Raw genomic sequence first — 144179 nt, 5'->3', positions numbered from 1 at the left:
CAACACACACGCTGGACTCAGACTTGTGCTTCCCACTAAAATGAAAGTCAAGGAGAGAGGGGGAAAAAAAATTGCAGGTGCCTGTTTAACTCCTGGTTTGCAGGGTTTAGACTCACAGTGACCTTCCCCCAGAAGGCACAGGAAGTGGATGGCATGCCTACCTAAGAAACCTGAGAAATTTTCAATAAAACTTAGAGCTTTCAGTGTCTTTCCTTCTATGAAATTTTACCTGTTCTAGAAATCTGCCAGTCTGGGGTCTGCGTGGCCAAGCTGCCAAACAGAGGCTATGGGGACTCTGTTTCTACAGAAAGCTCAAGCCAGCAAAAATTAACAGTGAAATCCCAATGCAAGTATGGATGCAATTGTTATAGGCCATACTGATGTATTAAAATAAAATTAAGAACTACCTAACTACTCCGGTAACAAGAGTGTTAGCCAGAAATTCTCCCACTAAGCGTTGGACAGGCTTTGTCCAGTAAAACTTTCGTGTATTCTTTGCAGCTGACACCTTTGGTTCAGTCCTGTCAAAGAATAAACGCTTGTGTCAGGACTTTGTTGGGGGCTCACATGACTTTGGGGATTGCAGCAGATTTCTCTCCCCTCAACTTAGGAAATCCCGTGTTTTGGATCAGGTAGGCTTAGCAACCAAGAGCAAAGGACAATTCTGATGCTCTTTACCTTCTCCAAAAAAACCTCCCCACAACAGGTAAACAATAAAAACCAAAACAAAATAATAGCTAGCAACTTTCCAACAAGCAGAGCAAGCAGCCTGCATGCTCCTGCAAAGCAGGTACCATTTCTTGAACTCCGATTTCACTGTGTGCATTTCTTGAACCAGAGATGCACGCTTGGACACATTATTTCTTCCATACAAAACTCCTCTCAGAGGAGAAAGAAGAAATATGAATTGTGATCTAAGCTACACCTGGCACTACAAATAATCAGTTTGCACAAATCTAGCTTCAGGGACCCAGGAGTGGGAAGGAGGTGATAACCTGCATACCAGGCCTCCTTACAGACCTGCCTTCAAAACACTCAGAGCTGCCAAGGAGAGAGGGCTGTGCGTGGGCAAACACTTCAGTACAAGCTACGAGGCCACCCTGGCATCACAGGAGCAACAATTAAGCAAAAGCCACTCAAAGAGAGATACAAACATGCTTTCAGTTAAGAAGTTTCTAGGTCTTCCAGGAAGACAAGGAAATGCATTTACTACCCCAGTGCACCACCTATCAGTGCTTTCCCACAGAGCAGCAGAATGACCGTAAGAAGCAAGATGTTCACATCTGGCTGGTGAGAAACTAAGAAATTTGTGTTAATTTTCTTCTGCTGCTGTTTCAGATATGATCCCATCACTAATCGAACACTAGGAAGCTCTTCCTTCCTTTGGTACATTCTGCTACAACTCAACCTCCCCAAAACCCTCAGCAGATGGTACATGCCACTGAACAAGTGCTTGTAGAAACCCATTAATCCCAGCCCTGCAGATGACCCCTCTCACATCAAGGTTATGCCTTGTCCTGGACCTCATGTGTCACTTCTTTCCTTCCCTCTCATTTAAGTATTCTCAGTATCTCCAGTTTATTTATAAATAGGCACATAGAAAACACGCATAGACCAGACTGCTGAAAAATTAAAGATGTGTGGATTTTCTTATGTTCACTGTTCTCTCCTCTACTATTAAGAGCAATCCTTTTCAAATTCATTGCTGAAGTTGCTAGCACAAGGAACGGATAGATGGTTAGGGCACCCCAACCCCCCTTGCATTTTAAACACAAGCAGAGCCTTAGGTTTTCAAATAAGTCAGATTTCAAAGAAATGACAGCTCGGTCTGTGCAGGTAGAATTTTGTATTCTATACATAGCTTACACTTGACTCATGGTGAGAAACTGCCTTGAATTCCCAGATTTGCATGCAACATTTTTATTTTTCAGTAATCTAGTAGTTCATACTAAATGTTCTTGGTTAAAAACTGAACACACTGTGCTTTATTTGACTACGCTGCAAAGTAAAAGTCCAGAGTAATAAATGCAACCTAAACTAATTTTAGCAGGCAACATCCATGTTATTTGGCATACTCAAGAATCTGGCTTCATCTTATTTCCTATCTGTTATTTTAACACTGAAACCTTCCACTTGGAAAGAAAATTATTTAGTTTGCAGTACTTAAGAAAATACAAAACACTGATTTACAGCATCATTTTAATATTGCACTGGCCTGAATACTCTGCTGAATTGTGTTTCCAACAGAATGGTTATGCCAGGAGGGAAATCATTTTAACTCAGTAATTCTCTGGTCAGTTCTTCAGATCCAACACTGCTCTACATCTGCTGACTACTTCAAGTAACATCCAGAAGCCATGAACAACTGAAGCACAGCGGCTCTCCCCACTTTAGGAGGGTCACACTACAGCAGATTTATCTGCTACACCAGGACCTTGGGCTCAGGGAGACTCTGCTCCCGGCAGCACGGGTCTAAGCTTCCTCAGTCCTGCAGTAATATATGTAAATAAATAAAATAGCTGAGGTTCTTCTCATTCATAACAAGGAAATGGTTAAAGGATTTGCTTAAAAAGAAATGATAAGTTCCTACAGCTCTTAGGGGCAGACATTGCAGTTCCTGAGACGAATGTCCCAGCACACACAGTTTTATACATAGCAATTTTAAATATGTGATGTGGGTGTTAACCCTTAAAAACTGTGTGGATTATTTTTTTCTTAAATAACAAATTCAGTATTCAGTGACCTAATAATTTCAACCAGATGACTGTGTCAAAATTAAACAAGCACTTCAGAAGGGTACAGGCTCAGGACTGCTGATAAGGGACAGAAAATGTGCTGTAACAAAGTGACAGACCATAACACTTGTTTGTAGGGTCTCTTACATTAAAGAACATAGGAGTTACTGTTAAACGTTTAAAATATTTCACAAACTGGTTTGCTTTGTTTTGATTTCACCAAGTTAGCAAGACACAACAGAGGCATAACACACAGCCAAAACCAGTTCCTTCAGACAAAGGACTCAGGAAGAGCTGAGGGTCTGAAATTGTCATCATCAGCATGATGGTACTCAAAAGCACTACCCTCTACGTTCTTCTTTACTTTCTCCTTTAAGATGATTAAAGCGAACACTAAGATTATAAGTTTTAAATAATTATTCTTAGAGAATGTACCAATCTTCATCTAAAAGTAGAAAGAAAAGCAAGTCCAACCCTTTTCCAAACTCAAGCTCAAATTAACTTTCAGTACCACTCAGGTGTATCATGTCCCTTTTCAGCTGAGCCTACATCTTAATGCTGTGCCTAAAATGCACGACCTCTCTTGTGTGCATGGACTTAACACTCTTTATGAATTTGCTAGATGTATGCTACAAACATCAACCAAACTGAGCAAGAATTTTAATCTGTCCACTTCTTTCTTTCCAATATAGTTATTTATATAAAATACTTGAGGGAGATCTGGCAAGACCGCTTAAAAATACAACTTTTCCTCCCACTCAGATCACTTTAAAAACACAAGCACTTTAAAGCTGTTGAGTCCTCCATAGATTTTGCTACACAGCTCCTTGCTGCTTCTTTCTAACACCAGGACATAGGCTCAAAGGCCAGAGAGCAACTCTAATGCAATGCCACTGAACAAGACACCTTGAGAACCTGCCTGCCATCCCTCCATGAGCACGGAAGAGCCGCTAGCAAGAGCGTGCAGAGGGGTTGCTTTTACTGTTGTAAAAAGAGAAAGAAACCAAGGTTTCTTCCCAGGAAAGAAGGCAATCTCCATCAGTGACACCGGCCACTATGCTGCAAGCCATCCTTCCAGCCAGAGCCCCGTCCTTGGCTGCAGCCGCTGGGCTGCGGTGCATGCCCAGGCTGGGACTCACCGCAAAGACAGCGTTCTGCAGCCCGAAGGGGATGGGCGTCAGCCGCGCCAGAGCCACCACCTTGAGGCCGCTGCCGCCCTCCACGACGCGGACGACAGCGCTGAGCGTCTCGCTGCCCTGGATCCTGGCCCGAGCCCATCGGGCCAACAGCCGCTTGCAGGCCACGTGGGCGACGAAGGTGCCGATGAGGACGCCGAGCACCATCAGCCCCATGCCCAGCACGAAGCCGTAGAGGTAGCCAGCGGCCACGTTGAGCAGGATGTAGCCCCAGCTGCAGGGGAAGGACACAACGATGAAGCCCACGGTGAAGAGCAGCACACCGGCCAGGCTGTCCAGGCTCTCGGCCCAGAGCAGCAGGTCCCGCAGGTACTGGCGCACCAGGGCCAGCGAGGCGAAGCAGAGGGCCGCCAGGACGCACACGCTGAGGCAGCTCTTGCACCAGCAGGTGCCCAGGAGGCAGCAGGAGCAGCGCCAGCCCCGGGCCTCGGCCAGCCCGGGCCCGCCGCCGCCCGCCTCGGGCAGCTGGCAGAGCAGCAGCTCCGCCGGCGGCAGCCCGCCCTGCTCCGCGTAGGGCCCCAGCAGCAGCCCGCCGGCCCCCGCCGCCTCCGCCGGGACGAAGCCGACGGTGTCGCCGCCGCCGCCGCCTCCTGCCGCCGTCCCGGCGGCTCGGGACAGCCAGCGGCCCAGGTCCTGCCGGGCTCCCTGCGCCGCCGCCTGCTTCACGGCCCGGGAGAGGAGCTGTACCGCCGCGGCCCCCGCGCCCCACATCCCCCCGTCCCGCCGCCCGGCTCTAGCGCCGCCGAGCCGCCCAGCCCCGTCGCTCTCCGCCTCCCCACGCAGCCTGCGGGCAGGGGCGGCCGCTCCCTCATCGCCCCGCCATGGCCCGGCTCCCGGCGGCGGAGCCCAGCCGAGGGCCGGGCGGGGGCGGAGAAGCGGCAGCGAGGAGGGCGGGCAGGAGGGGGCCGCGCTTCGCCGCCGCCGCCGCCGCCGCGCGGGCCCGGCGGGCGGAGGGGCCGCGGCGGCCTCCGCGCTGCCTCCCCCCTCGGCCGCGCCGCCGGGGCTGCGGCGTTAGGCGGCGGCGCCGCCGCGCTCTCCGTCCCGGCAGTGGCAGCGGCGGCCCTGGCGGAGCGCGAGTCCCGGGGGGCGGCAGCGGCGGTGGCAGCAGCAACCGCGGCAGCGGGGCTCCATCTCCCGGCGCGCTGAGCTCCCGCTCCGCTCCGGGAAGCGGCTTCTCGGAGCGGCGGTGCCGATGTGGCAGCCCGGGCGCCTCTCGCAGCGGAGGGGGAGGAGGCTCGGCTCCGGCGGCAGCAGCGCCCTGCCCTGCTGCGGGGCTCGGCGGCACCGCCGCGGCCCGCCCCCTGCTCTGCCCCGCCCCGGGAGCGCCGCGCCGCGCCGGCCGGGGTGTTCCTCAGCGGGGCGCCGCGGACCCCCGCCTGCCCGCGCCTCGGGCTGCCGGCGGGCTTGGGCCGCCGCTCACACCTCTCTCAGGTGGCCGGGCCGCGGCCCCACGCCGGCTGCCCCTGCCGTTTTCCTACCCCGTTCTCAGAAGCTCGCCTTCCCGGCAGAGCCTCAACCGGCGGGATTTGGAGCGACTGCGCTGCAAAGCTGTGTATTTTCTGTCAGAGGAGCGCGTAGTTGATGCATCTCTGACTAGACGCCCGTGACATGTTGGCCGGTCTCCCTGCCTTATGTGAACGCTTTGTTTCACAGACACCCCGGTTTTCTCCTCTTCACAAAGAGACAAACCTTTCCCAGCCAGCAGCCGGGCGTTTGAGCCGACGATCAACGACCAAGGCCCTTCGGCTCCACGGCTGCTGTGTGGTGCTTGCGGCATCTCCACATCGGGACAGCTTGACTCACCCGGCTGCTTGGCTCACAGGCCTGAAGGCTCAGATACACTTTTGGATGGTTCAAGCTGGAATTTTGAGCCATTGGTAGAAAGAACGAAGGTACAATGTGCTCCAGTGGAGTTACATTCTTCTGCTGGGAAATTTGCAAGCATATATGAAATGATAATGTGGGGGGGCAGTTGTAAAGGTTAAAGGATGATTGGAAAAAAAACCCCAGATCTCAAAATGAAGAATGTATCTTGAAGAATGTACCACAAATATGTTCGCTTGCAAAATACACCGTTAGAAACCATATAACCTGGGCAATCCAACAAATCGGCCTAAGAAAATGACAGACGTCTGAGCACCCACAGCAGAATAAAACTGGGAGACTCTGTACAACAGGGAAGTTGCAGAGAAATATCTCCAGCATAACTGCTTTCTGGCTTTTACCCGTATCCAAATGTAAGCATTTGATTTTGTGTGTGCTCTTTACTTAAAATGCGAATACATCCATAATAATAATAACAATAATGACAAGAAAGCCCTGCATACGGCTTGTAAAAGTTGATGGGCATACTTGTACATTCAGGAAGGCATTTCAGCAAACTGGGGAGGGTTGAAAATTCAGTAGAAAAACAAGAAGACGAAATACTAATTTCTGGTTTTATACTAAGAACACATATGTCTTTGATGTGGATTCAGCTTGTGTATATTTTTGTTCAGTACAGTTGCTTCCATAGAATATGAAAAAGCCTGAGTGGAAATGTCTGTCAGAGTTACATGCTTTACGCTGCGCCTACATTTCTGCATTTAAAGTGCATAACCTTGCGCTCAGAGCTGGAATGAACCTCCTGCTGAATCTCCTAAAAGCTACAGTGTTCTGTGTTTATAATCACAGAAAACGTACTTGAAAAGGGACCACGAAAGGGTATGAGGAACATAATGGTCTGTCTATGTGACAGTCCTGACATTACACTCCAACCCATAAAAATATTTTGACTAGTTAGTGGTGATGCTTCTCCAGTCCTTAGAAATATACAGACTGAAACCTGCCCCCCCCTGAAATAGCTAATCCTGGCATTGTACAGACCCTTGGAGCAATACCTCAGGAAGGAGAGACAGCATGCTGTCAGCTTTTGAATGACACAGCGCATGGTCATGGAGCGGGAGCTGAAGCATCTTTGCATGAACATCCAAGTGAGCCAGCAGGAATTCAACAGGACTCCAGTGGAGCTGGGAGCCTTTCCCGCACGCAGAGCAGACACAGCTACAGAGCTGAGAGGCAGCATCAGCTGGCTCCTGCGAGTCTTCCTGGCGTGTTCTTACCGTCTGAAGGGGAAAAAACCAACCTCACACACCCTTGAAAATTTGCCAACTGCTGGACGAAATGGTCTGCCTTTCAGACTTACTAGTCAGTGAATTGAAATACTCCCATACTATGAACGATGCAGTTGCAATGGTCTGATATGAGTAAGGAAAAGCAGTTCTCTTTTAACAGACCAATCGCTACACTTAGAAAACCAGAACAAGCTCTTGAGCACACAGCTCCTGGACAAACACTTTGTGCTCCAAAAGATAGTGCTTTTATTTTTATCCCAAGTGAGTTAGTTGATTTAGTGAATAATTTGCAACGAATGTTGTCTAACCTGTTCTTTATAAACGTACTGCTGGCCTAGTTAGCTTCAAAAATTATTTGAAGTAATAGGAATAAAAATTACAGGTTTAGTACCTGTGGGTTTAAATGTTTACATTACATCAACTAAAACTGCTCCTATACTTCTTCAGACTGAGTTACTTAGATTCGTGTTCAACTCATCTATCATTTGAGCTGATTACTTACCTGTCTTCATACATTTTTTGTATTTGTCAGCAAATGAATGTAAAGCTGAGAGGCACAGGGTAACAGCCAGAGGACTGTTCTGCTTCAAGAAGAGGTGTTTCTATGGGAAGAAACTCTCGTGATGACGTACATTGTAGTGGATATTGAAGAATTTTGCCATGATGTTTTTTCCAGGCCTGTGTTATAGGTCCAGGATATTTCCTTGATCTGACACAAACAACTGAGAAATGTTATTTTGCATTTTGAAACTCCGCTTCTCCTGTCTCATTTTTTATTTCAAGGAATATTAGCACTCAAACACACCCAACTAAGCATGTGAGTCATCTCACTGAAATGAAAGACATGACTCATTTAGGCCCATGCGACTGGTCCGCACTGAATAGGGGTCCTGAAGCTGGAGAGTAGGATACATTAAGCCACAAGTCAGGAACGAAAATAATTTTGAATTATGAGCCCCTGAAAACTTGCCATAGTTATTTCTGAATTGCTCTTTGGGGGCGAGAAGCAGGACTTTTTTGAGAAGATGATGGTAAGGACTGTAACTCCGCTGTAATTCTAAATGCCTGTGCTGTTTAATTCTGTCAGCATTGATGTGAAGGTCCTCTGGTGGCAACTACAACATTGACTAATTTATGTCAGGAGTAACCATTCTTTGGCCACGGCAGGCAGTCACTAGAAGTGACTCCATCTTATCTGCAGTCTTCCTTGTTATACGTTCCTTTACATCCATGTGAAGGAAGGTGCATAAACCTTGCTCATGCAGGAAATACGCTTTTTGCTGTTTAGCAGAGGATGAGTTCCAAGGCTTTGGGGGAAGACATTTGCAAGGAGCAAGCCATGACCAGAGAAATTATTCTAGTAGGCTGAATTAGCTCTGCAGGCTATAGGCTGGGCACCACTGATTTGGGTCATTATGTTTTAAATACATGTGCATTCACAGTTTTGTCAAGGCGAATGAGAAGTATGCTGAAGGAAAGCAAGCTATCAAGTAGCTTTATATGAGATTGGTTGAATTCCCAGTGAAAGGTGATAGTTCTGAAGTTGCTGCATCAAGAAGAGGAGGTGCAAGAGGAGAAATGGCACTATTAGCAACTTAGGATCATCCAGTGTTTTAATTGTTTGGACAAATATCGATCACAATGCAACAGAGCTTGCATTGCTTTCACCTGGAGCTATCTACATCAGAAAATAACTTTAAATAAAAGATACAAACATAAAAAATGAAATGCCCATAAAACTCAATAACTGTATCCATTAAAGAGTACTACTTTTTAAGTCTTAGGGTGGGAACGCAGGCTGTGTTATTTTGCAGCTTGACTGATTAGATGTCTACATATAGGACTAGAAACTTTATTACTTTATTTATAGTCCCAGCCTCCCAGATAAGTGCCATACAATCATGTTAAAAACATTGAATGATTTGATATGCTATCATAAACTCATGTAATTCAGAAAATGAATGTGTTTATTTTCATACATGTTTGTACATAAAAAATATGGTTAATAAAATGATTTTACAAGAAACATTTCAACCAGTTTTTATTACAACTATATGTAAGGCATGAACAAAAATTAAATACAGCAAGCAATATGCTGAAATATTTACATTGAAGGGAAGATTCTGAGACATCACTCTGGTATTAGTTATTCTATAAATAGTGACACACCTAAACCAAATCCATTTCAGTAGAACTGAGGATTTATGATGACTTGCATGATATTCCTTAGAGTGTCCTAGCCCAGAAACAGCAAATGAGAAACCTTAAACAACCTTATACACAAGGCAAAAATACAGCTATATACTTGGTACATCTGTAGCTGCTTTCAGCTGTTGCAGTGACAGAAAACTTTAGCTAATTCATCTTAAAGACTCACGCGGGACTCTTCCTTGAAAAGGATATCCTTAGGTTGACAGAGGAAACTTCCGCCAATTTTAATTCCATGAAATGACTGCTTTGTTGCCAAAAGACTGCATTAGTCAGGGACTGTTGGTGTAGAGCAGAGTAGTTAGCCTAAAGTTTGGAAGTTACAAAGTTGCTCATGAGGACTAGACTAGTATTGGCAGCCCTAGGAAATGGTAAGCTATAGGAGAAAGACCAAGTTTATTACATTCACAGTGCTCTCCTGAATTGCACCATGCAAACATTGGATGCACCTCAAAATATATAATGTATAATTACTTACAGAAGTAAGTACAGGCTCACAAACTGGGAATCTACATTTTCGTGGAACCGAATACTAGAGGCAGTTCTGGAGAGCACTAAAGTTTAGAAGGCATGCTTTCAAAATGAATTTTGGGTATTATGAAATAAGGTACAGTGAGCAAAGCATATCTGAGGAATAGGAAACTCTCTCGATAAAGTAATTTAGTGAGGCTGTTTACATACAGATTCTTCTCCACTTAAAAGTGACTAAAAGAAGTATATCTAAATATATACCATGTTCCATGGGAGGAATTTAGGAAAATGGAAATGTTAACATATCCTTAGTGTCATCTTTTCATCAGTTCCCACACATCTGTGGCTTTCTAGCAATATACTTTGATATTCTTCAACAAGCTATCACATTCCTTTTGATACATCTGCAATGCTTTTTATCCAATTCCATACATAAAAGCTGTATCTATCTCCTTTCATATATATATACTTTTAAAGTATACTAGACTAAGTTGCGAAGCCAAGCAAAGCAGACTGCGTTTTCACTGCATTTTACCCATGGCAAGGGTATAGTCCTAGCAGGTTATGGATTTGAGGTCAGTTTCTCCTAATATTTTTGCATCAGTGATTTTTGTAAGAGTATTTAACATTAAAGGTTAACCCAAGAGCCAAAGATTCTGTTTTAACAGCACAGTAATATTCATCGGCGTTTTACTATTAAGCTTTATCAAGCAGCTTCAAGTCAGCACTGAAGCAGAACATTGAATGTGTTTGCAGGTTGGATAAACAAACACGTATTCAAGTTTGCTGGTATAAAGCAAGCCACTGATCTCAGTTACAGCAATCTAAGATCATAAAGAAGCTCATGGATTTGTTTTTTCATGTTGTCTTGCTTCTACTTAGCAAACTTTGAGCAGCCCTTTCCCATCCTTGCTGTTATTCCTTTATCTGAGAAACCACAACATGGTAAATGCTGGCAGGCATTGAACACAGCAGGATTTTATTCCTCGGAAGAAAGATGAGGATTGAAAAAATCCCAGCTTCTAAAATCAATGGCAGAACCCTTGTTTGAGTGTTATACTGTATCAGGCACTGCTGCTGCAACAGAGCAGAATTATATCAGTCTACATGTTTACAAAGCTTGTCGTAGTATTTCTATTAAATTACTTATTTTTCTTAGTTTCCAGCCAGACTAACTGATGAGTTACAAACCTCCTCCAAGGGAACATCCACATTTTACATTAAACACTGGTGAAAACATGATTTGAAGCTAATTTGCCTCCTATTTTAATTGTATAGCCCTAGTCCCATGCAAAAGAGCAAAAGTCAGGGTTCAGCAGGCAGCCTGGCTCTCCTCTGCTGTGTAGTTCAAAGCAGAAGTGGATTATGACTGAGTTTGGCAAATGTTTCCCAGTCTCTTCTAAATGGTCTCACCTTCTATGTGCTAAGACTGCAAAATGGAAACCCTACTTTTTCTAGGCTCTGGAGTCTGCACTGCTACTCCAGCAGCTGAGATCGGGGACATAATGTAGTTGGAAGAGCAGCAATCCATTAGCTTCGCAATAAAGATTTTGCCAAAGGTTTGGAGTGTCCTCTCTTTCTTTTGAAGGATTCCGTAGTCCCCAGCAGGCACTCAGAAACTCTTCAAGAGGTCCTCCACATCAAGCCGTTTAGGAGATAGACACAAGGTACAAACAAATGATTGACCAGATGCGACAGTGAGGGCTGACGGGACTTAAAGAAAATGTGTTGATAGCAAACCATGTGAAAAAGAGTTGTGTGTTCTTTTCAGGTGGTATCCTCCCTCAGGTCACAGGAGGTCCTGTAAACATGAAAATGCCCTTTAGTATTACTTAAGTGGAGTTATACAGGAGAGGCTACAAAAAACAGGATAGAGGGGCAGAGTCTGTGCATAAAATAGCCTTCTCTCTCCAACCCTAAACCCACTCTAGCCAAGGCAACCTCCATGAACCCTTTTCTGCCCTTGAGGTCAGCTTTTCCGTAACAAGGAGGAGGAACCTGTAACGCCGTAAGAGACAACAGTAATTAAGATTGGTGTATTTGCTAAATAGGAAGCCTGTGTACAGAGCCGATCTCTATAGGGCACACAGCTTAGACAAGTAGGAGCCCAGGTGCATGGCAATTTGGACTTTTGAAAACAAACATTCCCAAATTGCACCTCTTACCAGGTTCAACAGAGCCAGAATAGCTGTGTTAAAAAATATTTAGACATGTTGAAACTATTTATTGACTTTGAGACTGACTTAAACTGCTCATGCATTGATACCCAAAAGCATGTGTTTAAACTGAAGTTATTTAGTAAACCTGGTTTAAATGATATTGTTAGATAAAACCAGAAAAAGGTTTCCAAACCTGATCTTGCAAAGACATAGCAGCACATTGGTTTTAGTCATACAAGTAGATACTTTGGTCTGCCCTCTTTTGCCTGTATCCTGGGCAAAATTGTGCTTTCTGCAGCCAATAAAACCCAAAGGAATATTGTAAACAGTTGCATGCAGCATTATTAAATGCACAGAAAAGTTATGCATGTCACTGGTAGACATGTTCAGGCAAAGAAATCCACAAAACCTGAAAGCATCCAGAGGTTTTTCCATTGCTATCCGCTACAGCTCATCTCTTCTTTAGCTCGGATCTGTAGCTGGATTTAGAGTTTGTTTGTGAAGGTGGTTGTTTTGAGCTATCTATACCATTGCTACTCGGTCTTTATTATATCAGTTTCAATTTCAACAGTTTTCATTGAGCTACAACAGTTTTTTCAACTGTCAGGCTCTCCTGTTCTTTGCATCCTCAAAACACTGTATAAGCATTTTGTATTGGACTATTGCCTCCATCTGTCCCTTGAAGCACTTACAATTACCTTTATAAGATATGCATGCATTAAATCAAACACATTTTACATTTGAATGAATCTGCTCTAAAGTGCTTTCCAAGTCATCAGGCAAAACAGGCAGTCTGCAAACCCAGCTATCCCCTTAGAAAATATACACTTACCAAAAATATCCCAGGAAGATGTTCTCAGCCACAAAATACAGTGTTTCCCCATTATTCCCCCCAAAGCAACACAAATGATTATGTGAACCATTGCGGCAAGTCCTAACTTAGGTAGAGAATTTCTTCTTCATCGAAAGAGCACCCTAAAAGCTTTCTCCAACATTGAACTGACTATCTTTATAAAACCTTTATGTAGGAGGCAGTGTGTTTGCTTGCTTATTTACCTCTTGTGATCAGAAATAAGGCAGAAGGGTTAAGTTAGACACAAAGGGAATTAATACCAAATCTGTGACATGAAATCAGTTCTTTGCTTCTATTATACAAATCTGGATTTTTATGACTTTTTTCTCTTAAAAAAAAATCGAAGAGGATCATGTTTTTTCTTTTAAAGTAAGTTTGTGCAGCAGTAAAAGTTCCCCAGAAAAGCTGCATTTTATTCACAGTTTCTTTAGTCTGAAATCAGTGTTTCAACATCGTTTGTATTCCTTCATAAAATAGCATGCTTCATTAATATACAGGCACCTCATACTGCTCCATCTTTAGGAAAAGGTTAGTTTCCATCATTACGTACGGTCCCGGTGGTAACACTTAACATCGTCCTTTATTTCCTCTTTCCAGTCCGTAATGGTGGGAGGTTCGCCTCCGTTTTCCTTCCTCCCGTCTCCTTTTTGGTATTCTGCCTATGGCTATGGGGTAGCGGGCGTATATTATTTCTTCAAGCAGTTATACCGGTTACTTCAGGCATGCATATCTCTTCAAATTAACTTCTCCATGCCCCTTCGCAGCTGTTGCTGCTTTATCGCTTTACTGCCAGATGGGCAGCAGGCACCAGCCCGGAGCCAGGGCCAGCCAAAATGCCATTCCATCCTTATAGCAGCAGCACCATTAATTCCTCACTGGAAACTGGATAACATGATCGGCTATATTGTTTTCATTGGAATCTAGTTTCATTCTTCTTTACGTGTGTTATTTTAATTGTCAATAAGGCAGGATTCATTTTGTACTAAAGGAAATACTGAAGAGCTGTTATGTGGCCCTGTACGTATGATTCTCTCATGGGTTCTGAACGCAGCTCCACACCACTCCAGCACAAAATTTACCTGAATCTGAAGTATTCCTAGTTTTCTTCTTTACGCATCAAGGCCTTCCAAATTAGTCTCACATCTAGCAAAATATACAAGAATATTAAAAACGTTGTGCTATTTACATTTTAAAGTGTAAAGTCTACCTCACGCCCTCTGAAGTGCACAAAAATTTCCATAAAAAAATTATTTGACAAGGGAAAAAAGAGAAAAAGCATTAAAATACTTTTGGACTTGACTTCAATATTTAATAACTTGAGTAAATAGTTACAGTCTGTGACAGCCTCATTATCCTTCAGTATAAAAAGCAGACCAATTTACACTGCTAAACCCAATATATGTAATTTTGTGATATCCTCAAACACACGATGTGGTTTATAGGAACTAATATGCTATTTGCTACTTATGGCTGGAGTAAGACCATGGCATGCTCTATTATGAGCATCTCCATTCCACAATAGCTTATTGCAATCATAAGAGAGAGGCTGGGGTGCCTTTTTTCTTGACCTATGACTTTTTCTGTAACACATACCTTGATCCAAGGTGCCAAAAGAGAACTGCTGGATTCCTGCAGAAGCCTTTACTTCCTCACAAAGCAGATGTTGTAAGCTGTTTCCTTCTAGATCACCGTCATCGATTGTATCATAGACACACACTCCAGTAATGACAGAGACATAAATTACCTCAGCATGGACAAACTGTACTTGCAGTCCCTCAGGACCTGCGCTACTCTCAGGAGCACTGACATCAAATGTGCAGATATCCCAAACTGTCAATACAGGTAATTTGATTTATTTTGCAAGTAATTTTCCTTAATTCCAAGGAAATTTGTGTTACGAATGCAAACTACTTGTCTAGTTTATGCATGGTTAATGTGCTAATAGAGGTTGACAAGTATAGAGGAGGATCACATCTTATTTGCATGCATGGAATTAAAAAGGTTTGGGGGTTTTGTTTGCTTATTTGTTTGTTTTGTTTTGTGGTAGCTATTATTATTTTTCCTAGATTTTTTTCTTTCTTTCTTGCATGGAGGTAGAAATGAAGTAACATGAAGCAGATCCTTAAAGAAATCAGAAAACTCGCAAGAAAACAGGACGTGAGGTATTGAGCTTCTGCTGAGCTTCTCCGTCTTGCTTGCCTAGTTGCCCCGTTCTTTAAAATTTGTCATGCACTTTAAACTTTCAACTTTTCAGATGCTTCATGTTACTTCAATGCTTATTACTCCTCTGCTTGCCCATTTGGCCAAAAGCTGCTGAGCAGAAAGCAGACTACATTTCTTATGCAATGTCTTTGGAGATGGCTTCAGAATTAAGACAACTGATCATAAACTTTATGTGTAGTGATAAGGTCAATCCCAAGAGATATAGGAAGCTTTTTGCAAAGTTATCCTTTACAGACATACCAAATACAAGAACAACTCATTGCACTGGCATTTGGAATCTGTGAAGCATTTATTTATTTTTTATTGTCTTGATTTTTAATTAGCATTTGACTTAGCTAAGTTTGAGCAGCCCTTTCCCATCTTTGTTGTTATTTCTTTATCTCAGAAACCACAAACGGAGTCCATCAAAGGTAATCAAGTTGCTCAGGCATGATTTTCCCTTGGTAAATCCATGCTGACTGCTCCCAATCACCTTCTTCTCCTTCATGTTCTCAGAAGACTTTATTTGCATTGTGTATCTTTTAAGAGAACATACAGAAAATATTTAATCGGTGTATATTTTTATTGCTGCTACACATTTCTCACCACGTTTTATGGTATGTATAGTATGAGCACTGAATGTTGCCAATGCATAGCAAACACAAGCAGGGCCGGATCCAACCCTGGTCCAGATCTGGGGACTGTGCTGTGTGTGAGCCTTCACACCGTGTGTCTGAATCCATTTGCCACACAAAAAGAGGCTAAAGGATGAACGGGGGGAAGGAGAGGGCTAAGGGCCATGTTACCTATCTCCCCTCCCTCCTTGCCACCCTGCCTCTTCCAGTAAACCCTACCGGCAGGGTATTGTCCTCTCATTAGGAACTATTTCTGTAAATAGATAACAAACTGGAGGAGGGAGATTAATAAAAACTCTACACAACAAGTAGTTACATAGCTGAAGACTTGATTTGATTCAACAGAGCGTTACGATAGCTCTAGGACAAGTTATCCTCCTTGACATCAGTGGTTTCGCATGAACAGAAAAGCAGGAAAACATACAAGCAGTCAGGCTTACCTAGTCTTCAGTGTAACAGAAGGCTGCTTCAACAACAGAGGCAGTAAAGTAGTTGTAACTCTGCTGCAACCAATTATGAAGTTTCTAATTATGAAGAATTATTTAGGATTTCCCCCAAGGAGTCCTTTTTAAAGAGTACTGGAGATTATCTCTAAAGACCTCTTCTAACCTGTCATACTTAAAAGCATTCCAGCTTCTCAGATGTGCTGCTCAAGGGAGCTTTTTCTATTTTATTAGTATCCACTAGAGAAAAATAAGCAACAGCCAAGTCATAAAAAGGCTGGGTTTTATTACTTAACATTACAGCAATTTGCTGTTGCTAACCTTGTTGGAAAATTGTGGGGAGCTGAAGATGAGTGGATCAGCTGATTCACTGGGGAGTATAATTGATTGGTGGTGGAAAAATAATGAGAAGACCCAGGGAAGCACATAGCAGAGAGAAACTTCAGCGGAAGGAGAGTTTAAAGAGAAGCGTTCTATATTTCCTCTTTTTTCTTTTTTTCCAAAAGCACCCAACATCTTCATGATACTCTTTGATCTGCACAACTTTGACTAGGTTATTTTCAGAGAGCAGAAAGCCCTTCATCCTGTGTGAAAGTGAACAGGCTGTGCTTGCAACCCCTGGAAACAGCTGTGGGGTTCACAGCTCACCCAGAGCTCCTAAGAAAGTATTCACATATGTAGCCTGTATTTCCTTCTGACAAGGTAAAAACAGCTGGTTTTAAGCTGTTAAGAAAAGTCTAGAGCAGGCCACTTGTGGTTGGAAAAAGCCACAAAATATTTCCCCACCTGTTTCCTGCCCTTGCATAGGCTGTAACCGTCTGGTTTGGAAGCAGAACCGAAGAGGGAAGCTGTGATTTCAAAGCAGCGCCATGAGGGAAACATTCAGTGTGGCAAGAGGGTCTGCTGTGACCGCTGTCCTGCAGAAGAGCAAAAAGGTTGCCCTGCCATTACAGGACACTTGCAGATTGAACGCGTCTGTGGCAAAGATCACCACTTTGTGGTCCAGAACAGCATCTCTGCTTTACCGTGAGGAGAAAAGAAGGAAAATCTGGTCAATCGAGGGGACAACCTACAGAGCCAAAGGATTTCTTCTTTCTCAGAGCTCAAGCAAGACAAAATCGTGGCAAGGGATGATGAAGACACTTCATATCACGATCTTAGAGAGGAGAGGACAAGAATGCATGAGTGTTAGAAGAAAGCCACGCTGGAGGGAAGCCCACCAGCCTGTCTCTAGCAGACCTTTGCTTTCAGGGAAACTCAAGAAAAGGGTCAACTTCCTATTTCTTCCTCACTGCTGACATATACAGGCAGTACCACTTTAAGCCCTACCCTTTAAGGTATAGATTACAACACAAACGTGATTCTCCATTTTCAGGTTTTTTGGAATTAAATTTAAACGCACACTGTAGTAGCACAACTAGTGTTACTACTGCAGCAGTTATGCCTTGTTTCCTGTATTTCTGCAACAGGGCAATTAAAAGTTAAAATAGTGAACCTGATTTTAAGGCAGAAGAGCCTCCTGTAAAGGAAATATTCTCATCAGCCCTCTGAACTGAACAAAATAGTTCTGTTTCAGTGCAGAGCAGACCAAAATTACTACTACACCTAGGTGACTTAAACTTACAGTTGAGCCTTATGCTTTCTCAGGGGACTGACAGACAGGAGCTCTCTTGGAGGGTTTTTCAGAAGCCCCATGTCTTGGATACTGCAAATCCCTTGGCAACAGTGTTGTCAACAAATACATACAAAATCACCTGATGGCGTACACAAAACTCTCTTCTGTGGCAGCAGAATCTAACACTGAAATATTCACCCCGAGATATGGAGATAACTTTTCTTGTAAAACTTGGCTGGGGGCTGCAAGGCTGCTCGGCTGCTCATGGAGCTCTAGAAAAGGGGAGCAATTGTAAAGGGATTACTCCCTTGGACATCACTTTTCAGCCCAACTTTGTAGCCAAAAATAAAGAAAACAAGGATTAGGTTATGATGTATCATCATTAAGATATTAATTAACTAATGAGACAGGTTAAAAATAAAACAGGAAATTATTCTTCTATTTTTACTTCCTGAGTTTTTATTAGCTAGCCGACGTAGACCAACTCCCGAAAAAGCACTTGTTTAACAATTGGACAAGGATCAAAAGATAAATTTGAAGGCCATCTCCTTTGCAGGTCTCATGACAGAATCTCTTCAGCATGCAGTAAGACTCATTTAAAAATATTAAATCAGTCTATCTAAAGATGTCATGTACCTTTTAGGAGAGGCTCAAAGTGAATCTAATCTCCTAGAGCCATTGTATCCCACAATAATTTATTCTGTGTTCATCTAGTGTTCAGAATATCAGCATGCCAATCAGATTTTCCCAGAGAGCATATTATTCATCTCTGCACTTTATAAAGTGCTGGGTTTCTCTGTACTGTACACAGTATGAGCCCAGGATCCTGTCGAGGACTCGTCCTGTATGGATCTCCCACAGTGCAGCAATGTGAGGTCTTCTGAGACTGAAAAAACGTCCTTTGCAATTTCCTTTGCCATATGGGAGAGCGGAGAGGGAAAATGCTATTAACTATACAGAAAGAAGAGTAAATTACACCAATTACAGTGGCTTCTGTAAGACCAAGTCGGAGCCAGTTTCAGGCAGGCAGTGGGATGCATACACTGCAGTGGATGGGACACGCTCACACTTCTCTCTCTGGAGCTCAATCACTCCCTGAATTAGGCCAGGTTCCTTCTTGGGAAAAGCCCCCAGGAATTAGCAGCTCTAATTGCATTATCCAAAGCGATTTTGGCCATGGTGAGCAGAGACAACCATGAATGAGACCCTTAGTCTCTTGCCCATCACTAGACACTTTTTAGGAAGTTTACCTGTTCTAACTGGCTATAATTTAGCAGAATTATAGCTTTGTATGTGCTATATAGCTTTGTAGAGGAAGCTTTAGTGCTGGGGACTGAAGAAAAACAGGAATAGTCAGAGCTGGAGACCCTGAGAGAAGGAGCAGTACAAATACAGCCCATCCAGTAAAAGACATGTTTGTGTTTTATTTAGATTCAGATCATAATCTGATTAGTTCAGGTTATTCAGCACCTGGAATTTTGTCTTTACTGCTTGCCAAAAATAAATTATTAAGCCTTATTCTTTGTGATAAAGGACACTGGAAAGGGAAGCCATGGAGAAAAAGCAGGAGAATAGGCTTAGAGAAATACCCAGAATACTCAACAATGGGTTTGTAAGCATTTCTAAGCCCACCTGAAGCCTACGAGAGACCAGGATTTCTGACCCATGAACACAAGAAACTTCAGGAGCTGCTCAGCTGGGAATGACGAGCAGAACGGGCCCCACAGGAGTGCCAAATGGTGGGGATGCCTGAACCCTTGGCATAGCCTTAGCAAGGGAGTAAATGAATATTCCTGTAATTTTGCCACTGATTAAGTATGAAATTCTACATGAAACGGAGTGTCTCGATGCTCTTTGCCTGCTCACAGAAGATGTTTCCATGCATAGTTCTGTTCATATTTACTGTTGTGCCAACAAATGTGCATCGACTGTCTTTCCACTGCTGCTTTTTTCTCAGAACCTCTGCCAAACCATACAATCGGGGTTTTTTCAGTGTTTACAGACAGTTTGAGAGTCTATAAACTGTAGTTCCTGCAATATACACACAAAATCAAAGGAAAGAGAGGAATAAAAATCTCTTGCCTGCTTTGATGGCAAAATTGTCTGTACAACCAGGAAGTATAAATTTTCTTATTCTTTTCTTTTAAGTTTCAACAGCTGCCAAATTCATACTCTGCTAAACTCCAGTATTTCAAAAATGCCACAACTTAACTGCAGGGGATTTTGCCAATGAATTGGAGTCCCGTCCCTCTAGATCTGAAGCTGGCTTTTCCGAACCAGCACATGCAGCCCAATTTGTACCTGGGTGTAGAAGTTCTACCAGCCCCAACCTCCGACCCCATCTTCTGCATGTAATGATCCTTCCTCATATTCTCTTCCTTATCTGATCAGGAACCACTTTCATCCTTCAAACTAACGATGGAGATGTTTATTAGTACTAATTAGATTAATATAGATGCTGTAATTACAAAAGGACTTACCAGTGGAACCTGGGAAAGGAAGAGGGAAGGAAGAGGAGGAAAGAGAAGAGAGAGTTTATTTGTGGAAACTACTTCATAAGCACCCAGGACACCTCAGGCTTCTATTTCTGAAGTATGAAACCAAAGCAAAGACTTGCATTTAGACCCACAAGCCTTGCTGAAACCAGTACAGCTGCCAAATAATTAGGCCATCTTGGGAAACTCTTTCACTAAGCAGTACTCTCCATTATACCGTTGTTTTCTCATGTGAGCTACTCAGGAAAGTGAGCAGAAGAAAAGAGTCACTGAGTGAAGGAGAGAGAAAGTCTCCAACAAAACAACGCAGTTGCCATTAATACTAGTAAATGCTATATAATATATGGCAATGGATAATCAGTTGCCATCTTGATAATTAAAAGGTCATTGTCTAACCCTATGACTCTAATGTAAATGGAGATGTGCTAACCCAACTGAAATTCATGCAAGTATCATCAGAGACTAATCATACCCTTCTTCTCTATAGGTTTGCTTGAATTTGCTTATTTTGGAAACAAAGCAAAGCTTTAATCTCATTTGTTAAAACTGTATAGACAGCAGAACTAGCCAGTATTCTACACTGTCTCATGACCTGTTAGTAAAGTTCCCAGAATCAGCAGATTTCCAGGTGCAGAAGTTTTAACTGGTAACGATACAAGGGACGGAAGTGACTTGTGGGTTGTAAGATTAACAATGAAGTAACTAGCTCTGACGTATGTCCCAATGCTGTATTCCACTGTTGGATATTTGCCATTTTATATCAGCACATTTCTGTGAGGTGGCCTGAAGGTCCGCAGCATTAAAACTAAGACGGCATAGTCTGGTTCAGTCATCACTTACAACAGTACAGATCTAGATTAACATCAATATTAAATTTTCATCAGCAAGAGAATAATACACCAAGAGCACTTGGTTTTTTTTCTGGAAAGACTTAGGAAAAAAAACATTAATATTACCTTTTCCACAAGATTTTACATTGGCAGAAGTGATGGGAGAACATGGCTACTAATTCACCAGCCTTAGAATTCATTTCTAAACTTTATTATTGTCTCCACTGAGACTCCCAAATTACTTTTGTTATAACATCATTCCAATTCTTTTCAGCTGCTCAGCAATCAGAATTTGCAGGAAAATTCTGACTCTTTGAAAGTTGTGCTCATTCTGGATGGGAACAAAATCAACTTTTTATAATTTCTTAAAAGTTTCTGGAGGACATGCTGTTTCAGGAAATTTGAAATGCATTACCCTAAGATAATTAACTAGTAACGAACTCTGAGTTTCAAACATGACAATTTATTCTGAAAAAGATCAAAATTAATCACATTGACATTGTTAAAATGCTTTTTGATTCTTTTCATCATGAAAAGCAATGCATTTTTCAGATGGTTCAGTTTATAATGAAGCTTCATTTTCCAAAAGACAAATTTTCCTACAGTAAATTTCTTACCTTTTTAATCTTATCTTTTGTTTTATATATGCTGTTCATCTGAAACTCAATTATACAAATGCTGCAGACAGACACTTGTGCCACCACCACCACCACTACCACTTTTTCTAGGTATGAATCTCTTACTCCATCTGCCAGTACGAAAGTGTATTACAGCACAGACATTACAGCCCTATGCATATGGCATTTAATAGTTTGAAGATTGTCTAATGGTTAAATATTTATACCAAAGTATACCAGTAAATGCTGCGAATCTACACTACACCTCAGCTTTATATCTAGTTTTGTATGTTTGAAGTGAGTGCTAGCTAAATGAGGCCCTTCTGCTTTTTAAGAGGTGATCAGAGAGAAATGGATAGATTAGGAAAAGAAGCTTAACTAAAAAAAATTAGGAGGGAGGAACAAGGCCTGAAGTTGCAAAATACACAGACAGTATCTCAATTAACAGGAAAAAGCTTTTCAAAGAGCGGATGTACTTGGAGCATGGTGAAAAAATTAGTTGGTTCTCTTTAGGGTAATAGGGAATTAGAGAGAGGATGGAGTCGCATTGCAGACCTGTTGTGTGACTTCCCTGTCTGCTCTTACAAGTGAAGTGGATGGAGATTTTCTTTAGCTGGACATCCATTTTCCCGAAGATAGGGAGAAGAACTAAGAAATAATGCTCAGCTGTAGGTACAGGCAGGACACAACAGGGCCAAAGGGAGTCGAAGCAAAAGATCTGTGAGTGGGAGACTATCAGAGATAACTACTGACAAATATTTGCCCAGCTGGTTTTGGTAGATTCGGACCGAACATCTGTTCTGAAGGACAGGAAAGAAACAAGTGTAAAACAAATACCAACACAAGAATCAAGGCTTATTTGCCAGAGATCACAGATATTTATTACCGAGCACACAAATGCAAATCTAACCTTTGGCAAGAAGAGACCGATAGGACAAGGGGTAATGACTTTAAGCTGAAGGAGGCTAGATTTAGATTAGATATAAGGAAGACATTCTTCACTGAGGGTGGTGAGGCACTGGCACAGGTTGCCCAGAGAAGCTGTGGATGCCCCCTCCCTGGAAGTGTTCAAGGCCAGGTTGGATGGGCCTTTGGGCAACGTGGTCTAGTGGAGGGTTTCCCTGCCCATGGCAGGGGGGTTGGAACTAGATGGTCTTTAAGGCCCCTTCCAATTCAAACCATTCTATGATTCCATGATTCTAAGATATGAGTACGCACACTGCGTGCAGACGGCGTGGCTTTCCCAATGAAGGAGGACGCTAGAAGAAGCAGCGGCTGAACTACACCGGGGTTATAAAGTGGTGACCAACATGTACATGTGTCACTGTGTTGGGTTTGCATGGCAAGGTTTTGCTAGTGGGGGGGCTACAGGGGTGGCTTCTGTGAGAAGCTGCTAGAAGCTTCCCCTGTGTCTGACAGAGCCAATGCCAGCCGGCTCCAAGACGGACCCGCCGCTGGCCAAGGCCGAGCCAATCAGCGCCTCTGTGATAACATATTTAAGAAGGGGAAAAAACAGTTAGGGAGAGCTTTTGCAACTGGAGAGAGGAGTGAGAAGATGTAAAAAACTCTGCAGACACCAAGGTCAGTGCAGAAGGAGGGGGAGGAGGTGCTCCAGGCGCCAGAGCAGAGATCCCCCTGCAGCCCGTGGTGAAGGCCATGGTGAAGCAGGCTGTCCCCCTGCAGCCCATGGAGGAAGGATGAGGGGGTGTAGCGATTCCACCTGCAGCCCGTGGAGGACCCCACACCAGAGCAGGTGGAGGCACCTGAAGGAAGCTGTGGCCCGTGGGAAGCCCACGCTGGAGCAAGTTCCTGGCAGGACCCACGGACCCGTGCAGATGGGACCCCACACCAGGGCAGGTTTGCTGGCAGGACTTGTGACCCCGTGGGGGACCCCACGCTGGAGCAGTTTGCTCCTGAAGGTCTGCACCCCGTGAGAGGGACTCCATGCTGGAGCAGGGGAACGATAAGAGGAGTCCTCCCCCTGAGGATGAAGAAGCGGCAGAAACAACATGCGATGAACTGACCGTAACCCCCATTCCCCGTCCCCCTTGTGCCGCTGAGGGGGGGAAGGTTGAAGCCAGGAGTGAAGTTGAGCCCGGGAAGATGGGAGGGGTGGGGGGAGGTGTTTTAAGAGTTGATTTTATTTTCTCATTCCTCTACTCTGTTTTGCCTAGTAATAAATCAGATGAATTCCCTCTCTACGTTCGGTCTGTTTTGCTCGTGACAACAATTAGTGAGTGATCTCTCCCTGTCCTTATCTCGACCCACAAGCATTTCGTTATGCCTTTTCTCCCCTGTCTAGTGAACGAGGGGAGTGAGAGAGCGGCTCTGGTGGGCACCTGGCCTCCAGCCAGGGTCAACCCACCACAGTCACCTGCGAAGCAAATAATGCACGTTGTCGTCAGGAGGAGGAGAAGCTGCATGCTGTCTTTGCAGCACTGGCACCTCACCAAGTTGGTGAGACGCATGAGATGTGGACACAGCCTCTCCGGCAAGGCCAGGGTTCTAATCCTCTGCAAAAGCTTCTTTGCCCTTGCTTTAGATAGTCTAGAGTTAGCAGAGGAGTTATTCCCAGGCTCCCACAGACAGTGGTGATTTTCTTTTGCTAAGGGCTGCTTTAGTGGCTTAAAAAGTCTTAGATATAATTGCTTCCTTTTCAAGTGAGATTCACCTGATAAGTACTTATGTTTACTGTTCAACTGCCCATACATTCTTCATTGTTGACAACATAAAGCAAGAAGGGATGATCAACCTTATCTGTTAATTAAGGCTATGCTGAGAGTTAAGGACTCTGCCATAAATGGCTGTTTTATTGTCATGTGCAAGAACCAAGGAGCACAGCACCGACAGCTTTAGTGTGAGCTACAGAATGTGTAAGGATAGTTTACATAACGCATCCACCAACTATCCTTAAATTCATTGTAGATGTTCCTCTGGGGTGTGCCACCTCCCAGGCAGACTCCTGTTTTCCACATATGTCAGCTGAGCAGGTAGGCAGGACGGTCAGGACCAGGATGGTCCATATAATGGTTTGCACAGTATGATCGAGAAGGTTTGTGGGAAGGAAGCTGCCATGGGGATAACATGACTGCAGAGGCAGCTGAAGGGAGAGACTCCTCTGGACCAAGGCCTCAGGGCTATGAGGATTTTGTCCGCTATGGATAAAAGAGACATCAGCTGGGGTCCTGCGAATGTTTTTAAAAAAATAAATAAAAGGGCAAAAATACAGCTGCCATACATCTCCATAAATTTTCTCATCCACACAAGGGGTTCAGACATTAAATCCCCTCTCAGCCAAGAAACTGGAGTTGTCTAAAATTCTTCACATTGACAAATCAAGTGTTGAGTAAAGACAGATAGGGAAAGGATTAAATCTGGCACTTTTGTAATTTTTTTGTGCATTGTATCCATCACAGTCTTTCTTCTTATATGCATCAGAATTAAAGCTCCCTCCTCATAATCTTTCCTGATAATTCAGTCACTTTCTACCTTGAGAAACAGAATCAGGAGCCAACAGCTTTGAGTTATTAAGGACTATCCGGTTAAACACACGGTGCTACTAAGGAGAGAGGAGCATCCAAGAGACCGTGCCAGCTGCTGCAAACAGTGCACATGCTTGTCCTCATACGGCCAACGGGGAGAGTGCCCTCTGTGAAAGTACTTTCCCTGCTTTAATTTGTGGTTTGTAGAAATTGTTTGATAGTCCATTAGTAGGTGTCTTAGGTCATCATCATATTAACTGCTTTCATGGTTTAATCAAATATACCACAAGTACTACTAACCCTTGTTAACTCCCAAATTCTTATCCATGAGGAAGGCTTAGTGTGGGCAATGCACTTTGTGCAGATGGAGTTTGTACCTGTATGCATTTTATTTCTGCTACTCTCGTTTAACCTGATCATATCCTTTCAATGGTAGAAATTTAAATGCAAAATGGAGGGAAAAAAAAGAATGTAAGATGGGAACCAGATGTGACTGGTAAATCTCTTACCATGCACCACAGATTCCTAAAGACTGAACACAATTGCTGAATGTCATGCAGAGGGGAATAGGAGACTAGCTTTGCACAGCTTTAAAACTCTTGGTTTAATGACTTGGTAGGTAACAGTCAGAATTTCTATAGAATTCTGTTTCAGAAACTCACTGGGAATGACAAAGCCAATAAAACAAAGAAGTTACGTTGATCAAACCACCTTCATGCTGTTTCATCATATTACAATTCTGATTTTTATTAAATATAATAAGATCAAAATGGGTTAAAATTAATATAGGCACTATGTTTACACTTCAAAATATAGTTTAGAGATTCTAAAAAGGTAACATAAATTTCCTTTTGCATTTTAAGGGAGAGTGATCTGAGTATTTGTCAATGTCATTTTAATGTTTTACAACTTTTACTTTTGTCAAATGCCTTATTCACAAGCATATTTGATGATTTACTTGTTTAATTCTGAGCAAACATTTTAATGTGGGAAGTTGGAAAGATTATTCGAATACTATTATTCTATTCAGCCAACTCTGGTTGAGAGTCAGAAGGCAGCACATTTGCTGAAAATATGCTGTTCTAGCACTTTAATTAGGAGAAACCAGAGAAAATTCCCTAAAGCTTTTGGTTAGACAGTATTAGCCTACAGTGTAAAAAATTAAATCTAAATTAAAGGAGGAGTGCTCCTCCCGTGGCAGATTAGAGTTCATAGAGGAGACCAGAGCATGCCTGCAGCCTGGGTCATTTTGCTCAGAAGCTGAAAGCAGTTTGGGTTTTGTATGCTTTTTACAGCAAAATTGCAACAGGTAAGAAGAGAAGAATAACAGATTTCTGAGATTTAAGACAGTAGACTCCTAGTAGACTACCAGGAGAGCCCTAGTTCTAGACTCTTTGCGTGTGATATTTCTGTCTCTAGTTCTCCGGTGCAGTGCGCGGCAGATGTGAGCACAGCATTTCCTAAGGCTGTAGCCTGTGCTGTACCTGATCTGTAGATTAATGGAGTTCAGCAAGCCCAGTTGTTAATCTCCCGCTTTTCAGGAACATGATATGTATATTTATTTATACTCACATCGATGCTTATGAATGTATAAGCAAATGTGAAGGGAACAAAAGGAAACCATTAAAGTAGAAATAAAAATGAGGCTCGTGGGAACTCTGATTCCTAATTAGAAACACTGTACATCTATTATAATTTTAGCTCACAGAGGTTAATAGAAAATGAGATCAAAGGCAGCATGTGTTTATCAATGGTAGATCATGCCAAACTAAGCTGCTTTGATGTGCTAAGAGATCTGAATAGGAAATGCAGATCTCATCTATGTGAACTTCAGGAAAACATTTAATGTGCTGCCACTTGGGACCATCTCTGTTACATGAATGATAAAGGAACTCATAAAAGAACTATAAAAGTGCATGATGTTTGGAACGGGGCAGATGGCAATCTGATTCTGTTGAAAGGAAAATTACTGTGCTGGAAGGAGGTTAGTAGTAGAGTTCCTCGTGCATTTGTGGTGGGTTTAGTCATCTTCTGTAACAGTACTTATACTCTTCCTCCTCCCCAACCCCATAGGTTTCTGAGGGGTTTTTTACCAGATGCTCCAGGGCCGCTCAGCACCAAATTAAATGTGCCCTGGACCCTGAGCTGCATCACCCAGCTGGTGGGAGCCCAGGTCGCAAGCCCCTTCCCTTGGTCCCAGGGAAATCCTCAACCTGGGCTGCAAACGTTTGCTCCAGGGAGGGCTTCAGTACCCAGCGAGTGCAGGGATGGTGATGCCTCCCACTTTCCTCGAGCATGGACAATTTCAAAAGAGTTCCATAGGGCCACACAAACACCACAAAACCTTCTGGACTCAAGTCCAATTGATAGCACTGCCAGGTCATCTTTCAACTGGTAAAGAAATTAGGTTCCTGTGTTGAGTGGAAGCAAATAATGAACACAGGAAGATAGCTTTAGTTCATAACCTTTAAAAGTTATTTTTAATTGAAATTGCAGATGTGACAAAGCAGAAGACTGCAATATCATCCAGGAGGAACTAGAGGACCTTAGGGCATGGAGTGACAGCAGTGTGATGAGATCCCATCAAATATGTTGTAAGACCATGCCCTTGGACCTACAATGAGATTTGTACTACAAACTGGGAGTTTGTCATCTGGGGAGATGATGGACCAGGAATTTATTTTCAGAGAAGCAAAGGTACCTAGAAAGTACTTCTAGCAAAGAAGAGGAAACATATAATGACATTTTCTTTCTGAGCTCTTTCTGGAAGATGGCATAAAACCTTTGTCTCTTGCTTTGAAAAAGAGCAGCAAATGTGAACCATTGCAAAGAAGGCAGACATGATGAGGGAACTGACAGCTTCTCTTAATGAGAGAAAAACTAAGGAGTTTAACTTGGTCTAGCAAAATCAAGGCTGAAAGAAGAAGCAATTATTCTCTGTAAAGCTATCAAGACCAAACCTCAGGGAATGAAAAAGACTTCTTAGCTGACACAGCAAGACATGGGAATAAACTGGCCATGAATATGCTTAGGCTGGAAAATAGGAAAAAAACCCAACTATTAGGGAGCAGGGTTGTCTCTTAGTAGAGGCAAATAAAAGCGTATGCAATTTTTGGACAGCAGCTAATCAGCGTATGGAAGAGCCACCTTGAATGTTGCCTTCCTGCAGCAGGAGAAAGAAACCATAAGAAGCCATAAGGCATTTCTAATTTGCAGCTGAACGTACAGAAGCCCAAGGAATACCAAACTGCATCACAGAAAGTAAAACCACCTCTCCTCTCAATGGGAGAGATTGCTCTCTAAGCACAGGTTTTTAGCACTGGGATTAAGAGTCCTACATCAGAGCAAGCTGATGCTTCTTTTCTCTGGAGTTATATGTGAAGCTGGAATCAAATCTATCTAGCCCCTGTACACCCACCTGCTGCTGCCTCTAAAAACAAGGACCAAAAGGAATGGCAACAAGGAGAGCAACAAGCCCACGATAGGTGACTTCAATCAACATCCAGATCCACAGCTGAAGCTGAACTGCAATAGCAGAGGCTTGGTTATAAATCCTCTGCTCTGGAAAAAATGCAGGACCTTGTAGAAAAGCTTACATACAGTTTTGCTATGAATTATTGAGACTCCAGGTAGGACATGCATGCATTTAGAAGGTGAAAAGACCTCTGGACATGACCACAGTGACAGCCCTTGCTGTCCCTGCCCGCCAAGCCAGGTGCCTGCAGACCCGAACTTTGGTTTGGGCATGTATCCATCTGTGAAGCATCCTTTGCTTAACAGAGTGGTCGGACCATTGCTCAGCGGGGTGCCCTTTGGTTCCTGCTGCCTTGGCTCTGGCCGATGACAAGGTCTTACACCTTCTGCTTAATTTCCAGGCTACAAAACTCCACAAGATTTGTGCAGACCACAAGATGGCACAACTGTAGTAGCTATATAGAACCACATAAGGTAGCCTGGCATGAACAGATTAAAAATAAAAATGAACATGGTATTTAATATCAAGTAGAGATGGTGGGAGCAAAAAATACCCTATTCTGGTGAAAAAGTTCTTATTTCTAATTGAAGGACAGTGTTCTCTGAGCCTATAAACAACAGACAATTCTGAAATCTTTTATTTTCAATAATCAACTGCTTATATTTCATTTACATTTCAAAGCAGAAAGGACTTTTGAACAAGAAAACCAATTTTGTCTGAGGTATAATAGAATCCTGTGATTTTAGATTGTTTTCAGTTGAATGTTACAATGATCATAGAATAGCATTTTAGTGATTTTTTTTTAAGCTGGAAAATTCTTTTAACACCAAGAAATTCTCTCTGTCCTACAGACAGTTCCGCTTGCAACCACTTTCAATTTTTGAATAGCAAAAGAGTTTGAGAACAATCCCTAATTAGATGTCAGATACCAATGACCTTTTGAAAATAGTCTTTTTATGGTACAGTCCACAAGGCAATGAATGCACTCAGTGAGACAATAATGTTAGCAATATGGATTTATGGGGTTCAGATTCACTGCTTCGAATGACGCAGGAAATATTATGGAAATTTAACCCAATCATTACTCTGGCAGCGTATCACAAGGAACTGGACTGTATAGGTTTATTGTCTCCAGGATATTTGCTTTTATTATCCCCTACAACTGAGGAGATGATTTGTGGTAAAGAGAAGCAGACATATATTGAGGACTATGCAGGGAGGCAGAATTTCATTATATTTATTTTGTGGGGTTTTTTAACAAAAATGGTGTGATTTGCATCATTCACCAGTGAGTTTTGCCATTTGTCCTGCAGCTGTTCGGCATCTAGCATAACAGGATGATAATCCATGATTAAGATTTCTAGGAGTGTCTGCAATAAAAATATTAACTTTCCATCCATTTAGGTACTGCCATATTTGTCAATAATTGTCACAAATGCCAGGAATTGGGAAAGGTTCCATTATGGCAGAATAATCAAAATCTAAATATAAATTCATCTAAATACCGATATATGTCCATCAGAAATATCTATATCTAGTCATCTAATCTATATCCAAAGGGGAGGAAAACAATAACTTTATTAGTCAGGTCCTCTTGTAGTAAATCAGAATTCCTGGTTAGCATCCAGATGAAAAACTGGCCTTTCCAAATTTGCTACATTTCATCCAGACAAATTGTTCTCTGACTTGGACAATGAGAAGACTCACAAAAGCCTGCATTTTTAAAAATGAGATTTGAAACTTTAATTAGCAAGTTTTTAATTTAGGTTGGCAGTCTTCCTTATTTTAACTGGGAAATGCCTGTGGCTGTTCTTGCTATGCCTGGTATAATATTTATAAGGAATGTCCTAGTAAGTAAGAATTTAAGCCACTGACATTCACTAATAGTCACGGATGTGATTTTCAAAACGACCTGAGGGATTTGAATACATAATGTTCTTCCCCCTCTAGTTCTTCCCATAGTTCTGTTGTTATCATCCAGTGCAATATTGTACCTACCTCAGGGCTCAGTCCTCCAAACACAGAATGCAGTTCCAGGAAGCCCATAATGATGGCGAGGGCTGAACCTTCAGGTTAAAATCTTTCCCAGGGAAGGAATGCACACTTAGAGCTCTGTAGGAAAAGAAAAGGAAGGAAAAGGAAGAAGAAGAGGAGAAAAAGAAAAGGAGATAAGAAAAGTCGATTGATTCCTACAGCTCTCATGGTAACTGAAATGAAAGGAGTCAACTTCTAATCCCCTACTGTTAGATCCTCTACTCACACCAGCAGCGTTGCTTCAGGGAGCTCTCCAGAACTCAACAGACTGACACCAAGGAAAACAATTATTCTTTTGTTGTATAACTCAGCACAGAAACAGACTAAAAAAGTATAAACTGTTTATTTATGTAATAAAAAGTCTTTAAAATTTCACAGAGACAATACTTATCCCATGTAGAAAACTCAGTCTTGCAATTCCCATTATTTTAATGTGATTTGTTCAATCAGTCCCTCAATGCTGAAAATGCCTCTCTCCGTAAAGCACATACAAAGTCCCTGTCGTTTTATTGCATCCTTTGATGATTAAGTTTGTGTATTATGGCCTTTGTAGAGAACACTCTTCATAAAGTCTTGTTTACAGTTCCCTGTTAGTATTGCAGTGAGGGACCACATTTTTGAGATCATATGCATATCTGCAGAAGTTTGTTTTCCTGTCCCTATCTGTATAGTTATATGCACTGATGCGGTCCCCCCCGAGCCTTCTCTTCTCCCAGCTGAACAGTCCCAGCTCTCCCAGCCTCTCCAGGCCAGCTGGAGGCCAGTCACTACATTAATGACAAAGATGATGGGACAAGGTGTACCCTCAGCAAATTTGCAGGCAATTCATGGATCCAGTGGCTCCTAGGCACAGCAGTGCTACTAAATTATTTGTCTAGCAGCCTACAGAAAGTCTTCAATATGGCCAGGAATTTAATCTAGTTGTCTTGGGGTTGGGCTTAGCATCGTGGCGTTGAACTAGCCTTCACAGGCCTGACTCCAGGATAAAGACAGCATCAGTGGGATGCATTTGTCCAAATCAATTACTGCTATTCTCAATCTCAAATCCCACCTGTAAGTAGAACTTCTCTGGGAATATTTTATGTAGAATTTCTCCAAAAATGCACAATATTCAGAAGCAGGTGAAAACTTTGACATTCATTATTGGCAATTATCTCAATTCCTAGTACAGAGTTGCATTTGGATAGAAATATCTCCAAAGCTGCACTCTGGATTGAAATAAATGTTTCTGTTTGGGTTCTGTCATTTAGCAGAACTGATTTTTTTATTTCAGGTAGACACCTATTAATTATATTAATTATTGGCCTATTAATTGTATTAATTATTGGTAAAAATCAATAACAGAGAAAATCACATCCTACTTCTCTCCCTCCTTTTTTTGCATTTTGTTGCATTACTCCTCTTAGCCTAGGATTGAACATGGTAACAGCTGGGGAGCAAACAGGGTGCTTGTCACTGAATGCTCTGGCAATTTAAAGTAGCTAGAGATTTTTTTGAAGTAATATGATTCCACATCTGCTTTTTCTGCAAGAATTCAGCCCCCGGAAAAAATCCTCTGAAAGCAAAACAGAATATCAGCTACAGTTGTAACAGTATGATCACAAACATCAGTCAAAAAGACCTTGAAGAGCCCTTGGCTTTCCTTCAGGCGAGAAGTACCGGTAGATGTGCCACCAGGCTGTAAGCATTGCCCACCTCGGGGGTTGCCCACAGTCTCTGAGCTCTCAGCGTGGCCATAAGTGATGAAATCACTGAACTGGAATAAGCCAGGTGGCTGTTTCTGACAGCAGAATTCCAACAACTGCCAGGGGTTTTCAAGCTGAAAAACAAAGAAGAAAGCTGGCATCGTCACATCAGGTATGACTTCACGGAGAATGTGTACGTCAGGAGCAGTGACAGCCTGGGACAGGTAGAGAGAAAATTCTTCATTTCGCAAAACCATTGGATTAATACAATTTTTCTAAAAAAAATTTCAAATTTTCTCAATTCCAGCTATAGAAATGAATTTGAAATACTCTTCTCGGATCCATGACCCCGTTATTGGATTCATGTAACTAAAACCCTGTTGCATATGAAGGATGATGACCTGCACCTAGGAAAATATTTGGGCACCTTAAGCAGAGCTTAGGCACCAAAGCTTTGCCAAAGCCCAAAACCATGACTCCATGTCATAGGTCTCAGACGCTCTCCCAGATTGCTGTGCTATTACATGTATATAGCTGCTTACTTCTGGCCCACCTGTGAGGCAGAAAGCCTTCGGCATTTTTCTCGGTGGCAGTCCTCAAACACTTTTTAATTCAGAACTTATGGTTTAGCATTGGTGGGAGGGTACATAGGCAAGGAAGAAGAAGGAAACAGTAATTATTTACACACCCCAACAAGCCTCAAGCACTTGAATAAATTAACCAGGCTCCTGAAATTACTCTGTAGTCAATGGCCTCTTCAGAGCCAGTCTAGACCAGGACCCTAAAGACTGGACTTAGCCCTTTGGTGGAGCCTCACTCCCTTCTTCAGCTGTATGGAAAACTGTCCTCCCAGGATTGAGAAATAATTAGCCACTAAGGCTTTGCAGTACAAATAACCTCATGATCCCCCTTCTGAAGGGGAAGGAGCTGGGGTGTATGGACTCCTCAGGACCATTGCTTATATCTGAGTCTGACAGGTACTGTGAACTGGACCTCTTTGGGTTTGGATTAAACATAAAATTATTTTTAGTTGCAGGCTAACAATAGCGGTTTCCTTCTTCCTTCTTTTCTGGGAACGTTGCAAAAACAAAAATGAAAATGCTTCTTTTTTACTGTGCTGTTGTGTTGCTATGCTTCTGATCCTCTGTCATGTTTTGATCTTTTTCTTTGTTCCTTTTCTTAGATCTTATAAGTAAATATCTGATTTAGCCATCCAGCCACACAGCAGGCTTTTTCTCAACATGAGACATAGTCTCTGCTGGATGCCCCATTACAGTCATTTTTATTACATTGCTTGCTTCCAAATGTTCCTGCAGGGCTGGTCATAAACAGAATGTGCACAGGATAGTCTATGAGGTATATTAATTATCATCACACATCTTCTGCATTTCATATGTCCCTAAAAAGTTGTCCTAAAATCCACAAAACTGCCTGGCTCTACATGAAAGAGCATGTAAAAAAAAAAAAAAGTGTGTTATATCTTGCAAGGAACAACCGATATTCCGTGTACAGTGATGTGCATATAGTTTACTTGCTTAGGCACTTGTCATGCACCGCTGTGCATTACTGACCCAGAACTGTTCCATCTTTACTATGTTTATCTTTATAATGATAGTTTTCCATCCCAGGAGTGTCATGTGTCTCCTACAGACAGAAAGGAGGCTGGTAAAGAGGGACTGAGGTTCATAGCTGCTGGTCTAAAGTCTGACTGAGATCCCAGGAGATCCCAGGCCTGGCGTGTCCCACCGGTGGGGAAGAGTATGTCAAAGGCACCAAACTATTAAGAAAAATTAGGCTTGGGAACATACATGAAAACTGGATTGAACAAGCAGGTCTTCAGTGATTTTTCCCAAGTATTTATAGGAAGAGCATACAAATAAACAAAAAGAACAAAATCATGTTCTAATGCAAGCTGTGTGGTTTCCTCCTGCAGGAGCTCTTACCAACATGGAAACCAGCATCTCCCTGAATTCCTCATGTGTAATTATGGCTTTTCCTTACATTTCTTTTCCTGGTGATTAAGAAAAGATGTCCAATACACACAGACTGTATCCAGGTTCACCTGCTGATGTACATCCCACATCCCAGTTGTCTGTGCTGGATGGCCGTTGGAGCACACTGTGTCTCCAGTGCAACCTATGTCTGGGTTTCCTTTCCACCAGAGTGGAGGAAAAGGAGGAGGGGGGCAAGGGGCTTGGGAGCAGACTCAGGTCTTGCCCCAGGAGGGATCAGGATGAGGGTGAAGTGAGCTCCCAGAGCTGGAACTTTGGGGTGGTTTTCATCCCATGAGCCAGACATAGCCACGTACTCCCTGTGTAGGAGGTCGACCTAACACTTTTCCAGGCACACCATCACTCCTTTTGGGTTTTAGTACATCTACCCTTGCTGTCACTGGTGCAGATACCATATGGAAGGGGATTCACTTTACCATCCTCACAATCCCATTGATAGAAACACAGAGCTGCAAAGATACTGGCTCCTTATTTGGGTCAGACTAGTCCATGTGCAAGACACAAAAGGAAAAGAAAGTTGGCCTCTAGCATCCTCTGTTACTGCTTGTAAAGCAAGCCATGGCCACACACGTGCTAACCCTGAAATTTCTCTGTTGTTACAGCTTGCAATCAAGAAAAGTCACAAGGGATCTATTACAGGGGGCAGCGCTTTAGTACTCAAACTGAAGGATGTTTTGGGGTTGGCCTACCGAGCACCAGACCAAATGTTCAAATTGAGACAAAACTACATGTTCTGAGAGCTGAGGAGACATCTTCTTATGCTAACTCAACTCTTTTGATAGGTACCGATCCACTCCTGTGGGCAAAAAAGGACCATAAAGCAGATCCTTTTCCTTAGCCAAGGGCAAATAGTACTTTTCACTACAGACCCGTGAGGTACCCGAGCGTGCAAGCTGTTCTGCTGGAAAGGCTGTATTTTGACATATGCATTATATAGTGCTTATCCTGTCATTTAGAGGCAACACACATAGCTAACCATCATGGAGTGATTTAGAAATTTGATTAGACAGTTAGGCATCTTGCATTTCCTCAGTAGAAAGGAAGCTTTGCTGTCTCTCTGTCTGAGCACTGATGGCTCTTGTTGCACAGCCCACTGCACAGTAAGTGTAAGGTGGCTGTTGCTGACAGTTTTCATTTGCTTGTTTTTCCCAGATAAAAGGGCAAAAGCATTAAATACTGGCTGACCACTTCATTTCACATGAGCGAAGATGTTGGTACAGTAGGCTAGTTTCTAAATAGAAGTTTAATGATGTGACAACACGGCAAGAATAAGAGCAGGCAGTTTTCAGCTTTATCCTCATCCACACATGGAACAACTTTATTTCTTGTAATAGATTATGAGCAGCACCGGTCTGTGGCTGCAGAAGTGAGCGTGTCACTGAGTGCTGACCTCTGGGTATTTCACAAAGCCATCATCTTCTCATCAAGGCAGCAAGTACCATACCTGTACTCCCATATCACAGGGAACCACGCGGCCACGATCGCCTCTCCTCTGCCTCACAGCCTGTTGCTCAGAGACAGAGGGAAATATTCAGAGCTTTCACCCTGCTCGTATTGTTAAAATTGAGATATTATCTTAGTTAATTTTAAAGTGGTATAAAAAAGTATCACCAATAAGTTACACTCATATTCTCTACTCACAGATTTGTTTGCTCATCTGAACCTGCAAACTAAAGTCTCTGAAAATGATCACTTAAAGAGTACTTTCGCATTTCTATGTCATGCAAAGGTGACTTGTAAATAAGTTTAATAATGGAAATAATGCTTCCTAATATAATAAAAGGCCTATGAGTTGGTTTTGCTTCTTACATTTTAATTTTTGCCCTAAAAATATCAGGATTACACGATTTTTTTCTTAATGTTTTTAAAGGAAGATTTCTGTAGACAAAATATTCACAGTGAATGTCACAGTGAATCCAAGGGGAAAGATACTGGTTCTTCAAAAAAAGTGTTTTCATTCTGAGACAGTAATTGGTCAATAAAGTTAAATATGTAAATTATTATTGTTGTTGTTATAACAGTTAAGAAAAACAAGTCCCTCTACAGTCTAAAGAAGCTTTTGCTTATCTCCACTCACCCTCCTGACTTTTGAGACAACCTTTGGACTTTTTTCTTTTCTCTCTCTGGAAAGAAATACATTTCCATACTTCCATCATAAAAATCAGATTAAATAAAAGCCTTTCAGTATTATTAAAAAGCAAAAATAGCCTGAAATGATTTTTTCCATCTCTTTTTCAAGCCATCTTTAAGAAGTGAGATAAAAATTTCTCACCCTGTGAAATGCCTTGTCTTTCCTTTTAGACAGTTCTCTCTCCTCTCTCTCAGGTTTTCTTTTGAAACGTGGAAAGGGAGGTGGAAGAAGCAGGAGCACCCCCACACAGCAAGTCACACCACAGCTGAGGCTTTTCATACAGGAAGGTGTTTTAAAGTAAAGTCTTCACTCTAACGTTTGTTATGAAGCATAATATCATCTACGATTATATATAATAATATGATACATAATGTACGATATATAATATTACTGTAATACGTAATGTATAATTGCAACGCCATTCAGTGGTGGTGCGTGGTGGGAGAACAAAGCCCCCGTTACGCCATGGCCATGTAATAACCCCTTGGCATGTGTCTGAAATAACACGGGGGGGGGATTTCCCTCAGAACTGCTCTCCCCCTCACCCCGGCATCATCCTCCTCACCCGCCCTCACCCCTCAGGGCCCGCTCCCGCCCCATCCCACAGCTCCCCGCTTGCTCCCCTCCAGAAACACCAGCACTCCCAGGTCCCCGCAGCCCCTGATTTTTGGCCAGGCCGCTTTGAGGGGTACGTTATATCCAAGGAGCTTCTTTTCAAGCCTGAGCGCTTTTGCAGAGCGCAGCTTATCGTGCTGTCTGCATCAGCCATGTGAAAGTACAGTTACGGCCCGCCAGCCCCCCGCACTGCTGAGGCTTCAAAGCGTGTTCGGCCTGGGGTCTGGCGGTTCAAGGAACATCTCCCCCGAGGGGCCGTACTGAAGGGGAAACCAGCCAAAACGATGATGAAAACCTGACCTGACAAAGACAGGCTGCAAGACCCAAGTTTCTCTCACGGAGAGAAAGCACGTCTAGCCACGAACACACTTTAAAGATGCAGCAAGGAGGCTGCCGAGCAGAATGGGACAAACTCCTCCCCCTACCCTCAAGGGTGAGAAGAAGCAAATAGCAGCCTCTTCTCTAGCTTCTTTTGGGGTGGTTTTTCAGCAACAGGCGAGGCGGGGCGTGCGGATCGGCCCCCCAGGGAAAGCAACCATCCCCGGGGCCGGGGGGAGGTGACGGGGCGGGGGGGGGGGGGGGGGGCGGTCCGCCCCCCCCCCCCCCCCCCGCCCGGCCCTGCCACCGCCCCCCCGGCTTCGCCGCCGCTCCGGGCGGTGTCGGTGACTGAGGCGGGCGGATGGCGGCGGAGCTGGGAGCGGGGCTGCGCATCTTCCGCGATGTGAGTACGCGGCATCCTTGACATGAACGTCTCCCACCAGCACAGGCAGCAATTGCAAGCGGTTGGGGGTGGGGGGTGTATTTTTTTCTGTTTTGCCTTTTTCTCGCTCTTTTTTCTTTTTTTTCTTTTTCTTTTTTCTTTTTCTTCTTCTTTTATTTTTTTTTCTTTTTTTTCTGGAGCCGTGATTTCTTCCCTGGGGTGGAAGGGGGTGAAGCCAAGTGAGGCTGTGGGTCTTTCCTTTTCCCTTTCCCTTTCCCTTTCCCTTTCCCTTTCCCTTTCCCTTTCCCTTTCCCTTTCCCTTTCTCTTTCCCTTTCCCTTGTGGATGCCCCCTCCCTGGAAGTGTTTAAGACCAGGTTGGATGAGGCTTTGGGCAATGTGGTCTAGTGGAGGGTGTCCCTGCCCGCAGCAGGGGGGTTGGAACTAGATAATCTTTGAGGTCCCTTCCAACCCAAACCATTCTATGATTCCCTTTCCCCTTCCCTTTTCCTTTCCCTTTCCCTTTCCCCTTCCCCTTCCCCTTCCTTTTCCCTTCTTTCTTCCCTTCTCTCTTCCCTTTCCCTTTCCCCTTCCCTTCCCCCTTCCCTTCCCCTTCCTCTTCCCCATTTTCACATATTTTTACCATTTAAAATGATAATGAGGGGAACGAGTTTGCTGCCAATGATGTGCATGTATGAGGAGAGCAGGTTAGCAGTTGGGAATGGTTAGGGGAGGTGCTGAGTGAAAACGCTGTTACCTTTCAAAAGATGTTGCTTGGATTTTTATTATTTTAATTTTTCCAGGCTTGTCACTGAAGAGTTTCTCACCCTGCAAAAGTTTTTTCCCAAAGCGTGCAGGCTCCCTCCCATCCCATTAGACCCTGATAGGTTTGAGGTGCCCAGATTTGATGTGCAGAGCAACCCTGATCCCTTCAGCCCTTTGAGGGGGAGCCCAGCAAGGTGCCCTCCTGTGCACCTGGCCATCCTACCCCTCAGGGGTGCTGTGCTAGACCATAACCAAGGGCCCAGCATCTCAGAAGATGCAGCTGTAAAGTTTTTTGTATAACTTGCCCAGCACAGAGCTTTTCTTTGGTTCAAGGCAAGTCCTGATAAAAGGCAAACTTCCACCCAAAGATCTCCAAAGTGTCCCCTGTCCTTAATGAGACCTACAAATCTTCAGACCAACTCTGATCTACTTCAGACCACCTCTTATATCTGGGTTAGTCCACAGTATCAGCTGGAAATGACATGTTCTGTATTGAAGGACCCTTTAGCTAGATGTTTTCTCTAATGTGCCCACATTAACTTCCCCAACCTTTTCCCTAAATTATTTCAAGCAGCCCCCAATCTGCTCATCTCCTGACTTCTCTAGCCTCCATGAGAAATCATTTAAATTCAACTCTTTGATGACAATTATTATTTTAATTCAAGTGTATAACGAAAATGCAGCTTTTTTTGGTCTTATAAATACCACTTGTAAGAGGAACAGGAGAATTACAGGCATACATCAAAGACAGAAGAGAAACCTAAGTTGCCAGGAAAGAGGTAAAAAACATTAAATGTAGCCAACTCCCCAGTTTAACTCAGCACACTGGTTTAGGAAACTGTACATGGTCAGAGTATCTGATAAACTGAAAACTTTTGATTTCGCCCAAAGTAGAAAAAAATAATTCAAATGAAAATGTACTTGTTTAATTTTCAGCAATTTCTTAAACCAGTGTCAGGTTCATATTTACAGAAGAGCAGATGCCTTTCACAAATCTAGTGAAGAGGAGGGAGGGGGGCTGCTGCTGTACTTCTGCTCTTACATGTAGAGGAAAACCTTACGTTCAAACCTAGTCTCTGCCTGCTTCAAAGCAGGGATTGGACCCTGGGGGCTTTTCCTCCTGTGAGAGCACCCTCATGTCCTTGGGGGTGTGCAGCTCTGTGATTACCCCTCAGTGAAGTACCTCCACCTGTATAAACACTTAACTGTAAATTAGACCAGGCAGCAAGAGACTGGCTGCAAGGCTGCGGCAGAAAGGGCAGGCATGAGGTCCTGGTCCCACCAGGAAGGAGATAGACAGAGACCTAATGAGAGTGAGACCTGATTTCTAATGTAACCTCCTCCTTGGTTTTGTGTCAAAGTCCCTATCAGGTTTCCAAAGGAGTTTAATATTTCCTTAAGGTATGTGGGTTTTTTTAATTAATTAATCAAGAAATTAAATCCTAAGTAATAAATTAATAAATACATTAAAATTAATTTTAAAAGAAAAAAAGAAAAATTACTTATGCAGAAACTTTTGCCACCCTTGACCCATGTTTGTGGGACACTTCTAGTTGATTGAAAATCCGCTGCTACAGCTGTCTCAGTCCTATACACACATCCATAAGCCAAGCCTGAGCATCTGGCGCTCTTGCTCACATAGACGTCTTGCAGAAGGTGTGGGCTGCATCACCTGGTGTGGCTGTAACATCGGCGTGGCTCTGCATGGGCCTTTGCTACTCATGGCACAAGTCACTGGTCATCTGTTAATATTGCTTGGGTCCATGCTGGGCATATTTATCACCTCGCTGAAGCACACCTTGCTCTGTCCCATCAGACCTGCTTGTGCACATGCCCACGGCGTGCAGCTCAGCCCAGGCACCCGTGAGGCAAGGAGCGGGGTTTCGGTGCTGGCCCCTTTGGTTTGCATCTGCTTGGGGGTACCCGCTGTTCCCTTTTATCGGGTGTAACTGGGCAGAAGGAAGCCATTAGATCCCAGAGCATCGTGTTCCTCCACCCTCCCCAAATTTCACAAATCTCTCCACTTCCAGCTGAAAATCTGCAAAACCTTTCACCATGCTGGCTTTGCCATCTGTTAACACATAGTTACTAACTCCAGAGCAGCACCAAGTCCTGCAGGCAGCATGGAGGTGGGTACCTTGACAAGCAGACTGACTTTCCTTCAGGTGACACAAAAAGGAAACAAGGCTGCTTGCCAGTGAGATAGGAGAAAGACCAACAACAGTTCCCTGAAAAATCCAGCCAAACCTGCAACGAATCTAAAACTGTATTTTATCTGTAAAGGGCTGGTTTTATTTTATTCTAATAATGCTTTTAATGATCCTTCCTTTGCTCTGCATTTAGTCTTTAGTTCTCGTTAGGAGAAAATTTCCAGTTTAAGAGTAAAAATTTAAAACGCCTAAAGTTTCCAATCCTCAAACTGAAAATTGAGTTGCAATATATGATTTTTTTTGGATATATAGGGAGGGAAGATGTCATCTTACCGAGTTTATTTCATACTTTATGTGCCGTAAACTTGGTCCAATGAGAAGTTCAGCTTAGAGACCATCAGCGAAGTCCTGGATGTGGGTCACAATTCTATCAGTTCCCCTCCAACCCTCCTCTACAAGATACAGTCATGAAGATGCTCTGACAGAGCTTGGCACCTGGATCCTTGGGTTTCTCATTTAGCTTCACCTCTAGGGGCAGAGCAGTTACAGCATGTGCTGGAGAAGCTGTTTAAATACTTCTAGCAGTTTACCAAACCGGAGAACGTTTCCATTGCTGTCAGCTCTCAAAAATATATGTGCCCATTTGGAAACTCTTTCCTTTACTGATATTCATAGCAGCAATAGAAACTATATTCGGAAGATTTGCTTTCTTCTCTTGCCTAAACTTGTTATGGCATTGCATGATGACTCCCAATTGCGGTTCAGGCCAAGGTGGGGATGGGGACTATGTCCAGAAAGGTAGCGGGGTGACAATGGATGGCAATTGCACATATCTGAAGTGTCACGTGGTGACCCATGCCACAGCAAAACCACCTCATCTGGAGAGCAGGGAGCAAAGAAACTGGAGGAGACCCCCTCTGTTGCTTCCACTCCCTATCCCTGATCCCTTCTCCAAAGTGTGACTAATGTGGTGGTACCTGTTGTGGGACTCCAGCAGGGACAGGTGGGCATGCCGGCATCTCACCAGCAGTAAGACAGGGCCAGTGCACCTGCATACACTCCTGCATGGGTTGGTGCTGTGTCCCCTTTGCCGATGGAAGGGCTGGGCCTGGAAGGCTCTGCCACATCTCCCCACGGGATGCACCCCCCCAGGATCCTCTTCTCAAGCTTTGCAAGAGGAGTTACAGACTCTTGCCTGCATATCTAAATAGCTTCTCCCAGCAGGTGCCATTTACAGTGGGGAGAAAAGGCAGACCTGCACACTGTGAGGGTAAGCTGGGGTCACGTACAGTTTTCGTGGCAGAAGTATTGCAGGAAAGGTTCTACAGCAGGCACCCTCGCGCTGCCCTTGCCTTCCCAGATTATAAACCTCTGTGCTTTCCCTCTCCCCTTTCTTCTGTATCTGGTTTCTACTTGCTATCAGAGCAATCCTCAAATTTGCTCTCACACATCTGATCTCACTGCCTCCCACACCCAGTCTGATCCCTTCATGTCACCCAGTTCCTCTCCTGACTTATTCCTTTGCTTCTTCCACCCACACAAACCCTGAGCCTTCCTCACCATCTCAGATGCTCAGTGCATCCTCCCAGCCATCATCCTTGCTCTGCGCCTTTAAACCACTTCTCTCAACCCCAAATCCGGTATCATGGTAGCCATATGGGCACAGGTCTTGTGCCTAAACACCACCCTTATAAGCCATGCACCAACTAGAAAATAAAGCTGATTCTTATTATGGACTTGGTTTTCAGTACACACAGCACAGGAGGAGTTAAAGAAAGTAATACTCTGAGGGAAGGATGGAGACCTTTCTATTTTATGCAGCCTTGAGAAAATATGATGCAGAGCTCAAACTATAAATGGCCACTAAATACAGCATTGTGTGCTGTTAACCCATATTAAAAAAAAAAAAGTAATTCTGTTCTCTCTCTCTTTTTGTTTAGATATTAAGAAGAGCAGACAAGAATGGTAAGAGCTGTCACATATCTTCCCCCCTCCCTTTGGAAAAAAAAAATCCATCATTAATTCAGCATTTTATGTCTTGCTTTAAATATCCTAACAGGAAAACCAGCCATCCCTCATGTCATTTTACGTTTTCTACAGGTTCAATGCAATATATTTTGTTGTGCACTGATCCTCCCTATGGGTTCTTTAAGGGCACATCTTGTGCTTTCACAATTTGGCATGTGCGTTTGTTTGATTTGCACTTTGGGTGCCATGTGGGTGTTTTCTTAGTGACATTATGTTCACAAGAACATTTTAAATACTTGTTAGTAGCTACATCTTAGTACTTTTTAAAAACACCACAGGCTATATTCAGCAATCAGACTTGTTTCCTACATTTTGCAGTTATGTATTTGTTTGGCATGTCAGTAGGCAGAATACAGCCTTGAATTCAACTCACATATTTATAATACAAAAGTAATGAGTTTTTTATTATGTTCTTAACCAAAAGTTTTGTCCTTATGCTACTGACTGATTTTCCTTCCATGTATATTTTTTCCCTTTTTTGAATTCAGTAAGTTGGAGCGTAGTACTGTAAGGTTTCACAAATGCTCCGATTTTGGCTGCAGCACGTGAAGGTCCTTGCTGTAAGGACTACAAGTGTAACCACTAGATTTTTTCCTGGTGTACATAGTCACGGACTTGAACTTGACTTTAACTCCATTTCCCTTCTCAGAATTTCTGCACAATTTCAGACAAGTTACATTGTCCTTTTTGTGCCACATACCCCAGAAGAGAAATGAAGCCACTACCATGTCCCTGCATCACACAGAGTGTGAGATTCAGTATGTTTGAGGCTACGAAGAGCTTCTGTAGCTCTGCAGTTACCGTAATAGTATTTATACTTAGTTAACCAGAGTTAGATCTTACAGCATGAGAAGGAAATACAGGCTTGCAATTCTTTAGCACTGCAATACCAAAGTACGGGAAGAAGGGAGATGTGACTTCTTGCAGAAGCACCACAGCTCAGACAGGTTTAAACCTGACAAGTAGTTCCCAGTCAATCGTCAGAAAAGAGGTATTGTGCAGGTTCGATAAAGTGTACTCTCAGGTATCTGAAGGCAAATGGATACCATTGAGAAAATCAGAGAGAATAACATTCAAGGAAGAACTATTGGACAGTAAGGGGCTGCCATATGGTTTGATGGTATAACTGAGCCTCTTGAATAACCATTTCCTGTTGCTGAGAGGGCAATCCCACCCTCACAATCCACCTTTGGTTGTTATTCCTGTCCCAGCTCATGTGCAACAACTGGCACTTCCCACAAGACCGTGGCAGGCTCCTTCAGAGAGCTCAGGACCCTCAAAATCCATCACTGTGAGAGTTTTTTGGTAGTGTTTTTGTTATCTCACTCAATCAGCTTGCCAGTGGCTTGCAAGGGCAGTGATGGTGCAAGTTGAAACCCAAGGCAAGGGCTGGGATGGGGAGGAGAAGCACCTTACCCTTCAGCAGTGCCTTTCCAGCTTAGCTGCATGCCAACCACAGCCAAGCTCTGCTGGCATCCCCCGCAGACCTCCTCGTGGTGTTTGGAATAGCTGTTTATGTGTCTACCCTGAAGACTGATGAGAGTTAGAGCGCATAGTGCAGACCAGCGGTCGTCATCCCCCTGGAGTCAAAAAGAGTCCCTACAGCTTCATGTCCCTGCCCTGGACCTTGAACTCATTTTCTGTCCCAGCCCTGGTGGATCCACAGCACTTCGGTGGTCAGGAACACTTTCAGTCCTTGTTGGGGTACCCCACAGCTTATTTATATGTTGCTATTAAAATAGGGGAAACAGCCCACACGATCAGTAACAAACTTGCTTGTTCCAGGACAATATGAAACCACCTCAGCCTCAGAGCCTTTGGTCACCGGCATTCGTACCTACGTATGGATGCTTTACAACATATTATTGGGACCAAAGTAGTTTAGTTCTATTAATTTAAGTCCATGAACTTGAAATGATTTCAGCTCTTATGTGCTTAATTATGTTTGCTCAACCATCTGTTGCCCCTGGGACTTCCGCTTTGCTAATCTAGCACTGCCCAGGCTCGTGCCACATTAATAGGGAGGAGATTTGTTTTAAGGCTGGGAAGTTCAGTACCTTCTCAGAAAGGTTACTGGATACGTGAACACTTACCTAACATGTTTACACAGTTGTCAACACAGATTATTGGCTTTTGTTAATGACTAGGATACACTTTCAGTGTCACCCTTCTGTGCTACAGGAAACCAAGTATTGGCTTACAGTAACAAATACTATGTTACTGTCCATGACACCGTCCTGTTAAGTTCTCCCATACACTTCTAACAGGATTGTCTCAGAGCTGCCGTATTCGTTCCCTCCGTGAGATTAAAATACCTGAAAAATATTTATCATCAAAACCTTACTAGATACTTGCTTGACAGCAAGAAAAAAAACACATCCAAAATAGTGGTTCAAACTGATAAATAGGAGTGGTGTAGGAGATGGTGTTCTTACTATGAATTTAGGGACTGTGGGCATTCAGGTTAGCCTTCCACAACACAGACAGACAACTATTCTTGCAAAGACAATATAAAATAAGAGATCAAAAGAGCCAAGAAATCCTGCTGAATTGCTGTTACTCAAAAATACAACAATGATTTATTCAGTTGGGTTTACTTGAGAAACTCCTTTATCAAACAGTCATTCCCCTATTTGAAAGAAGCTGTACAAATGTTTCTTTTGGGGCGATGGCTTCTTTCTTTTCCAGCCCAGGTACATATATCATTCTGTTACCCTCTCGCTTCTGGAAATACCAGCTGTGCGCAGCTTCCACAGGAGAATCAGCTTCATAAACTCTATCTATAGCTCTTATTTCATGGCTGAGCAGCTCTGCTCTATATGGAGCAGATCCACACTCCTCCCGTAACCGAAAAGGGCGTGTGATTTTCTTAGAGGGACAACAAGGCATAGGGAAGGAATATCGCATTTCTAAGAAATATACGGTTCATAATATTGACAAAAGCAACAGAAAACCCTGAGGGGAAAAAAAGCAATTTCATAAAGGTGAGATGTTGCATATTGACCTTTTTGGAAAGGAGAAGTTTCAGGTTTGTATGTCAAAATTAAATTTTGGTCAGGTTTGCTTTACAAAACTCCATGCATTCAAAGGAAAGCATGTGGATTTTATACAGAACTAATTTGGAAAACTTTCAGCTAAAAGGAAAGTTCTTCATTTACTTCATTCCTTTTGCTATTTAAAACAAAATCAAACCCATTAAATTCCTCTCAAAAGGTAAAATCTTGTCCCTATCCTGCAATAGAATGAGTAAAGAAATATGGGAAGCTAGAACTGGCAAATGCAGTCTTTCCTAATTAAGAAAATTTTTTACCTCTCTCAACTCACAGGCAACAGTGGTTGCCCCACACGTGTGTGACTGCAGCACCTATAGGTGCTTCTCTGCATGAGGCATTTCTTGTATCTTCTGATATGCTAAGAGGGTCGTGGGGCGCACCATTAGCCTTGCAGTGATTTGCGATCAAGTGAAACAATTTCAGTTGTTGGCAAAGGTCACCCAGGGGCCTCTCCCGATCATGCAGCTTTGACATGTGCCCTTTTAGTATAACCTCATGCTATAATTTCCTCTTGATAGCACAGGAATGGAAATTCAAATATAGTCTATGTTACAGAAATCAAATTAAAAACGATGTGACTGTCAAAATAAAGAAAAAAGGTAATAATCTACTGAGAACACAGCTCTCAATTTTGCGAGACTAACAGTCTTCCTTCAGCTGAGAGAAGGTGCTTCACCACTGACGGTTCAACATGGACCAGAGTAAAGGATTACCACGAGATAACTGGAGAGCAGTACCCTGTCTTTGCCTGCATCAAGGTGGGGGGTCGTTTCTCCTCCCATCCTCCTGGGGAAGAAGGCAGCTGCTCTTCCCTTTTAGCTGAGTCTTTTACTTTATCATCTTCAGCTTTTTCTTGAGGGGAGCCTGGCTGCTGCAGATCTAATCTCTTATGATGGTGGAAACAAATTACTCTGAGCCCAGTGGCTTGGCTGCGAGCTTGCCTGGCTGTGGGCTGCTGAGGGTATGCACCAACACAACAGCCACCCTTGAAGGCATGAGCCTCCTCTCCTGCTTTGGGAACCTGGCATGCCCTGGCGTTTAAAACTGCTCTTAGCACTTTTCAGCGTGAGAACAGCCATCCAGTCGAACCTGCGGGGAGGAGGGAGTGACCCCCAGCCACGTCCTCCAGAAGAAGGACCTCTCAGATGTCTCCTCCACAGGTTTCAAACTGGTATTTGATTATGGCCTTGTTCCAAACTTACAGTTCCTGCCCCCAAACTCTCAGATCAGCTCCAAGCAGGAGCCCTAAAAAGGGCAGCTCTAATATGACAGGTTTAGAGAAGATGGTTTGTATATAGATGCTGTCATTGATTTGCAAATGCAAGTCAGCTGTTCTGAAAAAGCACTGAGTATAAGCTATATCTTAAACATCCTTAAAGCTCCTGAGAGAAAGATATTTGAAAACATCATAGGTAATATCTGCTATAGAAGCGGAGACTTTAAAGAAAAAAAAAAAAAGCCTTAACCATAAGGAACACAGTAAACAGTACACTGCAGGCAGTCAGGAATGACTGCAACCAAATGAGGGAAAATTAAAAAACTGAGTAAACAAAAGAAGACTAAAGCTCCAGAGATGGCCAAACCTGAATGTCAAACACCCAACACAGACCAACAACAAAATGTTATTAATGCCAGAACTAGCACATTTATATCGGGTTTCATCTTTTTCTCTGACATTTCAAACAATCACTCAGTGAAAGCTTTTTTCCCCCCTAAAAATACATCTTTTATAATGTCATTGAACTAGAATCTGTAAAATGAAAAATACAGTCAGATGAGACTAATCTTCTCATTCTGTCATATGTCTTCATTCAGCACTTCTTGATGTCCATGATACAGAGCAGGGACATCACATTTTTAAATGCAGAATTCTAAACCTGTATAAAATAGCATGATAATACACACAGTAGCAAAATTGTTGTTGATTGCAACGATCAAGGGATTTCAGCCCAGCTCTAAAACCATGTGAACATTAGCCCGACAAAAAACTGTGGGTCATAAATAAAGGATTCTTTAAAATAAGGCATGTGTAGCAGTAGCATCCTGTCACTTCCACTGGTGTCAGTGACCAAAGGGATTGATTCGCAGAGCATACACGTTTGAGTCCCCCGACAAGATTGCCACAGAATAACCAAAAAGCCACCAAGCTGCACCTGTACAATCATCATGAGGAAATCTTGCAACCCTCATTCTAGAGTCAGTTTTGCAGAGATCAGAATAGGTGTTTTCGTATTCATTATGTATTGACAGTGCCACTGCAGGACAAACACTGACTTTGCAGGTGAATCTTCTACCAGCTGCATCTGCTCATGTGTCTCCAGGTGAGCTTTGGCAGAATGACAGCTGCCTCACTACAGCAGTCCTCAGGTGTTGACTTCTCTTGGGGCAGCTCTAGGCACCATGATACCCAGAAGGGCCAGGTGACTTTACAGAGCATATATGCTGAATGGAAGCCAGAGCACAGAAATTCTCTGAGCTGCAGCATCACTGTTTTGAGCTCCCAGATTATTCAATCAGTACTGGTAAAATGGATTAGTAAAGCAAAACTCTTGTAGCGCAGCCTCCAGAGGCTCTCGCCACGCTGCTGTTTGCTTCCTGACCATCTGGATCCACTGCAGACACCACCCTGGCTCCTGTTTCAGAGCCCAGGCTCTGCCTGGGGTGGGATTCCCCATCCCACCTCCCTGGGTCCTTCAAGTGCTGCAGAGCTGGACTCTGCACTCCAGATTCCAAACATTATTTCTATAAAGATTAAATGCCTACTTTTAAACCTAAACCCTTTCTTTGTTAGCCTCGTCCCCTTGGGACCATTTGGTTACATGTGCTAAGCTTTTCCAGCGTAACAGCTGGAATAATGGCTCAAAATCATTATTTCTGATTATATCGACACTCGATACAGATCAGAGTCAATGAAGGCTTAGTGCATTTGCCCAGAATCTTTAAAGCTTCAGCCTATGGCTGTGCTTTTTCTTGTGCAACCCCTTATGCCTGGGACCTAGTGGATATTATCAGCATGCTCTTTGGCACACTGAAATGTATTATTTTGGCAGCACTTCCTTGGTCTGATTCCAGCCTATGTGCCGTGTGCCAATAAATCAGGTGGTTTTCAACTTTTTGCATCTAGTTCTGAACTACCTCGTTCTCTCTGTGCATAGGGCAATATCTGTTAGCACTCAAATGCTCTGATCCAAACCTTCTACAGCAGATATGGACTCTCTGTTCCTTCCAAAAAGGCAAGTCACACAGCAGGTCCCCAGGAGCAGGTGAGCTGGGACGAGGACCCACATTTATGCTGCCTTCCCACCGTGTTTGCTTCAGCCATGCAGGGGACTGTGGCCTGAGTGAGGCACTTTAAGGCTTTAAGTTCTTCAAAAGCAGCCAGATTTCAAAAAAGCCATAAGGGGCTGTCACAACTCCAATGAGGGACTTAGGAAGTCAGCTCCCATTGAGAACTGCGAGGGCCTGGATGGGGCTGTGGTTTTGGCCCTTGCCTTTCCCATGGCTGAACTGACTGCTTCATTTTGAGCACTGTCATTTCCTAGTCCCTGTTGTACCTTCCTGAGGAACAAATACTTTCTGTCCAGGTGGGGATTTTTCTATTTATTGGTTTTGCTTGTTGTTATCTCTTCTCCCTTTGCTAATTTTTTCCCTACAAGGGCAGAGGACTCTGCTCGTAGAGCCGCAGACCCTAAATAACCCAACTGCCCTGGCAGCGTATACGTTGCCAGCCTGGAGGCTGTGCACCATCTGGTTGGGCCAGGACAGTTCCATGGGCTCTGCTTTCCAAATCCCATCCCACTGAATCCAAAAAAACTCACTCAATAGCCAATGTGACTATTAAGCAGGTATCCTTTATTGCAGCGCTGGGAGTCGCACCGGGATATTTCCACAAACGTGCGTCTCAACAAGAAACAAATTGTACATGATTTATATTACAAAAGAGTTTACATATTCATTAGATTTCTGATAAATTTCATACCTATTCATTATTATTCCGGGAACTCATGAACATATGCTAATGTCCTGATACGCCTGCGCAGTTTCTTTCTGAGGTGGTTGTCAGGGGTCATCCTCCTCAAATCTTCCTCTTTCTCCTCTTCTTCAGTGTACACAGTTGGGTGACCTCTTCTTCATTATCTCTGTTTTGCAATCTCAGCAACCTTGTTATACATCCTGCCCAGATGGTCCCAGGCTTGTTGGCATATTGGGCCTCCCTTTATCAGGTTGCCTCAAACTTTGTGTCTTTTTCTAGTCCATACCCAAGGACTATTCCCTAATTTACGACCTCTCTTATCCTGTTTCTACATTCCAACTATTTTATTGTTTTCTTTTGTACTGGAGCATGAGACAGGCGAAGCCTGAGTTTGTGGGGCCTGACTCAAGTGTTGCCAAGTTATATTCTGTTTTTAAAATTGTTCTGCGCTAATTAGTTTCCCTTATTCACCACCAAGGTGAACCCCAGGATGAGCTTTAGTCCAGTGGGGTTTTTCCCCTATGATTGCCATAAGCTCTTGCATGTGGCTCTTCCAATTGCCATAAGCCCTAGGGCTGCCATTCAGTCACAGAAGCTCTATCTGATGTGGCTCCTGCTACGGAAAGACTGCTTTGGTGGTCCGTGGAGCCCACAGGCATGTTTAAATGCTAGGAAAAACTCACAGTCTTAACAAGAAGCCCAAAATAGGTGGGAATGGAAGCTATTTTGTTGTGCTTCAGCATTTTCTGGCATCTCTGCGAGACATCCTGCTCCTCTACATCACTGTAACTTCCTTCACTGGCTGCAGACTCACCATTTACCATCGTCTTCGGGCACATAGACTCCTAATATATACATGTCTTTGTTCATTATTTACTTGATATCTTTTAACTCACTAAAGTAATCTTTCAACTCAAAAAGAAAGTATGTGTGTGGCTTTCCTTCATCAGATATGCTGTTGTCTATTGAAGTCATAAGCAATCCTGAATGTGTCCTGGAGATTACTAGTGTTTCTGGAGCAGACTGGCTGGAGGATATCACTTGGGTCTATTTTACACATAAAAACATCTCATCAATAGAGAGGTGAATTTTACTGAAATAAATGTAAGAATGCAATTGTAACCTGAAGGAAGGCTCCTCTAAAACACTGTGCAAATATATTTCATTTTATTGTTTATATTTTTGTCTGGCAGTCAGGAGTATTTTGGCTCCAAGGAGGATGGGCAACTGTGCCTGTTTTTGAAGAAACCCCGCTTTTGAAAGACGTCAAAGAAGATACACAAAAGCAAGCAAGGCTTGCAAAACAGCTTCTTTGAGATAACGTTGCCAAGGCAAACACTGCTGAAGGTTGATTTGTCTGAGGGCTGCATGGCTTCAGAGGAGTTTGCCTTTCATGAATCATCCATCCCCTGTCGCTTTGGCAGTGACAGGGATTGAAACATCTATAATAAAGGTTTCTGCTCAGCTGCTCTGAAGCATTCAAACCAGACAGTAAACCAGTATTTATCTGGGCACTCCAAGGGCAGTGAGGTGTGCCTCAGGGAGGTTGTGCTGAGGATACGTAATGCACCCTTTAAAATAAAAGCCATTCTTGACACTTGAAAAAAAACCTGGCTAGGCAAATGTGTCTTCAATTAAACAGCACAAGGAGCGCTTGTTAGGGGTTGGGTCTGAGCTTCATCTGAGCACTGAGGAAGCGCAGGGGTGGCCTGGGCCACCAGTGGCTGAGTCCCCAGCTGCACTAGCAAAGCAGTTGCCCTTATACAAAATCAGAGAAGTTCCCAGGAGAACCAGAGCTTTTTTCAGTAAACCTAACTGTATGAAGCCTGTAAGTAACCAAATAGGTTCAAATCTCTTTGGGTTTTGCTAGCAACATGCTCAGCAATGTGTCAGTCAATGTCAATAACATTCAAGATGTTATTGAGAATAAATAGCAATAAAGCAAAAGGCAATGTCTGCTCTTGGATGATAAAATTTAAAGAAAATAGATAAAATGCCCAATCTGGCTGTTGGCAGATCATTGATTTTCTGGACTGATGTAAAGCCAATGATCCCGAAGAACAGATATAAATGGACAGATGTTTCAGGTTTTGTGTCATACCCAGACTGTTCTGTGAGTAAACTCATAATATGTTATCTCAGAAAAGTTGCCAAAAGTCACTAGTTTCTTGAGTATTTGTATAACTTGCATACAAATCACACTTCCCAGCAAAGTTCAAAGCTGCAGAGACGGTTTGATTAAACAATTGATTGTATCTGTATGAGCCAAAGGAAGCATAGCCGTGAAAAGAAGCTCATTTCAACACACTCAATATTTGATATTCCTTCTCTGTAACCAGTGCCAAATGGAAGATGTATTTAGATTCTCAATTAGGTAATCATGGCAGTTCTGTCAAAGAAAATTGCCTACCTTCAACATAGTATTGTGCTGTCTTGGTTTTTAGCTCTTGTAGATCTTGACATTTTATTTTGATCATAATGATGATTATCTCCAGCTACAATCTGTCTTTTCATATTAAACATTTCATAATGTTTTTGTTGAAGCAGACATTCAATTTGTCCAATTTTGAAACCTCTTGAAGATTACATATTTGAAGCCGTATATTCAAGTCAAAGAAACTATGAAATATGAGCAAGTAAAAGAGTGAGGAAACTCCTTAGCTCTACTCTTCAAATCTGCATGCTGTAGTACAGCATGTAGTTACAGGATTCAGATACTGCCTTTACAATAGTTTCTTAACCACTGCAAAATTAGGCCACAATATGTTGTAGATTTGTCTGCTGCTTAGGACATCTTAGTCTTATCCTCTACAGTTGTTTAGTGCCCTATGAGTGATTCAGCATGTTACCAAAGGAAGAGAAAGAGTCATGTGAACTTAAATTTAGTGCTACCCAAAGCAGTGTTACAAAGTGCTAGGCTCTGAAAATATCCTCTATGCTTCATCCAAAGGGTCAATCAGTTTAGATAAATTATTACTTAACTACTGTTTAACCATTCCAACTTCTAAGTTAAAGCAAAAGGTGGATCTTTTTTCTTTGGATTTTATTTGCTGATTATCAATCTTGCATTTAAAACTCACTCAGACACACTAGTCAATGAGGAACAAATTGCCATAACTGTTTTAATGGAGTTATGGATTTACCTCATCAAACCCATGCACTTCTGGAGTCATACCTGTACAGCAAAGAAAAGAGGGCGCTTGTTCTTCAGGACAGAAGCAAATGTCAGCTGTTTTTGAGGGATCCCTCATGAAATCTTGTGGACTTCCGTGGGGTCAGCTTTTCATTTACAAACTTCTTTCACTTTTTTAACATCCTACTGACAAGCATTGGTTGGTTTCTTGCATCACCTTCTATACAATGTCATTCAAAGCCCCATCCAGGCTCTAGTTCATTTCAGCAAACAGAATTATCTTAGATTTCTTCTTTTAATTGATGCCTTCTTCTCAGCCTTGAATCATATACACAGGAACAAATTAGTTGTTCTGACTGTCATATCATAGAATGGTTTGGGTTGGAAGGGACCTTAAAGACCATCTAGTTCCAACCCCCCTGCCATGGGCAGGGACACCCTCCACTAGACCAGGTTGCCCAAAGCCCCATCCAACCTGGCCTTGAACACTTCCAGGGAGGGGGCATCCACAGCTTCTCTGGGCAACCTGTGCCAGTGCCTTACCGTTGTTTAAATAGCCTTTGGGATATGATCAAAGGCCAGAGTTAACAGAGTATAATGCTGCTTGAATCTCAAAGTCCTACTTTCAAAACAGACAAGAGCCTAAGTCTGCTATTTCTGTCAGTGCAGCCATGGCCACTGTGGGCCTGTGGGTAGGACAGGCTGTCTAAATTGCAATACATATTTGACGTCACTTATGAAAAAAAAAAGTAAGCATGGAAAGTCTGCGGTATAGCACCTTCTCTGGGATTTTCAGACATGTGTAAATGAAATGAGATACAAATATGATCCTTTCTTCAATGAAATGCTGTAGTATTTATTGGAATACCCTTTAGAAAGCATCGATGGTTGTGCAGTTTGTTCTGACAAAAGGAGGGTAAAGCTTCAGTCTGAAGTGGCAACATCCTGAAAATACCAGATGAATTAATCTCTGCTTAACACATTTCAGCACAAGGATTTTGTCTCATGTAGTCAAGGGCTTGCTATAATTAAAGCTTAGTTAAGAACCAGATGAAAGAGACTCCACTAAATAATGTAGTAGAGATTGTAATAAGGACTTACTCCTCTTGAATTAATGTATAACCCATTACTGTTCTTCCAAATGTTATCATATGGTACTACCCCTCCCTCTGAGTCCCATTAGTCCTGTAGACACTTCCTAACTGCATGAACACGTTATTGATGATGATCAGGACCCACGTGGTGATGATTGGTTTTGTCCCAAACAAATGAGAGCAGCAGAAGCTTGGAAGATAAAGTCAACTTCTTCATAGTTGGGCTTCGCTGTATATTACATGGCCAATCCAAACTCCATCTGAAAATCCATCTGAGGATTTTGACTGACCTCTGATATATGTCCAAAACAGTTTCCTCATTCCTAAATTTTTGTGTAATCTCCAGATGAATTACATGCTGACAAATAGAAATTTATTTTCTATGCTGACCAAAAAAATGAGCTGAAATTCTTTCCAGTGGAAGAGGACACTAAGCTGGCTTCCTATTGCATGAAAGTAGAACTTCCTTTTATTTTGATAATTCCACAGCAAGCCTAGAGCTTTTTGAGAAAGATGTATTTTATGAAGAAAGAGAGAATCAAAATGCTGCAAATCAGTGTAGTGTATTGATTAGTGTCCTTAGCTAGAGAGGAGAGCCAGGGTCAGATCCCTGCTGCTATTGAATTGCGCACTTGAGTGTCAGTATCCCATGTGGGAGCAAGAGAGCAGAGGAAAGAGGAGGAAAAGGAAAGGAAAATAAATAGATAGCTCTAGATACAAGAAATTTTCATTGAACTAATATGTTCCTTCAACAAATACTTGCTTTTGCATTTCCCTGGTTTTTCTCTGTCCCCCTCAGATTCTGGAGGTCACTGATCTTCCTTGCAGAGGTGAAGACACTGGCATGGAGGAAGTAGGGGAAGCGTGGGGCACAACAGGGAGAAGCCACAGCGAATGGGATAAGGGCAAAGACAGGATTGTACTGATGTGTTTGTCAGTAGACTTACCAAAACCAATTATTTTTGCTTGAAAGATGAGAAGGAGGAAGAATAACAGAGTTATCAGGCAAACTGAGAACTCTGAGACAACAGCTGATGCATTTAAGATCATTGGGTTTATGTGTCTTTATCAAATATGTAAATTTTCTACACTTAATCTGAAGAGCTAGGCTTTTTAATAACTTCCTCTTCTGCCTAAAGTAAACAAGCAAAACCGTAAACGAAACTTAGGCACTTTCCATTTCTTCATTGTTTCAGACGATGGCAAACTGTCCTTTGATGAATTCAAAGCTTACTTTGCTGACGGAGTTCTGAGTGGAGAAGAACTGCATGAACTTTTTCACACGATCGATACACACAATACTGAGTAAGTGTCCCCTTCTTACAATTCGACTGTTACTGTCTGTACCCGAGAAGAGAAAAAAAAATATATCAGGTAGATTTTAGAAAACAAGTTAGAAGAAGAAAACTGCTTCAAGGAAGCTAAGCTGTGTCAAATGACTCTAAACTGTACATGTGAAGTGTTTCTAAACCTTGTAGAAATACTCGCATGTTCCAATAAATATGATTCGGGTACTGAGAACACAGGGTGGAAACTGGATGCCTTCTGTGTTCCCCACTCATGATAGTAAGGAAAAGGTCTGTGGCTTCCTTGAGGCTTAAATATGAGTTCCTCAATTCTTGACTCCACTGATTCACTGTCTGAGATGAATACTTTGGAGCAGATGTTGAGCAGGGAAAAAATGAATGAAGCAATCATAGTAAAGAGCAGAAAAAGCCATCTGGTCTGGTGCTGGCATGGTAATTGTGTTAGTGTTTGGACATCTCCATTACAGTTTGGCTTAACAAGGCCACAGGTTGAGGGTTTGAAGAATCTTACTTATTGCTTTCGACAGAGCCAAACTTGTGCCATTGCATGCTCTCTTAAGCTAACTTTTCCTTATCATCTTATCAGTGATTAAGGTAGATTGAAAACTGCGTGAATGGCCAGGCCCAGAGGGTAGTGATCAGTGGCACAAGGTCCAGGTGGAGGCCAGTAACTAGTGTTGTACCCCAGGGGTCAACACTGGGTCCATTCCTTCTTAACATCTTCATTAATGATCTGGATGATGTGGCGCAGTGTACCCTCAACAAGTTTACTGATGACACAAAACTTGGAGGAGTGTCTGATATGCCAGAAGGTCATGCTGCCCTGTCCTGCACCTGGGGAAGAACAACCCTGTGCACTGATATATCCTGAGGGCCATCCAGCTGGAAAGCAGCTTGGCAGAGAAAGACCTGGGGGTCCTGGTTGACACCAAGTAGAACATGAGCCAGCAAAGTGCCCTTGCCACAAAGAAGGCAAATGGTATTCTAGGCTGCATTAGACAAAATATTGCTAGCAGGCCAAGGTAAGTGATCCTTCACTGGTATTTAGCACTGGTGAGGCCACACCTGGAGTAGTGTGCAGTTCTGAGGTCCTCAGTACAAAAGATACACGGACATACTGGACAGAGTCCAACCATGGGCCACAAAGATGATTATGGGACTGCAGCATCTCTCCTATGAAAAAAGGTTAAGAGAACCAGGACTGTTCAGCCTGGAGAAGAGAAGGCTCAGGGGAGCTCAGCCTCATCAATGTATATAAATACCTCAAGGGAGGGTGCAAAGAGGACAGAGCCAGGCTTTTTTCAGTGTTGCCTAGTGACAGGACCAGAGACAATGGGCACAAAGTGAAACACAGGAGGTTTTCTCTGAACATCAGGAATCACTTTTTTACTGTAAGAGTGACCAAGCACCAGCCCAGAGAGATCGTGGAGTCTCCATCCTTGGAAATATTGAAAAGCCATCTGGACATGATCCTATGTAACTGGCTGTGCTTGAGCAGGGTGGGGTTGGACCAGATGACCTCCAGAGGTCCCTTCCAACCTCAGCCATGCTGTGATTCTATAGCTGAAGAAGAGAATGAATTTCCTTTTTATTTGCTTTCTGGCCATCAGCAGTTATTCACAGCAGGTGTCCCATTTACTGTTAATTAGGAGGGTGTTACTAAACTAGTGGGTTTTAAATTGGACTATTCCTGGGGTAGAGAAGGTCCTGAGGAGAGAGGTCGTTTATTGCTTTTGCTAAGATGTTATGAAGACATCATGTAGCAATCATGGTGTGGGTTGTGATTCTGTTTACAAGGAGCGAGTACACAGTAAATCAGTATTGTTTTTCTCAGCTGCATACAGTGGAGCAATGAGTATTAAGATGCTATCACAGCCCTGCTCCCAGGTAGGAGCAGTGTTAACAGGATCTTATCTCATCCAACGCCAAACTCTGTTGTGTCTCTGTTTTTTTTTTTTATCTCCCACAGGGAAAAAAACCCAATATGCTGTTATTTTGTATATACTTCTTCCTGACGGTGACTGTTCCATGGCTTTTTCTCCTTTGGATGTCTGCGTCAGCATCACACCGCTCCTTGTTCCCCTCTTCCTCAGCTTCTGCCACTCCTCCTCCACAAACACCCAGTTCTCGTGACAGTTGTGTATCCTCAGCCCCAAACGCCGACCCGAGCCCAGGCCCATCACCCTGGAGGCCTGTCAATGACCAGGTGTGATGCTGGCCATTGGCCCAGGCCCATCACCCTGGAGGCCTGTCAATGACCAGGTGTGATGCTGGCCATTGGCCCAGGCCCATCACCCTGGAGGCCTGTCAATGACCAGGTGTGATGCTGGCCATTGGCCCAGGCCCATCACCCTGGAGGCCTGTCAATGACCAGGTGTGATGCTGGCCATTGACATGACAACTACCCTTGCAGCAGAAGACCTGGAAGCCCAGCTGAGGGCTTTCTCAGGAACCATCTCAAAGCTTATTCTTCTGGAATCTTGTCCATTTTTTCTACCATTATCAGCTAGTTTAATGAATATATTCTCTCTCCTTGCAAATTTTGCCTCCCTCCTACCTAGGTGGAATTATTAAACCACTTTGCCTTTTCCAGAAAGTGTGAAGAAAGAAATCAATTGAAGTCTGAAATCTGATCAATACTGTACAAGTGTATGCTAGGGAGCACGTATCTCAGTTTATGATCATTTATGAACATCTTCCAGGATGATAAATATCAAAATTTTAAAAAAGTTTCTAGATTATCATTAGCCACTACACAAATATTTTTGTAAAAAATTCATTACTTACTTAGATGAATTCAGGTATTAACTATTCAAACTGTTGCTTATTTCAAGCCATTTAAATATGCAGTTTATATGCAGAACCACGTTTCTTTCCTGTCTTAAGAGCTTGGCTGCTTGTTTATAAAGATGTATGAAGTACTTTTCATGAGCAGTATTGTCTGCGTGATTATATTGAACCATTAAATGCCTACAGTTAGGAATCCTCTCTTAGATCTGTGCTCTGCAGTCCTGGGGGCTGGAACTAGATGATTTTTAAGGTCTCTTCCAACCGCCCCCCCAAAAAAAAAAAAAAAAAAAAGCATTCACATAGGCACCTAATCCATATAAACATAGGAATATATCCCCTAGGAGTAAATGTCTAAATGGCTCTATGGATTGTTTTTTAGCTCAGATCTCACTTACGTTTCTGTAAATCAGGCATAACCTCCCCAAAATCATTAGACGAAAGCCAGCACAAAGTGGAAATATGGAATTGGACTCCTAATCCCAAATCCATCCTAAAGCATCCAGTAAACCATGCTGTATTGAAGACTCTTGGTACTAGGATGCAACAAAGACAGAGGAAGAAGTTTCCCTGATATATCATTTTCCTTATAGAGACAACACAGGAGAAGCAGTATTCTAAATAGGTTATCTCTTATCATAAAAAAAAAGAAGAGAAATCTGTCACTGTTTCTGTGATTTCCCCTATTTCCCTAATTTGTCAAAAGTACTTATGTACTAGAAATTCAAAGCAGAAGGTTGCAGAAATACTGCTAAATAAATAGGCACTATGTATAGGAGAAGTAAGCGTAACATTTCAATTTCCTCAGGTTTCTTAAAATCAGTGACAAAGGTTGAGAAACAAATACGATCTTGAACAAATACAATGCATGCAGTCTACCTAATCCTACCAAAATGAATCAAGTGCTTCTGGGAACACCATGGGAATTTGCTTTGCAGGTTAAGAGCCTTCATGCAAATTTTTAACCCAGAGGCAAAGACTCATTTCAGAGACAAAGATTCGTTCATACAGCTTTGGACTTCCTCATGTTACTACATGTATGCATGAGATGATTGGTTTTATTTTACTATGATTCCATTTGTCTGCATTTGTCAGGGAGCATCCTGATAAGGGCAAATATCCTCAATGACTATGTAAGATTTCTAAGAAAAAAGATAGATGTTCTACATCTATTTTTCCTTTCTTTTCATTTGTAAAGATATATTTTTTTAATTTGTAAAATATTTTTATTTGTGATTATTATTATTATTTGTATAGCTTTTTCTCTTTACCAGAGAATATATAGATCTGAAGAATATGAATAAAAGTGAGAATAACATTATGTTTTTGTCCTGGGAGATAAGCTGAGAACAGGTAATGAATCTGGCACAGCAGCCATCGGAGGGAGGGATAATTCTCACTGTCCAAGAAAAGCCTGGCAAAAAGCCTGGCACAAAAGTCACAGAGAATATGTACTGTGAAGGATCATATTTTCATCTATTTCAGGGAATTGAACAGGTGGGAGACTACTAAATTACCTTTTCCAACCAGAAGAAAGGGTGCTTTCTTTTGACTGGTTAACATTGTGATAGAGTACAACCTAGCTACAGATAATAAGAAAACATGCCTGAAGCTTAAATTTAAAACAGCAACAAGAAGCTTTTAGAGTATGTTTTTTGTGATGTCTTTAACTGATAAAAGGCTTAGTGCCTGACTTTGCAGCTGAAAAGCATTCTACACCACTTGATCTTTCTCTTTAGCAGAGGCAAATACGTTTTAAAGACTTGCCATTAGCACCTTTGAAAGCTTTTGAAAACCTTGTCATCAGGCAGGGAGCAAGATGTAGCATGCCAAATATCAGATGGATATAGGAAGGAGAAACAGTTTGGGCAGTATAACATAAATTCCTTGTTAGTATAGCTTTCCAGCAAAAATCACATGAAGCAGATATAATAAGGAGGGAAAAACTTTACTCACTGGCATTTGCTGAAAAGAGCAGATTATGTAAAATGTCTCAAATTAACCAGCTGGCTAAGAAAAGCAGCAAAATGTTCATTGAACCTTGGGAAGTTTTGCAATGCAAGCATTAGGATAATCATGTACATATCAAACAATCCCCAAACCACCTATTTTGTGATGCTTTCACTTGCAAATGACCCAAGGGAATGAAATGAAAATCATGGTTTGTGCCTATTCTTCCCAAGTGGTTTATGGCTGGTTTTCAGTAGGGGAGGGTGAGAAATTCTACTCAGTTGTGTATATAGTGGGAGAAGATTTGCACAGATTATTTTGTCTCTCTTACCCAGTTAAAATACAGACTCTGTCAAACTCTGGGCAAATCATTTATCTTCTCTGTGCTTCACTATTTACAAAATGCAGACTGTAGTTCCCTATCCCAGAAATATTTCGTAAGCATTGAGATTATGCAGTGCTTTACACTACACGTAAATGCCTAGGACAGATGGCTGGGGAAGCATGTCATGATCTGCTAGATCGTTTCTCAGAGTATCTCAAGATTTCATACCCAGCTTGTCACAAGAGCAGACTTTGGGTTGTTTCCACCTGCGTTAAATCTTTTAGCTCTGCCAGCATTCGAAACCTCACTGTCTGTGTGCATGAGTCTTTGTACTTCAAAGCCTGAAGATAAAAAAGGAGAGATGTCCTTGGGGTGATTTCCATGGTCCATAAGCTCAGGGAATATGAATTCCCTTCTCAGCTCTGCTGCAGCAATCTTTCAAAAAAACCATTGAAATCATAAAAGACTTTCACTGGCTTAACACTTTTAAGGGAACTAAATTAACCAGGTATTAAGAGCCCCTGTTACATGGGTCCTAATGTCAGTCTTGTTGAAGAGACATTTAGAAGATTATTAACTTTTAAAAAGACCAAGCCAAGCTAATGTAACATACCTGTAACAGAACAGATAGGCTATGGAAGACCGCTAAAATGAGCAATTACCATTCTCAATGTGATAGCAGGGCAAATAATAGGGGGTTTAACTTCCCAGTAATGAAGGTTGTGTCTGCCTAACTGGCTATGATCTCTGCGCCTTGCTATTTGGTGCAGACAGGTGTTATCTGTTTTGCAAAGTAAAAGAGTCAATTGGTACTGCATCGACCGTAATCACCAGGAAAAAAGATGAGTAGGAATTAGTTACCAACACATAAAGTTCCCAAAAGATAGGTGGAATGGGAGTTCATTATGCCAGGATGAATTTATATTTACAATTTTTATAGACCCTAAAGTACAGGTTATTCATCCAGGGCAGATCATTGCTTTTACTGAAAATTTACATTAGCTAAGGTTCTTTCCTCAGTACATCATTTGGACATATATTTTGCAATTTATGAACGTACAGGTTATTTTTTCTATTTCATAAAATCTGCATTACCTTTTTATAACATTTTAAACATTAAATAAATACCAGTAAAGACACACTGTACAAACTGATTCCTTGATTGTTTTAGCTTCCATTCCTTTTTCCTTTTGATGCAGCCTGAAACAAATGTATAAATTAATATACATCAGGTACAAAATAGATGCATGCGAAAAGAAATAATTTTTTCCCATATTTTAGTACTGCTACAATATTTTACCTTTCCTGAAGTTCTTTTAAAACAAGAATTATATTTGTAAGAGCTGGCAATCCCAAAGATAAATTGTGAACAAATTTGTGGAGGGGTCCTCTGTCCACTGAACCATAAGCCAATATAATAATGAGTTTAAAAGCCAACTACTAGGTGCACAGTTATACAGAAATTCCCCCCACGGGCAAACTAGCTCATACCTGTTCACAAGGGCTTAACATAGGTGTGTGGGTTTTGGTTTTGGGTTTGTTTTTTTTTTTAAAAATCCTTCTATGACCACAAGGAAGTAAGAGGACACTGGACCAATGCAGTGACCCAGTGAATGTCAGTATCCTGTTTGTTGATCAAGGCAGGGAGATAATACCAAGAATTAAGTCATACATTACATTAATTTTGATGTTCTTCAGTAAAATAAACAACCTCTGATTATTCAGAGATACTGTGCTTCAAAAGAGACAGTAGACTGCTTTGATTAGGCCATACAGCTAGCATTCCTGATGTGTAATCAGCACAAGGTGACTGCTTTAGGGGGGTAGCAGTTAACTGTTCTTCCTTAAATGCAGTATTGTCATAATTTTACACTGAAGCTGAAAGCCAATTAGGCATTTGACTTCCACTGAAAGTCACTTCTGTTTGTGCTTTCCAGGGTGTCCTGAAACCTTTGGGCAATCCCTATTCAATGACTTACCATTAAATAGTATAAAAAGACTGTTATGGAGAGTCCCCACTCAGACACCCTCTCTCTGCCAGGGTACGAAAAGGCTTTGCATCAATTCAGCAGTGATTAGTTCTGGGCTCTTACAGCCAGGTCTCCAGGTTTTCATTTCCTAGCATGCAGCACGTAGCACTTGCATCTACTGCAAAACAATGTCTTGTATTTAAAGACCCTTGGGGGGAAAAAAAAAAAAAGAAGAAAGTATAGGCAAGGAATTAACAGTAATGATTATTAAAGAATTAAGCTTCATCCTTGAGTTGGACAATGACCCTTCTTCCCCTTATTCATAATGGCTTAAGTGTTTTGCAGATAGCCCAGAAATAAGCACACTATAAGCATTCCGGCAACATCTTAAGCTCTGTTGAAGGTATCAGGAAGGCAAGGTAGATCCCCACATCGTGTTGGGTAGGAGTCGAGCCACCACAGCACAAGTTAGACCAACATGAGAGGATGGCTGTGAGAAGGGAAGGAGGAAGAGGAAGAGCTTATCTTTGCCTCCTGATTTGACACATATTTGACATAACATCTATGTCATACATACATAATGCAACAGTTGGGAGCTTGTCAGTCCTTGTCCTGAGCCCTCAAAAACACTCCATGCATTCTACGTGAAAACTGAGTTGACCTTTTCAGAGGAGTTTTGTGAGGGTGAAGGAAGCCTGGTGTGGTTTCTCACTCCTCTCTCCCCTCCCCAACCTCATCTCCAAGCTCTGCAGTGCTCAGCGAGGCCCTGCAGGGCTGGTGGGAGCAATGCGAAGGGTGTTGGAGGCAAATGTAGGTGCTGCAAAGTCACCAGAAGTCTTTCCCACAGCCAACAAGGAGGGTGACAACACACAGCTCATGGAGGACATGGTCTGCAGGTCATAGCTGAAGTAATTTTGAAGCCGAAGACCCACATGCTCTGCTGTCTTGGAGCATCCTAGTTACTAACTCCTTGATCAAGTAAACGTGAAACGCTCATTTTGGTTGGGTAGCAATTTGTACTATCATGACACAAGTGTAAATCACAACACACAGCTCAAGGCAAAGGCTATCAGTGACTGATGCTCAAAGCCACCTGAAGACAGAAGTGAGCTGATGATGTTAACTACAAGAAACACTTCCTGTTTTCAAAAATTGCAGGCTTTTACAAAACAATATCTAGGAAGTTTAAGGCTGAGGAGAGAAGAGTGGATTTGTTTTGCAACCTTAAGCATTGTGTTTCTGAACATATTCTCCTGAGCACTATTTTTAGGAGCAGATTGTAGCACAAGAATATTTTACAGATTAAATACGAAGAAGAATCATTGAATGTGACTGGCTTTTGCTGACTTTCAACTTGAAAAATATTGAAGAATTTTTTGGTGTTATTTTCATTGCTATTTTATTTCTTGGCCCTTATGAATCACTAAATTATGATGTATACACCAAACCCAAATCTGAAGATCTTCTTCCTCCCATATTTGCATCTAATCAGGAACAAAAGTGGTATTTTTATTGTAAACTTGGTATTTTAAGTACTTTAACAATGTGAGCATCATTCCTACTACCTAGTTTGTATCTAACATTTCTGTGAGCTCTCATCCAGTTTCTAAATCCAATGTGTGCATATGTTCAGTGCAGCTGCCTGGGAGTTGTAATACTGCTGAAGAAACTATTTAAACTCCCAATTAGCATTCTCTAAACAATTAATGAATTGCATTACCTGGACTTCACATCTGTCTATTGAATGCTAAACAGCTTGCCTGCAAGACAGTATTGCAGCACAGTTTTGCTTCAGAGGAGGTAGATCGTTGGAAGTACAGCTGTCTTGTTTACATGTGTTATTGCCTGAATAATTGTACTGAAAGTAGAGAAAAGTATCAGCAGCACAGGTCATTTTATACATGGAAACAAGTATGCAGGAAACGTTTGAAATTTGTGGCTTATGGGGTGAGCGCTTTTACAGCTAATTTCTTTGGTAAATCTGCCCCTGGTCAATTTTAATGTCAAGTCTGATGAGCCCACGTTTCAGCAGAGCAAGAATCTTTGACGTGGTTAATGGTTTAGTGAATAGGTTTTAGCAGTCGTTGCAAACGTAAACCTCCCTTTTAGTCTTATCCTTCTCTCTTCCCTCCCCCCACTCATAACTTTCATGGAAATTGTTTTTGCATAATGGCATCCTCAGGGAAAAGGTGTCAGAAGATAATGAGAAGATTTGGCAAAGTTACAAACTAAGAGATATGCAGAGGATCTCGAGGGGATTCAGTCTGTAGCACTGCTGGAGAGATACTGCGATAAACGCTTCACTGATTACTGACTCATATGAGTCAGTGGGGAATCAGACTTGTTTTTCTCACTTTTCTCATTGGTAAAATGAAGTCCTCATCCAGGACCTTAGTTACAGGGTAGGAGGGATGCTAGAACTATTGAGACAGACCTGAGGCAACCTCCCAAAGGCAGGTATCCCATTAAGTTTTTGCATGTGGCACAATCTAAAGAAGATAAACTATGCACAAGCCGGAGACGAGTTTGGTGAGGACCTGGCAGTCTTGGACACCTGCAGCTCTGAGCTTGTGTTGGCCATTTGAGAGAGTCTGTCATGCTGTGTGTATTGCACATGTAGGGATGGGACTTGGCACTATGGAGACACATCTACCCTTGCATGTGTACCTATCAGCAGGGTGTCTAAGGGTCTGGTTCTGGTTTATGAAGTCACCTGAGAAGTAATACTGCTCACCCAGGCTTCAGCACTGTTGCCCAGGCACAAGGCCTTTACAATACTCCCATCTGAAACACGAGCCCAAGGTGGACAGGGTGGCATAGGAGATGCAGTTGGGACATGGGTGGTGGGAGAAATGCTAGAGCATCTGAAACAACACTTAATGCCTGGGTTATATTCAATTACTCAGGCTCCTGCCAGCTGGTTCACTGAGAAGCCCCCAACTCCACTGGGGCTCCTTTGCTGGGCAGGGGAGGTTGGACACCCAGTACACGTAGTGACATCTACATTTAGGACTCTGAGCCCCAAATCCACCTCCCTCCCACCTGCCCAGGTCTTCATTAGCAGAGCCCTAGTTTCTCCCTTGGGTCAAAAGAGAAATGCTGATGTCATCTGCCCTAATAGCAAGCTCCAAAAGGATGCCAATTTGATGTCTGAGAGCAAGAGGTTGGTTAGCGTTATCCTTGCAATCGTGGGAACCCACCCGACTGCATTAGCCTGCAGCCCAGTGCTCTGCACTGAAACTAAAATTAAATGCATGTTAGATGGGACCACAGTGCTTCCTTGAAGACTCTGATTGTAAAGATAATAATGAGAAACCCTCAGTAGTTTAACAGTAGTTGAAGGATAGTAATTATCTATGCTTTGGATGGTTTTCTTTTGTTTCAGCTGGAAGGTGTATTTTAGTCTCATGCTATTGCTGATTTATCATGGTTCGATACAAGCACACAGAAAAAATAATTAACTTCTAAGTACAATGAGGAAAAAAAAGATTTATTAAAAACAGCACGAGACACAGATAAGGTCTTTAATTAGGTGAACTGCAGATGAGTGAAAAGTGTTTTTTCTAAAAAGCAACTACTGAATGCAAAAAATTGCAGGAGGAAAATAATATATTGGGGTTTGACCATTTTTTAAAACTAGATCTTTTAAATTAAATAAGAAAATGAGAATTTCAGGCACATGGTGCAGCACTGACATCAGAAAGCTGTGCTTGCTGCTATTTAAGAGACATAATTGCAGCTATTTGCTCTAACTCAGACTTTTCAAGACAATAGCTACAGAAATCAGTTTGTAAAGGAACTACAGAGAAAGAGGCAAGATACTGGTCAGAATGAGCTGATTATACAGTTTACTATTTCATGACTGAACAAAACAAGTTCACTGAGAATGATTTACACAATCCTGATGCTAACAGATCTTTGGTCAGACAGACAAACTGCAAATAGACTTGCCTGAAATTTTTCCATATGAATGGTTATTTTTAATGGGAAATTCAGCTTTCTGCAGAAAAAATGAGAGTCACTCACACTGGGAAAATCAAACGGTAATGGGTAGTTTCAATTGCATTGACCTAAATGGAGCTGACCTAGAATGTTTCAGTTCGGTTCTTCAGAAGACAACATTGGCTTCCTAGCAGTGAGCTCAATGCTTAATGGTAGGTGTAGTTTGAGGGCCTACTCCCTTCCATGATCTGGGTTTCCCAGAGAACCACAGCAGATTTGGTATCTATCAATATGTGCATTTCCAAGGAGTTTAATAAACCCAAATAAATGTGTAACAACAAATATTTTAATCTCAGTTTAAAAAAAAAAATCATTTTTTGACAAAACCAGAAGTTGAAACATTATCATCTTCTACAGGGTGAAAACTCTGAACGTTGCTCCTTGTGGCAAAAGAGCCACCATGACATTGCCTCTCATCTCTTTGTTTAGGTTGGTGTGATTCAGACTGCTAAAAAAACCATAGCTCTGTAGCCCTTGTACAGTTCTTGACAGATTTTAACCCGCACAGCAACTTTTAATAATATTATTAAGACTTTTAGCAACACAGAGACTGTGATAGCTAGGGTGATTAAGGTGGGTAGCCTGTTACGTTGTCATTGCATCCCTGTGAATCATTGCCTAATGCAAAGAACTACGCTGGGTTTTTGTCGGACGAGTTGTTACTCAGTACAAATGACTTTATTCTCTCCTGTAGTCCTGCCACGCTCAGAGCAGTGAGTGACGATTCTGAAGTTATCACTTGGCCTGGAGCTAAGCATAAGCAAACTAGGCAATTATTTAGTGCAGCAAAATGTGGGACACTAAAACAGCCGTGACCCCACTATCAGAGCCCAGAAAGCCAAGCTGGATGCCACATTTGAGAGGCCAGAGGGTGCCCAGTCCAGCTAGCCCTGGGGGTGAAGAGCAGCAGTGTCCCTGGGGCAGCAGGAAGGCTGGCTTCCCAGGGACCAGCCCCAGGAGCTCTGTCCCACTTTTGGCCCTTCTTCTTCCTCTCCCATTTCTGTGGCCAGAGGCCAAAGCCTGGGCTTGTCCCAACACCGCATCCTACTGATGGCAAAAGGCAGTTTTGCCTCCACTGGTAAGAAACCTCGAACAAACCTGAGCTAAAAACTCTTTGCTATTGCAAAGGAGCTGTGAAACAGAGTATCCTTAAAATGGAAGTGCTCACATAAAGCTCCTTTGCACAACACTCTCAGTTCTGTTGGAGCACTTGTTTTGCTGACTTGAAGTGGGATGGTATGCAGGCTTTCTTGTTGCAAAGAGCTTACAGCTTTTTGGCTGAGATTGTCCATGATGACTATTCAGTTACCCTTGCACAGTCTAAGTAACACTTAATTCCTTTCAGTCACAAATTATATGCTTCTACTTAAAAATAGGAGATACCAGTCTCAAACTTTCCTCCCTAAAACCAAATTTAGCAGAGACACATGCAAATGGAATGTCCAAGAAAGAGTTGGTTCAAGCCTCTGAAATAAATCCTTCACATATCTGAGAATGAGGAGAGATCTGAAGAAGAAAGCATTCTTTTTCTCCAGCAATGATAGTCATGGCAATGAATTTCCTAAATTAGGTTAGTTCATAAAGTCTTTCATATTTTATCGAAGAATCCAATACTATAACTGCTTTAGATGTCAGGGTCCATACTTTATATGCAATTACGGTGCTGAAGAGATGTCATCGCCTCTTCTTGTGGTTCAGGGAAAATACACAGATCTTCTGCTAGTACTTCTGCCTAGAGGCGCCTTTCATCCCAGAGAATGCTATGTCTCAGGTCAGCGGATGGGGCTGTGGATGGGTGGAATAGCTTTAACCTTCCCTCCTCCCTGGCTGGCCCCAGTCCACAGCTGACTGTGGTGGGCAGAACGAGAGCGTGATCACAGCTGCTTTGTGCTCCTACATTTTGGGCCACTTCCAGGGGTACCACAAATGGTCACTTTTGCCACAGTTCATTCAAGTGAATTTGCTTATGTGTCTGTCACTGAGCAACAGGTACGATCAGCTTTGCAGGGATCAGGACTGCTCAGTGGAATATTTGTAATAGTCCTTTAAAAACAGCTTACGGTATTAGGTAGGGAACATTTTAGACACAAAGTCAGCCATGTAAAAGGACTGTATTTAGTAGTCAGAAAGCAAATTGAGAGCAGAAGTGTAAAAAAATGATTGTGCGACATGACGTGAATGCATTCGGCTGCACCTTATGCTTTGGGTGCGCTTATCAGGAGTGGCATGCTGGCATCTGGATGTGAGTCACCCAGCAAACATTGCAAATAACATGTTCAGCGTTGCCAGATTATAGGTCTAAGCTGAAGCATCCGTGGCATATGTACCCAGTGAAAGGATGAACAGGTGCCCACTATAAACCTGAGTGTTGCATTGCAGAACCCTCTAGCGTGCACCTCACTCCTGTACTATTAGATATGTTCCAAACTTCTTTAATTGCTTCTGCAGCATCCTGCAGGGAGCTCATAATTGTTTGTATACGGAAAAAGAATTTCTAGGTTTGTTCATGACTGTGTTTGAAGCAGCATGTTATTATTTCTGAGAGAATGAAATAATCAATGACACAAAATTATAGTTTCCCTGCGTAGAACAGCATTAAATAGGATGCCAAGAACAATGGAGCCTCAGAAGATATTTATAATGGAGAAGGAAATATCACGAATATGCTAGACTGAAATCCATGCTCTTTATGTCATTTCCATTCTCTGTCACAGGCTCCCTGAAAGCTGCTGCACAAATCACTTTGGACAATAATTTTCTCGTTGTTCAGGTGCCCAATTCTAATTGAAAATGAATTCAGCACCCAAATACTTTTTCATTTTTCTCATAGTCCATTTGCAGCTGCATCGCTTCTGTCAATAGGACTAACAGCGATGTTCTGATGACAGCAACGCTGAAGCCTCTGAGCGACTCCCTTACTATATCGCTACCACACTGCTGAGGATACTGCAGAAGAACAAGGACCAGAATGGATTTTTATCAGGAAATTTTAAGAGAGAGCCTGAATTTGACTGGCTAACAATGTGGAAGGCTGTTTTAAACACAGTTATTGAGCTGTACATTAAGAAATGCAGAAATGTCTTTTACAAAGAGAAGACAGTAGGGCAGATGATGTGAATGGGCAAAAAATGCAGGGACAATGAATAAAGACTAGGCATCTTAACGGCAAACTCCTGTCATTTAACATCATCATATTCTGTCACTGCTTTTTGACTCAGGCAACTTCCCAGCTTTCAAGGTTTCAGTTTGCATTCAAGGAGTGAGCATCTGTTAACCTAAGAGTTAAGTTTCTCAGCTTCAGCACTGATTCTTACTATGCATTTCATTATACCTGCCACCAATTTCATTGGAAAAATCAGATGCAAGACCTATTTGTAGGCATCCAACTAGGCCTGTTCAAGTGCAGATCAGGTCACCTTTAGTTAATAAAAGTTGTGGGAAAATCTCATTTACATCATCAATTAAAAGCGTTCAGAAGTTTTATAGCCCTGAGTATGCAAGTTTGTGACAACCCAGGATGATGCAATTTCTGTCTTTCTCTCTCATGAAATAAAAGCCAGATGTATGGAAGTTAGCATTGGTGAAAGTGACTTTAAGATAATACTGTGTCATCATTTTATTAAAAGGTCAATAAAAAAAGCCCATTGAAAAGATAAGTGAAAAAATCCAAAGTGCAATCAGCCGTTCAATATTCACCCCTCAGCAAGATTCAAAAAGGACATTCATGCTTTTAAGTTTCGTTAATAATCAGTTTCTTCTCCTCCTTGGAAGAAAGTCAATATGCTAACTTTCAGAATTGAGCTGTAGGTCAAATGGTTTATCTTTTGACTATTAAAGCCTCAGAGAGAAAATATTGCTTAAGAGTTGATTAAGATGAAATCTGTTTGAAGTGAACAGTTTTGAATTGTATGGAATCCTTGCATACACGTATGCATTTATATGGGAATATGGCAATACAGCTATTCTTTTCACATCACTGATTTTGCTGAAGTTAGTACTGGTGAAACAGTTTTGTATGGCCAGAAAGACTTAGAAACCACGTGTGCTGATGGGCTATGTCTGGTTTCATCCTCCTGCTGTACTGTCTCTCCTGTGGAGCACTACTGCCTGGTGAAGACTGCAAACAGAAGTCTGTTGGGTTTTTCCCTTGTTTAGCATGGAGCGTCAAGCTCTTCGAGCCATGCTGTCCAGCATGACAGCCACAGGAGTACAGGCTGAAAGGTGTGGGGAAAAAAAAAACCAATTTCTGGTGTTTAGATGGATTTCTGCCAGCACTAGGAGCAAGTGTGTAAAGCCTGAGGAGCAGTAACCGCATCATGATGCCCAAAGGCTAGGTGAGGAACTTCAAAGGGGGCTGGCAGTGAGTAGGAAGGTGCCAGTGGGAATGTTATCAGGAAGGGAGGCTGCGCCTGCTGCCAGCTACAGCCTTCAGCTTCGGACAAGCCTACCTAAGGCAGCAGAGAAAGGCCAGCCAGGGCCAGGCACTCGCATCTCCTGCTACAGCCCCAGCAGGGAAGTTTCATATCCCAGTCAGGTTGATATTGAGTCCTACTAGTTACCAATCCAGCAAGAAACATTGCTAAGCTCACTAACCTTCTGTCCTCTTGTCTTTCCAGCAATCTTGACACAGAAGAGCTCTGTGGTAAGTTCCTTTTATTTTTTTGGCAAGGAGATAATCTGTGCCTGCAGCAGCCCTGTGCAAGTGAATGTACCATGTGATATGATTGTTTTTCTGTTTAATCTTTGTAGCTCAAATGCAAAAAAATTTCCATTGAAAGAACTCTTGGGGGAATGCAGATGGTTTATAATCTTTCAGACTCTCATCCATTACATGCAGAAATTACTTTGAAAATATTTTTCCTAATCAATACTTCACATTCGCTGAGCTTCAAGATCTGTTCTTCTGTAAAGATAGATACCTTTTATTTTATTTTATTTCATTTCCCTTTCATGTGAGATTTTTTCTAGTTAGTTCATTGCTTTCAGAGGTATGAGGAGTGCTTTGGCAATTTTGAAAGAGATTGTCATCTTAGTACCCTACTGGAGGAAAGTTCATTACTCTCCTCCAACTTGAGCCAGTGAGAACAGCGGTTTGACAAGTTCTATTATCCTTCATCATAAAAAACTCCTGCAAGGCCTAGAATTTGGCCCAGTTACACATTTCTGCGCCCCATTCTGGGCTGTGAGTCATTTCCCCAAAAGCCTGCTTGCTCTCCAGCTGATCTTACGGCACGTGATTTAGGAGTGCTGCTTGCAGCAGAAAACAAATCACAGAAAGCTCATGCAAATCTTCCCACAAAATGTCAAAAAAACATTTCTACTTGCCAAAACCAACCTAGTTCTGAGGGAAAGATGTCAAAAAATGGCAGCCTGATAAATTTTCTAATGGTCGACAATGTTGGAGAGCTACAAAAGCTGAAAACTCTGTCAAGTCAAATGCCATCTCATTTACTCACCCACAAGATAACTCTACGCATGGCCAAGAACCCAGTGAGAGGCACTTCAGCCTGTGGCTTATAAATATATGGCAAGAGACTCAGATGAAGTGAATTGGGCTGTGACAACTTCTGCTGGCTGAGAATCTGGCCAAAAATGTATAGAACTGGCCAAGGAAGGCAGGGGGGTTTGTTCCACAAGAGATTTACTGCTGTTGATGTTGCACCGGAGGCTTACAGATTTGCTCAGCGCTTGACCCCACCAGCCACCTCGGGCAGGCCAGAGGGCTGAGGAAGATCTCAGCCTGGCACGGGCTCTGTTTACTGTCTGTTTTGGTTAAATATGGGCTGCTTCAGCTGCCTTTTAAGTCTTTCATAGGGTGCCACTAGGGTGCTTCTCATCTGTGAATCTGGTACTGAGTTTACTCAACACATGTTTAAGCTAGTGATTATAAAGCTCTTTCCGAGTTATCTCAGTTCTCCTCAGAAACGAAGCTTCACTTGCAGGATACTAATTCACAATACATTTTCATTCTAAATCATTTCATTCAACCTCTCAGCAATACCAGGTTATGTCACAGCACTCCTGAAACCTTATGCTTTCATGACTGCCCTGAGAAGCTCAAACTGACCCCTTAAAAGCCTCAAAGTATTGCTAGTTATTATTTCGAAAAGCTCCTATCTAATCTTGTTCTTCCAGTCTGCCATTTAGATGTTGTTTTTTCATGCTCTTCCAGGTGATCTGATGTCTGAATGCCTTGTCTAATACAGCCTCTAGCTTTGAATTCTTTCTATCTGTCTGTCTTTTCTCACACTTTTTCCTTCCTGTGCCTCCCTCTATTGTATTTTGCCACATTGACCAAACGGGAACTCAGGTGATGATTTCCCAGGTTTGCCTCCTCCTCTTGCCGTAATTCCTCTGATTGAATTATACCCCCTGATTTTACATGAGGGCTTTCTGTTAATATGTCCTTTGCTTTGAGCAGCTACACAAAGACATCCCGCAACTTACATTATTTCCGAGATTTTTGTTAAAAGTATTTTGCATGCATCATATTTGTTGAAAGCATAATCACAGTACCTGGGACTAGAAGCTTATCCGGCCAACTCATCGTCTCTTTGCTTCTCAGAGAGAAAACAACTGGTCTCAGCTGACCCCGACTCACAGCAGCCCCCACTTGATCTTATCTTCTCTAAGGCCTTTAACAGAATTATTCATTTTTGTATCAATATAATCAGATTTAGTACATACACATGAAAACTTCATTTCCTGCTAGTAACTGTAAAGTAGACTGTTAAGCTGAAAATCTAGTTCAGAAAGAAAATGTAGATATTTCAAAAATAAGTCTGTTTCAGCTCTCAAACTGATATTCTAAATTTTTGTCAATTTGGCAACTCATTTATTGAAAGAAAGTGTTTGAAACACTGATTTATTTTTTTAAGTACTCCAGGAATGATTTTGAGGGGAAAGAATACAAAATTTAAAAATAAAATAATCCTTTTCATTATAACTCTTGTTCATTTTATATATTCAGATAGTTAATAATACCATAACTGAATTCAGACTTGATAAAATTGATATTTAATGACATAGTGATTTTTTAGTTCATTAATAGGTGATGTGGTTTTTCTTCTTTTAGAATATTTTTCCCAGCACTTAGGAGAGTATGAAAACGTTCTATCTGTCTTGGAAGACTTAAACATAACCATACTGAAGGCAATGGACAAAACAAAGAAAGTAAGTAAAAATTGTTAAGTTTTCTTTACATTGTATATTTTGTTTATTTGAACATATATCTGGTGTTTTTCTTACATAAAGTTACTAATTGCTGCAAACTTATATATGTTTGTAGCAAAAGTCCAGTAGGAAAAGACTTGTCAAAATGGTTGAGTATCAAAGCTGTAAAGCTGATCCACCTGGCACTCAATTTATTATGGTCTTACCTGCTCGTATGTTCAGACCCTGCTCATTCATAGAATTATAGAATCATAGAATCTTTAAGGTTGGAAAAGACGTCTAAGATCATCAAGTCCAACCGTATGCGTACCACATCCCAGCTCGATGTCTGATCAAAAGTGCATCAAGACGTTGGGTAATATGCTCCTTATCCCTGGCTGAAGAGTTAAATATTCTGTGCAAGGTGGAACAGCTTCAAAAGGTGAGGGAAAGCCCAAACCAGGGGAGGAAGTGAACCTACATCCTCCAAACCCAGCCCCAGACCCACACCGCAAGGCTGTCCACTGGAAGGCAAGTCATCAACAACAGATACTTCAGCCAAAAGTGTTCAGTGAGATCCCATGGGGGGAAAAAACCTCCAATTTTTTCAGTCAATCAATGGAGGGATCAATTGGGAGAAAGCTGTGCTTCTTTAGCAAAGCTGTTATCTTTGGCATTCAGGTGTTTGCAAGAGTTCAGTACTTGTACATTTTACATAAACTGCCAAAATAAAAACCTGAAAGCGCAGCTTATTTATTTAGAGCTTGAGCCAGTAAGCTGAATGGTTCTCTGCTCATGCTGTGCATCTTCCACTCCTCATGAAGTGAACGTGCGCTGACTCACTGCCTCATTGGGCTGGACACTGAAAGGCAACAGATTAGTTTATTCTAGCTATGCATAATGTGTATAAACTACTGCTAAAGGGCAGAACATGTCATCTGATAACTACTGGAAGTAAATAGAACACAGCATTTAAAAATTACTTCAGAAGTTAATTACAGAGGAGGAGTCCCAGTAATCAGAGATGCAAGAAGTAAGCATTGGCCTGACTAGAAAATGGATAAGAAAATCTGGAATATTAATAAGTGCTTAATTTGTCTGCTTGAAGAACCCACCTAAAAAAAAACCAAACACCAAACCACAATTTCTTTGATTTTTATTTTCCTGATTGAAGATTCAAGTTTAATGGGTTTTCTCTCTTTTAGGAATATCCCAACTGACTATCCGTTAGAGCAAGGCTTACACTGGAAAATATACTTTTAATTCCAATTAGTAGACACACTATGTGAACACAGTCAAACAAAAAATGTATCCTCAAATATTCTAAAATAGAGCTTTCTACCAAGGATATGCCCAGCAACTATGACTTTGTATGGAAACTAAATTCTCAATTCAAACTTGGGATTATGCGGAACAGGAACTCAGTTCTCAGGAAACAGATAAGTTATGTGACTTGACTACCTGATAAATCCTTGGAGAGCAAATAATACAATTTTCATCTTAAAGAGCCCAAGCTTTATTGAAGTCTAAAATCTGGAATATATCCACCTAAAATCAGAGCTGGGAGTGCAACAAAAGCTAGTTAGCATATTGAGATAGCCTGGATAAATGATGTTCATCGCCAGAGACACACACAAGATGTGATGTAGCTCAAGTCGACTCCCCAACTCAAACAAGCAGGTAGTGGGAAATGAGCGGTCTGGTCATGAATGGCCGTTGGCGTGTATGCAGAGCAAGGCTTGGGCCTCCCCTCCTACTACAGAGTAAAACTTTGTCACTGCTCTGCTATTGCCACCACCTAACCCCTTGAATAACCACTGAGTAACGGGAGCATTTATTACTATCTTCCAAGCCATCATCTAGTTGGAAAAATCGTATATAGAAATAAAGCCCAGAGCTGAAGACCTACACTTTGAGAGCTACAAGGACATGGTGTATCTAGAGTGGCTGAGTGACTTTACAATGATCAGGACCAAATTTCCAAGAACCAAATTCTCCTATTAAAAACCAAAAGTAAAAACTTCTTAGACTGAACCTGCATTCTGCAGAGCATGGGGCTGATTACGGACCCAGTCCTCAGGGTGGCCATGAGCTTTCCATCCCCTCTGACTTTTTGTGGATTTAAGAAAGCTCAGCACCTCTAACTATAAGTCTCCGCTAAACCTTCCCACAGTGCACACCACTTCAGGTAGGCAGCTCATTCAGTCTTAAATATTTTTGGGGAAAAAGGAGCAACTTGGTACTTCATTCATTTTATTTATCCAGTTTAGAGTCAGATAAACAGTCACCACTCAGTCCTTCCTGTAGAAAATCCCTGCTTTCCTACCAGTTCATGTTGCCCGTGGTCAGTAGGCACTTTGCACAAGAGGCAGCTGCTGAATTGGAGCCCTAGAAAAATTGTTCAGCTTCAGTTTCCAAGGAAACCCCGGAGCAGAAAGATACGTCAGTCTTCAACAAAAAGCTGAACAGTGGATCAACATGTCTGAAAAATCTAAAACCCTAATCTATAAACCCCAGTTATTCCAGATATAAACGGAAATAGAAATTAAAAACCCCTAAAATGTAGCATTTAATCTACTTTACTTTTTGGCATACATTAATCTAAGTTTGATAACACCAAAGCGTGTGGCATTATTTGACTCATATCCGTATATCCAGTACACAAGTGTGCACCAAGTAGCTTTTGTAAATGAAATAGATTTCAATTCATGTTGTCTAGGGTTTTTTTTAATTCATCATCAGTTTTGAAAATCACAACAATACCTTAGATTTTGTTTACAAATACTCCCAACCTGTTCAGCCTTTAGTCAAAAAGATCTCTCACCAAGAGCAACTGGAGTTTGGCTTGGCTACAGACTCCTGGATTTAAATCTAGATCAACCACATTGTCCCCATTGCTCCAAATTATTTCCATGTGTGGATATTTTTAACCCAACAGATTAGCAGATAACTGACTCCTGCAAGGTAATTGCAGCATAATTTCTGTGTGTTTTGTTGCCCTCTGTGGTTTGAAAGCACAGCTTTCCTGAACTGAGCTCTTCCCCAGTCCTCCAGTCCTGTGCTATCTGAAAATGAAAATAACAAGTCATCTAGGGAACAAAATGTTCCAGTCTTTCAGCAGTTACAAGAAACTTTGAAACCAGATTTCTTGTCATTGTTCTGGGGCCAGATCCCTCCTGCCTAAACAAACTAAATACCACCTTATGCTTTTAGTGCCTCCTTCAAAAAAGTAGGGGTTTTCCCAGGTCTCGTTGCTGTACAAGGAGTGTGAGGGGGGCAAGAATCTCAATTTCAGACATTTTACTAAGAAAAGCAGTTACAGGACAGCATATCAGATGGGAAGACAGGAAGCACTTGTTGGTGTAGGAGTGGTTCAGGTCTGTTGTTTGACGGGAAGTTGCTAAGCTAAAAATGCAGAGAAATAGATATAGAAAGGAGCACCTTTCAGCAGGGAAAAGACTGAGTTGCATTTGCAATCAACATATTTTAACACAAAAACCATCTTACCAGAGGATGCTGGGGACAAGGCTACAGGCCTTTTGTTTTGGTGCTGTTCTCCTGTGGTTTAGTTATCCTTACAAAGGGAAGGGAAACACATATCTGAGGGGTTTTAGAGGGATTTGTGGCATTTGATATTTGATTATTTCTCTCCTTAGGATGGAGAGTCTGTGTGAGTTACGTATACAGGAGTGGTTAGAACAGATTAATCATCGGTGACAGTTGTTTTTCTTGTACCTGCCAGGTTGGTATTTTCCTGATCAAAGTACAAGCTGGGATAGTTCTGTTTATCTTGTTTATTCTTCATCTTATATACAGAAAGCATTAAAAATTAAAGACTCAGCAAGTCTTTACAAAGGCATTGGAAAGCTTGTTTCTTTAGTCATTTTTTCTGATGTCTTTTATAGCAAAGCGCAAGCATATTTTATTAAAATATTTAATTTTAACTTTTTTATTATCCAAATAAACATAACATTTTCAGCAAGCTGCATTTTTATTACATTCTGTATGTACATTGCAGTCACGTATAAGTACAATGAAGAGAAAGTTTGCAACCCACAGCACAGAAGATAAAATCTGCCACCGAGTAATGATGTAGGTAGATAAAAATAGGCCAGTTTTTCTTAGGTGCTTGACGTCTTGGATCTATTGACTTGTGAATACTGAAAATCAAAAACTTGCAAACCGAAGAAGGTGTCTTCCTTAGGTTATCAAGCCATAAAATTGTTGCTATTTGTCAGCTATTCAGTAAGAACAAGGTTTGCTCTATCATTTTTATTTCTGGTATTGCTATAGCTTATTGCAAATGCAACCTGCTGGTGGCGGTGAACTATTCGCTACTCAGTAACCTAGCAAAAGCTCATCTGATCACCAAAAATGTCATTTTCACATGAAATGGAGTTTACAGTATAGAAGTATTCAGGGGTTTAAACATACACACCTAGTAGTATTTTAGAAAACCTGGGTTATTCAAGGACGTCAAAGTGTCTGCACAGGCCTGACAAATAGCACACAGGACCTCCAGGAGACCCAGGGGCAAAAGGAGACCTCCTGCTTGGGCAGCAGCTGGAAGCCAGGTGGGGCTCTGTATGGCACCAAGCTCCAGTTAAGGTACTTGAATAGCTCTGAGGCTTCCAGAGGATTTTTCCCAAGGAACTGTCTCACAGAGGAAAAGCTGGTGATGTCACTGATCCGACAGTGACTTTTTATCAGAGTCTTAACACCCATCTGAAGTTCATTTTTTTCACCAGCTGAGGTGCACTCCCTTCTCCTCCTGCCTCCTGCCTTCCCTTTTGCCAACAGCACGGGGTAATTTTCCAGCCAGGACGCATCCCCATGTGTCCCCACTGGCACCACCACTGGCACCCACACGGTGAAGGCTGGCAGCAGAGGCCTGGGGGGAAGCAGGGTCCACTTCAGATTGTTTTAAACCCCCTGCTCCCCAGGGCAGTTTGTACGGCAGAGTTGGTGAAAGTCTAACCAGAGCTGGCTGGTGGCCAAGTGACTGTGCCAAGGGGATTTCAGGATGGGACATGCTTCCTGCTCCATGATTTCAGTGGCTGTCGGCTTGAGCCTCACCTAACGCATTGCTCTGTCACGGAGCTGATGATGGTCTTGATGTACAGCATACCAGCTCTTGACTTACTTCCGTAACAACTAAAGTTCAGACTTTTGGCATTGGCACATCAGCGAAATGGCAGGAATTGGGAATCACTGAGAGCAACTGAGCCCGGCAGAGATGCTTCCTTGGGAGAGCAGCACTAAGGGCCCATGTAGTTGTTTCTGTTTTCTCGCAAATGGAGACCACCCTGTGAGCTGTCTCAATAGTGACTTAAGATCACCACACCCACCATAAAAGTGATTGGACCTCCAGCAACAAAAAGCTTCATATCTAACCTTTTCCTTAGGCTATATTGATCATATTTATTACATCATATATCTTAATTTCAAGAGGAAATAATGCAAAAGATTCTATGGGGCTTTTTTTAAAGTAAACTGAAACTGGCTTTTATAGTTAACAGTATAGTTAACAGTGCTTGTAAGATGAAACTTTGATCCAGTAAGAGTGGAGCTTGACCCTGTATAACTTTATATCTAAAGCACAAATCCAATAACTCTGACACAACAGCAACCTCCTGGATAGACTTGGGTACAGCCAATAGAAAGCATTTATCTATTTAAATCTAAAGTAAAGGGAACATCAAAATAACCAAGAAGGACTGTCAGCACAGTCGGAAATTGTTTAAACAAATATTGAAGATCCCCCCCTTAGTCTGTTCCTCTGTGTCATCTTTTCATCATCCTTATTTCATTGTTCTCATTCCATTTCTTTACATCTCTTTTCTTCCTCAAAACCACCGGGTTTGATAGGCATGGTCCAGGCCTCAGCACCTTGCAGTGACTTGGGTCTCTCTGCAATTGCCAGCGTGACAGCATATTTTTTCCAAATATTTTACTAGTTTTTCAGGATTCTGCACTTGTTCAGGGATGAAGTTCCAAAACACTGGAGGTGCCAACTGTTCTAGATACTTGCCCATATTATCCCACACGCCCTGCCACTCATAACTATCCAGCCTTGGGGCAGATCTCTGGGTGGCATTCTTAAATAGTTGTTTAACCCTAAATGAGACCTGAACCACATTCAGGAGACATAGCAATAGGAGCATGCTGGCTTGAACATCCCAGGGATATTCAGCATTCTTGAGAGCTGTTCTAACTAGTCTGAAGGAGAAGGGGGAAGTGAAGGAGCGGAGGAAAGTGTGTCCCCTTTTCTTCCCCATAGATTGACTCTCCAAGGAGAAAAGGTAAAGAATGTAATTATTAATAGTTTCCATGAGGTGGCTCCCAAAGTACAGAGATAACAGCAATGCTGAGTATGAATACTAGATTAGTCTCACAAACATATAATATCATAACCCAGTTTTACACAGTACACCAAAACATTAACCTTGATCCATCCTGCAGAGATGATAAACAGCATCGCAGGGAATACAGCAAGCTAGGCATTACATAACACAACCCTGAGAACAAATAATACAACATTGTGACTAGCGACTATTAAACTAATATAATGGATGCTTATAAAAAATTTGTTTTAACACACCCTGGCCAGATATGTCATTATCTAAAACCCTTCAAGCTCCACATTGGGCACCGAAAGGACTGTTGTGGTTTAACCCAGCAAGCAGCTAAAACGACCACACAGCCCAGTGGGATGGAGGAGAAAATCGAAAAAAAGGAAAACTCTTGGGTTGATAAAACCCCAGTTTAATAGGATAGAAAAGGAAGATAATTAATAATACTCATCATCATCATCATCATTATCATAGAATATACAAAACAAGTGATGCACAGCACAATTGCTCAGCAACCAATGACTGATGCCCAGCTAGTTCCTGAGCCACATCCCTCCCTGTCCAACTCCTCCTGACTTATATGCTGAGCATGACATCATATGGTATGGAATATCCCTTTGGCCAGTTTGGGTCAGCTGTCCTGACTGTGCCCCCTCCCAGCTTCTTGTGCACCTCCTGCAGAAGGCTCATGTGTCCTCACTGGCAGGGCCCGGGAAGCTGAAAAGTTCTTGAATTAATTGTAAACACTGCTTGACAACAACTAAAACATCAGTGTGTTATCAACATTATTTTCATACTGAATCCCAAACACACTATGCCAACTGCTAGGAAGAAAATTAACTCTATCCCAGCCAAAACCAGGACAGTACAAGATCTTTCTCATATAGATGAAAGCCAGAAAGTGCTTTGGCTACAATAGTTAATGTGCACTTTTTCAAAATTGAATCGAGAGAGATGACCTCTGATTGCACACTCCTCCTGTAAACATAAGAGGTACAGTGCTTTTGGAGACAAAAGCACTGCAGACTTCCATGGAAAGGAATGGTAGGCAAGCATAGGAAATGAAGGATGGGACATTGCAGAATTGCTCCTTTTCAGACTCTGTAAAGTCTCATGTTCTTTGCTTTGGAGGGACTTCCTTCCTTCCTTTGCAACTATTTTATGAAGGACACCAAATGATCTGTCTGTGATAGCTGGGCACTGGACTCTGTGAAGTAGGAAACACCACTTAAGCATCAGTAACCATGACTGGTTTATATGCAAAACGTAAACATATTAAGTTTAGGATGGAAATGAAAGATAATTCTTATTCAATAGAACAACTGAGTTCTGGAATAGCCTTCCAAGCATTTGGGAGCAAAAAAAGCGTAACTGCTTTTTACATGTTGCTTGCAAAAACATAGAAAAGGGAGTCTGTGGTGTGTAACAGCAAGATGCTGGATTCAGTGACTGACACAGCATGTCTAAGTCTTTGCTCCTATGAAATCATTCATTTTTCTGCTTTGCTCACAAAAACCCAAAGCAAAGTGAAGTCAATGCAGCCTTGTTATTACTAGGAAACTTCTTGATTAGTCTAAAAATAGGAACCAGTCAAAGTAAAAGAGAAGATTATAGGAGCTGAAAGAGTAACACAGGGACATGGAATTTAGTTACTGATGGTGCATTTATGGTAATTATGTAAATCACTGCACTCTGGAGGGTTGATACCCATTATAAACCAGAATACCTAGATTTTTTAAATTGCATATTTGAGTAATAGTAATAGTAGTGAATATGTAAATTATTATATTGCAGATCAAAATAACTGAAAAAAAGCTAGACAAGCATATGTCAGCAATAGATTTCCACAACTAATGTTCTGTTTGAGCAAAAACAAAGTTTTAATTTTTTTTTTGTTGATGCTTTCTCAAAATCTGTGTTAAATTGGCTGGCAACACTTTTTGCACATGATTAGAATTTATTAACTGTTTCCACGGAATCTAGTTTTGTTTGCACTTTTTACAAATGCACCTTTTGTAGAATTAATGTAATGAATAGCTGCTGCCAAATAATAACTTAAGACAGGTATTACTCAGTTTATCCTGATCATTAATTTTCACGCATTGGCTTTGAGTCCAGTTCATTTGTTCCTTGTATTCATCACTAAGGTTTCTGAGGTCAGCATCAGTCTGAAATACCATAGCCATCTCCCATCTTGGTATTTTAAAGTGGACAAAGTATCAAGATTCCAATGGAAATGAAAAGATAGAACAAAGAGGAGTTATTAATTTTATTACTCCTTATAAAGAAATACAAATCTGTTCAGGATGAAGATTACATAAAACACTGTCAGCAAACAAATGAAGTTCAAGACATAAAGAACAGCAGTGGTACATACTGCAGCATGCAATGATTAATACTTAATACTGTAAGCAAACTGACAAAAATACTGCTATATCTAACGTATTTCTTAACTGCACTTACGTTTATTCTTCCTGTATATTTGATTGCTTCAGGCTGTCTTTTTATGAGTTAACTCTATTGCATTAGTTTAATTGGACATATATTGTATCTTCTTCCATTACAGCGAGTAGGGGGTTTGATTCTCGTAATTATTTAGAAAATGTAAGGTACTGATTAAAAGATCATAGGTGAAGAAGAGTTTCATGAAGACTGAGTACTTTCTAAATTCCACATCAGAAAACTTCCTCTCAGAATATTTATCATCCAGCTAGTCGAGCAAACTGCAGACTCAGGATTTGTCTTTCTTGCATTAATGGCGTGTTTTCACATCCTATCAGCTATCTTCAGGTACCTTCAGCGGCTAGGCACCACTTAATACCATGGAGGGGAACGAGGGTTGAAAGATTTGCTGTAAATTCATGCTTTTCACAGAGGAGACAAAGGGCAAGACAGAGACAGAAAACCAATAAAAGATGTGGCGGCCTACATGTTAGGCATTATGTGCCCTGCACTGCCAGTGCCCAGCCTCAGGAATACAAAACTGGATGCAGAACAAAAACATCCCACCCTTCCAGGCAGATGTTGGCTATGTTGCAGCAAAAAATGCATGAAATATTGGGCCAAAAGAAGAAAAAAAGATTTAGTAAAAAAAAGAAAAAGTTCAATTTTTCATTCTAAGAAATAAATAGCAAAAAATTCAAAATTTCATACATACTGTTCATTCAGAGAAATGACAAGTATGGTGCCACCACCACCTCCATTTCTCACAGGCATTTCATTCAGCTCTAATATCAGACATACCCCTCTTAAATAGTGACAGTGTTCAACATTGTATCTATGAAATGAGAGAGGATTCTAAAGCAGTTGTTGAAGAAAGTCCTTAAGATTAGACTTTCTTGACTGAACTCTGAAGAATTGTCAAAGGTTTTTCAGCAAAAGATAGAAAAAAGTGGAGTAAAGCAGATGCCTTAAGTGTATTTTTGTGTTGTTTAAATTTCAAAGCTTTATCAAGTTAAAATTTTGGGGGGAATTTTTTAACCAATCCTTATTGAGTAATCAGAACTCCACAAAGAGATAAAAATAGTAACAAAATATCAGAGCAATAACTGAACTTGTTAATAAGCTCAGGCTGCATTAGGCTTTTAATCATAGAATCATATAATGGTTTGGGTTGAAAGGGACCTCAAAGATCATCTAGTTCCAACCCCCCTGCCATGGGCAGGGACACCCTCCACTAGACCACGTTGCCCAAAGCCCCATCTAACATGACCTTGAACACTTCCAGGGATGGGGCATCCACAACCTGTGCCAGTGTCTCACCACTCTAATCATAAGAAATTTCTTCCCAATATCTAGTCTAAATCTACCCTCCCTTAGCTTAAACCCATTCCCCCTTGTCCTGTCACTACACTCCCTCATAAACAGTCCCTCACCATCTTTCCTGTAGGCCCCTTCAGGTACTGGAAGGCTGCTGTAAGGTCTCCCCGGAGCCTTCTCTTCTCCAGGCTGAACAACCCCAACTTTGTCAGCCTGTCCTCATAGCAGAGGTGCTCCATCCCTCCAATCAGCTTCGTGGCCCACCTCTGGACTTGCTCCAACAGTTCCATGTCTCTCTTGTACTAGGGGCCCCACAGCTGGACACAGTACTCCAGGTGGGGTCTCATGACAGCAGAGTAGGGGAGGGAATCACGTCCTTCAAATGCTGGTCACACCTCTTTTGATGCAGCCCAGGATACAGTTGGCTTTCTGGGCTGCAAGTGCACATTGCTGGCTCATGTTGAGCTTCTTGTCCACCAACATCCCCAAGTCCTCCTCCTCAGGGCTGCTCTTAATCCATTCTCTATCCAGCCTGTATTTATGCTTGGGATTGCCCCAACTCACGTGCAGGACCTTGCACTTGGCCTTGTTGAACTTCATGAGGCTTGCGCAGGCCCAACTCTCAAGCCTGACAAGGTCCCTCTGGATGGCATCCCTTCCCTCCAGCATGTCAACTGCACCACACAGCTTGGTGTCATCAGTAAACTTGCTGAGGGTGCACTCAATCCCACTGTCCACATTGTCAATGAAGATGTTAAACAGCGCTAGTCCTAATGCTGACCCCTGAGAAACACCACTCATCACTGGTCTCCACTTGGACATTAAGCCATTGACCATATGTCTTTGAGCATGACCATCCTGCCTCTTCCTTATCCATCAAGTGGTCCATCTGTCAAATCCATGCCTCTCCTGTTTAGAGACAAGGATGTCGTATGGGACAGTGTCAAATGCTTTGCACAAGTCCAGGTAGATGATGTCAGTTGCCCTTCCCTTATCCACCAGTGCTGTAACCCCATCATAGAAGGCCACCAAATTTGTCAGACACAATTTGGCCTTAGTGAAGCCATGTTGGCTGTCACCAGTCACCTCCTTATTTTCCATGTGCCTGAGCATAATTTCCAGGAGGATCTGCTCCTTGCCAGGCATGGAGGTGAAACTGAGTGGCCTGTAGTTCCCTGGGTTTTCTTCTTTTCCTTTCCTAAAAATGGGGTTATGTTTCCCCTTTTCCAGTCAGTGGGAACTTCACCGGACTGCCAGGACTTCTCAAATAGTATGGAGGGTGGCCTGGCCACTTCATCCACCAGTTCCCTCAGGACCCGTGGATGCAACTCATCAGGTCCCATGGACTTTTGCACCTTCAGGTTCCTTAAATGGTCTTGAACCTGATCTTCTCCTATGATGGGCAGTTTTTCATTCTCCCAGTCCCTGCCTTTGCCTTCTGTGACCTGGGTGGTGTGGCTAGAGCACTTGCTGGTGAAGACTGAGGCAAAATAGTCGTTGAGTACCTCAGCCTCCTCCATATCCTGGGTAACCAGGTCTCCCATTTCCTTATGGAGAGGGCCTACATTTTCCCTAGTCTTCCTTTTATCGCTGATGTACTTCTAGAAGCTTTTCCTGTTTCTTTTTTGTTTTCTTGTTTCTTTTAAGAACTGTTCCTGCTGCAGGCACAGTTGCTTCTCATATTCTACTTTTTCTAGCTAAAATAGCTAGAAAACTGATTAAATGCAGTCTGTAGATTCCTAAAAAGAACCATCCAGAACATTTTTTTCTTTTGACCATGGATGACTTGACCTAAATTCCTTGGGTTGTTTTTTTATCATTCCCTAATTTTTGATGAGACAGAGTTGCCAGTGGTTAGAACCAAGGTCTGGATCCTTTTTGCATAAATCCATTACTCAACTGTTCATCTGTAAACTCAGCTGAAGAGAGTAATGCTGGTGATAGTGCTAATTATATCACCAGTTGCATCCTGCTATAAGGCAGAGAGGACCTTATGAATAAACAGCTATTTTTATCTAGGGACATTATTAAATAAGGCTTTGGAATTTCATTTCATAGGATTTTCTATCTATAAAATTTATTAAAGGTCACGACTGTTAGTGCAAGTCAAGTGAAACGCAGATAAATTCAAAAAGCTGCAGGCAATGAATTCTGAGCAGTCGTGCAAGGATTTTCTAGGGCTTCATCCCTTTCCTTCGAGCTCCTTATCGGAGTAATGAAAACTCTTGGGAACTTCTTTGATCTTTTTTGTGGAAGTCTTATACCTACTGGGTCAGAAAGAGACAATGTTCAAATTTTTGCTGGTAGCAGAGAAGATGCGTTAAATAGTCAGAACTTAAACAAAACCAAACAAAAAAAATCAAACAAAAACAAACAAAACCCCCCCAACTTAGTTAAGTTAATATCATAGAATCTGAGAATGGTTTGGGTTGGAAGGGACCTCAAAGACCATCTAGTTCCAACCCCCCCTGCCATGGGCAGGGACACCCTCCACTAGACCAGGTTGCCCAAAGCCCCATCCAACCTGGCCTTGAACACTTCCAGGGAGGGGGCATCCACAGCTTCTCTGGGCAACCTGTGCCAGTGCCTCACCACCCTCATTACCATACCTTTGAACATAAAAGTGTGTAGAAAAAACTTCACAGCAGAAAAAGAAACATTTAATGAAGCCATTCTCCTGTCTCTCAGTACCTATCAAAACCACCAACAGCTTAGATGTTTTCTTTGTATTCTTACAACCTTCTTCCAGGAGCAATGGCATTACACATATCCTTGCTACCTGTTGATATAAAACACGGCCAAACCAGTTTCTTGTCTCTAAGCTACATGGTACACTTAGTAATAAGACTCTTGGCTGCCTGTTTTATTTCATTGCTCTTATGTCAGCACTGCAAGTGGTTAGTAGAGATTGGCACTGTTGCAGTTCTCTAGGCAGATTTTAAACGTAATTTATTCCTAACATAATACTTTGATAAACTTATAAAGTTTGTGTCACACGCTAAAACTGAAGTTGAATCTATTTTATAGTTTGGCACGTTATGCCTTTGCTTACTCTTACAATGAGGATGCTGTAAAAGTTGCATTTGTGTGAAGTCAACGCAGTCAGCATCTCTGGATATGGCTTCTGTTGAAATTATGATTTTATTCTTACTCTGTTTTGACTCCGTCCTACAGTCTGAAGAATTAGATCTTAATGATTGAAATGAAAAAGGCTTGAATTCTTTTACATTTTAGTACAGTTATTCTGACTAATTTAATAACCTCAATTTAAAGTTTTAACCCAAGGCATTGTCCTACTAATGTAGGATCTAAACACATAGGGCAGGAAACGTTCCATGATCAAAGGAAATTTAAATAGATTATTCCTTAGTGAGTTTTACTCAATGATAACTACTTTTCAGTTGCCCTGGGGTTATTTTCTGTGAAGATAAGCATAAACAATTTTTATGAAATTATTTTGATACGACATATAAAATAGGAAATAGAAAATTGCAAAGTAATATAACAGTAATAAATAACTATTATAAGTAATGTTACAAATAAAATAAAGTAGAAACAAATAAGTTATAGAGTGTTATATAACAGGAACTACTCTATAGCAAAATAGCAATATAGAAAGGAGAGGCCAAGAGGACCAGGTTCGTTCAGCCTGGGGAAGAGGCTGAGGGAAGGTGTAATTCTACTTTCTAAAGGAGGGTTATAGAGATGACAAAATAACGTCTTCTTCTGGGGTGCATAGCAAAAGCATAAGAGGCACCAGGTACAGCTTGCGGAAGGGAAAATGCTGACTAGACGTATGGAAAATATTTTGCACAGACAGGGTTGTGCAACAGTGTACCAGAGAGATGGTGTAATCTCCATCCCTGGAGATGTTCCAAACTCAGCTGACACATCCCCAAGCAGCCTGAACTAGCTTTTGCCCCTGCTCTGAGCAGGGGGGTGGACTAGATGACAGCCAGACATCCTTTCCCACTAAGTTTGTGGAGCTCTTGCCTAAGCTCCCACCTTTTCTGTGAGATTTCAGAGTTATTTTTTGTCCCAGCCAAGTTAGTTTGTTTGCTCCAAGTAAGCGAACACAGGTTTCTCCCTCCTTCCCACTCTCGAGGAGCTGCTCTTCTGCTAAGTCAATCAGTGTGGTCTCAGGTCACCCAAGGGGAGGGGATTGGGGATGGCACCAGGGCTTGAGAGGACCAAGAGAGTCGCTGAATCTGTGGTAGCCCTGAGATGTGGACTCCCTTAGGAGACACCTAGGCCTTGCCTCCTCTGCCTTTATAAAAGGACAACCTCTTCTGCACCTTTTAAGATAGCCATAAGCCAGTTTTAAAGACCACAGTGACCTTTTCCACAGGGAAAAATCACTAATTATGTATATTTTCAGTTGCATTAATGGAAACTCAAATCTTAGCTGCTCACAAAGGTCGCGGTTGTATCTTGATGAGGCAGATGTGGAAAATTACTTTTATTGACTCACAATCAGTAAAACTAGCAAGCTGAATGATGTTAACACAGACTTACTTCATCTGGACTGCCCAAGCTGCTGTGCAGTATAATGTATATGCTAATTAATGGTAATTTACAGCTAATGAAAATCAACAAACAGGCCATTTTTCTAGTTTACGTACACGTGCCATCAGTGGGTCCCATTATTACTTATTAACTTTCAGAGGCAGAAAGCATTTCTGAAGGAGGCAGAAAGCAGCCAGCCTCAGACAACGGCAAGTATTACACAGCTAACGTTTGTATGATCCCCCCGTCAGCGAGGGCCCGCCTGAACAGTTCACAAAATGAAATAGTATTGATGTACAGTTTAAGTTGTAAATCAGTGTGCCGGTATCAGGTTTACCATGACTATGAGAAGGAAGCTAGATGGACATATCTGTAGCATTTACTTTTTTGGATGCCCGGAATTTTAAAACACTTCAGTTATCCTCCTCTTGTGAGATTGCTTTGGTATTCAAAAACTTACAAGAAATGGTCAGTTCTGTCATGTTTCACCAAGACCACTGTCAAAAATTGAAAAATTAAAACATTCTCTGGATTTCAACTGCAGGGTTTTATTTAGCTGCCCATGCTACACAGATTCGCACACGTTGTTCTAACATGCCACAGAGAATCAAAATTTTTGGAAATTAAATTATCTCTGTCAGGTGCACCAAAGTTTTAAATCAGTTACAACAGAGGCAATTTAGAAGAAGAAGAAGAAAAAACAGCTTTCCTATTGCATAATACGATTTAGTAATCATAAAGGTTGCCATAAATGTTATTTACAGAACTGGTGTGAGTCTCAGGTATTCACTCAAAAGGGAGACAGACAATCTCCCATGAGTATCTATTTTGAAAATGTATAAATTAGAAATTATTTGTTGGAGAGTGGCTCACACCTGATTAATCTGAAGACAGAAGAAGTAAATATAGACGACCATGAAGCTCCTGGCTACATAAGTAACTTATCTTGATAAGTATCTTATCGACTCTGATGATTCACGGGTGGTTTAACATCCTGAGATTGCGGTAGCAGAAGTCTTCCAACAAGAACAAAGTTAATAACATACATTGTGAATAGATTGCTCTCATTTGAGAGCAAAGTGCTTTTAAAGCTATTATCTTACAATCTTTTATTTTACGTTTAAATTTCAAAACATCCCATTTGCAAACACATGCATGCAAAAATTCCAAGAGAAATCTAAAAGCCAAATAGGCATTTTAGCTGTAATTCACATTGGGAAGAACAGAGAAGAGCTTAAAAATACCCATATGCATTGCCAAAAATACTCAAATGGGTTCTCAGCTAGAGTGGGAGGCAACACCATTCAAATGACAAGTTTTCTTTAAAGCTTGGAGATAACAGACCATCATCTATCGTCAGCTGTGATGACTAGAGAAATCTTTCATTCAATGCACCTCATATTTAATGAAACCATTTTAGATGGTCAGGCTTTCAAGATCAGCTGAGTGTATTTTCTGCACACATAAGTAGACCTAGGGCATATGAAAAATGGATACCAGCCTACTTTCAGCAGAGTGGGAGCCAACAAATTCATTCGGAGTTTAAGGTATTGAAGTTCATTTTCCTTCTCTGTTCCTGATGGGAGCTCTATACACTAAGCAGAGGCTCTCTGTGTCCCCTCTATCCTCTCTATTACATTCATTAATGAGAAAACAACAGCAAAGGTGTTTATATTATCATATGGGTGCCCCCCATCACACAGCATTACCTGCGTGTCACTGCAGAACTGGGGTTTGCAGATCTGGGTTTGCCAGAAATGTTAAAGTCGACACCATCCATGGAAATATGATTCATTGGGCCAGGGAGAGAGCAGGTGTAAGAATTTATTTCTGCAATTATCTACACAAAGTAGGCATAAATATTTTTGAACACATAAAATATATTGGAAATGTTGTTACACAAAGAACCATTACAGACTGCTAAATATAGGTGCAAACTTTTGTAATAACCAAGCTCCAGCTCAAAGATCATTTAGATGCATTCCATGTAATTGTGAAATACATAGATATATGGTTTCAAAAATAATAAAATTTAAAGAACAAAAAACAAAGACGGTTAAATTCAGAAGGCAATCTCTCTATCACAGGCAGTCCTTCAGCCAGACTGCTGGTGGAGTTTTCCAGGGCAGTATCACTAAGTACGTGCCCTGCTCAAAGACTATTCCTATAGTCACTGCCAGAAACAGCCCAGTGGGCTAGAAAACATCTTTTCGCAAGAGTAGATCTGAATACAAACTTTAAATTCACTTCTGCAGTTGTCAGTCATATCTTGGTTTTTCCATACTTAAGAAGTCATGTGGTACTGCCATCAACTGAAGTTAAGAAATGTAAGGAAAAAAGGTTTTTTTGAGTAGAAACTATGTTGTGCCACTGTGTATCTGGGCCTCTCTCAGCTTGGGTGGGATCAGGGTCTATACCTGGAAATTCAGAGGTCTTTTTGTCCAGAAGCATAAAGGTTGCTTATGTGGTTTGCGTGTATAAGCATGAAAACATCCAAGCTGCTTCTTTCTGAATTAAGACTGCATCTTCCTTTACATATTTCTAACCTAGCAAGCAAAGCCTTAACTTTTTTTTTCCCCATGTAATTTTTAGGACTATCAGGAAGCTTCCAATTTGGAGCAGTTTGTGACTCGCTTTCTTTTGAAGGAGACACTGAACCAGCTTCAGTCCCTCCAGAGCAGCCTGGAGTGTGCCATGGAAACCACGGAGGAGCAGACTCGGCAGGAGAGGTGAGCGAACATCAAGCCCAGCTGCAGTGAAGGGGGTGAGGAGTGAGGTCACCGTGAACATCCAAGACCATCTAACATTTCACCCAGCAGCCTGATGTAGGGAATAACAGGAGAAATAAGGATATGGTTTTTATTCCATATAGGAACTCACTGATAGGAGTTTTCCTGAAATTGAATGCAAGCAGGTTCCAATCTGATCCTGTGGCGGGTTGCATGTAGGAGGACCATTTTATTACATCCTAGGCTCTGCTCCTTTGACTTCTTTTTAAATCCATTCACTACTTAATATCAAATGCAGAAACCAGACCACAGCAATATAAAGAGCTCTGAAATTACTAAGACCATTGACTGTCTCCTTATTTCCTTCTCCTGGCTTTATGATTTTTTTTCATTCCTGGTTGCACAACAATCCCAATGTTAAGAGGAGAAATATCCAGGCTCTTGCTTGTTACAGCTTCTTCCTAGAACATAGGGCCATAGTATTGTTTAACATCTAACTCTGTAGACTCCCAGTCACCTGGGTAACCTATATCCATCCAAGGGGTTTAGCTGAATTTAATACCATGAACTCATAGATGAGGGTTTGTAGGATCAAAGATCAAAACATTTTTGAAAAGGTACTTGACTTTATGGATTTATTTTCCTCAGTACGCTATTGTTAAAGATGATAGGGAAAGCAAAATACAAGCTGTTGTGTTTCATGGACAAAGAAGATCTCAACACGTCATATGTTTTAAAATGCATTGCTTTTTCATTCTTTCTTTTGGTAATGTCATTTTCTTGATTGCTTTGCTGTTGGGTTTGAGATTTCTGAAGTACATGAATAATACACTGGGGTTTTGTGCCAGCAGCTTGACCGCAGGAATCAAGCAGGTTTTGAAAGGCTGAAGGTGCGCCGAGTATGCACGGTATATATACCCCTCCATTCATGCATACATCCTTCAGGTTCCCCACACAACTGATGGGAGAGAAAGTAGTCTTGAAAGGCCAGTTCAGAGCTGGAGCCTCCCTTAGGCACTTTTACATCCTCTGGAGTAATCACTGACTTCTTCTCTGACTTGCCTTTTAGGACAGCCTCTCTAGAAATACAGTCTAGAAAGACCATGTGAGTAACTCAAACTACTCACCTGGGTGTGTAGAACTGGGTGATATGAACGTTCCTTCTGCTGCCAGCTTTCTCATCTGCATTGACTGTCAGGTAGGGCATTGTGGAGACTTCTTTCTCCAGCCTTATCACTACAGTTGTTCAGAAATATCCTCTTGAATGGTGAATTTAGTTTATGGCAAAGAAAGTGTGACACTGTTAAGCCAAATACCATCTTTATCAGGGAGTGTAGTGACAGGACAAGGGGTAATGGGTTTAAGCTGAAGGAAGGTAGATTTAGATTAGATGTTAGAAAGAAATTCTTTACTGTGAGGGTGGTGAGGTACTGGCACAGGTTGCCCAGAGAAGCTGTGGATGCCCCCTCCCTGGAAGTGTTTAAGACCAGGTTGGATGGGGCTTTGGGCAACCTGGTCTAGTGGAGGGTGTCCCTGCCCATGGCAGGGGGGTTGGAACTAGATGATCTTTGAGGTCCCTTCCAACCCAAACCATTCAATGATTCTATGATCTTCCCCATTTTCTGAGGTAGCAATGGAAAAGCCAGGCAAACTCAGCACTACAACTACAGCTGTTTTGGAGAAAATGAGTTAGTTCCTAGTGCAGATGCCCCAGTCCCTATGTAAAATCATCTTCAGTTATGTTTAACTTAACTCAGGGGCAAACTGTCTGAATCAAAATCCCATTAAGACACTCCTAAACTAATTTAAGAGTGTTCACAGTGTGGAACTGCCATAATTTGCCTTACTGTGAAGGGATTTTATGCTGCAGAAAAAACATCTTCTTAACACAGTGTGTGAGCTTTCGGTGAGCCTTCATTCTGTGCTTCAGGATACCAGAGAGCTTTCCAAAGCAGTGACCTGGGAATTATTTACTGAACTGTTTAGACTACTGTCTAATAGTCTTTGCAACCACTCATCCAACTAACTGTTCAAAACTAACCATAGTCCTGGTCCTTCATTGTTCTCCAGCTGGGTGATGAAGATGAACCACGTAGAGATGGCCTTCAGTCCCCACACAAACTTTCAAGCTTCAATGACAAAATTACAAACATAAGTAATTTCTGTATCTGCTATATTTCAATACTGGTCCCAGAAATGTATCTGTCCTCCATCCAATATGAGCTAATTCTCATCAGTTTTCCTTCCTTATTATCAGATACATGTTGCTGTTTATTTTTCCAATCTTTAAGCTGAAGGAGTCAATGTTTAAAGTTCATATTTCACTTTTAGCTGTTCTTGTGACCCCAGTTCCTCTGCAGAGATGCTATGAAAATTCTGTGAATAAAGAAATCGTGTGAATTGTTCCTTAGGTCAGGTCAGAACCACATCATGGACAGACACTGAACTTCAGCTTTCTCTCCCTAAAAGATAGGTTTACACCAGCTTAACCTCCTTTTTTTTTTTTTCTTTTTTTTTTAACTTCTCTAATGACTAGCAACCTAAACACAACTAATAAGTAATACTGGAAATCTGGAAAATAATCCAGTGGTCTGAATAGGTATTTCTCCTTTTTTAATTCAAAAAGGAATATGCGAGCACGTGTTGTGAGAACAGAGAGAGGAGAGCTCTCCCACATGTTTTACCTGATGAAGTCTCCTGTGTTTCTGTGCAGACAAGGCCCAACAAAACCAGAAGTGCTCTCAATTCAATGGCCAGGAAAACGCTCAGCTCGAAGGCTTCAGAGGAACAACAGCCTGTTGCCAAATAGCCCTCATTTTAGCACAGGTATGGTGTTTCACATTTTAAAGATATTTAAAACACATGCATACACACCATACAGAAAAATACACACGCATCTTCTTCCCAAAAATTTGATTTAAACATGGTAACTAACTCAGTTTACTGACAGAAATCAATCTTCAATTGAATATAGAAGGTATTACCTCAAACTGGAAGGAAAATAAATATGTACCCATAGATCTGAACTGATAAAAAATAAACACATAATTATGGGGCAAACTGTGTTATCATTTTGAGGCTGTGGGTTGATTCAGCATTTCTTAGGTAACATTTGTAGCCTGCAGATACGAATGAAAAGGTGAATGCTATAACTTATACAGAACGTGGAAAATGTGAGAGGGTATTTTGGTAAATGGGATTCTTTAGAAGCAGTGACATTAAGCATGAGGCTGCAGTGAAGGCATCTCTAGGCTTAGCGATGTCTCTCAGAATCAAGGCATGCAGATGACTGAAACACCAAAGGACATGATGGGTCAAGCCCACTTCTCGACCAGTCATGCAGATCTCACTGCTTGCAGCCACGTGCTTACCTCTTCCTTTTTAACCCTCTTTTGAAGACCCTTCTGTCACTCACATTCATGAGTCTCTGCCACTCACCAAACGATGCTGTTCATTCAGCGCAATGATGCAGAATGATGTTTGGTCCCTTGCTGTGAGTTGCTGATGTTCATGAAGTTTACTAACATTCATAGAATGTTCATTATTTATATTTTCCAAAGGTTGGATTGAGGAAGACAGCCAGTGGATGACCCAGATAAACAGACTCCAAAAGCTGATTGACAGGCTGGAAAAGAAGGTGTGTGTTTCTTTTCACCTGCTTGTTCTCTTATTTTCAGTAAAGTAATCTTTAAACCACCAATGTTTTCAATGTCCCAGTCACAGCCTTTCCAATCAATAATGACTGGAGCTTCAACATTACCTAAGTGAGCTAACACTCATTAAATGCCTACATTTTCCTTCCACCTTCTTTCCTATTGCATGAGAGCATGACATGGTTTTCCCACGCTCCCCTTTCCCCTTCCCATCACCACAGATCCAACTTTTCATAAAGATCTGTAAAGTCACATTACTCTATGACTGGAGGATGTTACCATATTTAGTTTTGCTTGGTTTGGGGAACATGGGACAAGCCTCTCTTTTTAGAATCAGATTTTTTTCTCTTCCTCTCCAAACTTTCCCACTAAAGCTTAACAGAAAGTTTTGTTTCTTCCTTCCCTGTCATTTTATAAAAATTAAAACACTTTCCTAGTAAGTATGGTTCAACCAAAAGCTGATGCAAATCCCACCATCCCGCCTGGGAGCTGCCCCAGCTCCGGGGTGCACCAGCCCCCCAGAGCCCTGACTGCCTGCGGTTCCCACGCCGAAGCAGAGCCCTCCAGGAGTCTGACAAATGACCCATCTGATCCAACGATACCAAGGCTTCCCAGGGCTTGTAAAAACCTGACTAACATCTGTCTGTACAGAAAATATCTATTTCTTTTGTTTTCAATCAGATTGATTGCTACCCTTGGTTTTAAAAGCTGGTTTATGTCTCTGTATGATGATTTCTTTTTTTTTTTTTTTTGAGAAGAAGAGCAGAGGAAAAAGTAAGGTATAAATGCGTGTGTTGTTCTTTACATAAAGTGTCCCTACTGAAGGGCAGATAGACAATTTCAGATAGGTGCTAAGGGTGTGGCTAAACTCAGTGGATTTTGGGACCCAGGGGATTTCTTCCTCATGGTCTACTAGAAACAAGGTTTTAGGCTGAAGTGTCACAGATCCAGGAGTTGCTCCAGTCCCAGTGCGGCTGATGCTGCTCCTCCCTGTGGGTCAGTGCTCACCAGCAGCAAGGCTGTGCACGTACTCCAAAGACATGGGTCCACACGCACCAGCACGAGTGCCTTTACCAGCACCCACAGACCAGCAGCTCTCTCAGAAACATGAACACGAGATAGCCTGCCCCTGTTCCTTCTTTCCAGCTGATCAGGATGGACATTCCCCAGTGAACATTACTATGGGCCTTAAGTCCATCTAGTATTCGTGGCTGGACCCATGACCCTTCCCCAGGCACTGGCTCAGACCTTGGGTCCTGGCAGACAAGTGTCTCCTCCTACTCGCCTGCTAGTCCAGCCTGAGTTCAGTAGCAAATTAAACACACAGAAAATAGTGAAGTGTGGGATTTAACAAGAAGACAGAATAAACGGTGATGACCTGCCACAGGGCTCAGCAAGACAAGCATGCTGACCTTTCCCTGCCATTGCGCCCTCCCAGATGAACAAACTGCCCTCAGTACTTTTCCCCTTTGGTCCCACTTTGGATCAAAATTTGGTATTTCTGTTATCTCAGGCTTATTGCTGAGAAGCTGCGTTACCAATACAGTCACCCTGGCACTGCTGGCTTTGCAAGACTCTGCTCCCCAAAAGGAGCCCAGTACTCCCTTTGGTTATCCCTCAGGTCTGACAGTCTCTTGCATCACTTCTCCTTAACCAGCTGTGAAATGCGGCCATTCCTCTTGGCACTGTAACTTCTGTCAGCTCCTCACTCTGCTCCTTGCTACGCTCGGCAGCTCCTCATGGTCTGCTCAGTCCATTAAGCCTCTGGCCAGGGCATACCCATCCGCCTGCTTCCTCCCAGAGGTCATTTCTGCATGAGAAAAGCAATTACACAGCAGTTTCCACATTAATGACATTTTAGTAGCAACTTGATTTTTTCCTGAATAGATATAAATTGGATTTTGAAATGTCAAAGTCCATCATGAAATGTAACTCTTGGTTTTGGTCCAGCTTTACTCCTAGCTCTGCTTTGGAAGCAGCAGCTCACTGCCCTGCCACAGTGACGTCCCAACACGGACTGGTGCCAAAAGCAGTTTAAGGAAACTTAAAGAATGTTACTGAAAAAAGAAATCTGGCATACAGCAATAATGCAATGCAAACATTACAGAAAACAGCCAACCATTTTATAATAAATAAACTTAGAACAAGGATGTTATAAGACGATCAAATCTGCTACAAATAAATGACAACCTCAGTTTGAAAAGGAACTGAATGCCAAAGTGGCAGGGCATAGACCTTCCATAAACATCTCCTTATCAAGATAAAACTTGATTAATAACACATAGCAGTTAGATAAATCTAATTTTGCCAATAGACAGCCTATATCCACTTCTGCCTACCTCTGCATCTGCTTGACTTTGTATCTCATGACCGGGTCTAACTGTGAGAGGTGAGAAGTTCACCACTTCTGCAGCTTCTCCAGAACCACCTACTTTGATTGTTCTTCTCTTGGCAGTTCTTTCTGGCCCCTGTGAACTAAAAAAACCCAGATTTACTAGGCATGCAACTTAGAAATCATAAAACTCCTGGTCCTATAAAGTATCCTAAGGCATATTAAAAAGACTATGAGAATTCTTTTGCATTAACGACATTCCCTCTGGTCCTCATTTTATTATATCTTACACTTCATTACAGTAGGAGGAGTTCCCTGTGATCCATGTTTAAACAGCATCTAGCAAAAGTGTCTGGGTCATGACTGGGACAGGCACATATTGCAGAAAGGACTCTGGTGCCTCTTAGCAGTAGGAGACTGTGAGCACACCTACTCTGTTCCAAAACAAAGTCAAGAAAAGGCAAAGCTGATCGCTTGAATGACCACCGACTTCAGACTGAAATGAATTAGAAACATCAAGTTGTGACCAAGTGGCTGGTCACCACTTCCCACCCGGGATCAAGCCATTACGTATGCCATCTCTCAGCAGTAACTTAATCACCTTTAGCCCAGATGATGTTCCAGGTTAACCCACCACATCCCACCAAGTGTGACATTTCAGCTGTCTTTCAACAGCTACTAAAGCTCTTCCTTTTGACTTTGCCCTGAGGCAGATTAGAAGGATCACACAATCACACTACGAGGCAATTTCAGAAGCTACTGCTTCTCAGCTGAGGTGAGGTAGGACTGAGGAGGCATTGTAAAGCCTCAGCTCTGACCTGCAATCTTGGGCAGGTTTCATTTCCAGGCTGCATGAGAACTGTCTGGCAGCAGCTCTCACCTCCGCATTGGGCTACTTCACTCGTGCTCAACATCAAGTCAACCGATGCCTGAGCGCCCTTTCCGCACGGATGAGGACTATGTGCCAGTGCTCGCATACTAAAAGGTCACAAGCTGTCTGTGTAGACTTTTACCTCATCTGTGTAGTCATGCCCTGTCTAATGACATAATGTTACTGAAGAACCCGTATAGATTATTTTCAAATTCTTGAAGAGGCCAGCAAGTTATCCACCAGTGTTTCCTACTGGAAAACTACCTGGTGAATGGTTGATTTAGCATTGTCTAACTCTTCTGTCAAAGGTGAATTTGACCATCAATCAATCTTGTAGGTTGTCTTTTTTTCTCAATTTCTCAAGTTATATATACTGGAAAACACAGAATTCTTTTCTTGCTACCTTAAAAGAAAGTTTGCAGTACAACTTGAGTCATTCCTGTGTTTTTCCATACATTTCCCTAGGAAAAAAAAAATGCAGTGAAAGTACAGCAAAAACACAGGAATAAGCATTTTCTCTCAAGGTTTTTATCTGAAGTGCCTGCACTGACAAATGAGCTATTAAAGTTGGGTGTTTCCCCCTTCTCCATTTCATGCCTTTCTGTGCGCGTTCTGCAGGAGAGGTACAGCTACACAGCAGTTACTCTGCGACTGCTACTTCACTCCTGCCTTGCCCTGCTACCTGCTGCTGGTGGAGGTCCTGTTTGTTTGAATTCTACCTGCACACCTCTGGTTAGCTTTTCAGCGAGAACAGTATTTGTGCTGGCAAAACGCCTGCTACTTGTGGTTAATCAATGCTCACCCAGCTGCAAGTAGAAAAGGTTTTTGTTTTTTTTTTTTTTTTTAATCTTTGTAACACAAGAATTGTTTGCAATGAGAAGCAAAGCACCGCTAACAAAGAGTGCCTTTTGCTCCAGCTGCTTATTGCAAATCGATCTGCTTTTTTTCAGGCATATGGATATTTTTCAGAATATCCATTTTTCAGAATATCCATATGGCATTGGGTTAGAGGGTACCGCATGTGCCTAGCATGTAAGTGATATTTTTGTGTGCATTACTAAATGGTGTTTGCATGAATCACAGATTCATGAAGTGCGCATCCAGTCTGTGTGTTAAGCAAGCATACTGCTGCCTCACGGATGCATCTGTTGCTGGTGCCCAGCCTGTCCTCAGAAGCAAGCACAGCAGTTCAGAAACCTGACTTGGAGCACCGTGCACATCTTTTTCAATGCTACAAAACTGTCCCTTGCAACTATACTCCCCCTAGAGAAGTTTCTTCTGTATAAAGTTTTATGATGGCGCAATGGTAGCTGATAGTTCATTTCAAATTACCAGCATTGCTCATCTCCATAGTCCACGTGACAATTTGAGAAGGTATCTGTCTTTTCTGAATTAAGTCCAACATACATTTGTGAGCAAGTGGATTTCTTACAAATGAAAAATTACCTGCTCAGCAGTATAAATAAAACTTTACCGAACAGCCTGGGTTGGATTTAACCACTGAAACATGCGAGATTCTGCAAACAATGCTTGTGTTTGATTTACAGCTAATAAAGAAGGGATTTAATTATAACTTCTGGAGCTAAAACAGAGTCTAGCTATTGGAATAGCTTGTTAAAAAGGTGAGACCAGAATACAGCTGTAGTATTACCTCTTATATTTCTATTTTCTTTTCAACTTCCTGAAAGGACCTAAAGCTTGAGCCATTTGAAGAGGAAGTTTTAGAAGAAAATGCAAAATCTGTAAGTGTTATCTGAAGACAATGACTTTTGACATTTGATTTTCATAGCCAGGTAGTAAGACAACCACTTCACCATTGATATGTTAAAAAAAAAAAAAAAAAGTCACCTTCCTCACTTTTCCCAGTGGCAAGCATCCATTAATCAGCAGAATACATTGTGCAAGACACAACATAACAAAACTTAGAATATATGGTCAAAACTTTTATATTAATTTTTGCATTGTTTTCAAGGGATACAGTGAGCCAAAAACTCAACTTATATAAAGAGGTAAAGGTGTCATTAATAAGATTTACTGAATTTGGCAGCTGTGTTTACGGGGTGATAGCTTCTCAGCTCCCGATCACCGAATGCTGCATGCATGCTTTAAATCACGGCTGTACAGCCAGCCTCCTTCCCTCCCTCCCAAACTGCTATAGGAAGCCTTGTCAGGAAAGATGGGAGAGCATCTAGTGTTAAGCAGTAATCAACGTTACAACTTACAAAACCAGAATCATAACCAGAAATAAACTTGCTTTTAATTAAGTTCATGTCCCAAGATCAAGATGAATTTTTCAAATACACTAGCATTCCTAAGTTCAGGGCTTTGAACCTAACAAAATGCAAAGCAAATACACATGAAAAAATAACCAAAATAGATGATCAAATTCCTTATTTCATCACAGGAGTTGTATTATATTTTTTTCTTTTTTTAAATGAGATTATACAATATTGCTAGACAGGCTGCTTATGAAGAAGGGATAATCCAGGAGATAACAGTATCAATAATCAAGGCAGAAACAAGTCAAAAACCCGTAAAAGAGATGAAGTTGTATTAATTAAGAAGCACGTGGTGTTTCTTCAAGTATTTCATTAGTAAGGTTGACAAGCTTCAATGGATGAATCAATATGTAAATTACTTACATTAGCTAAATGGTAATCATAGTAATTCAGGATAAATAGGTCTTCCATACTGCTAAGTGTTTCCATAGTCCGGTTTATAAAGATTGTTAATTTTTTGCAGAAAGGTTGAGAGAAATAAAATCCCTCTCTATTCATCATTTAACACATGCTACCTTAGGCATCTCGTTCAGGTGTGAGTCAGAGCTCCGAAAGGTAAAAGACTATGAGAGCACCTCCACAGAAGTAACACCGCATCCAATGCAGATTGTGGGAATGTGCTCTTACCTCAAACCTCACACCTGCTTGCGTACAGATTAATCCAAGGAAACATGCTGACTTTATTGTTGAATATTCCACAGATGAGCGTTTACTTTGCATTATTCTGAAAAGACTGTCTCATCCAGGCTTCGGACAACTCTCAATTTCTCGAAGGTGGACACAAATTTGGGGTGTTTCCATGCTGTGCCTCAGCCTGCCTAGACATAAGAGCCGCACTTGAGCATTTCTACTTCCCCACTCCAGAGCACTAAAATAGGGACTTTGAAGGAACTTTTGTGGGGGTTTTTTATGATTGTGTTTTTTATTGGTTTGTGATAGACTTTTCAGAGTTTAAAGAACAAGAAATTGAGAGGACGATATGGCAGTAATATTGTAATGTTTTTGTATCAGCACATAATGATTGTCCAACGTCAAATGTCTGTGATAGAAGAAGAAATCGCGGAGTTCCGGCTTGCTCTGAAGCAGTACGTGGAATCTGCTTCTACTCAGGGTGGCTGCTTGCAGTAAGTACAACGTTATTGTCCCTGGGCAGCAGGAAGGAATGTAGTCTGATTTCTGGAATAACCTCTAAGTAGAGCTGGGTTATTTATGAAAACAGAACCTTTATCATCTTCTTTCCTGGCTGGTTATGCAGGTGTGTAAGACAGAGCTTTTCAAAGACAATGAAAACCAGAAAGAGATGTCAAAGTATATGTGCAGACTTTTAGTAGTATCACAAAATGACAACAGAGGCTGTCCCAAAGATGCTCAACAATGTTTTAAGGTTTTTGAGCTCTGTAGGTCATTAATCCACAGCTTCTGCAAGCTCTTAGGCTGACACTCTCTATTGGAAAACTCATTTGCTATCCTTCATTTGTGCTCACCTGGCAAGTGAGCAACTCACCAACTTGTTTGCTAGTTCTCTGTTTGGAAGCTTTCAAAATCTTCCCTTTAGGCTGTCATTTCAATATTTTTGTTCATAATAAAGAATGGGAAAAATTAAAAAGCAAAGTTTTCAATGAAATAGTGTACTTCTGATTTGCTCCTTTGAGAATTAAAACATTAGAACCGGGGTAAGAATAAATTTTAGCAACTGATTTATGAACCTTGTTGCTAAGAGACCGTCACACTTACGATCGTATCAGTAGTGTTCACACAGGCCAGAAAAAGTAAGTTACGCTGGAAGAAGAAAAGAGTGACCTTTTTGCAGTGGTTCACTTATAAAGGCAGACTGATGAGGACAATAAAATTCTCCTGTGGGCCAAGAGCTGAAAAAAACAAAGAGAAGTCCTCCAGTCCCCTTCCAAAAACGAGCATCCAGCAGAACGCTGCAGAGACTGCAGCCTTGTCAGGGGAGAGAGCTTACAGGGCTTCAGAATGCAACTTAACAAATGATGCAAAAAGTTACTTTCTTTCCCAAGTTCACAGGCATTTGGTAAGTCTGTAATGCCACCTACCGGTTCGATTTTACTGTAGTCGTTTATGACATTGACTTGTTTTTTTCCAACAGTTCTTGATATTTTTTGGTATTTTACAATGTACTTTCACATACTGCAGGAGAAAACCAATAAATCACAGGACTTATTGCTTATTACAGTATGAATTATAATCCAAGAACAGTATACAAGCACATGAGTAGTAAGATCAGCAATCTCACACTTGGGCAGAGAAATATGTATATATACTTTTTGTCCTATACATCTCAACACCAACTCGAGTACCCAAATGCCTAAGTACCCTATGTGTTATAAAGCTTTTATGCTCAGGATAATAAGTGGGATGATTCCCTGTAGAGGATCAGCAGATATTCTGTGGGTCATTTTTCACACATGATAAATTGTTAGCTGAATAGCATAAGTAAATAGTACCCAAAGGTATTATTTTAAAAGTGTATCTGCAGCAGACGTCAGCCTAGGTATCTTTATATTTGCTTTCAAAGCACCTAAACTCTGTGCCACTTTGATGCATCTCTCATGCAAAAGGATGACTTCTCACAGTGTAATTCTTCATTGAAACAGCACAAGTTACTCTATAAACGTATTTGAGCTGATCTCTGTGCAATACGCTGTATTAGCTGATTTCCCCTGAACCACAGTTGTTTGATTAATTTTCCGTATTACTGATTAGTATTTCTTTAGATAAATGACTATTGGAGCAATATGAAAAATTGGTTTCATAAATAAGGGTCCATAAGTGTAGTAATATAAAATATCAATAAATAAAAAGCCATGAAAATACTCCAAGAGTTTAGGAAAAAAGCTTAGATAATTTGCAGCATGCTTCCCAAAAATCACTTATTTGTTACATTTATTATTTGTTTGGGTTTTGGTTTACTTTTTTTTTCCCCAAAAAAAAATCACTGCATTTGGTTCCTACTCATTAGCAATTTGGAATAAGATGTGTACGTCTGATAATTTTGTCATGTTTGATTAAATTAGTTCTATCCTACAATTCTTAGTGTTTCAATACAGAAGCTTCCAAGTGATTCCCGCTTCATAGTCTATGAGTTCTGGGAGAACTCCAATGCCTGGAATAGGTAAGTTTTGGGAGGTTGGGTTGATTTTTTTTTTTGTTCTATGGAAAGTTTTGAAAGTTAGAAAGCAATTGTGTAGAAGGACTGAATACAAATTAAATACTGCTAATCAATCTCTTGCTAAATATATCACAATTAATACTCCAGAACACTACTTCAATTGCTAAAGACTAAAATATACTGAAATGTAAATAAAAATGTCAGACACAGCTAATTCGAATAGAACATACAAAGTCTGAAGGTGAACAGAGAAAGGAATGGCATCAGATGGATGTTAGTTGATCAGGGACAAAAGAATAGGGAAACAGCAATATTTGCACAGTTTAATGACAATGAAAGAAAGAAACAGAGCCAATGAGTGAGACAGGAGCTGTGCCATCCAGCAACACACTTAAGCATGCAAGCAGTCATGGGGAACTCTCACAAAGCTTCCCAAATCCACACCACAAAACCCCATCTGACAGACTTCCCGAATGTCTCTTTTGGGTCCAAAATAGAAGTTGTAGTGACTAGAAGTCCGACCAGCTGAGTTCTAACCTACAGCAGGCAGATAGCTAAAAAATTGAGACAAAAATATTTTCCTTAACTACTTTTACTATTTAAAAAAATCCAAACAAATCCTCAAATCCTAAACCTGTATACAGAAATTGTTTTGAAGGAAGATGCAGAAGTCTCTTGAAGCTTACTGTCTTTCCTTTTGAACAAAGCCCCAGTCCAAAGCAGGTACGTTTACTTTTTACTGGTAACACACATCAACCCATTTGGAACAAGAACTGCTGTACTGTGTTACAATCAAGTGAAAAGCATCAGAGTAACAGGCAACCAACCATACAGAAGGAAAAAGTGTGTTTGATGTTACATGCAAACACTTCACGGCTTATCTGGTCTCCTCTCCCACTATCATCGTCTAAGTTTTGAAGCACAAAATCTGGCTTATAGCATTATATTTAGCCCCTTTAAAAACTCTGTTATATTCTTATTTTTTACAATTATTTAGCCACCTTCAAATGAATTACAGCAAGACATTCCAAAGAAGTAATGTGGACTTCTTGGAAACTCCTGAGCTCATCACAACAATGCTAGTCCCTGGTAAATATAAATTTTTTCACAGTATTTTGTTTGTTCCATGTGAAGAGTTCTACTGTATTAGTCTGTTCCATATGCAGGACGACTACATAATATTACCCTCAGTAAGATAAGTATGAAGGAGAAAGAGACTCTAAATGTTTTCATTTGAAGCACAGAAATGTAAAATGCATCAGGAGCATAAGACCCACAATGCTTTCTTTTACATAGTACAAAGTTAGGCTAGCATATACTTTTTAAGAAAATATCTAGAATAAAGAATACTATTTGTGATTAGTAAAATAGACCCTTTTTAAGATTTGCAGGCAAAAAATTGCTTGCTGATGAAGACTTCGACTTAATCATATCTACATTATTGACACAAGTCTTCATTACTAATAATTTACATTTACTAACCAATTTATTGTACATGCTTCCTGCTATGTTAAAACAACTTTGAAAAAGCAAGGTGTTGATGATTCCAAATTACTATTTCTAATATAAACCAATAAAGATGCAACATCATTTTTCTCAGAGAAATGATAGTTAAAAGAGACGGTGTGGGATGAAGCGAAGCAAGCATCAGTCCCACATTTACAGAGGGAAGACAGCAAAATTTTTATCTTGGGCAACACAAATCTATTACAGTGAAACTCTAATTTCCCCTATGTCTGAGTACAGACTAAATTTAAAATAATAAAACCCCACCTAGGAGAAAAAAAAATTAGATAGTCCTATAGCTGAGTTTTCTCCTTAAAAGAAACCAGCCTGAAACCATTTTCAGACCTCATGAGCCTGAACACACAATTATATGCCAGGGATTCCTGCAGTATCAGGAGATTGCACTTAATGAACCAAGAATCCCTTCAAATCTATTATCTTACTGGGGAAATTGCTGGGTTTAAGACAAACTTAGCTGTGGGAAACAATGCGGCCTTTTCCCAAGCTTCTTCATGTCCAAGAGCTAGATTGGGTATGTCCCAGGAGTGTTCTGAGGTGGTTTACTCACAGCTAAAGTACAATTAACATAAAATAAAATGTAAACATCATTTATAAATGCCTAAACAGAAGTGTCTGAAATGAGATTCAAAATGCTCGTTAAAGCATCGACTCTGCCTGCTAAGAAGGATTTCAGTCTGCAGCACTCCATCCTGGCAGACAGTTGCCATAGAAACAGCATTTCTCACTGTGCACTCTGTGCTGGGGGAGGCAATGGGAAGTAACACATTCACCATTATTTTTACCATTTTATAGATTATCATTTAGAAATCTGCGCAGACATTTGAACTTTTGTTTCATGGAAAGTACTTCCCATATTTGATCTATACAAATCATATTTATATTTGAAAGATAGAAAATGTTCATGAAGTTAAAAATGATGGCTGCAATGCTATCAGTATACTTTATGAAAGAATTCTAGACAACGTAAAGTCATACCGCTCTAAAATCAGGAAAAAAACAAACAAACCTGTCTGCAATGAGCACACAGATAGACTCTATTTTAAAAACAAATTTACCCTAGCTCAGATACATCTACTTTTTTTTTTTTTTTACACATCTGGTTAACTAAGAACTGAAAAACAATTCTAAATTGTAATCTGAATCTGATTCTATGATTAGAACCCAAGAGTCTTCACTCAGCTGATTAATTAAAATTAATAAGGATACACTTAGCCAGCTAAGAATGATTCAGGAAGATATGGGATTTCAGGACTGTTAGATCCAATATTATCCCAAAGCAAATTCATTTACCATCAGTTAATAAGAACCACAACCAATTGCAGTCTCTTGCACACCTGTTAACCGACCAAGTTGCTTCAGGCATACCAGGGTGGCATGAATTGGTTCACCTTCAGTGAATGCCTCATCTTGATATAAGATCTGGACTCGAGGACACTGGAGAACCTTTAGGTGAAGAAAACAAAAGCTAGGGGAAAACAGCTGAACGCTTATGACACTACAAGGCACGAAATAAACTGTTAAATTGCCATTTTTCTGGCCAAAATTCATTAATCCCCTCAAGTGTCAGAGACTACTAGGCTTTCGTAGCCCAAGTTCAGGTAAGATTCTTAAGTATCATCTTCTCAACATTCTTCTTCAAGAATAACTTTTTTTCAGAAAAATGCCTTAAATGGAAAGATTTATGGACACATTCACAGAAACAAGTTGTGTTAATGAATTTAATCCCCAAACTGTGCAGTGCAAAACCTACTGAGACTAGAACACCCCTCCGCTAAGGGGACTTGGCATCTCAGATACAGGCACAATTCCTTTCCTTCCTTCCATCTCTCTCCATAAATCTTGTGGTTCCTCTCTGCGTAAGGTTCAGTTTTGAAAGGACAAAGGTTAGGGACTGTGGGGAAGAAGTCCAGATGTGTTTCACTCCCTGTCTATAATCTGGTGATTCCAGATCTTCTTTTACAGGAATGACATTTTACAAGTCCATCAATTCTCTTACTTTTAGGGCAAAATGCTCTTAATTCCTAGAGTTGTGAAAAAAGAACAGCACAAGGTTTGAATAATGTCACCAGGAAAGAAAGTCATTAAAGGCAGTACAACCACCCAGGAGACACAGTGCTCAGCTAAAATACTGACACACGCAGCAGAACAGGAGTGAGGATTTATGTGATTTGCTCTCTGGGATCTAGGCGCTTAATTCTATTCAACCGCACCTATGACACGTTAATGCTTCTTTGGATGTCATCAGAGAGATACACATTCTTGTGCTAAAGCCACCCCTCACCAGTTATACTCAGCTCTCCTAGTATTTTAGGTATTCTTCCCCTGCGTGGAGAGGTTTTGTCTTTGAAAGTATGCAGCTTTCAAATAAAGTAGTATTAGCTGCATATACGAATTAATGTTTCTTTATATATGTTACAGCTATTTTATTTAGGATTTTTACAAGAGATAGAAAAATAAATACTATTTATGTTAACAAATAAATAAATTCTTCTCTCTTTCAGCATCGTGGTGGGTCCTCAATAACAACTAGAAGCTGTGGTTCCAAGTAATGTTAATGTTGCATTGTTTTTCATTACAATAACATAGTGGAAGTGTTTAAGGCCAGGCTGGATGGGGCTTTGGGCAACCTGGTCTAGTGGAGGGTGTCCCTGCCCATGGCAGGGGGGTTGGATGTAGATGATCTTTGAGGTCCCTTCCAAACCAAACCATTCTATGATTCTATGATTCTATGAACATTCACATAGCAGTGTACAGGTGCGTTGGGTTATGAATTTATGATGTGATACCATTTGTTATTATGGATGTGATCTTTTCCATTTTAAAATATGGAAAAGTGCACATTACCTTCCCCTCTTGCGACTAGTTCAGTGAAATGATGCATTCTAAAAGCTGAAATAAGACAACTACGCTAAACTGTTTATTGTGTATATTCAGTCCAAACTGTAACAGAAAAGTGCATCTTGATTGGTATGACTAAATATTTGTGAAGTTTTAGTCTTGTGTTAATAAACAATTGTTACTTAATGCTGCTGGTTTCTCCTTTTACAGAATAAAGGGGTATGAACATGAACACACATTTTCGTACGTCTTACGCTTCAGAGAAGCTGTAAGTCATTAATTAGGAGCATAAGCATAGGGACAACTTTTATGTTTATACAGAACTTCACTCATACAGGAAATTTTCTTCCCACGACAAGACAAGGCAGTACTATGTTCTCTTCACAGCCTCTAGCCCCTGTCCTTGGAAGAGGAAACATGTCTGTCAGTATGCCAAGCCTCCACAGACTTAACATTTCACAACCAATTTGCTTTTAAATCTATGCCCTGAACACTTGGAAAATATTTTCATTAGATCACTGACAGCTCACTGAAAAGTCATTAGAGAAACCGCTGTTAGAGCATAAATAGGCATAAACCTGGAAGTCAAAATATTTTCTTCCCTATGAAGTCTTGCTGTTGTTCCCTGCATCTGAGCAGCAGGTGTGTCCTCCAGCCCAAGAATGAAAGTCAAGTGGCTATCGTAACCTCACACCTCCATGACAGCTTGACAAGCTCTACACACTAAATGACCACTCTCTCCACTCATCTAGCAGTCCCAGGTTACAAACAGTACCCAAAAAGTAACTTAGAAGTCATATCCAATAAAATATCTTCACTGCAGGATTTACCTATTTTTATTTCAACTCAACCAATACATTACTACATGTAATTAAAAGCGGGGAATTTAGACTACAAACAAGCAATCTTCATTGCAGTAAGGTTCCATATTCCAGAAACCATGACCAGGATTGAGCTCAAGGTTAAGAAAGGTGACACATTTAGGTACCTGCATGTGACCAAGGCATCTTAGTTCCTATTGTATCAATGGAGTTCTGAAACAAAATTAGTTCCTTCAGCAAAGGCATCTAGTACATGTGAGATGCTCTGGGGCATCCCAACTGGTCTCCAGTTCCCAGCTGAGGAAATGAGTTACCTATAGGTTGTGTGTCATTTATCCCAGCCCCGTGCAGCTGCTTCAGATATCCTACATATCTCAGATGAAACCAGGTGCCTACCTTTAGGCAACTGAATCAAACCCTTTGCCAATAAAGCCAATGGAGCCAAGGTTCTCTATAGAAATGTGGATGTCAGAAAGTGATGTCTGCACAACTAAATTTAGGTGCCCACGTTAGAGACAAATTTCACCTTTAAATCTTCTTACAGTAATCAGCAAAACCGAATGCTTTATAATACTGAAGTCCAAACCTTTCTCATATTGACATGATCCAACTACAGATCTGTTCATTCCTAAAAAGGCACCCAAACAGCCGTATTGCACTCACAAATGACAGATCAGTGACAGTTTAAAAGTTTCTTGTCTTTAGCACAGTAAAACTACTCATATTCCTGAAGATCTGGCTGGCTTTCTTCCTATGCCAAGCTGTCAGTCTACTGCAACGCACGTTTTCTTTTGTCACTACTGATCTACCAACAAAGGAAATACAGTGACATGTGACACCACTGCAGGGTAAATCCTTAAGTGAAAACTGACACACTACACTGAGATTTTTCCTTTTCACTGGAAAAACTTCTTAAAATAACCTGCTTTAGAACTTCATGTCCATTAGGTGCTGAAGGGGAGGGGGGGAAGTTCTAGTAGGTCATGGGTCCTTCTAATAGTCATTCTCCTTTGTATATATTTACTAGTAAACAAACTGATGAATCATACACAAGAACAAGTTTGAGACGTTTCACTTACCAGTTTTGAGAGCTACACACAAAAATTGCCTTCAACATATACTGGGGATAAAGAACCACAGGACTCACTCTAAAAAATTCCCACTGATTAAAAAACAAACAAACAAACAAGGATTTCAGCACTTTGTAACAGTACTTGTAAACCGCACAAATAGAACACATGTGAAAGTTTATTTTAATTGACTAACTGCTGCTAAACATGAAAGAAACTGAATTCAAACAAGTTTATTTGCATAGTGCAGGGAAAGACATCTAGTGTCTATCAAATGCAACTTGAAAGTCTTCTGCACCATTGCAATCACCATTCAACACATTCTCATTTAGCTTCCATTATCATTTGTGGCAGAGGTTATAAAATTGCCTTCAGTGCCCAAATGACGCTACCACAGGTGTGAATACAGGTTTTGAGGGTAATTATATTCATAAAAAATTACTATTCTTGATGCTTGTCAACTGAAGGATGCTTTCAGGAACTACTCAAACTACTGCTTTCCACTTCACTGTTAAATACTGTACTAATTTAAGAAAAAAAGTTATAGAATTAACCATGCATTGGTATACCCATTTACCCATATAAGACGTGATTAAAATCTGTCTTGTTCCTCAATTTTGCCCATTACTTCCACTTTTCAAAGTCAAAACCACTGGACAATTATTTACAAAGAACTTCAAGGAATGCAATGCATAGACAGTTCTCTCGTTCTGATCCATGATGACAGAAGATTTCTCATTTTAGTGAAACTGCTGGTAACATGAGACTTCATACCTTGAAAGAAGGTATGTGTCCACTAAATATTAAGTAATGTCTTGTGTCAAGATGGAGATTTCAAATGAAAAAAGCAAGCAAGTAAAGTTTTGGAAATAAAAAAGAAAAAAGAAAATAAGTTAGAAGAGTACAAACCCCAAGACATCTGAGAATTGACACAGCCAGTATTTGTTGTTACATTATTACTGCTAAGGAAGGGAGGTAGGAGCAAGCAAAAAGCCCTGGTCAAGTATTGGTTTAGAATTTATAGTCAGACAAACTATATGGCGACATAACACAGATAATTAAAGGACAAAATTCTGTCACAGTAAAATGTAAAATTATTTATTTTCACTGTAATTGTATTACCATCTCAGACATTACAAATCAAAGGTTTGACTTTTAAAGCATTCAGGCAATTACAGGAAGAAACGGGCACTTCCGTAAGTTTAATAGGGTCCTACTTTCATCTGTAGGCACCCAAGTACCTTCAAAATCTTAAAGATCTACATCATATGTAGCTCCTTCATTGATGGATTTCTCATCTTCCAAACACCCTGTCACTTCTTGCATATGTCAATAAAAGGGTTGCTCTTTTCCTGCAAGACAAACAAACCCTCAAATTACTTAATTTGTAATAGGTCATTTAAACCAAGTTTTCATAGTCTGCTTATAACCCTTTTCTACTCCATGTACATTTAACAATTTGGTTTTTTTTCATTAATGCAAACAGTTCTATTTTCATTAATCACATAGACTTAATCTGAAATCTTCCTGGCAGACTTTGTCAACACAGTAACTTCACTGCAGTTCAAATGCTGAGCTATGTATAGGTAAGCTTGATCCCCACATCTCAAAAAACCTCAATGTCTTTTGGGACAAATGCAACCCACAGCCCACTAACTCTATCAACAACATAGCCCTTGTATAAATCACTCTAGGAAGCTTTCTCCATCTGAAAATACGGCTTTCACTCATAGATGGGCATATACCTCAACAGTGACTTCAAAATTCAGAACTATGGAAGTCTTAAGATGGAGAAGAACTACCTGAATACTCAGTTCAGAAGTAAACTGTTGACAACCATCTGCTCCTAAAAACAAGCTCATTGACATGTTGTAGGATTGTCTGTTTGTCATTAGAAATTTATTTGGAGGCCTCCTTCTGCCCCTTTTAAGCATCATTCATTTAATTTACACATGCATCTCATTGATCCCTCTGGTTTTTATGCAGAAAAATGGGTGACATGGGATCAGTCACCGCACTGGAATTTTCCCAGGTAACCACAGAATCTCCTGCATGAAGGAAACTAAAGTATAGAGGAAAGAGGATGGATAATGGAACAACTGAACACCCCTTAGAGCATAAGTTAAGTGGTTTTGCACTCTCCACTGAAAACAAGTCCTGAATAATGGTATCAGAATACAAACACTCTACTATTATTCCAGAAGAGTATTGTCTTTAGATGTTATCAAGACACCAGAAGCAAAACCGCACAGAAATCCACCACTTACCTTAGATATTTCAGGAACAGCAACATTCAGATAATTTCTCACTATCATATCAGCTTTGCTATATGATGTCCTTAAAATTAGTCTGATTCTCCCCCACCCTTTTAAAAGCCACAAAGGCTATGAGAAAGATTTTTGACTTAACTTTTAAGTAATGGGAACATCCAATAAGTTGTGATGAATGAGACACAGCTTTCACAGCCTCCCTAAATCAATTGTTTCTTCACTGTGATGGTGACCAAGCACTGCAACAGGTTGTGCAATCCCTCCACAGAGAGGTGGCGAAGTCTCTGCCTGTGGAGATATTCAAAACCTGACTGGCCACGATCCTGGGCAACCTGCTCTAGCTGACTCTGCTTGAGCAGGGGAGTTGAACTAGGTGATCTCAAAAGGTCCCTTCGAAACTAAATGATTCTGAGAAAATTCATTAAAAGCTACCAAAAACATGCTAAGGAAAGAAAAACAAACAAAAAAGCAAAAAAACTCCCAAACTCAAAATAAGGCTGCAGATTATAATTCTGTCTCATCACTAAACAGATTAGAAAGAAACAGCACCTCGAAACACTGTTTGCACCAAAACTAAAGCTGTTTGTACTTGTCCTATAGGCTTTCCACTATTCATCAACTCGTTCTCTACTTCAGCATGGAATGCTCAAAATCTGATATCCAGTCACAATAAGCAAGGTGTCTCACAAAGCAGGCAACTTAACATGACAGGCTCATGTCACCTTATTGCATGAAAAGGAACCTGAAATCACTGTCTTTTCTGGATAAAACAGTTCTGAATTTTATCTTCACTTTTTCTTTGATTCCAGGTGCCTTCTCAGATTACATGGTCAAGAATTATGAAATGCTTTTCCCACAATCTACATATTGTAAGTAGTATTAAGAAAAAATCCTAAAAGGCTAAATCCTTTTATGGGATATTGGGCCCAGACTGTTCTCATGTGAGATAAACCCTCCTCCGGCACAGAAAAATTGCTTCTTCAGTGTCACTGTTTTAAAAGGAGCTATACACCAGCAAGCTCTGCATTCTGAACAGAGACCTCTCCTATTTGCACATTGACTAATCAGTCCTGTATTTCATGAAAGTCTCACTAGTAATGTTTTCTGAGCGATGCAGCTAACTCAGAAGAGGGAATAATGCAGGTCTTTGTTCCATAAAATGTTTGTAGTTACTGGGTTTTTTCGTTCTAATTTTGAAATATGTTTTATCACTCCTCATTCTTGAAATTCAACGCGAATCTTTTCACACTAATATATGAAAATAAGATCCATTAGTTGACAGGTCAAGTCAGGTCTAAGGAATTCCTGGGTAAGATTCAGCTTCTATTCTATTCACAGATTCTTGTATTTGGATTCCATACAGAAAAAATTAACATCTCCAAGTGCTTCAATCTTTTTTTACCTGGGTAGGGTTCATGTGTCCCACAAATAAAATTTTTATTTCAGTATATGTCAATGAGAATACTATGGGACAAAGCCCTGGAAGGAAGAGGGGCCCAAGACAGCTGGCTAATATTCAAGGGTCACCTCCTCCAAGCTCAGGAGCGATGCATCCCAACAAAGAAGAAGTCAAGCGAATCCACCAAGAGGCCCCCATAGATGAACAAGGAGCTCCTGGGCAAAGTCAAACAAAAAAAGGAAGCCTACAGAGGGTGGAAGCAAGGGCAGGTAGCCTGGGAAGAATACAGAGAAACTGTCCGAGCAGCCAGGGCTCAGGTTAGGAAAGCCAAAGCCCTGATAGAAATTAGTCTGGCCAGGGATGTCAAGGACAACAAGAAAAGTTTCTATAGGTATGTCAGTGATAAGAGGAGGAGGAGGGAAAATGTGGGTCCCCTCCGGAATGAAATGGGTGAACTGGTTACCCAGGATACGGAGAAGGCTGAGGTACTCAACGACTTCTTTGCCTCAGTCTTCAATGGCAAATCCCAGGTCACAGAAGGCAGGGACTGGGAGAATGCAGAACCGCCCACTGTAGGAGAAGATCAGGTTCGAGAATATCTAAGGAACCTGAAGGTGCACAAGTCCATGGGACCCGATGAGTTGCATCCGCGGGTCTTGAGGGAATTGGCGGATGAAGTGGCCAGGCCACTTGCCATCATATTTGAGAAGTCCTGGCAGTCTGGTGAAGTTCTCACCAACTGGAAGGGGGGGAACATAACCCCCATTTTTAAGAAGGGTAAAAAGGAAGACCCAGGGAACTACAGGCCGGTCAGTCTCACCTCCGTGCCTGGCAAGATCATGGAGCAGACCTTCCTGGAGACTATGCTCAGGCACACGGAAAACAAGGAGGTGATTGGCGACAGCCAACACGGCTTTACTAGGGGCAAATCGTGCCTGACAAACTTGGTGGCCTTCTATGATGGGGTTACAGCGTCCGTGGATAAGGGAAGGGCAACTGACATCATCTACCTGGACTTGTGCAAGGCATTTGACACTGTCCTGCATGACATCCTTGTCTCTAAATTGGAGAGACATGGATTCGATGGATGGACCACTTGGTGGATAAGGAATTGGCTGGATGGTCGCACTCAAAGAGTTGTGATCAACGGCTCAATGTCCAAGTGGAGAACGGTGACAAGTGGCGTTCCTCAGGGGTCAGTACTGGGACCGGCACCGTTCAACATCTTTGTCGGCGACATGGACAGTGGGATCGAGTGCACCCTCAGCAAGTTTGCCGATGACACCAAGCTGCGTGGTGTGGTTGACACGCTGGAGGGAAGGGATGCCATCCAGGGGGACCTTGACAGGCTGGAGAGGTGGGCCCATGCGAACCGCATGGAGTTCAACAAGGCCAAGTGCAAGGTCCTGCACGTGGGTCAGCGCAATCCCAAGCACGACTATAGGTTGGGCGAGGAATGGATTGAAAGTGGCCCGGAGGAGAAGGACTTGGGGGTATCGACTGATGAGAAGCTCAACGTGGGTCAGCACAATCCCAAGCACAACTATAGGCTGGGCAAGGAATGGATTGAAAGCAGCCCTGAGGAGAAGGACTTGGGGGTATTGATTGATGAGAAGCTCAACATGAGCCAGCAGTGTGCACTTGCAGCCCAGAAAGCCAACCGTGTCCTGGGCTGCATCAAAAGAGGTGTGACCAGCAGGTCGAGGGAGGTGATCCTGCCCCTCTGCTCTTGTGAGACCCCACCTGGAGTACTGCGTCCAGCTGTGGGGGCCCCAGTACAGGAGAGACATGGAGCTGTTGGAGAGAGTCCAGAGGAGGGCCATGAAGCTGATCGGAGGGCTGGAGCACCTCTCCTATGAGGACAGGCTGAGAGAGTTGGGATTGTTCAGCCTGGAGAAGAGAAGGCTCTGGGGAGATCTAATTGTGGCTTACCAGTTTCTGAAGGGAGCCTACAGGAAAGCTGGAGAGGGACTGTTTATCAGGGAGTGTAGTGACAGGACAAGGGGGAATGGGTTCAAGCTGAAGGAGGGTCAATTTAGATTAGATGTTAGAAAGAAATTCTTTACTGTGAGAGTGGTGAGGCACTGGCACAGGTTGCCCAGAGAGGTTGTGGAGGCCCCATCCCTGGCAGTGTTTAAGACCAGGTTGGATGAGGCTTTGGGCAATGTGGTCTAGAGGAGGGTGTCCCTGCCCGCAGCAGGGGGGTTAGAACGAGATGATCTTTGAGGTCCCTTCCAACCCAAACCATTCTATGATTCTATGATTCCATGATTTCTAACAAGGTTCATCTACTTTAACCAAGATCTTACAATGTTCTTGCAAAGAGTGGTAATTTTTTCCTCTTCCTTGCCAATACGGAAACTGCTTAGTGAAAGGCCAGCTGGCATATCCATGCAGGCATACAAAATACATCTTAAGACAGTCCACATCCAAAGAACTCCCAAATTACTAAAAATTCAATGTCTACACTAAAATTCAACACCAGAATAATATATATTATATAGCCATATAAAAGTGCATACATTATCAAAGCTCAAGTGACAGGAAGGGGGGAGGGTGAAAGTTAGGAAATTCAAGAGTTTAAATTTCCCTATCTGCAGGCAGGTTTTCAAACAAATAGAGCTTTCATATTGAGGACAAATATAACAGAAAGATGTAAAAAGTAAGATCAGGGAAAGTCAAGTACTGTCACATATTAGTTTAACTTTGTTTTTCCAAAAGCTAGAAATTTGAAAAGTTTAAAACTGCCTCAAATTGTGGCCAACACAGTAGTCATCTGGACATACTTCTCCAGAATAGGAATCCTGTTTCTAGAAGAACTACATCCCAATGGCCTCAAAAGCAGCCTAGTATGTAGCCTGATTTGATATTATACTGTTTATACCCAAGAATGTTTTCCCACACTTGGTGTGTAGAATATGAACCATTAGATTTTTTTCTCTTAGCGTATTAAGTATTTGAGGATTATTTCATCTCAAAGGCTAAGGCGGCACTCCTGGAAATCCTTCACATTCATCATTCATTTCTATTCATCTCTCCCCAATAACACAGATCAGAGATAATGATAACACAAACTGCATTAAGCTCATTAATAGTTTTGTAGTGGACACTGATGCATGGACAACTTAAACACTGGAATTAGACTTTCACCAAGATAGAAATTTATCAAGATTGTTCTATTTTATTTTGAAAAAACAAAGATGGAATTCACATAGAATACCAAACCTATGTACTGCGATTTCATAACAGAAAGCTTTAATATGATTTCATAGTGACTTTAAATTTGGAAACATATCTGATCTTTTTCCTGAAAACAAAGAAAAACCCTTTTCCTTTGTATGGTACTTTCCATGGTAAGATGCCAAATCCCGACTGGGGATTATACAAAAGTAACAGAGCTGAACTGCACAATCTGTCTTTGGAAGGTTTTATCAATTTGGCAGGCTAGTCTGAAGAAAAATGTTTGCTATCAAATGAGTTGTCAAAGCCTCCATGACTGTTTTTGTAACTTCACTTAATACAAAAAGTGCACTTACTGGCTTTTCAAGTACAATTGGATGATCAGGAAGAAACTCTGGCTTCTTCTGAGACAGAGAAACACTTGAAAGTTTCAGAAGGAAATCTCTGCTGTATTTGATCCTTTCTGTGAATATACAAAACAACTAAGTTCAACATTGCTGTTTAAGGCATTAAGGTTGGGAATTCAGAGAATTGATTTGGTTTCTTAGAGAAGGGTGGAAATGCTGCATGTGGAATATAAAAATCAGTGTTAAAAACAGCATTAATTTAAGTCTGACCTTGCGTCAGGACAATTTTTAGTAAATTACAGAGCATTTCAGTTTAACTGTATCAAATTGACTTAGTAAATATTGAGGACTATTCTAAGCTAATATGGGTTTGTTGTTTTAATACAAAAGAACCCAAAAAAGTGAATCCAACCTTACACTATAGCCAGACTCCCTATATCTTGTTCTAATTAACAGAAACATTACAAACTGGTCCTGAAACCTTAGAAAATCTGTTGATAACTCGCACCAAAGTGGCATGTTTCTATGGGACAGATAGCAAAAAAAAATTCTTAGAATGTGCACGTTATCGTTTGAGTTTGTCCCACTATCTCTACTGAAGCATAGCCTCAGATATGTCTACCTATGTCCATATTTTAAGCTGATATTCTTAAACAAGAGCAGAAACAAAAGGAAAGGAATTAGGTAAAGAAGGGACAAACTTTATCTCTGGTCCTTGGTGACAAGGAAGTCTGTACCTTTAGGAATAATGGATCTCTGTTAAACAGTCACTTGACTGACTAGTTTTTGCTTCTCAGGCTGTAGGTTCTTGACAAGAAAGGCCACAAAGTCAAATATGAATGGGACTTTTTCCTGCCTTTGACCACAAAGGATTGTAATAACTGATGAACCTATGTGAGAGCATGAGGATAACTTTAAAAAGAGTAGTTTATAGAACATGAGCATACTTGAAAACTTAGGGCTTGTTCCCCCCCCCCTTGTTTAAAAACATATGAAGACAATGACTTCTGTAAGGCTTTGACACCGTCCCCCAACATCCTCCTCTCTAAACTGGAGAGATATGGATTTGATGGATGGACTGTTCGGTGGATGAGGAATTGGTTGGATGTCTGCATCCAGAGGGTAGCGCTCAACAGCTCATATCTGGATGAAGACCAGTGGCATGGGGTCCCTCAGGGGTCTGTACTATGACCAGTACTGTTTAATATCTTCATCAGTGACACAGACGGTGGGATCAAGTACACCCTCAGCAAGTTTGCAGATGACATCAAGCTCAGTGGTGAGGCTGACATGCCTGAAGGACGGGATGCCATTCAGAGGGACCTGGACAAGCTTGAGAAGTGGGCCCACGTGAACCTCATGAGGTTCAACAAGGTCAAGTGCAAGGTCCTGCACATGGGTTGGGGCAACCCCCAGTATAAATACAGGCTTGGGGATGAAGGGATTGAGAGCAGCCCTGAGGAGAAGGACTTCGGGGTACTGGTGGATGGAAAACTGGACACGAACCGGCAACGTGTACTCACAGCCCAGAAAGCCAACCGTGTCCTGGGCTGCATCAAAACCAGCATGACCAGCAGGTCAAGGGAGGTGATTCTGTCCCACTACTCTGCTCTCATGAGACCCCACCTGGAGTGCTGTGTCCAACTCTGGAGTGCTCAGCACAGGAAAGACATGGAGCTGTTGGAGGGGGTCCAGAGGAGGGCCATGAAAATAATCAGAGGGCTGAAGCACCTCTCCTGTGAAGACAGGCTGAGAGAGTTGGGGTTATTCAGCTTGAAGAAGAGAAGGCTCTGGGGATACCTTATTGCAGCCTTTCAGTACTTAAAGGGGGCTTATAAGAAAGATGGGGACAAACTTTTTAGCAGGGCCTGTTGCGGCAGGACAGGGAATAATGGTTTTAAGCTAAAAGAGGGTAGATTCAGACTAGATATAAGGAAGAAATTTTTTACAATGAGGGTGGTGAAACACTGGCACAGGTTGCCCAGAGAGATGGTAGATGCCCCATCCATGGAAACATTCAAGGTCAGGTTCGATGGGGCTCTGAGCAATCTGATGTAGTTGAAGATGTCCCTGCTTATTGCAGGGGAGTTAGACTAGTGACCTTCAAAGGTCCCTTTCAACCCAAACTATTCTATGATTCTAAAAGAAAGCAAGGAAGTGACTGAGATAACAGTAAAAAGCACTTAACTGTAGAGACAGAAAATTGAAGGCATACTATCACTGAACAGATATCAAATGGAAATTATCTAGAACTTAAGGTAGAGCTGGAGATAAATATGGAGTTCCAGTGGAAATTCACAGTGTGATGGAAGAGAGGGAGGAAAAAAAAGAAGAGACTAATTTGTAGGCAGTAGTTGAACAACAGGATCTCTGAAGTTGTGTTACTCTGAAGGAAAGGATTACAACAACCAGCAAACAAAAGCCCTTTGAAAACGAGTGTTGGAAAAAAGTTTGACATTATGGACAAATGTGGAGTAGACCCAGGGAGGCATCACAGAGCAATTAACCACTAAAAAAGATCCACAGTGATGGCTTATACAAGAGAGTAGGATCTGTTGAGAAGCCATTTAAGATCTTGTAGAACACAACAGCCTCCACACATCACAAGCAGAATCAACAAGAAAGGATCAGAAAGCCACCATCAGACAGAACTTGACAAGCCTGACAGCAAACTAGATCCAAAGAACAGAACATTATTCTATTTACCAAGATCAAGAATAAAAGAAAAGAATTTGAGCCTGAAAGGGGACACATGGAAGACTTACTTTCAAGTCAGTAACCCACAACAAGAACCTGGGTGATGGTAACCTCAGACTGACGTAAAATAGGAAAGCCTCAATAAAACTTAACAGAATTCTTTCAATTCTTAGTACTCAAGAGCAACAGAACAAACCAAGTCTCCAGAGATTACTTAAGGATTGGAGATTACAGATGGAGATTTGGAATGCCTTATTGCAGGAAGACAGTAACAGAAAAAATTGTCTCAATGAACTGATGACCTAACCTGGATTACTGTCGCAGCTCCTGTGACACATTTAAGAATGAAGAATTAGGGAGGAAGCAGTGCAGAGGAAGACTGTGAGAATACATTTGGAATCTGAGATTATCCCTTAAAAAAAAGAGTAAATGTTTAGCTTGTTTAAACTACTAAACCACAACAAAAACACTGTTATGCTTTATGAGTGCTGAATGACAGGCAGTAGAGAAAGAAAAGCATAAGGAACAATCCTTAAGGACAGTGTTTACACAAGAACAAACTAATCATAAAAGAAATTAAGTGATATCTAACCAGCAGAAAATGAGTATTTCAGAAGCACTGTAGTAACAGTAGGAAAAGGAAGCCAAACTATTAAATTCTTAAATTGGTTGCATGCAATAGTCTTAAAGATTGTATGCCACGACTGACCCCTGCAATAGGCTAAAGGATGTATCTCAAACCTATACTTATACACACAGAAGCAGTTTATACAAAAACAGGATTTCTGTGTGAAGAAATTTTTTTATGCTCAGGGTTTGTTTTTTTCTAGGTGTTTTTAAAGCAAGACAACAAAACAAAAGACAGGTACACCCTTATATGCAAGCAAGTCTACCAGTGAAGGTTTCCCACCTCAGTTATTGCCAAATTTTACACTTTCTCTAGAGTGTTATGTGAAAACCAGGAAGGTTTCATATTGCTCTCAAATTGTGGTCTAGAAGAAAGCCAAACTCTCAAACACTGGCTAATCAGAAAAAAATAACATGCATCCCACATCTCTTCAAAGTTCAACTGTCTTCCATCCAGAAAACAACTTTGACTCACATCTCCATGCAATATTTTACCTTTTTTTGCTTCTGATTCATGCTGTTTTGGTTGACAGGGCATCATATTTTGAGTTAAGATCTTCACTTCAGTCATTTCGGATAACTACAATAGGAAGGAAAGAGTTAAACTTTTTTTTTTGTTATATTTTTACAAAATTAAGTCATGAAGCTTGTTTCCTTTAAACATATTAAAACAAGGATGTACGTTTCTGGGTTTCTTAGTTAAAAATAACAGTTGTAGCACAGTTTCAGTAACTAATTTTGCTTTCACCAGTCACCAAGATTTTGGACAATTAATACTTTCTGTGCATGAAGAAAAGTGGATACTGTTCATTTTTTCTACTCTGTGCAACTGAATCACTGCCTTCTTTACAGTACAAGAACAGTTTGTAAAGAAACAGTTTTGCACAAATTAAACTGTACTCAGAACTGTAGCTATTTATAACAACTGGTGCATCTCTAACTTGAAAGATAAAGGTCTGTCAAAATAACTGCAGAAAACTGTAAACAGAAATACTGGTAATGTAAAATATCTGAGAAGTTTAATTTGAACCTGTAGAATGTTTGTTACTCTTGATTACATATAATAAAGGAGTAGTCCAACTATTTACAAAGCAGTATAGGTAAGCACATTTAAGGCAGCAATCTTGTTGGACAGAATTTTACAGTGCTATTGCTAGTTTTTAAGAACAACACAATTACCTCCTCCTTTTCTCTTACCTCACCCAGAACACAGCCAGGAAGTGTTATCCTTAAGACCAAAAGACAAACCTGGATTCTCTCATTTAGCAAAAGCCGTCATAAGCATCAAGACCCAACATCTACAGTAGAACGCTGAGTTCATTCCAACTGCCCAAACCTTGAAGTGAGTGTTTTGGAAAGTAGGAAAGCAGTTTACCCTCAATAGTTTGTCTTGGTTCCCAAAACGTTCCACAGGTTTGGCTGAGGAATTTTAATCTCATTCTGACACAGATGGTTTTGGTTGGTTGGGAGGGGGGCAGTAAGAACTGAAAATTTTGGGAAGCATTTGTCAAAAGCTGAAGAGATCCTATTTTCTGGACAGAGACAGCAGTTAACACTTTGTATTGTAACTGCACCACCACCTTTCATGGTGTGCTAATACTAGAAATTTTGAAATGGCAAAATATTTCTGGCATATTATCCACTCTGCTCGCACTTCCATTTTCTGGGGTTGAAATTTAGTTATCTTTCCCTGATTTGTCTAAAACTTCTGGGGAAAAAAAATCTGAAAAATCTAGGGATTTCAGAGAATGAAGAGATTGAAAGAGATGAAGAAGAATGAAAGATTTCACAGAACAGAGCGCCATACTGCTAATTCTAACTGCTTTGTGATGTTCAACTAGGCTTCGCAAGTCTTAGCTATTCAAAGGCCCTTTCCAAGTACAAACAAGGATTTAACACATTCCCAAATCCACAAGAAAAAGACATGCATGATAAAGCAGAATTTAGAGCAGTGTGCCGGACAATGTCATCACAATATTTTTACATTTCTTCCTGCACCATCTCTCATCACATCATCGTGCCAACTGCTTTATAATATCAAGAGTTCTATTATGCTTGGTTTCTGGTCCAACATTGAGTATCACCACTCACAAGAATACTATTATACATGCTCCTATCTGAAATCCATCTACAAAGAATGGAATCCATCTATAAAGAATATCCCTATAGCAGGGGATTTATTTGTGAAGCTCAACATCATTTTAAATGGTAGTTAAGAAGTAGCAAATTAAAACTGATACTGACCAATAGAGACTTTTCAAGCCTCTCTCTCTACCTCAAATAGATTTGAGGTAATGGACTCAATGCTCTCCAGATCTTCTGAAAATTCTTTGCATACCATGAAGGAATAAAAATTATTCTTTGCTTTAAATTATCCAGTTAGGGCACAGTTGAAAATTCACACACTTTTAATGTGAACACCATTTTGGTGGAAATTCCCTAGAATGAAGGCTAACATCTTAGATACAAGCATTATCACTGTGCTCATTATTAACAGTACCTCTTCTCCACTTCCTCTAAGACTTAAGACTAGAAGTTTCAGACTATAAGATCCTCAGATAGTAGTTTTAATACTATAATTCATTGTGCTTCAGATTACTCAGAGCTGAATCTAACACTGACCAGCACTACTGATGTGCCATTATGATGATTCTTTTTCCCTGGCAGAAGTCTGAGCAGCTTTAAGCAGTTTGGACGATTCAATTGCAAGATTCTTCTTCACTTCATTCACTGCTTTAAGAACCTGGTTTGCCAGAGTTAGCTTTTTTCTGTTGTTTTTAAAGCCTATTTTATTTTTTGAAATCTGTTTATAAGTTAGTGGCAAATACAATCTGCTTTACTTTTTAAAATCTTCACCATTCACCACGTCTTCCAAAAAGTAACCTGCATTTCCTCTATCCTAACCTATATCACCTTGAGTACTTACTCTCTCTTTAATAGATTGTCGCTACATAAGACTATGACTGGTATAAAAAGTTGTAACAACTTGGTTTTCCTTTAGCAATACTAAGTGTTATATCAACAGTTGTTCTTGTTTTTCACCTTACAGTGTGTTTAGTGTTGCGATCATTTATCTTCTGTAAAAAGAAATATATTGAAGGAGGAAGGAAAGGGGATGAATATAATTAAAGTTTTATGATCGTAGATACAGAGCACTATTATTGTCTTGCCAAAAAGGTGACAAGATTTAAAGTACCTGAAATACAACTACAATTTTGAAGAACAAGTTCTTGAAGTGAAAAATATATATATATATTATTCTAGAAATGGGGACATTATTTCACCATACCAGGAGCCAAAGAGCAAACGGATAACAACGTACAGCTTTCTCAGATCATCACTGACACTTTCTAAAACACAGAGAATGTTCAGGAAGATTCACTAAAGAGTGAGAATACACAACTCTGTATCATCAGATTCAGGTCCTGTTATCTTCAGAACTAGATACTCAATGTTCCTGCTTAGAAAAATGTTCTGTGAAGCTGCTATGCTAGCCTCCAGGCCAATGCTGCCCATCAACTAGGGGTTCATAAGACTACTAATCAGCTGGTATTTGGAGGTACCTATGAAACACCTGACAGTCAAAGGTATTAAAAAGTCTTTTCAATATTGCATGCCAAAGGAAAAGTTCTAAAACATATGATACAACTATACTAACATCAAAGAAATGCATTATGTAGCTACATGTAGCCAAATATTGATGAAACTGAGTACTATAACATTGCTGACCACAGGCCTATTCTAAAAGAGAATAGTTTGTTCTCCTAAATACACATTGTTCAAGACACAAGTATAACTGTTAATTTCCCTATGTGTGATTAAGGATAGGCTGCCAACACCTTGATGTCTTTTTTTTTTTTTTTTTTTAAAGTCAAAGGCAGCTTCCAGAAGCTTCATAAAACAAAGGAAGGACTAAACAATTATTAGACCTCTTAAAAAAAAAAAGAAGTAAAACTTTCAATACGCTCTGAAGAATATTAAAATCAATATCAACAGAAAATCAAATTCAGACTATGAAACATTAAACATTCCAGCTGGAACACTACAAATTTCATTTTGCAGCAAACAGCTACAACTAATTTCAAGTCTGAAAGACACATTGTACCATGTCTAAAACCAAGTATTTCTGGCAATAATGCAATAGAGTGTTTCTGGTTTTTTGAATGCTAAGGCCCTTTTATTGCCCAGTCCAGCACAGCCAATGAAAGAGAACTACAGAATGCACTGAAACTGTTTAATTATCTAGTTTTGTGAAGTTTGCTGCCTCCAATGAATTCGTGCATGTGCTAACAGAACTAAAAAAAAAAAATTCTAATGTTATTCTTTACACATAATAAGCAAAGACTGAATATGTGTACCTTATGTTTAAAATAGCTGTCTTAAATTCAATGAAGACTAAAGAAAAAACACACAGACTTTCAAAAGACTCTTAAGTAAAACATAAAATGTATTTTCCAGCTACTAGTGCATGCAAATATCAGGGAAAGGCATTCCTGAAACTCACACTTCTTAACACTTCTGACACTGCTCATTTATAACATACAGATTCAAGGACACTCCTAGCTGGAAATACAGTTTACTTTTCATTTGGTAACATAAGGGATAAGCTGACACTCCATCAACTTTGTCACCTATATTTACTCAATACTCACCCAGTCAACCTTATTCTGCAAACATACTTCAGTGTTGTTAGATAATTCAGTCTGAAAGTTTAGTGCAATGGCTGATGCTGGTGAAGATAAAAGAAAACATTAAGAAAAAATATTTTAAATAGACTCCACATTTTTATTTTGTGATACTTGCCACAAGAACATTACTGAAATCCAACCACAAAGAGATTATACAGGCATTTATTCACAACTTAAAAGCTCTAAATCAAGTAAGACCATCATTCTTCCATTTCTTCCATGAATTTTAAACAAAGTAAAAATTTATTATGTCACTTAGCTTCTGTCCACATCAGCACAGCTGTCACTGTTTCGCTGGCCACCAAAAATTTTTAACTTAACAGTAACAGCTGTAACACAGCAATAACTAGAAGGCATACAGAAATTTAAAAAACAAAACCAAAATATACACACTTGACATATATAGTGCATAACTTTTTTCTTAGGCATTTTTTTGTTTGTTTTAAACTTGTATGAAGGCTAGATAAGAACAGTACGGTGCAGTACACGGTACTTGCAATAAAATCTAAACAATAATATATTTGTTAAATATGTGTATTTTACGTTTTCAGTAGCAGGAGTCAACTAACCCAAGAAATCCAAATTTAATGGAGAGGCCTGATCCAGCTTTCTGAAGCCAGAATTTCAGATGTCAAGCTAGAAAACCACCAAAAAGAGTTCTGCATAAACCTAATGTAGTTTAAATTCAGATTTTTATCGCAGCGATTATGTAGTAAGATCAACACACAGCAAGATATTTATACATTGTTGTAGTGTGAACAAAATCATTCAAAAATAAAAAATACTCAAGTCACCTTACATGTCCTTGTTACTTCCTCAAAAGCAACTGAAGCTTTGGCAAAATGAACTGTATCTTAGCCATGCTACTCACCTTGTTTAGAAGACAGATGGTGCACAGGTCGTGCTGGCTGAAGGGATTTACCAATAAACTTTTTAGTTTCCTTTAACATTTTGAAGCAGCACACTTTAAAAAAGCAGCAGAAATCAATACAGAGCATTCAGTTTCACATACAGATGTTAAGTGAGAAGAGCAGTCTATCTACCACTTGTTAGTTGCATTTGACAAGAGGATATAGTGTATTTTACTGTCTGGGCAGGAAAAAGAAGAAAGGCCTAACACCTAAGTTTTCTTAGATGATAGAATATGCTGGATAAAATTTGCATAAAGACAGAATCAGGCACCTCTCTCATTTTCCTTACAACTGAGCTACCCTAGCTTCTTCTCAAAAATATTTTTTCCTGTATATATATATATGTATGTCTGTGCACTTGGAGAAAGGAGATGGGGACACATGACCCACCATCAGTCATAATATCTTAATTAGTAATATATATATATATCTTAATTTTACTCCTTCCTACCCTCATCTCCTTTGTCAACTGGGCGATTTCATGACTTGAAGGAACATCAGGTTCTTTTAGAGAAAAAGAATAGCAGAAACAATGATCAACACAATAATAATGGTACTGAAATTCTGTTTTCTCTAAGAGACTTTACAAGACAAGAGAAGAATTGTTATAACAAAGAAGATTCAAAGGAAAGTATCATGACTTCAAGAGTTAAAACTATAGAGTTCCAGCATGGAATGGGAAAAGAGAAGTTAGGCTATTTAAAATATGAGCCAGTATCACTTCCCACTTAACTGGTCTTTGCATTATGGAAGAAAAAAAATAAAAATCTGATGATTTACTACATTATAATCTTTTGAACTTGAACACTGAACTTTGACTATATTCAAGTAACAATTTTCCAACATAGCCAGTTTGAACCCATTCAGGTCTAGAAACCAACTGTTAAATGTCTTAATTAGAACAGTTGGGCTAAAGCTAGGAAAAAAGTTCTAGTTTGATTCCCTGGTTTTCCTACCTTCTCATCTTAAAAAAAAGACTTGAAAGCTGTTGTCAAAAGGAACAATCAAAACTCCTGCAGGTGAATGAACTGAGACCATTGACATGGAAGACAGATTTTATTTTATCCAGATTAGCAATGCTTGTTTAAACCATATTTATACTAGATACTAAATTTCTGCATAAAGCAATGCAGTAATAATATTTACATTGAAAGATTAAAAAAAAAAAGCAAGTTTTCCTCCATACTCTGATTACAAATTATATGCACACTTTTTTAAAATAGGAAAAACTGTTTAAGAGGGTGGCTAGCTTCTAGAATGTAGCACACTTGTATTGTTTAAAGCGTTCCACTGACAAGGAAAACAAAGTGACTTGTGGTGACAGCAAAACACCACGTTTTGCCCCTCCACCCCCAAATTTCCATGAGGATGTCTAAGAAACCTCATACTCCAAACCAAGCAAAACAAAAATGAGAGAGAAGAGGGAGTTTGGGCAGGGGTGACATCAAGTACAGTGTTGTAACAGCTCTATTTCCCCCTTTAAGCTGAAGGAAGAGGCTAGAAAAGATCTCAGCAAGTTAACTAGCCCAACCTTCTGGATTAATACACTGTTCTTTCTGACTAGTATCAAGAAAAGTGGAGAAAGATTAGTTTTAGTAGCTGAGAAATAAACTGCTTCCATGAGAGACTACTGCTGCAGGGGCACCCCAAGACTTCCCCCTTACAAAGACCATATTGATTCTCAGAAGTTATTCCCACTGGTGAGCTGCCCACCAGAAAGGCAGCCTTCTGCAGTAGCCAACAGGCCTAGCAGGATTTCTGCATGACCTTTTTTTTTCTTGAGCATCTTAACAAGTTGGACATTCACAACAAACAGCTACAAGGGCCCATCAAAAATGTTCTTTAGAAGACTCTTTCCTGAACACGTGAAAAAGAATTAACGCAATTTTTGTGAAAAATCCCCCAAGCTGGGCAGGCCCACGAGTACGCAGAAACTGACCACTTCCCCTTGCCCAAAGAGGCACAGCACTGTCCCAGTCAGAGCCCCCGAACGCCTACCAAAACCCTCAAGAAAACAAAACCGCTCTCCGTCAGCCTGACAGAAGCCGCCTCCCTCCTGCGCGGTACCTAACAGCCCGCGGCGGCTCTCCCCGGCCTCTCACCTCTCAACTCGCCGCTCGCCAGCCCCTCCCGCCCCCCTTTGGGTCGCGGGATGCCGAGGGCTGCCCCAGCCCACCTCTAACCGCCTCCCAGGGCACCTCCCCCAGCAGCAGGCAGCACCTCTGCCCCAGGACCCCGAACGGGCTCCGAGGCGCTGCTCTCCCTCAGCGGCGGACGGGACCGGCCTTCGCGCGGCTCGTCCCGCCACAGCCGCGTGCCGCCGGCCGTTTAACGGTCGCGCCGCCAGCGGGTGGAGGTGGCGGTTGTAGCCTAATGGCGGTCTTCGGCGTCCCTCAAGGGGGCCACTGTGGCTTCGTCCCGCTACCTGTCGCGTTTTAGGGAGGGGGTGCAGACTGGAAGGGTACGCGCCGTACGAGGCGCGGCCGTTTTTGCCGGCTCTGTTAAGGCGGCAGAGGCAAGATGAGGTGCTGCCGCCAGCTCCCTCTTGTGCCAGGACTGAGAGAGACTGGAAATAAAGGTGGTGTCGTTTGTAAAGTAAGCTTCAGTTGATTCTTTTTCCTCTTGCCTTCGAAGTTTTGCCATTTCAGGTTGCTGAGTGCTTTGTGGATATGGGGGTTTTTTGTTGTTGTTGTTTGTTTCTTCGTTTTAATAATGAAAGTGTATGTTACCTTATAGCAGCTAGTGTACGACCCCCACGGAAACAGCAGGAAACCCTGCTACGCACAAGGGGCAGAGCCCCTTCTCTGGTGTGAGGGAGAAGGCCGGGGTCGGTCTGAGGGGGAAGCGGTATGGCCTGTGCTCTTCCTCTGAGACGTGTACTCTGAGGCACCATTGAGGGTGATTTCTGATCTCAATCACTATAATGCCTCTAAAATGTGCAGTTTACGAACCAGCTTGTGTTTGGGTGATTTACTGGCTGAACAGAAAGCACTTCTCCACATACTCTTCCTCCCCACCTTTGTTGGTAGTTAATGAGATCTCTCTGCTCTTTCAAAACTTATTTATCCTTAGAACTACTCCATCCCACAAAGTGTAGTTATATTTTGTCAGGACCTTACAGTGGAAATCAGGAGAAAATAAGTAAGACTTGAACACAGCTCTGGGATCTCCACAACTAGCCTCTTGCAGAAAGACAAGGAAAATACAGAGGCCGGGGAAAGCTGTCAGGTGTGTGTGAATCCGAAAACAGCCCTAGCCAACTTGCCCAGTTGCACTAACCAGTTAAACAGGTATGAGGGGAACAGAGAATGGCCACCGGCTTTCCATTTGTATAAGTGACGGCGTGCTGCACATTTTGGAAATTAAATTATATTTTTTCCTACAACATATAATCAACAGTAGCAAAGGATACACCGTGCTAACTTCCAAAGGGGCAGACTGAAATTCCCTGATGTTAATTTGCTAGATTCCAGGTAGTCACCTTACATTACTATAGAACACAGCGCTAATGAAAAGTTCTTAACTTTTTTGTTAAGTTTTTTGTTCTTTCTGGTGTTTTTTTTAAATATTTCATAGCACCTACTAACTCTGACTCCAGAGGTACAGAATAGGGTAGGTAACATCAAGTATGTAACTTAATTATATAAAGAACAAGTACTTAAATAATAGCTATTTAATTATTAATAGCCAATGATAAGATTTACAATCCTAGTTTTTTATGTATAGACATTTTTGTTCCACCAAACACTGTGGTTCTTTGCAGCAATCTCTGAATATTACTTTTCTTAAGTCAGGTATGCAGAGTTGAATACTGTCCCTGAAATAGAGGCTCATCTATAGATGTCATGCTCCTGTAGTCTTCTCTTGTAACACATCATCTTCCAGTTAGCTGCCATCACGTACGTTCTTTTTGCAGACACTGATGCAGTACATCTGCATACTCGCTAGCCCACTTAGTGCCATTTAAAGTCTGATTTCGAAGTAATTTCTCTCAAGTGAATTAGTTTATGCTCAGACATACCATGTTTCTTCTGACCCATACCATCTATTCTCGCAAGATTATCACGTAAAACAGTTACTCCCCTACTCATGTCAACCATTTCCCTTAGCTAAATTAGCACTAAATATCAATTATTAATATGTAAGTGCACATAAATATTAAATGTCTGCTGCTACTCCAGAATAGTTACTGACAGGGAAGTCAACGGGGCAACCAAGATAAAGGTGTTTTTTCATGGGGCTGTTGTGGTTTTTGAAAGAAGTGTGCCAGGTACTGCAAACCAATTCATGCAAGATCAACACAAGCTTTTTTTGTGGTTGACGTATAGAAACAGTATGATGTACAGTGATGTAGAATTACATATCCTTCAAGTATTTTTGTAGATTTAAATATGCTAAGGATGAATTAAACAGTAAAAAACCTCACTTGTATATTTCATAGGGGCTGTAGGCTGGGCTGCTGCTTTTAATTTATAAGGGAAGGAGAAGGGGCAGGAGCAAAAACAGAGCAAGAAGAGAAAGAAATGAAGTGTTCCAGATATTTTGAAAGCCTGTTGCTCCTGGGCCTCCTGGGAAGATGGGAATATTAGGGCTGGTAATGGCTGTTTTTTGAGGCACTGACTGTCCCCAGCAGGAATAGTTATCGCCTCACACGCTGCCACTCATGAGTTGGCAATACCAGCAGTGGCAGTGAGGCCAGCTTTCCAGCAGCCTGGCGCACACAGAGGGAGCACTGGACTGCAGCCATTTTGCAGATCACAGCAACCTGCTGTCCTGTGCCTAGAGAGAATCCTGCTTCTGACTGTGGGAAATGAACATATAAGCTAACATTTTTTTCCACTTTATCAACTATCTCCTGTTTGCCTGGTGGTGGTAATTACCCTACTGGAAATTTCTACTTCATTTGGTATTGTTTATCTTCTTGCATTACATGATAATAATCTAGTGTTCTCTCCAATACCTGATATATAAAATAATCAATTTAAAGAGCCAATGACAGGTCTAGCCAAGAGATATTTATTATGTATAGCAAAATATAAATATTAAAGGTTTTATTGCATTGTGAACAAAATGCATACATGTAGAAAAAACTCACCCCAAAACCAAATGGCTTTTTCTAGTTGGCAAACTAATCAGAGAGATTATTTCCTTTTTTTTTTTAACATATTGCTTGTGTTCCTAAAGGCTGTAGATTGCAGAAAGCCACAGAGTCACACTCCCTTTACTAGCTATGGTTCAGGAAAGCATAAAACATTTATGAAAGACAATATCAATATTGCACGTGTAAAAATGAGCAATTGCACATCTAAATGAGCGTGTAATTGTAATTGCACGTGATTTTAGTTTTGTAATGGATGGCACTTAATAGCAAAATAATGGCTTTGTGCTGAAATGAAAGGACTCTTGGGTCAGCCTGAGGGCAGACTTGCAGTTGCAAGTTTATAAAGCCATTTTCAGTGTAATTTGTCATTCAGTTGTACAGCCAAATGTAAAAAAATTTGCATAAATAATTATGATTTATTTAGCAGTACTTTTTTGGGAGACTTTTTTTTTCTAAAGCTGATTTCTAAGTAATTTCATCACAAAGCAAAAAAAGCATTCTTTCCAATGTTATGTGCTTTATTAGTCAGTCAGTAGAACAAACACTGAGAGATAATGTAAGAATGTACCTGTAAATGTACGTGTGTGCACACAGAATATTTCAGTTTTACATTTGTGAAGTGGCTACTTCAGCTAAACTAGTGACTTGTCCTGTGGTGGCAGCACAGGGAAAGAATGCAAAAGCTTTTTTACCCCTGCCTGTTCCTGAAGTTGAACTATTATTTACTATATCGGTGCTGTTCTTTCAATAGATTTGAGAATTCAGAATATTAATAATGAGTATTAATCTTGTTCTTTTTGACTAGCAAAGCTGTAGAATTAAAAGTGGGAAGCTATTGCTGTAGTTAGTGCTTACCACGTGTAACTAAAAAGACCCTTGAATGTTTATGATCAGCATATAATACTATGTACGTTAATATATGCAAATATATTTTCTTCACATACAAAATGTCTTTCACTTCTGTCAACTGTCATCCTTCTCTTGGATTAGGACTTTGTATTTTTCTTTAAAATTAATTTTCTGAGATCATTAATTATAACAGATTCTCGAAATTTTTCTTCAAAATGTCTGATTGCTGTGAATGTGGAGAACAATCTTGACAACATGGATCAAAGGCACCATACAAGTACTAAAAAATCCCCAAATGGCAAATAAAACATATTTTATGACTAAATATACAAAAGACATCTCAAAATTAAACATTTATTATTTTGGGGGAGGACTGCCTTGCTCATCTCATCACTGAGCGATGACAGTACTGAATTGCAGAGGTGAATTGAGCCTAAACCGAACAGTGCATTCAGGATGTATGAACTGAATATTCTCAATAACTGCAGACGCTGAACATCAAAATTTCAACTGACCTTATTTTGTAGGCTCTGAAAAACCACCTGCACACCCTGCTTCTCAAAGGGGATCCCAGAAGCTACTTGGCAGGAGGATTAACAGGCAGAAACGCCCATGGAACCTGTAGGCTCTGTTATGTCACAGGGGTTTTACCTCGGTAGCAGCATCTGCTCTTACTGCCTGGACCAGCACGGGCACTGAACACTTCTCAGGGTTGCCCTTTTGGTTTTGGTAGGCTAAACTGCGTCTCTGTTGAAGGAACTAGCATGTGGAGGGCACATCTGAGATGCAGAGCCTTATTTCGCTGTGATTGCATTGGATAGTAGAAGGTGCCGTGGGACAGTTGATCACTAGAGAAGGAAGACTGCTAGACTGCAGCTAACAGCTTGATGAACTAACTTTTTATGTGAAGGAGGATATCAGAAAGTATCACTGTATCTACTGTTTGCTTATTTTTTTGTATTAACAAAAGCATAAGAAAAGTTGGGAAAGATTTGTGGCCCTACATGAATCACAGAATCACAGAACAGTAGGGATTGGAAGGGACCTCTGGAGATCATCTAGTCCAACCTCCCTGCTAAAGCAGAATCACCTAGAGCAGGTTGCACAGGATCGCGTCCAGGCGGGTTTTTAATATCTCCAGAGAAGGAGACTCCACAACCTCTCTGAGCAACCTGTTCCAGTACTCTGTCACCCTCAGAGTAAAGAAGTTTTTCCTCATACTGAGATGGAACTTCCTGTATTCCAGTTTGTCCCTGTTGCCCCTTGTCCTGTCACTGGGCACCACTGAAAAGAGTCTGGCCCCTTCCTCTTGACACTCACCCTTTAGATATTTTTAAGTATTGATGAGGTCCCCTCTTGGTCTTCTCCAGACTAAACAGCCCCAGGTCTCTCAGCCTTTCCTCATAAGAGAGATGCTCCAGTCCCCTAATCATCCTTGTAGCCCTCCACTGGACTCTCTAGTTCCCTGGCTTTCTTGAACTGGGGAGCCCAGAACTGGACACAGTACTCCAGATGTGGCCTCACCAGGGCAGAGTAGAGGGGGAGGATAACCTCCCTCGACCTGCTGGCCACACTCTTCTGAATACACCCCAGGATACCATTGGCCTTCTTGGCCACGAGGGCACATTGCTGGCTCATGGAGAGCTTGTTGTCCACCAGGACTCCCAGGTCCTTCTCTGCAGTGCTGCTTCCCAGCAGGTCAACCCCTAACCTGTACTGATGCCTGGGGTTGTCCGTCCCTAGGTGCAGGACCCTGCACTTGCCCTTGTTGCATTTCGTTTGGTTCCTCTCCGCCCAGCGCTCCATCCTGTCCAGCTCTCACTGAATGGCAGCACAGCCTTCTGGTGCATTGGCCATTCCTCCCGGTTCTGTATCATCAGCAAATTTGCTGAGGGTACACTCTGTCCCCTTGTCCAGGTCATTGATGAATATGTTGAGTAAGACCAATACTGACCCCTGGGGCAATCAATAAAAATTCATCCACATCTATCATTATGCAGCACAACAACGTTTTATAATCTATGTACACATACACTCAGTAGTAGATAGATTTTAAAAAACATATCTATTTCTCTTGTGTGTTTTTATATATGCACAGGAAAACAGACTCACACATTTAATAGTTGGTAATAATACCCTGGAAGACTTGAGTTTGCTCTGAGAGACTAGAATTTTGAAGTCATGGCTTAATGAATTTAGTACAAGTTTTACAGTTTTTTCCTGAGTTTGGGCCAGATTATCACCTGCTATTTGTATGGATTCCTTTACTCTGAATACATCTATCATAGCTGAATTACAAGACCTAAAAATCTATTGTATGTGCTGGAGTTAGTCTCTGAATCTGAAAAGAAACTTCAAGAGAAATCAGCCCATGCTCCAATAGAATGCAGAATTTTGCTTTCCAGTATTTCAGTCATGGGAATTGGATTTAGTTCTTATGCTGATTGAGATCATTGTCATAGCTTTTAATACCAGGAGTATATATAGTGTCTTATGACTAATACATTGCTACCTTTAGATTCAGACTAAATCAGCATGATTCAGCAAATGCCACCAAAACCTGTATTGATAAATAAAGATACAGTAAAATGGGGATAGAAGAGTCAGGACAAAGAGCATAACAAGAAAAAAAAGACCAAAGTTTGGAATGTGACACTAAGGAAACACATATTACCTGTGCAAAAGAGTAGTGATTATAAAAATTACACACATTAAACCATGCATTCATGTTTCTCTGGATTGAGATAATTGTTTTTGTCACAGCTGTAGAGAAAAATGGTTATTAAAATTGTTGACAATTTTAGTTTACATCCCAAATAGGAAATATGATTTCAAGATAATAAAAGTGTTATGTGTTCAGATGTGTGTACATACATATGAGGGTAAGAATGACCTAAATGAAAATTAATCCCTTGTAAATTAATTCATTGACATGCACTCTGGGAGATCAGATTTGCTTTGTCACCTTGAAATATATTTTTGTAAAATTACTGAATGCAAATTACCAAATACTAGAATGGAATAATTCTGGCCTCATTTAGCTTTTTCTAGATGCAAGGTATGGCTGATTTATAAGGAATCAGAATAAAGTTTCTTACTTACATTGCCATTTAAATTTTAATTCACTTGCAAGAGAAAGAGATTAATATTTCTATAGCTTCTAAGTTAGTATCTGTCTTAAGCCAGTTCACTGTTTGTCTAGGTGGTAGTGTATATCTAATAGCTTGTAAAGATGGAGTACCAAGACAGCAGTCAGTATGACTTCAGCACGTATTGATCTTTCTGCATTACGTAATGAGTCAGCTCCATTTCTGTATTCTTCTTTGTGCATGTGTGTCAGGGTTTTAAAAGCTTTTCACTGCAAATGTGCTTTGCAGCCCTTTCTGTCTTTGCACCTGCACGTATACTGCAGGACAGATACTGCTTCATGTAATGTCCAATGGAAAAGGACAAGGGAGAACTACAGCTGCTTCTTTCCAGTTCACACTCCCCATTCCCTCTGGAAACCGGACACCTGCTTGTCCTAAAACAGAGTCTGGACCATACACCTACCTACAGCATAGAGACCAGCTGGCTGCTGTATGTGTTGCTGAAGACAGTGAAAACATAAGAAAGAACATCGTTCTCTGCTTCACTGCGTGGAACTGCGATCTCTTGCCGTGCCAACTAGCATGAGAGAATCAAGACAGTGCATTGAAGTGATCCAAGAAAAAGCAGTGAAGAGGAATAGAGAAGAAAGTCTAGCACTGGAAGTTCAGTCTATCCACTTAGCAGCTGCCTTTTCTCTGCCAGAAGCAGCAGTTTGAGAGAAATAACTCCTGCCTGGGCAGGGACTCCTTGCAATAGAAACTAATTGCCAGAAGCAGGAAGGCTCTGGCAAGCGAAGGCTTGCACTGGGGTGCACCAAGGGAAAATTAATGCATTGTGGAGCTTGGCATTGCCTATGGGAGATTACCCTGCTAATAGAAGCCAGAAACTGTACAGTTTATGCTCCAACACACTCAGCATTTACTTACTCTCAGTTATCTAAGCTTGCCACTTCATTGTAGCAATGGACCCATCAAATTTCAGCTGTTTATGTACTCGGGACAGCAGGTTGTTCTGGCCAAGAAGGTTGTTTTTCTCACCCACATGCTCTGGACCTTCTTCTGTAATTTACTGTGTGCTTCTTAATCACTGACAAAGGCAGGGGAAAAGCAAAGGTCACCAAACAGCAAATGAGAAGGAACAGGAGCAGGCCATAAACAAAAGAATTGTTGTTGTCATTAACCAAACATAGGATTAATTAAAATACCACAAAAAAGCCAAAATAGTGCCTAGAAGCCCTATCCTGGAACTGAAGCTATACAAGCACCACAGGAATAAAAATTAATTTGATTTTTTGAATACACAAAAGTCTCTTTTTTCAGTGTATGAATTGGAAAAAGAAACTCGCCGCCTGCAAAATGAACAGTTGATATCTTCGACACTATTGAGAATTAGCACAGAATGTGGCCCCCTAACTGGCAAAACCAAAAGGATTTTAGATTCATCTTATTAAAAATAAAAAGGAAATTGAAAAAAATCATAATGTTCTCATTTCTGTGTAGGGAATATTGTTTGTTAATCACTCTCTTCTCCGAGCATATGCTTACCAGAGGCATTTGGCCACGCAAGGTAGTTACATGTATTCCTTTGTTTTCATTTATAAATCTTATTTTCAAAGGCTTTAAAGTGTTGCAGTAATACTATGCCTTGGTCTGGAACAAATTTATATCGGTACATCGTATCTCTCTATGTTATATTTTCCTACCACAGCTTATAGTATGAGTTTTTTAAAAAAAATATTTTGGGAAAATATTTTTACAAAGAGTTTTAATCCAGATTTAATGTTTATCATACAAGTGTAGTGAAAGTAATTTGAAAAAGAAGTCTGTTTATATAAGATGTAGTAAAAATGACATTGTTCCTCAAAGGTTGTAAATATAAAAAAGATTTTTAGGCAGGTATTTTACTTTTCATGCTGTCTTTTAACTGCCACTGCCAATTAAAAACGAGGTTTGTGAGAAACCTAAACTTTTATGGAATAATCTTTTTAATAACATATTAACTGCAGTTTAATCAACAAACATAACGGCTTTTCAGATTTATTTAATTTTGAATCCGAAGTTTTTAATTAAGCACAAAAGCATGTAGGAAGTTGAGATTTTGTGGGAATCTTCTCAGCCATTCTTCGCAGAAGTCTGTTACTGCTCTTTGGAAATCAGTTTCAACGAAACAGCTTGTGAGCTGCTTGGACCTCCTCTCCACCCCTTCACAACCAGGGGTAGATATGTGTGTTTTGGAAGTTAATCACGGATGTCGGTATCCCACTCTGAACATTAAGCATTCCCTGGGTCAGGAATTTGTTGTTCAGTCTGATCTCACTCCTGGAAAGAGACTTCCAAGGACTCTAGTCTCATATCAGCAATAACATTTTTGGCAGGATTAGTAAATCCTGACGTTTGATGTCTTGAATCCAAGCAAAGTTAGCAATATGGCCATCACTGAAACTGTATTATAGATAGGTGTACTAAATAGAAAATGTTATATCACTCTAGTCAAGAAGTATCGGAGAGAAAGAAGTGGTTATATTCATGAAAGCATGTATTCTTCATCAATTTAGAAAAGATTATAGACTTAGAAGAATGGTAGAGATTCCGTAAATAATGATGAAATAGGAAACTCAGGGTTCAGTCAGCTCACACAGATGTATCGTTAAATCAGCTCACACCAAGGCTTTCCTTCAAGCCATGATTAGGATTTGCTGCTATTTGAAAATTCCATTCAAGCTTCCTAGCTCAGCCAGCCTGCGCACTTACAAGTGTGCAACTAAAAGCAGATAATCCTAGAAGGGAAGTGTGATGGTGTGCTCCCCATGCCCCGTTCTTTATTTCCCATAACCTCACTCAAGCAATAACCACCAATGGCGATGGTAATGGTGTTGATGGCTGCATCCAGCTCAAAGTGGATTCAGAGACAGATAACAATGCAATAGCCAAGGGCTAATTTGAGCAATGCACCCACCTAATCGCAGTGCTGGTCAATGTCCAACTCCAGCCAAATTTGGAAGAAACTAACATCTGTGGTTGGTATGCGAATATGACGAGTAGTCAATCATCTCACCCCCATAAACAGTGAGCACCCAAGAGCACTTTGAGCTCTTCTGCACAGCAGCAGGCTGCACACCAGGATGTCTTCTTGAGTAGGGGACACCTCTCAGGGTTACTCGTCGAGGCTGAGCTATTCCTTGCCACAACAGGTTCTTGGTAAGTGAATTGGGTTATTCCCAACTTTGAAAATCTGAGCTAAGTGATATAAAGGATTGATTGCGCACATACAATCCTTTAGACGTAAACCATTGACCAAGTCTGAGCCTAGGATCGGATCCAGCCGCACTTAGACTCCTCTGCACAAGAGTTGAGAAAGAAAAGAGGTCCCCTCTGAACCTCAGGACTCAATGGGAGGGTCTCCCTGACAGTTTTGTCTGTCCCTGTCCTCTATGCAGTAAATAAAGTGTACCTTGCCATCGAATCTCCTTAAACCACTGTCGCATTTACCATCGAACTTTGTTATTAATAAAATACATTGCTGCTTCTCTCTTGCAAGCGAAGGGCATCACTATCACTCCATCCGTGACGGGAAGTAAATTAAATTTCATCAGTATAAACACTGAAATTGTAAATTTTATCATTTTCTTCTTCTCGGCCTACTCCCTAAAATCTAATCAGTATTAGTTACAGTCCAGTACACTTAATGCAGTATTAAAAATACATGAGCTATTTTGAGCATAACAAGATTATAAGGGCAGCGTCACACCAAGCCAGTGCCACGCTGTCTGTGCAGGACAGAAACATTACTTTTCCCACATGTGGTGAAGCACAACATTGAGTTCTCCACACTCTTGACCTGCTCTGTCTTCTTAACACTAAAAGCATGGGAAAATTCAATAGTTTGTTTGGCAATGTCTGAACGAGAGGAGGCAACAATATTCTTTCTGTAATTCATCAGGTAGGAAACTATGAATTGGAAAGCTTTCATTTACTCTCTCCCAAAATAAGATATATCCCAAGCTTTCAGTTTGGATTTCTCTTTCAAAAAAATGGTATTTAATTTTTTTCCAAATCATTTGCACTAAATTTTTGTTTTAAACTAAATTGGAACATAAGGGCTGCAGTAGTTTTGTTTTGGTTTAATGACATTGGTTTAAAAATCATTATATTTAATAAATTACATTTTCTGCTTTTTACTTTAAAACAAAGATGAGGAATAAAGGTTTATTCTCACTAATTTTTACTTCAGTAATTTGGAAAAAGCATTCTTGTTAAGCTTCCTGCCACAGATGTAATACCAGAACTATATAGCATCTTATGACTACGCCATTTCTGCCTTTGCAAAGTAAATTACAGTGTGTTTGTACATCTGAGGGTTTATTATCAGTAGTAGCTGCTACTATTATTGTTACATTTTCCAAATTTGGAGAGAAAAACCCATTTGTAAGGTTGTGTCATCTTTTCACTGTTAACAGTCACAAAACACGTTAATTTGCTGCAAGCCTACCAGTCACTGAAGTCTGTTGCATGTCACCTCCCATACTGGTGAGAGGCCACTTTAAACAAAACTGGAAGTATTTTGCGTAGAAATGCAGATTCTAACGATTTTTCAGGAAACCTACAGCATCTTTGCTGTTCAGCAATATGTAAATGAGACCACTCCAGTGTTTTTCTAATTAGAATCAAAGTCATGAATTTGGGGACAGCTCTGATGTTAGCACTGTATAAGACAGTAGGTACACAGTGATGCTCACGGTGATGCTGGCAGTGATGAGTGTTTCATCAACCTTGTCAGGGCTGGTAAAGAAGGCTGCCTGCACACAAACTTAGAGATTAATGCATAATAATGATGAGAAACCTTTTTTTTTTTTTTTTTTTTGTGAGAGCCAGAACTCTGAGGAAAATCTAAGCTATTTCACAGCAGGATTTTTTTTTTTTTTTTTATTGTGTATGCATTTTTAACAATTTTGCATAGTTCCATTAGCTTCCTAGTGTCCAGTTTATACAATCTAAACATAACATTAAATACAACAGCTTTGTAAGTGACATTCATTCATTTACAATTTAAAAAATGCAAAAATTAAGATTGCTCTTGTAGTTCTTGGTTTGGCCCTTTGGGGGTGGATTTAACTCTAAAGTTTATATAGTCTCCCCCTTTTCCCGGGACATGCAGGATGTCCCAGCATGCCGTCAAACTCTGGGCATTTCTGCCAGCAACTCCAAGATGCCTTGGTCCCATAGGACAGTGCTGATGGAGAGAACTTGTGGGGATCACAAGTATGCTTTTAATCTCAGAGAGGGATGTCTTGCTTCTACAGGTCTTCCATTTCCCATTACCCGATACAGGACAGATTGATGCAGACAGTGGCACTATCCCAGATTAAGCTCAGAAGAGCAGCTCATAGCTGAGGTTCTCTCCCTCCTCATCCTTTCGCGGTGAAGTCAGGTGGATAATGATCGGGAATTCTAAAAGCATCTTCTCAGGGATGCTGCAGTCCTCTCTGGACTAGATATTATGCCAAAAGGCATAAAAAAGTAGCAGTCTGTATGAAGTTGGTTTAAGAATTTAATGTTGATAAGAAATTATTAGGTGTTTCTTCCTCATTTTCCATGGAGTGATTTCCTCTATTCCTATTCTTTGGTCTGACTCTTGCAGATTGTTTTCTGCCTATGTTTTTGTATCACTATCCCCTTCCAGGCTGCTGCTTCATCCTGACGCTCCTTGTTACTTTTTTTTTTTTTCCTTCCTTCACGTTGCCCATTTGCCAACAAAATAGTCTGCAGCGCTGGAGGAGGCAGTCCTTTTCTTCTTTCAGGTACGGTAGAAGGAGTCGTCACACAAAAGCCATGTGTATTCCCTGCACCTCCAGAATGAAGGTACCCATTTGACCAGTTCAGAGAAAACAGGAAATGTTCCGAGATTTTAGCTGATGACTTCTAACGAACGTCTGCAATGAACACATAGGTGAAATTTTTCTAAGTCTCATAACTCAGCCGTATTTCAGCTCACTTTCACAGGAGAGTTGAAAACATGCCTGACGTAATGCCAACTGATGCTGCCAAACTGCTCCAAAGCATGGGGCAGGGATAGCTGGAATTTTCTGGCTATGTGGTTTTATTTAAGCATAAACAAATAAAGAGGTTTTCCCCTGTTCTCATTCCTGGAAAACCAGTGCTATTTAAACTGAAACTGCACTGAATATATGCCTGAGACACCTGGGATGGAAAATTTTCATCTAAAAGGTTAGCATTTGACATTATAAGCATCAAAACAGAAATAAGAGACAAATAAAGCTCAGAGAATGGAAACGTTAGGCAAGTTAAATATTTTTTAAAGCACGCTTTCAAGTTCATTGACCTTTCCATCAAAATAACAGTAGCGTGCATTTATGTTAAAAGCAATGTAAAGTACTGTTCTCTTACTCCTAAATAAGAAAGGTACACAAACTATAAATAGCACTGTAGGTTCTTTCAACCCTCTTCAGCACTGATTAGAGCTAGCTGAGTAATTTTTGATGGAAAAAAAAAAAAAATTATCAGAGAATGACAGTTTGTCAGACTCAGATTCCTGAAGAGAAGCCTCCCAGGGTGATTGCATTTGCAATGAAATACAGCCAGAGAACCGTGAAAACCGGCACGCTCTCCGCTGGCTCATCTGGTGGGTGTTTGGGGTTCCCTGCCACGCAGCCTGCTCAGAGGCTCCAAGCTCACAGAGCTTCTCAGGAGCTTTGAAATTCATGTTCAATAGAAATCCTGTTATTAAAGAGTCATTTCTTCAAGGTGCTTTATGTTTTATCTCTCTGAAATGGTTAGAAATTACATTCAGTATGCTGTAAAGGCATCCCTTAAATAGGCAAGAAGTCGAAGTATTTCAAAAGTTTAACTAGAGAAACTGGCCAATACTACACACCGTAGTATCAGTTACAGGTATAAAATTTAAAAATATCTGACGAAAAATATGATAACCATATTACAAAAATAAAGAGGACCCAAAATACTCCACTAATACTACATAGGCAAAATTTTGGAGGCAAATATAAAAATCAAATTATCTGCCTATTTCCTATCTAGGCAACTATGCTAATTTTTTAAATAAAGTATGACAAGAAAGATGTATTATACACAGGTAAGAGACTTCATTAGGTAACAGTTCAAGTTTAAAGATGTCGCTTTGGAAATACTAGAAATTCAGTCCGATCTCTCTGTGAAGGTAAGTTGCTGTTTGTCATTTGACCTGGACCCCCAAGCCTGATAGCGACTTCTTTCTCACACAGTTTTTATTCAAATCAGTCTTGAAATCCCATCAGCCACATCATTTTCCCTAGTAAATATTGCAAGAAAAATAAGCAGCATGCCCTCAGAGCTGTTTTTCTAACCTCAGTCTCTTTGTCCCTCCCCCAGTTTTATAAACACTAAGCAGCACACTGAAATTCAAGTAAGCTGGAACTATAACCATGTCATTACAAATTGATAAAAAGCTACCATTACATTTACTTTGAAATAAATTGTTATTTCTCCATTACAAGATACACTGTTATTGGATAAAACTGTAATATACAACTGTCCTTATGAACCCACACTTCTCATCCAGTTAAACTTCTGGCCATTATTTATACTAAGTGTTCTTAAACCCATTTAATAATCATTTTATTAAATCATTGCAATGACATACTACTTGTCATCTGGATCAGCAATTTCCAGTCCATACTCTGTCCTGTTACTTCTGTTCACAAGATTTAGCTGAACACACTTCTTGCTAATAACCTGTTAAAAAAGAACCATAAAACCCCACAGTACAGGTCCAGATCCAAAATCTGTTTAGGCCAGTGCTTTTCCAAAAGCAGCCCACAGCGAACGCCTACAGATGAACATAAAAGCAGGAGGAGGGATACAGGGATACCTCCCTGGTAGGGTTCTCCAGCTTCCAGTGAAGTGTAACATGATGAGTTGCTTGCTAATCAGGCTAACAAGTAACTTTATTGTTCTAAAATAAAAGCCCTTTTGTGGTAAAAGCTGTAGGAAACTGAGCCTAGGTATTCTTTGCTTGTTGGCTCAAATAACCATAACAAAATCTTGCAAATAACTGAAATCGGATTAAGTTCCTCTCGCCTCTCTCCTTCACGACCTCCAGCTTTTCGTTCCTTCACCTTCATGCCATCTGCTGCACATGGACTGCACCAATCAAATCACTGAAAGACTTCTGAATTAAGGAGGCACTTCTTAAGTTCTTTTCAAGCAGGTTTTTCCCCCCCCGTGACGGGTGTACAGAGCAGTCGCTCACCCTCCAGCAGCACAGCTCTGCTGCCGGACCGTGCTACAGGGATAGGCACAGCTGGAAGGCAGAGGAACGGGGACATCTTAATCCGAGAGGGCTACAGAGACAAAGGTGGTTTGTAACTCCACTAAAAAGAAAATAATCTTTGGTATGAAGGGGTATTTAATATCATGAGTCCAACTTCCAAACATTACACGGTATACTAAATGTTATGATTACAATTTTCTATTGCAAGTAGTTAAGTGATACTCATTTCTTCAACATTGATCTACTTCTCCACACAAATTGTTTTTAAAAGGAAAGCTTAGTCCCTGGCATTGTAAATCCAAATCACACATAAGAAGGAAAACAAGTAGGAAAATGGGATGGGTTAGCTTAATCCAGTTGTTCAGCTTGCTCTCAGTTTCTATCAGCTAGGAGTGAAATAAACGCAGTAAACAGCACACTAACTTTACGAAAATACTATTTCCAAATAGCTGGCTCATATTGCCACATCCTCCACTTTGATAATCACTATCTTTGAATAACTTTACTGATGTGTTTCTCAAGCTTGCTTGGAAAAACATTTCACAAATATTTTTAGAGGGCTCATTGCATCCAGCGCAGTATTTTTGCCCCATCAGGAAGGGCAGCTAGATTGATCAAACATCACAAATCATCTTTGCTGCTATTTGTTATTCAAGTCCTTCTAGTTAAGTCACAGGGATTTTCCAGCACTTGATGTGAACATGCTGCCTTGGCTTTCCCTCCGTTTGCGAAGACGTACGCCATGTTTGAAAGACCAGGAAGAAGCAAGTATTGCTCATCATCCATTTCTCAGCAATACCCACTCCATGGTTACTACAGCATCTTCTCCAGGCACTTCACGGTGAATTTCTGTCAGGCTGATTTGAAACCTCTAGCTTCTTTCAACACACTGCCTGTGACAAAGATCTCTTCATAATCTAATTTTCAGAAACGCTTCCTTCTAGCCTTTATTTTTAAAGGATGACCTACCAACATGTATGATGAGTACAAACAAAACCAGTAAAACACTCAGCAGTAGGTTTGTAGTTAAAAAATAAAACACAGTTTAAGGTCTGAAATGTTTTCTAGTGAACACTACTCTGTTTTTATCTAAACTCTTTGGTGGGAAGGAGGAGGATAAAAACCTGAAAGCACAGAAGCCCTTTATCGTGAATTCAGGTAGCTCCTTCCCCCATCTAACACAAAAATAATACATTGAAGAAAAGACTATTAAAACTCAACAAAACGAATGATTATAAAATCTGAAAGTTGTTCTAGTGGTCAGCGTGCACAGGACAGGATTGTTTTGGTGTTTTGTTTTTTTTTTTTTTTTTTTTTTAAACACACAAACTTCTCTAAACTTTAATGGCTTGAGATGCCGTTCAGCACAGAACATCACGACTGCCAGCAAACAAGCCTGCTCCACAAATAGCCAGATCTATTCAAGTCCGTTGTCGAGGCCCTTCAGATTCTAGTTTTTTTTTTTTTTTAACA

At 41.1% G+C, this 144179-nt stretch overlaps 3 protein-coding genes across 4 annotated transcripts in view; 1 reads left to right on the top strand and 2 right to left on the bottom strand.

Moving 5' to 3' along the window:
- Nucleotides 1-4924, bottom strand: part of TMEM64 (transmembrane protein 64) — a 12433-nt gene extending 7509 nt beyond the window's left edge. Inside the window, exon 1 of the mRNA XM_054816815.1 lies at nucleotides 3875-4924. Within this exon, the coding sequence (XP_054672790.1) occupies nucleotides 3875-4642 (768 nt within the window). The 5' untranslated portion in view covers nucleotides 4643-4924. The remainder of the gene's footprint in view (nucleotides 1-3874) is intronic.
- Nucleotides 4925-37516: 32592 nt separating this feature from the next.
- On the top strand, nucleotides 37517-107559 carry NECAB1 (N-terminal EF-hand calcium binding protein 1). 2 transcript variants are annotated; one of them, XM_054816352.1, is made up of 14 exons: nucleotides 37517-37551; nucleotides 37643-37727; nucleotides 42560-42584; nucleotides 55097-55205; nucleotides 70858-70883; nucleotides 73317-73414; nucleotides 90604-90740; nucleotides 93454-93566; nucleotides 94301-94377; nucleotides 99285-99338; nucleotides 100887-100999; nucleotides 102934-103011; nucleotides 104006-104097; nucleotides 107037-107559. In XM_054816352.1, the coding sequence occupies exons 2-14, from the start codon at nucleotides 37686-37688 to the stop codon at nucleotides 107063-107065; spliced, it is 993 nt and encodes a 330-aa protein (XP_054672327.1). In that variant the 5' UTR covers nucleotides 37517-37551; nucleotides 37643-37685; the 3' UTR covers nucleotides 107066-107559. The 2 variants fall into 2 exon arrangements, with proteins under 2 accessions (XP_054672327.1, XP_054672328.1); XM_054816353.1 differs by lacking the exons at nucleotides 37517-37551; nucleotides 42560-42584 and having other exon boundaries at nucleotides 37661-37727.
- Nucleotides 107560-110577: 3018 nt separating this feature from the next.
- On the bottom strand, nucleotides 110578-127570 carry C2H8orf88 (chromosome 2 C8orf88 homolog). The gene is made up of 6 exons (XM_054817465.1): nucleotides 127486-127570; nucleotides 125344-125436; nucleotides 124437-124507; nucleotides 120280-120364; nucleotides 116470-116576; nucleotides 110578-110616 (listed from the first exon to the last, which is right to left on the bottom strand). Exons 2-6 carry the CDS (start codon nucleotides 125420-125422, stop codon nucleotides 110578-110580), a joined length of 381 nt encoding a protein of 126 aa, XP_054673440.1. The 5' UTR covers nucleotides 125423-125436; nucleotides 127486-127570.
- Between the last annotated feature and the right edge of the window lie 16609 nt (nucleotides 127571-144179).

The sequence above is a fragment of the Grus americana genome, chromosome 2, assembly GCF_028858705.1.
Source record: "Grus americana isolate bGruAme1 chromosome 2, bGruAme1.mat, whole genome shotgun sequence".
NCBI lineage: Eukaryota > Metazoa > Chordata > Aves > Gruiformes > Gruidae > Grus > Grus americana.
This window is presented reverse-complemented; position numbering and strand designations above follow the sequence as displayed.

What these genes read in the sequence shown, in the direction of transcription:
- C2H8orf88 (XM_054817465.1), bottom strand. Translation starts at nt 125,422, where the DNA reads ATGTTAAAGGAAACTAAAAAGTTTATTGGTAAATCCCTTCAGCCAGCA. An exon ending in CCATCTGTCTTCTAAACAAG is followed by an intron (nt 124,508 to 125,343) that starts GTGAGTAGCATG and finishes CACCAGCATCAG; the next exon opens with CCATTGCACTAAACTTTCAG. An exon ending in TGCAGAATAAGGTTGACTGG is followed by an intron (nt 120,365 to 124,436) that starts GTGAGTATTGAG and finishes TTCCTATTGTAG; the next exon opens with TTATCCGAAATGACTGAAGT.
- NECAB1 (XM_054816352.1), top strand. Translation starts at nt 37,686, where the DNA reads ATGGCGGCGGAGCTGGGAGCGGGGCTGCGCATCTTCCGCGAT. An exon ending in CAATGGACAAAACAAAGAAA is followed by an intron (nt 73,415 to 90,603) that starts GTAAGTAAAAAT and finishes TGTAATTTTTAG; the next exon opens with GACTATCAGGAAGCTTCCAA. An exon ending in TAGCCCTCATTTTAGCACAG is followed by an intron (nt 93,567 to 94,300) that starts GTATGGTGTTTC and finishes TATTTTCCAAAG; the next exon opens with GTTGGATTGAGGAAGACAGC.